The following is a 144,179-nucleotide window of genomic DNA, read 5'->3' as shown; positions in this document are numbered from 1 at the left end:
TGACATGTCTATGCTTTCTTTTTGATGTGGGTTCCATGTATCTGCACCAAGTAATTCATAACCACTTCGCAAAAAGGCATGTGCCCACACCACATCATTATGCTGCAATTAAGAAAATTTCTCCCTGCCACAAGACTATAAAGCCCAGTGATGTTTCAAGCTAAGCCCTCGGTATTCATTCTGAATTCATCTTGGGCACAAAGCTGCTGTAATGCTGCAGAGAGATTTTGTAGTGGGCCTCGTGAAATACTTGTTGAGTGTTGGTTGGAATTTTTTTCGGTTTGCCTCATCTCAGCATATTTCCACACCTTAAGATTTTTCTCCTGCTTCTCTGCACAGGCTTCACACAGATACAGAGAAGATAGCTCTTCTTTGCAACTGAATGGAACAGAAGCATGTATTGTGTTTGGTTCTGTCCTCTATCTAAGCGGCCAAGTTTAATACATTCTTCAAGTGATTTTTAGATTTTTGATTATTCTGTGTTGTTGGTCATGTTGCTTTGTAAGACTTGATCAAGCAGGTCTTGAATTACCCGTGTAATTCACTTACAAAATTTTTTATTAAAGTAGAAGATAGAAGTGAAAGGAAGATAAAAAGATACTATCCTCGGGGATGTTTAATATTAGTCAGCTTCAATGCTTCTTTACTATTAACCATTTTCTATCCCTTTTACTGCGTGGACAAACACCTTTGCCGCATCAGAGTTGAAGTCTATAACATTTTATTTGTAGTCCTTCCACCTTCCTAAAGATGCCTTGATTTTAAATAAGTACATCCGAGGGAAAAAAGTTTCCCCCTTAAATAAAATGTGGTGATGACTTTCCAACTTCTGCCTCATGTGGCCCCAGCAGCAGGGAGAGAGCAGGACATTTATCGAATAGCTCCTTTAGACAGCCTCCTCCCCAAGGTCTTCCAGATCTGCTGCAGCCCAGCAGGAGCAAACTCTTCCATCAGGCTGAGACAGCCTGGAAAGGTCGTGCAAGTTAATAAAGAGCATGGTCGTGTGTCTCTGAATGTACCCTACAGGGAAACACTGCCCAGAAACGCCGCTAAGGCAGGAGCTACCCGGAACCGTACGCGTGAGTGACGCGGCCGAGCCCTCCCAGCCCTCTGCTGCCCCGGAGCTCCTCGCTGGGCCTGCTCTCCTCGGAGCAATTAAGGATTCTATTGGCCAGGCTCGCTGAAAGGGACCCAAAAATGCCGCTCCCGCCGGGCGCGGCTCCTTTAAGGCGCGGAGCGGCGCCCGCGGGAGGCGCGCGGGAGCGGGACCGGGACCGTGTTCGGTCCAGTCCGGCCCGGTGTAGTCCCATCCCGTCCTGTCCCGTCCCGTCCCGTCCCGTCCGGCCCGGCCCGGCCCGGCCCGGTCCGTGCGGGGCCGGGCTCCGCAGGCCCCCCGCTCGCAGTCCTCCCCGGGGTCCGCCCGGCCCCGCCCCGCCGGCAGGAGGGGGCCGCCCCCGCCCCCCGCGGCCGCGCCGCTCCCCCCGCCCCGCTCCGCCCCGCCGACCGGCCGGAGGCACGGACGGACTCACTGACGGACGGACGGACGGACGAGGCCGCTGGAGCAGCGGCTGCCCCCAGCCGCCGGGTGCGAGGTGAGTGTCAGCGGCCGCGCTCTCGCTCCGCTGCCCGCGGGAGGGGAGCCGGCGCGGGGCTGCCCCCGGGGCACGGCCGCTGCCGCCGTGGCGGAGGCGCCGCGGGCTCCTCGGGCAGCGCCTTTGGTCGCGGAGGTGCCGCGCGAAAGTTGCCCGCCGGGGCCGCGCTGTCACCGCGGCTCGGGGCTCTCCGGGAGCGGCAGCCTGTGAGGATGCGGGCTCGCCCCGCGCTCTCCGCACGCCGCGGAGCACCTGCTCCGGGCTCGGCCGGGGCCCCGGCGGCGCGGGGCTCCGGGGACGGCGCCCGCGGGAGCAGCGGGCGGGGGGCGCGGCGAGGGGGCCGCTCCGGGGCTCCCGGCGAGGGCCCGCATCGCAGCGGGGCTGAGAAATGTTTGAAGGAGTTTTGTCTCTTCTTTCAGCTGGAAAAGGAAAGGCATCGGCGGCGGCGGCAGCGCGCACGTGTGATGTAAAGAAAGAGGGAGTTTATGATGCTGGCTGGTTGCAGCCCGGTAGGATACCGGGAAAGGCGGACAGAATCAACAGGGCGCTTGTTGAGTGGCGCACGGAACCGCTTCGGCCCAGAGGCCCCGAGCTGGTTTCGAGAGACTGAGTATTCGCCTTGGCTTAAATGTGTCAGTAGTGGGGTTCCAGCTTGCCCCGACTTGTCCAAACTTCAGAAAACAATATGACGTTTAGAAAAGGAGGAAACAATTAGGTATTGTGATTAATAAGAGAAAAATGAGTAGTGTATGCTGATAGGTATCAGTGCAGTGCTTGTAGGGTTTTACATAGAGTGTGGATACCCAGTGCTGCAGAGCTCACTGTTTAATTACACCTTTGCATCCGTTCTACTAATAACACTTCTTGAAGTCTGATGGATCATGATCATGGATTAAGACTCTTTTAACAGAGACTTAAGTGGTCTTTCAAAGACTGAGTGCACTCAAGTTTATTACTTGGCAGGGGGCAGCAGCATGAAGCCTGGAAATAAAAATAGGAAGTGAACATCACTCATTTAGTTTTGATATCGTGTCTTTGACGGTTGTAAGTGTTGTCATACACTGGTCCTAGCTCAGATAGCATCTCATGTGCTGAAAGACATTACTATTGTCCTGGTTGGTACCTACTTCTTCTAGCTGTGCAAGCAGTCCCTCTGATATGGAATGTGTTCTGAACAAGTCTGGTTATTTTTGTAATGGGCAAATGTGTTTCTGTAAGAGTAAACCAAACTGTATCATTCTGAAAAATGTTCTCAGCCTGTACTGCCTTAATCTCATGTGTTCAAAATGAAAACAACAGCCACTGGAAAACTGAAACCACTCTTGGCTGATTCTCGTGGGTAATGAGGTTTATGACAACAGAACTGTGTGCAGTGTTGCTACACTGAGGTGTTGTTACCTCAGACTGGAGGTGCAGTTCATGATGAGGATGTGCTGTCCGCTGGCTCTGTGTAACCAGCAGTGGCAGAGGTCCAGCCTGAGTTTTCAGAGAAACAGTTCTGGTTTCTTTATGGTCCTTTTGGAGCCTTCATGACATAGAAATGCTTGGTCTGGAGACTGGGAAGGAATAGTGGTAATGTGCCCCACTTCTGAAACACAGGCTTGACAGCTGTTCTTGCCAAGAGATGTTCTTCCTGGATGGGATATTGCAAGGCTTGAGATGTTGCCCTGTTTTTCTCTGCCCCCTGAGGCCACAATAAAAGGTTTTGGCCTGATCCTTAAATGCATCTAGCCATAGGTAACAGCATGGTCAAATGCAGTGGAGTAGTTTGCTCAGTTTCAGTTTTGCTTTGTTTATCTATCTTAAGGCTTTGTTAGATGTTACTAACAAAGAAATACAGTTAAAATTTTGATTTGCTATCCTGATGGGAAATATGCTTCAACTTTCACTTTAAAATAGTTGAGTGTTAATTGCAATGCTTAAAGAGATGTATCCTAGCATGGATGGGTGTGCCTGTGAGTTTATCTGGCCATGGTATCATTACTAACCTCTCGGATACAGGCAGGACCAAAGTGTCCATCCTGTGTAGAAACTTGTGCAGTCACCAGAGGAAAGTCATGGGCCTTTTCATAATAAAGCTCTGAACAAAATTCCTGTCTTCAGGTGAGTGTTAGCTCCTGCTAGGTGCGGCCTGACTGTATTCCCCTGGGGGAATCATTTCACACCCTTTGTTTTCCTAGAAAATTTATAGTTCCCAACTGCACTGCTTGGTTCTGAGTGGATGCAAACCATGCTGACTCATATGCTGAACTGCAGCCTTGCTCCGTATAAACACAAGCACACTTCTAAAATATTTAATTAGTAATGTCCTCTGTGGAGAGCTATCCCACAGCTCCTCCTGGCATAATTCCCAGAAGCAGCAGATTCTGGGGTTCTGGGAGTTTCAAAGGCCATTGGTGCCCAGCAGGATAATCATCTGAACTAGTTTAGTGTAGTTTATCCTGGCACTGGGACAGTTCAAACTGAACAGGTATTTAATCTTGCTTAAAGCAAGCCTGCTTTGAACAATACGTGGTATGTGTACGAACGATCTGGAGCCTGTTGGGACATGGCTGTCAGGAGATCTACATGGAGGGAAATCTTTGTTATGGCAAGTACACTTTGGTGTAGATGTACCTCCCAACAATTTCTAAAACAACCTCTGTGGGCAGTTATAATAAAATCAGGAATAAGCTATTAGAGTATTTGTTTTCTTAGTTCCTCTCTGGCAATTACTAGTGGTAATTGTCTTGTGAAATACCCAAGTTTATATCCACTGGTAAAATGCAGGTTAAAAAGAACTTCTCAGAAATATGGAAATGCACTGCCAGTCATGCACAGAAAAATTCTCAGTCTTTTAATTGAAAATAAATTACAATGTATGATTTGGTTAAAAAGGAGGAGAGTGGAACTGAAGAATGATCTCCACTTATTTTGTCTGTATCTGCTAAGTACAGTACTGGAGTTTTAAGATAAATATCTTCTCCTTTTAAGCAGTAATCAGTTCAGTGGGGACTAGTTGACAAGAAACTAGAGTTTGTTGGTTCTTTTGTGAGTTTTAAAATTTGGGGTTTTTTTTTTGGTTATTAACGTGAGGCTGGTTGAAAGAATGATCCATTTTGATAAGTACAGAGAGTAATCTGGGAGAGGTTCAGTGCATTTTATGGATGGTCTAGATCAATCCCAGATGACTTGCTCAGGTGGGCTGACTGTCAGTGCATTACCTATAATTGTTAAACATCATCTGTTTGCTGAACTGTGCTCAGCTTTGCTGATGTCATAACTCATCCCAACACCCTGCAGTGTTTTAAGCTTCCATTATTAATGTTTTTTTGAGAACAAGATTCTAGAGACACTAGAGTAGTGGGATGTGCTCAAAACTGGGTAAGTCTGGGTAGCAGAAGTGATTCTAAACCCTGGAGAAAAAGCCCCTGGTGCAAATGGGGCTCTGGAGCTCACTGAGGTCCCTTGGGGATACAAACCATTGCTCCCAATGCCACAGCACTTGCATCCATGCACTGTCAGTGCAGCAGGAAAAACAAGTTTGTGCTCTTACCTTTACAGATGGTAGGATTTGGAGGTAGTGTGCCTGTCACTTCTTTGACTGCAGGAAGGGTACCTGGCATAGTGCTGTTTTGGTACAAGAAGCATCTTTTCTGTGAGTATGATTCAAGGCTCAACTTATTTTACTTCTTTATTAATATGGGGAATTTCCTTACAAATGTGACTTAATTCACAAATTAGTTTCACTAGAAAGACTTCTTGATCTGAAGTCTGAAATTGAAGTGTACAGATGTTGCTTAAGTGTGTTGAAAGATACACTTGCCATTAGCTGAGTGCCATTAGATATGAGGTTGTCTTACAACCTGTATGGCTCTAAGTGGCATTTTTCTTTGTAAAAGTAAAGGAAGTTAAGAATTGTGTCTGCACCTGTTATTCTTTCTATGACAGCTGTCCAGTTTTACCCATCCTGTTCTGAGTAGCTCCTGAGGTTGTAACATCAATGGCTATGTGCAGAGGAAGAAGTGGAGGTCTTTCAATGCTGTCTGTCTCCTCCTCTCAGTCAAAAAATATTTCTTTTGAGTTACACTAGTTTTAATTAAGATGCAATGAGTCGAAGCATTCCATGACTAACTCTGTTTTGGTGCCTGCCATAATTAGGATTGATACGGTTATGATATAAATTAGTAGCCAGTTCCTTAGCACTATTTAATCTTGGTTTGTCTTAAGCAAGACAGATGGTACCTCTGATACTGTGCTTCTGAGACTTGAAAACTGGGAAGATCACTTGAAATAAGGTGATGCAATTTTTGTAGGAGGCCACGTACAACATTATGTCTTCTTCAGATGGCAATTGTGAAACAAGCGAGTGCTCCTTGCAACATGCTATCAGTTATTGCATAAACTGGCAGAAAATAAGGGCCACCCCTCTGTCTAGGTGAGCACTGGGATGTGCTCTCTTCAGATGCCAACTTTTACATCAATGTGCAACAGCAGTGTAAAAAAGGTGTAAAATAGCCCGTGTTTATTCAAACCCTCCTTTCTAGAATACTCAGCATCTTCCTCTGAAGTGGAAAGCTAACTTTTGTGTAGTCAGAGTCTATATTAAGAGATGGTAAATGGCAGTCTTCCTAACTCTAACTGGAAAATAGTGTCATGAGAGAAGTTTTTTTGTAAGTTAGATGGCAACCTGTTGGTCTGAGTAACACAATGTTGGAAACTGTTGGTGGTAAAGCAGCAGCAGCAGCTTGGAAAGCTCTGTGACCCTAATCCAGACTTGTTTTAGAGGATAACTTCTAATACAGAATCTTGTACATTTTAGTCCAGTTGGAGGGTCAGCTGTCTATTTTGGAGCTCAGATTGCTGCCTTTTAAGATGAAAGCCGTATTTTGTGACTATGAATTTCTTTTTATCTGCTTGCTGTGCCTTGTCTGAGGGAAGGAGCAGCTGTAGTCCATTCACCAGACTTGAATTTGGCTGTTGCTGCCATTGTGTTGTGTGTAAACATGTACCATTATTTTGGATCATATAGCAGCTTGTTCAAAAGGGTCTCACATTCCCCAGCTGTTCTGCAACTTTTCCATCTCTGAGCTTGCCAGCTGCTTAATACAGGCAACTGTAGCTGCATTTGTTTCTCTGGTGTTAAGTATTAGTGGAGATAAAATTGACTTCTAAATGTTAGGTGCTCCAAGCCCCTCTCCTACTTCCAGTGGATTAAAACAAAAGTAGTCTGTTCTTACCACATCAAAGTTTTTAGAAGTTTTCTTTGTCTCTAGTTGAACAGATTGCATAAAAATCTTTGCTTTGTAGATTTGAAACAAATATGAAATACAATTGTGTTTACATATATATACAGCCGCAGATTGTAGCGGTAACTAATCCGAAAGAACTGGGTTAAAAAAAGGTGTGCCTTAAAGCCATGTCAACAGCTCATTTGTTTAACCACTTCTGTGAACAATGTTCGGTTTGACAAGGCATCCTGTGCTCTCTTGTCAGCCAACCCTTTTGTTTACTGGATCTGGGAACTTTTGTTTCAGCGGCAGCACTGCTCAGGGTGGATGTCAAGGAAAGAGTTCTGCAATGTCTTGTATCTGCAGTGAGTGCTCAGTGCAGATGAGGAGCCACAGGCTGAGACCTGCCTTTTCCAGCCTGCCCTCCCTGCCAGGAAAGTGATAGGAAATGTCTGGAAAATGTTTTGTGTCACTGAACTCCTCTTTACTGTAGCTTTGAATCCACAGCTATCTGCCTGGAGATACAGAAATTAAAAGTCAGAGTAAATTCAAGCTGCTTTGGAAAAAGGAGATAATTCTGTTAATGACTACACTTACTATTCTAACCACTTAACCTGTTCTGTAATGTCAGTTTAAAACTTGGGATAAGGAGGAGTGTGTCCTTCATTGCTGCAAGAGACTGCTAAAGATAGCAATAAAGCAAAGTTTTTAGAGGCTTGAGCTGATGCCTTTAATTAGTCGTATTCTTTGCTGCCATACAAAGGGATAAATCAGGTATTCACTTGAAATCGCATTTAATGCAGTTTGTATCTGAAAAATGTAAATGTGGTTTTTCATGGTTTTGCTACTTGTTTCAGGGTGAAGGAAACTGGAAGGGAATGACTTGTGCTGTATTCTTGCTTCTGATAGTAAGAAAGACTGCCTCTGCCCCAGGGCCCAAGTTACCCATTGTAACTGGCCTGAATACCCTATTATTCAGAGAGGAAATTTCCAGGTGACTGTAAATAGATTTCTTTTTTTCTAGCAATTTTTCCCACCCTTTTACCAGGCCTGCTCTATCCTTGCTGGTTATAGCTTTCATGTTCATGTTAAACATCACCACTACCTAAATAATGCTAGGATGACTCTGGGTTTGTAATAGAGCCTTGACCTGTAAAAACAAAAGCAAAACCATAAAAAAAGTCTATTGATTTAAGGTAGCATGTTGCAGGATCTGTTTTTTGTCCCTCCAGATAGCTGAGAGTTTGAACTTTTTCATTCTAATGCTAGTGTCTCAAAAGAAGTTGGAACATTGTTTGGCTAGATACTTGCACTTGTCTTCTGGAAAGTTAGTTTTTCAAAGTCAGTGTTGGAGCACTAAATCATTATTTGCTGAAATCGTACCAGAAATACAGGGTTATAGTTTGATGTGATCATACTAGATACATAGTTATGCTAGCTGAGCAGAGTCATAGATATTAGATTAAAATGTCTAGTTAACACAGAAAGTGTAGAAATGAATGCATGCTCTGGATTTAATAATTACATGTATGAACAGTTCTTTAGAAAACATGTAACAGGGGTTCTCTTTCAGAACAGCAGATTGACCACACTTCAGAAATAGAGGAAGACAACCAAGTGTGGTACTGAGGGCATGGAGAGAGGAGTAGGGAATGGAGGAGGAGTTTCTGTCATAGAGAAAGTTAGGTAGAGGATCTAAACTTTTTTTTTTAAAGTGCTGCTGATTAATTCATAAACCCCTTTGGAATGAGTTGAGGTAATGGACATAGAGGAGACTGGGCTAAGTGCATTTTGAGAAGTAAGAAAGTGTTGGTTTGTCCTCAGGTGAACAGAGGAGGACAGGATCTGATTAATAAGTAGCATTCAATTATTGAAGGCATTAGGAGAAATAAATATTTTTTTCAGAACATGGTGTGAGGTGAAGTGAAAAGACTTTAAATGGTCTTAAATTGCTTAAACATGTTTAAGATAATAGAGGGAAAAAAAGAAGGGATTACCCTCTCACTCACCTCCAAAGACTGTTTTTAATGAACTTGGTGGAAGTTTGGGGAAGGCATAAAAATAAAGCATTTAAGAAAGCTTTTTGTTAGGTATTTTTCTTTCTTTCTTTGAAATGAAGGGTTCTGTCAGTGTTTTTAAATTGGCTTAAATTTGCTCCATCCTCTACAGGGGAAAATATTTATTTTAAAGTTTCCTCTAAACTTAAATTGGCTTCCCCGCCAATTTAAAGACACGTCTGTCTGTGTAATACCTTCCGACTCCAGGAAAGCTGAAGACTCTAAGGCTTAATGAAGGAAGAGACCCTGTTGATTGCACAGGAGAGCAGCATTTCCAGCAGTAGAAAAATTGCTGTTCTGAAAATGTAGCTTGAATTAATCCCTTCCACCTTTGTTTCCTTTTGCTGTTGTTAATGATTTCCTTTGCCCAGCTAGTGGTAGGTGCTGTTGTGCCTGCCTCACTCCACTGGTTCTTCCACTGCTCTCTGGGACTAAAAATTACAGTATGGGTCAATTTAAAGAGAGAAATAGAGCATTGGCAGATAGAGCTTCTTCACTAAGCTGCAAGTTTATGAGAGTTATGATCTTTAACTTTGGCACTTAAAGTTATTTCTCTCCAGAGTGGTCATTGCAGCTCTTAGTGTGAGTTGTCCTGCACACTGAGGAGATTAGGAGCCTGTTGTCTCACAGGTTGTGTGGCTGAAGTCTCTGCCTTATGTGTAGGTTATCAGCCATGTGCTCAGCTCCCCAGAGACCACACAAAATTGTCTCTATCACTGGAAAGATTCAAGGCTTTGAAGGAAGGTAGCTTAAGCAAAAGTTGCAATAATGAAGAAAATTACGGAAAGAAAAAAAAACGTATTTACTTAGGTAATATGTGGCAGGATCATAGTTAGGGTCTGTTGTTAGGGTCGCTTGTTACAGTTCCTTGAGTTCTGGATGCTTTGCCTTTTTTGTGTGCTGCACATGAGGCTGTGCTCTCATCTGAAATCAGCATTTAGGTGCAAACTGCTGAAGAGTACCAGTACTGCTGCTTCTTCTCCCACCTTACTCCACAAAACTGCTTAGCTGAGGTATTCCTAATGCTGTTGGCTTTAGGCTTAAACTACTTTAGTCAGAGTCTTCTGTCATTTGTGGTTTAAAATATATGCTGTGACAAATATTACTTCAAAGGAGTTTGTATAAGACTTGACCCTTGCAGAACTCAGAGAGTAAAGACTCTCCAGAACTTTATAAACACTCTGACCATGGGATTGCATCAAACCTCTTCTGGATGCTCCCCCTGTGCCTGTCCTCTTCCTTCCTGTTGTATTGCAGAGTGCCAATAGTTGACAGGCAAAGGATTTGTTTTTCCTGAAATACACTTGTTTGTCTTGTCTCCATAATGTTTGTTGCATGCCTGACTCGACAACTTGCATGCAAATGCCTATTTTTGTACTGTTCTTGTGGGTTGGCAAAAAAGTAATTGTGGCTTCCTAGTGCGAGCAAAAGGCTGGTGTATGGAACTGAGTTGTTTATATGGATTCCTGGTATGGAATGCAAGTTTAATTCTTTTAGCTTGGAATTAAATTGTGCTGAGTAAAATTAACTTTGAATTTAAGTGACACTGAACCCAGCTAAACAATTTTCTAGGGCTTACATTAATAAAAACAAACCATAGCATAGCTAACTACTGCTAGGGATTAATTTCAGGTTCTTAAAATTTGTGGTTTAAGAGGGGAATGCTCAGCTTATACTTCTGTAATGAACTTCATGTCTGAAGTGCACTATGTGGTGTACCGTGCTGGGATAGTACAGTCACAGATAACTTGAAGGGATTTGTGTGGGCAGGGAGAAGGCAGATGAAACATTCCAGGTGAGATATAAATTTCCATGGCCTGGTTTGGGAACCTAACCTGCCTTACAGTAAGAGATAGAGAGCTGTGAAAAAGAAGTTACTAGTGATTTTGTTTCATCTGACCTACTGTTAGAGGACCTTTTAAGGACCTTACTACCTTTTAGTACACTTTTAAAAGAAATCTTTAAAGCAATATTTGGCTGAACATGCTTTTTCTGGATTCTCAGTAGGTACTTGCCAGCAAGGAGCTGCTGACATCAAAAGCAAAACCCCAAAAGGCCCATATATGTGTGTGAAGTAAGGAAACGGAATGAGAGTGGTTTTGTGCTGAACTTCAGCTGAAAGATCTTTCCAAATGCAATAAAGAAACAGAGCACCTTCATTAATGTCTTCAAAAATTATGATGACTTGTGAGATTCCTTAGAGTAACATACAAATGAAGACAGTGTCCTTCCAGTAAAACAAATGTTAATTCATTATATGTTTCTTATGCAATATGAGCACTTATAATCATGCCAGTCACCTCCTGAAACAAAGCGAGTAATCGTGGTGTTACAGAGGTTTGTTTCTTAAGGAAGCCCTGAAAAAACTTTTTCCATGAACATGTTGGTATGAATTGGCATTCTTCCTTGCACAGGAAACCACAAATTCTTATTGCGGAAAACTTCTAACTCTTGTAAAACAGTCATTAGTTTTGTGTATTAAATGTTCAGAATGTTCTAGGTTTTTTTTTCCATGTGGCCCCTGGAGAGCTGCTCTAAGAAATGCTTCTCTTTTGATAAACAGATCACTTGCTGAAATGTTTCCAGTCACTTGTAGTCCCTGTGCATGCTGCTGGGGCTTGGATACTTCTCAAATGCCTACAAGCCTGAGACCATCTTTATTGCTCAATTATTTTTACCCCCTCAAGTCTGACAGTTGCAGCAACTGAACATGATCCCTGTGTTAAATACAGCAATCTGTTTGATGACTTGCTTTGTTAGGGTTTCTGAAACTTGTACACTAGAGATGGCCTTCGGTGGTGGGGCAGCTCCCAGACCAGTGTCAGTGCACACACACAGACACACTGTGCTTGTGTGCACTCCTTGGAACACTTGTGTGCAATATCTGTGTGACCTCTAGTATGTGATGTGTGCTAAAGGCTGGGAGCTTAAGTTTCAGGTCACTGGAGAAATTACTTCTATGACTTCACTGAGGATCCCTATTTTTCTTTATGCTAGTCTTTTTTAGTCTTTTTCTCTATTTTTTTTTTAATTTTATTTTCAAATCCCTATTCTGGATTTGGTATGATAAGCATTGATCAAACTGCACATGAAGTAATACCCTTTCTTAACTGAATTTTCCTTAGTTTTTTTTTCCTTTCAAATACGCTATTAAGAGTAGAACTCAAATTACACAGTGCATTCTTTTTATTTTTTTTTGAATGACAGAAGAAAGGACAGTGGATGAGGATGTAGCAAATCACACAAGCTAGCAGTGATAAAAGTGTTGTTTTGGGGTTTTTTTGTGGCGCAGGGCTCCTTGTTTGAAACAGATTCATCGTATCTTCATCAATGTTTTATAGTTTCTACTATTTTGGAGTGTTAGCTGGGTTCTCAAGTACTGGAACGCTACTGCTGCTATTTAAGGCAGGACATCTGTCATGATGTGTCTAGAGTCTGGTTTCCCCAAGCCTGAACAATTCTTGCCTTTATGCTCTACCTATGCAGCCCTTGCTCTTTCTACAACCTAAAAATAACACAGAAGTTAAACAACTCATAGAAAGTCTATAATTTCTGAGAGCAGTATCTTGCCAGTAGCTATGTCTTGGGTCATCTGGACAATGCTTTGGCAGAGTTTTAAGAATTTGCTAAACTAGGCCAAATTGACTTTTCTTTCTGGTCAGGTGTAACTTTCTGTACTGGAAGGACAAAATAAATGCGTGCTTCTCACAAACTGTGTTAACCCTGCCTCATGCTGTACACACTGAGGCTCCTGGGACCCTGCCCCAGCAGCATCCTCCTGGTGTCCTGCCCTCTGTTTCCTCCCTTGCTTCTGGGAGTCATGGACTGCACATCGACTTCCTTGGGATTTGGGACTTTTCCCTTCCAGTAGCCCCACTGTTATCTGCTCTCACAACTCTGGTTTATGTCCCAACAGCTGTTCAGTTTGCAGACTCTTATTGTACAATATGATTGTAGCATTATCAAGTATTCTGTGCACAGGATAAGGAGGCAACTTTGTGGAGCTTCAGAACTCCTCTGTAGGATGGGCAGACTCTTTTAATCTAGAGAAATGATTCCCCTTCTCCCACTGAAACCCTACTCTGAAAACTTTGTTCTAGAGGCAGTTTTAATGAGCTTTGAAACCTGTATCACAGTTTTCAGAACAACCCCTTTATGTCTGTGGCCTTGCAATAATGCCATTTTTGGGGATGAAATGTTATTACTTTTAACTGCTCTCCTCCCATTTCCCTCTTTCCTTCCTGCTCCCAGCGGTGTGCATGTGCTGATTATTCTGGGGTGGTTCTAGTCCACTCCTTCAACTTTGCAAGCTGCTTTGTCTCAGGCTTTGGTTGCTGGATCAGCAGATGAGTGTCTGCTGTTAGTGAACCAAGGAAAGGCTCAGACCTGCAAGGCACAGGGGAGGTGGTGCAGTGTCAGACTGGACAAAAAGTATGTTCTCTGCACAGTTCACTTTGCCTAACACGGATCTGTAGATGAACATGAGTTTTCTGATGGCACTTCTCCATTCTGATTTGCAAAAAAGCTTTCAAATGGAACCCTGAAATAGTGCTTATTTGAAGCTTAAAATGCTGGAATTGGATTTTTTTTTTCCCTTTGTGTTTGTAGCTCCCATACCACACTATGTTTTTACATGTTGTTTGTTTAAAGGAAGCTTTGCACTTCCCAGGGAAGATTGCAGCTGGGAAAAGCCTGAAACTATTGTAGTTGCTTGGCTCTGTTGGATTGTAACTATCTATGACTCCTATTAACCTAAAATTGCAGATGCTTTACTGTTCATCAGATTGTAAAAATGCTGTGAGACCATCCAGCATCTTTTAAAATTAGGCTGAGTTGCAGCATTTTGCAGTTGGAAAGGTTATGGTGACAGCATGTCTCTTTGTACTGGTGGAGAAAATTAGAGAGAGTGGGGAGTAAATGCTAAGGAATAAGGAGATTGGAAGTAACTATACATGGATCAATACAAACAACATAGAAAGCTTTGGGAAGCTTTGTTAAACTCAGGCTGAGTACTTAAAGGTTTACTGGACAGTAATACATGCTATTGAACCTGATGGCTTTGGCTTGTGATCACCAGTGAAGGCCTGCTTTTTCACCTAGTTTTGCAACTGGGAATTTCCTTTGGCACAAGGAGGATAAGTTTCTTATTTGAGTTAGCAAAATACAAGTGTCTGGTTGGAAACATTCCCAGCAATGATCTGATTCCTAGCCTTTTCTGTAACTGCTCAATAGTGCCACCAATGCATATTTGGGCACAAAATAATTGTGACAACTTGCATAGACTTCAGTATTTTTTAATGTCTCAAAACCACTTTAATATAGGGTACAAGCTGGTCATTGATAAACACTACCTTGAAACAAAGTAATCAGATTTAACAGAACAGCTTGGTGGATGGTCAGTTCCAGGTGCCCTGGCTTCCTAGGAAGTGCCAGCTAAGTTTATCAGAACTGTTGCTTCTGCCTGCTGACTTCATGGCATCCCAGGTACAGCTTGGTGAACTGACTGCCAGCCACTGGCCCTGCACACCTTCCTCACAGTACAGGAGTCCTGTGACTGAAGACAGCATTTCCCAGACCAAGATCTCCAGATTATTGCTGAACTTTATTTAGAAAGGACACCTGAGCAGGCTCTGTTGCTTGCTGCAGGTGTTGAATTGCTCCAGTGTTTTAGAGGAAGCTGTGCTATACTATCAGTATATTCTCCAGGCTAATTCATATATACATTTTTGACCAAAACAAAAGAAGTCCCTATCTTCTTTTACATCATAACAAACCTTTTCCTCCTTATAGAGTATTGAATTGAAGTATTTGAGGTAAAGACAAAAAAGAACCCAAACAACACCAAACCAAAACAATTTGATTTCTCACTTCATTCTAGTAGTAGATGCTCATTAACACTCATGACTGTGTTAAGCTCCAGATGTGAGAGTGTGTTCTGCATCACAGGTAGATGAAATAAATCTCAGAGCCATCTGGCCATGAGCAGAGTGCAACTGCTTGACTATTTTGAACTTCACTTGGATAAATGAACATCTTCACAGGTTTTCTTTTGAGGAGTGTGTTGAAAAAGATCTCAATAGATTTTTGTGTTTATTTGTTTTTACATTGTTTTCTGGGGATCTTATTGTCCAAAATACTGCATAATTCCGATCTGAGATTTAGATTCAAAGTTAATGCGTCTCCATAGCAAAGTCCATGTTGTTCAGAGATGTTGCCTTGTTAATTGTTAACAAAGGTGCTCTTGCTGCTCAGCTGAGCTGCAGGGTTTGTTATCTGAGCACTGCTTACAGCACTCTGTTGTTTGAATGCTATTTTTGATGTCTCACAGCACTGACATGTGTAACTTGATTGATGTGACATGGAGGAGCCTTATCCTGAAATGTGCTTCTGGAACTTAATTTGAACAGTTTGGATTATGCTCAAAAATACTACTTTATATTTTCTCCAGGATTAATTGCACCATTGATTCAATTCATTCTATTTAAATAATATAGGTTGATCTTTGAGCACAAGATTGATTTTATTTGGTTGTTCATGGCAACCTGTGCAATGTGTTTTTTGTTTGGTTTTTTGTTTGGGTTTTGTTGTTTTGTGTTTTTTTTAATCCTCTTAATATCTTCTATATTCAGTGCTGTTGTTTAGAATAAGGATTTATTTGCATGTGCACCTGGTTCACAAGATTCACTGTTATGTTTCAGGTGTCTTCAGAGTCTTGCTTCATCTTGTCTACTGCCTTTGCTTTGTTTCTGTTTCTTTCTTGTGTGGTACTACGCCTTTGCAAGATCTTGGAACTACAGCTTTCTTTCTCATGTAGAGGCAAGTGTCTGTCTTGTTCCATTGCTCAGTGAAGAAATCTCAGTTGTTATCGAGGAAGCTTCAGATGCTTTGAGGTGCTGCAAATCAGAAGATCATTGTAGTTTTGTCAGAGTTCCTCTGTTCTCCAGTGGGGTCACTAATTTTTGAAAATTCACAGAGGTGCAGTGGGCTACACGAGTCCAAAATGTCCCTCATCATGTTATTTTGTTTTAAAAATATTTCTTTTAAACTTTAGGAATTCTTACTGACTTTATTTTTGATTAAATTAGTTCCATTAATGAAGGAGTTGTTTTCAGTCATGCCGTCACAAGATGCTTAAGTCCAGGAGATAAATCTAAGCATGGGGGATGTCTTGAATACATTGTAAAGAGATGATCTGAATGGACCAATGCACAACCTACTGGTTAAGGATCATGCATGGTTAGCCATGTCTTTCTGACTTGTCTGGGGGAACCAAATGTTCAGTGTTCCTTCCATTTCTGAATCTTTCTAGAGACTGTGGTTAGCAGTGACTGTTGTCTTTGGTAGGAAATTCAACTGTTTCTATTTTGGATTTATGGTCTTTTATTCTATCATTAGTCAGTTCTTGGATATTTGGGGAGATTCTTTGGTGTGTGTTCCTCCTTAACTTGCTCCAAAGACTTCATTGCTAGACACCAGGCACATCCAGTTGATCCAAGTAGTCCCAATAGCTGGGATAACTTTTTTTCTGTTTGAGTTGGATAATGTGCTTGTCCATTTTAGGATGATGCATAATAACCTGACCAGGAGTGATCTCTGTGGAAAAAAAGAGAAGAAAAACAGGATTCCTGATTATGTGACATCTTATTAGCTTTAGGGAAAGGGCTGCGGAAAGGCAGGTATGTTTTAAGGCACTACTTTTTTATTATGAGTTGGGACATCTTAAATTCTCATTTAGCACTTCAACCTTGCCTGACCTCCATCAAATCTTCTCCTTCAGCTATATTGGCAGTATCTTTCTTTTCTGGCCAAAAAGAAGAGTCATGCACATTTTTCCATGCCATTTTTTTGCATCACTCAGTCATTTTGCCAGAGTGAGGAAGCAGTGTGAGTTTGGAAGAAGGGCATGAGTTATTTGAATGATATTGTCTCAACAAATTTGGCTGTGTAGGTAAAGACCCAGTGAGGGTTTAAAAAAACCTCCAGCAAAACTCCTTTTGAGAGTTTTGAAAGCAAACTAATTTGTTTTTGAGAGCAGACTAATCTGAAGTAGTTGATGTTCAAAACTGTACAGTTGTTATATGTAGAACTGCCTTTTAAAAGATTTTTTTGCCCCTTAATTCTTGAACTGTAGAAATGGACACCTGTCTCTGTTTGGATAAGTGCTGGCAAGTTCAAAACTGTAAGTGATTTTTGTGATGAACTGGAATTTCAGAGGTGACACTGCTGTCAATTCTTGTCTCTGTTCTTGAATGCAGCACCTCTGCTCCTCTGTGGTCCCACAGTAAACAGTTGTGATCAATTCTTGGCATGTAAGAAGTTCAGCATCTTTAAAGCAATGAATATTTCATGCTGCTGATGACTTTGGAGTAACTAATTCAAGTGGAAACTGAGCAGTTCCTTACTTCAAATGTGCTCCAGATTGTGTTTGTAAACATTCTGGAGATTAATTGATGCATCTGATTTTCAGTATTTCTCATATATTTCAGGAAGATAGTAAAGTATCAAAGTTGGTGTGAAATTGATTTGCGAAGGAGGACAGGCTGGCTTGAAGGAATATCTCTCTAGACTTTTTTGCATGATATTAACCCTGAAACTTATGTACTGGGAATGGCATAGACTTAAATTACTATAAGGAGATAACACGGAAGAAAAATGAGTCAGGGAATTGAGGTAATCTAAGAAAATAAAAAAAAAATTTACCTTGTAATAATGAATTGTTGAATGTATGGGGTTTTTTGAAGAGGTGGTTAATAACTGTAATCTGCATAATGGAATGTGTGTTCTAAAGGAAAAAACTGCTATTTTTATGAAGTCAGAACATGCAAATGTCTCTGAGTCTGAAGAAATGTTTCAAAAATTCATTTTGAAGACTTGGAAGACAATCTAGTAAGCATGTGTGGAAGTCTGCTCCGTAGTACTATCAGTTTGGCAGGAGACATTAGTTTACATACTAATAAAATATCACTTTCATGAGCATTGCTACTCAACAAGACCAAGAACATTCTAATTTGGTTTTACAGGCCTTTCAGAAGATGTTCTGCATAATTGATGTCCCTGCCAAAGGAGCTGAGAGGTATTGTAATGGAACCATCTCTGATATCACATTTTAGTTGTTAAGGAGCTATCAAATAATGAAAGCTTTAAATCTAAGGTCATATTTCATTTTGGCTAAAATTGGCATTTATTTAGTTGCAGTTGTGTTCCATTTCTAGGGGGTTTATGGGAAAAATTTTGGATGTTGTAATTGTTCTTGCTCAGATAAACAGTTGAGCAGGCAGGCAATTGACTGCAAGTCTCATTAGACATCAGTGTTTGCCTGTGTTAGGATGGATGACTGTGACTTGAATTAATGGCAGCTGGCTTACAGGTATAAAAGAAATCTTCTCTTTGCCAGGTGTATTTTAGTCAACTTTGCTGAAGTTTATTGAATGTACAGTCAAGTGTATACAGGGATGTGGGTAAAGCTTGGACTGTTTATCACTGGGAAACCCACTCTCACACTGTCTAGAACATGTAGTAATTGCAACACTTCTTAAAAACTGGATTTCTGGGATGAGCCAGTTCATGCAGCTTGTGCTTGGCTTTTATTCTGCTATATCTAACTGATATGTAGAAGGAATTCAAGCTGCAGATTAAGGAGTGAGGGTGCCTGTGGGGGCTGAAGCAATGTGATTTGCCCTCTGAATTCATGACTGAAGCTCTAGCTATAGTTAGAGCTGTAGAGCTAGTTAGTGTCTGTGTTTCTGGCCAGTGTTTCTGTCCCGGGGCACTCTGTCAGGACAGATTCCCACTGCTTTACTTGCACACTGGCCCATGTCAGAGGTAACTCTCTCAGCAGGAGTGCAAATAGCACAGCCCCAGTTTCTAACCAAGGCCTGGCTGAGCAGAGCTGTGCAAGTGCAGGTTAGAAGTCACTGAGATAACAAACACAGCACACTTGGGTCTGCCAGCTGGCTGACACATGAAGTGGGTGTTTTACAGCACATACTCTCTAAACTGCAAGGAAGATACTGAAGACAAGAGTTGATTCCTAGATGAGCTGTAAACCCTGAAGTTTTAATCTGTTTGTTTATATTGTGCTGTGAGGGTTGGTTTGGGATTTTTTTCCTGCTCTTTTTTCAAGTAGGGAAATTTATTTGAATTTAGATGAATTTCAACAGTGATGCAAATAGTTACTTTTTGCATTAGCATGGTAGTTTACCTGGCTGAGAGGGCATTGCCTTTCTACATTGTGTTTAGCTTTTCAGTGGCTCATTACTAGCCTTAAAAAACACCCCACTCTTCATTTAAAGTGAAGCATGGTTGTCTAAAACCTAATAATAAAAAGAAATAAAATGTACTCGTTGTGTATGTTTCAGAGAAAGCACTTGCCTGCTGCTGGGCAACAGGCAGGCTGAACATCTGCCTTAGACAGATGGGTCAGGAATTTCCATGGGGCTGAGGAAAAGCGAGAGGACACCCCCAGAGCAGGGCAGGATGTGCTGGTGTCTCTGCTCTGCAGTTTCTCAAGCGTGTGGAGCAGGGAGGGCTGTGCTTGTTGGGATGCCTTCCCAGCTGTGCAGTGCAGGAGAGGAGTGCTGGCTGAGCTTGCCAGCACTGATAAAGCTCCAGGTGGGGATCACGGTAAACATGCTGTGGGAATCAGCTTTCCCAGGAGTTACGCGAGGCAAAGATGTTCTTCTGTCACTTGTTCTTGCTGGAAGCTTCTTGCTGCTAACAACTGAATATGCAAATCGAACTGTGGCTCTTCCAGCCTTCCTGGTGTTCTGACTTATGGTACTTGCTTTTCAAAACTGAATTTGTCAGCACAGATTATTTCACTCTGAAAATGTAAAATCTTGCTGTAAGTGCTTCTTTGTGTTGTAATAAACATACATAACTTTGCTTTACAAGATCTCCATATCGTGCTTGCTTTTTCTCCCCACTGTTTATTCACTACCCTGCCAACAGCATAGGTGTCTTCTGAACAAGTTTATGCAAAACTGGCAAATTGAATGGTAATGTCATTGCTTCCAGTGAATTCAGACTATTGTATTCTACCTACAGTATTCACAGCTGTCTTACTGACTAACAAGGCTGCTGTTGGCTACAATGAAGTGCACCACAAAATTGCTCTGATCTAAGGCTTAGGTTATAATTTGAGACAGTTATCTTAAACCAAAAGAACCTAAGTCCATAAATAAACAGTTAAGCAATGTAAACTTTTTAATGGCAGAGACAGTTAGCAAGGAACTATGCAAACCCCCCAGGCCAAGATAATCTCTGCCATAATTATGTAGTCTACTAAGTGAGAAAAATTCCAGAGCTTTGCTCATGAATAAGACTGGATTATTTGTGATGTGATTTCATAAAATAAACAAGGAGACAAATGGTTTCAGAGGCTACTTAAGGTTTTGCAGAGGGGTAAATGTTAATACTTAATTGTTTAAAGTATGTATGAGGTTATACATGGCAAAGTTGTACAAAGTATGCCTTAAGAAATAAACTTAGTGCTGAATTTCTTTACCCATATAGCTGTGTTTTCAACAGGCCACTTTAATAATCCAATCAAAATAGCCTTTAAATGTTCAGTGAGCTTTTTGGTACTTGTTTTGCTAGATAATATATATTGCTAAATACTTTCTCTTTGCTGCATTCTAATTGTGGTAACAAAGTGAGCATTGCTATGATCTTTTTTGTTCTGCTTTGGTACTATTAATACATCTCTGTTCTGATCCCATTTATCCCATCTAATTCTCCCCCTAAGACAGCTGTGCCAACAGAAGCACTAGGAAGAGTACAAGAGTTGCACTAGAAAAAAATGCTCCCCAGAGCATGGATATTGGAGGAGAGAGCAATTGATGGAGTTCATCCTAATGGCTCGTCCTGCCTGGTCTTTGAGACAGCCAGCCCCAAACAGCCATAGAGATACACACAGCCCTCTGGAGATCACAGGAAACTTTGGCTTCCTTTTGGGATACTTTAAGAATGGTTTGTGTCTCCTCCATTTTTTGAGAGAGGAGAAACGAGTTCCTTCTTTTGGGGACACCTTATCTAGGGAACATCCTCAAGACTGTCTTGTCTTTTTTTGTGCTAGGTGTTCAGTTGAGATAAAGCACCATGTGTACTTCTGATACAGGAATTTGTGCTTGTTGAGATAAATCTGTGTAATGCTCCACACCCAGATACAGAAGGAATCACAGACAGAAACAGCAGCAAATGGTGATCTTGTATGGGAAGGCCCCTTCTGTGTCTTTTTCCTTTTACATCCCTTATGTTGGAGCTTCCTGCAAAACAGACCTGTCCTGGAGTCTCTGCATCAGCATGGATCCCTCTATAAGCTTTATTTTACTTCAGTAAGTCTCTGAATCAAAGTCCCTATAGAGCTTAGAAATTTGAGTGATGGAAGCCAAAGTCTTACACCGAAATGGGTGTTCTGTATAAAAAAAAAAAACCTTCCTTAGACAAATAATCTAAAAAAATTGCTCCAGTAAGTTAATATGAATCACAGTGCTTTTTTTTACCTTTTGTTATTTATGCTCAGCAGACCCCTGTGAAATTGAAGAGCTCTCTTTATCTTGAGTGATGGACTGGGGGCTGGGTTTTGGGGGCTGGCTACCATGTTCTCACCCACATGGGCCAGCTTCCCCCTTTGCCCTGCACTGAGTCATCTGTGTTTAATCTGTACGAGAGCAACTGAATTATTTTTATGGTTGCTGGTCTGAAATGAGTCAGGGCAGGGTCAAATATGTTGCAGAGCAGAGAAGGGAGAGGAGTGGGAATCTGGCAGCCAGCAGCTGGCTGAGATTGCCAAGGAGCACCAACCCCAGTGACTTCACCAAGGTCAGCAAGAAATGGAAACCTCTCTTGTGTTATGCAGGGTGCTGACCACAGGTTGGTCTGTTGCAGTAACTGACAGGAAGTGGCTTTAGAGTTATTCTACTTGAACTTATTGTTTGTTTGCCAATACTGATGTATGAATTAATAGTTGCTTTCTGGTGTGTGCTTTCTGTTAATAGATGCTTTCCAGTGTATGCCAAAATCCAAACACACTGAACTGGTCATAACTGTAGATCTTCATGTGTAAGCTGGGTGCATTCTGTGAGGAATTCATAATTAACTTGAGCTAACTTTCCTCAGAAATGTGATTTTTTTTATAGGTAGTTATCTGTCAACTACAGCATATTTCTGTTTAAGGACTACTGCCCTTTAATAAAGATACCTCAGGAGTTTGTGCCTGAAACAAATCGTTGCATGGTATTATATTGCCAGTTTGGTAAAAAAATCAGTTGGTCACAGCTGCTTGATAGCTCACACAATCTGCAGTTGATACTTTATCAGTGGCCTAATACAGAATTTAGAATAGAGCATTTCACCAATCCTGGGCACACAAATTTCTGGATGCACAGCATTTTGAGCTATGTACATTATGAAAGCAGTGCTGAAAGTAAGGGTATGAAGGCTTAGGTCATATATTCTGGCATCAATTTCTATGCTCTGTTTTTCTGTTTGAATTCATTTGGGAGGAAAGAAACCAAGAAACTTTCTTGAGTGAAGATTTTAGAGTTCTGTGCTGGTTATAAAGCCATCTGTGTCACTTCTGTCTTTTTTAAGTTTCTTTAGAAAAAGGGCTAGCCAAAAATATTCTGGATGTGATTGTATGCAACATATGTACATTTTCTTTACACAACACACTACAGTTAATTCAATTTGAAGGGCTTTCTCCTAGCTCTGACAAATCTTGTCAACCTACCACTTGACTTAATTTGTGTGTCTGGTTATGTTTTTTTTGTTTTGTTTGTTTGACTTTTTTTAACTTCTTGAAATCAAAGAAAGCTTGTTGCAGGTGGGGTTTATGTTTTGTTGGGTGTTTTTTAAAAAAGGATAATATTGGAGAAACCTGTCTCCAGCAATCTAATATATTGTCTGGTGTTCTTCTAGGAACAAATATATCATGTGAGTTTTTATGTAGGAGGTTTTTTAGACTTTTAAAGGTTGGGTGTTAGCCACAGGGTTCATGTGACATGACAAATGTGGAACATCTGTGTACTGGTGCACATCTCTGTTCTAAAAGTCATTCCCCTCACCACATGCATTGAATTAAACACAAGAATTTAGAGAAAAAAATAGTTGGAAGGACACATTCTGTCAAATACAATGGGAAGGATCTGTTGTGCAAGCTGTTGGAGTTCACTCATACAGTTCTGCAGTCACTAATTCAGAGGTCTAGTGTGCTCTGTGCCTCAGCCCTTCCTCCCTTGGAGCTGGGAGAGTGGTATTGTGCTTTTCTAGTTGGTGGTAAACTGTTTTCTGGATAGAAATTAGAGTTGAGCATAAGGCTAAACTCTAAAGGGATTTCTAATAAACCAAAGGGATTTCTCAATGTAGTTTCCTGTTTGAGTGATGGTTGGGCTGCCTGTGAGGTAAGTAGGTGGCTGAGTTGGCTTTCTTGTATTCCAAACAAAGTGTGGCCGAGTTGGCTTAAAGCTGGAGCTCTCATATTAAAACATGAATCTTATTCATAACTCTGCCTGAAGTGAGCTAACTTGGTGACCAATATCCTTATAAATCCTGAGTGCTACTGTTTGTCTCCATGCTATAGCTGCAGTGAAAATTCTTACTTATAAAATAAGTGTGATAAAGAAAACAAAAGCAATTCTTATGGGTAAGATCTGACCTGGAGCACTTTGGGCCAGAAGCTGGAAGTCCTTGTTGTCCTAGAGGGATTGCCAAACTGCATGAAGGATGCTGTACTTCATTAAAGCTGTATACCTGGTGCTATCACCTTGGTCTGACAGAGGGGCTGCCAGTTTTAGATTGCAGGCTACAGTGTATTCAAAAATCTGAGTCAGGACACAGGTCACAGCTTAGGTTGAGGTGGAACTCAAGTGTTGGTCTGGTCAAAAGCTCACTGCTGTGCAGAAGGCAAGGGGCAGATATTAATAGTTGTCTTCCCAGTGACTTGCATGTATTTCAGAAGTGGTCTGAAACTGTGTAGGTTTGAACACATCGTTAAGTAGTGGGTTTTTAAGTAACTTAAAGCTACTATTTAGATACTGTCATTACAGATAAGGATTTATTGAGTTATGATACAGCTGGAAACCAATATTAAAATTTTGGTCCTCAGTTCCTAGTTTATCTTCACAGACTCAAGTCTGGGACTGCAAATGTAAAGGACCTCCTCTAGTTGATCTGAACTTAGTTTCAAACATTTATCTCTGAGACGACTCCTGAATACTTCCTTCATACATTATGATGGCTGCTTTCATGCTGTGCTTAACTCTTTCTGAATTTAATATTTCTGAGGCTTTTAAAATCTTGTTCAGAAGACAGTTTATAAGAGCTCCTACTCCAGAGTGATTGTAAAAGCTCTTGTTCCAGCATAGCCACATTTGCCAGACTTGGGAAAACTCTCTCACATTGAAAATATCACTTCACTTGGAAACAGCCTCTGAATGAGTCCTTGCTTTTAAAGGAGGTGTGAGAAGTGGTCTGAAGTAAAAGAGGCATGTCTGGGATTTGTTGTCCTGGGGCAGGTACTTAGGGAGTGGACAGAAGGGGTATACAAGTGGCATACATGCCTAAATAATTCAGGCATCCATTTAAATTGTTCTGTTCTCTTAAAACTGGCTGTGTTCTAATTAAGTAATTCTTGTCATAAAACTCAAGTTAGCTCATAACAAAATGCAGATTATTTAATGTTAAAAATTGTGGGGAAAGTATTTTTGTTTGAAGCCGTTTGTTGTTGTTTGTTTGTTACTAGATTGTGTTTTATCCTCTTTAAAAGCTGCTAATCCAGACCAAGCAGCCCCTCTCTCACCCCAGTCTGCCTGGGCTCAGAGGCCACCCCCATGTACCCTGGGAGCCCTCTGCCTTCAGGGAGTGAGGACCCATGCAGATTTTTATATTGCATTTCCAGCAAACTTTATGTATTCAGTGCTGGCTTCAGTGAGTCCATCTGAGTCAGCTGCCCTGTTCACAGGCCCTTTGAGAGTCTAGGGCAGAATCTGGGGTGATCTAATTATGATTTGTCTGATACAGGATTTGTCCAACCTGAGTGTTTCTACTTTAAATGGTTTTGGTTTTTTGGTGTTGTTTTGTTGTTGTTGTTGTTTGTGTGTGGTTTTTTTTTTTTTTTTTTTTTTTTTTTTTTTTTAATTTAGCTTTGTAAAACTGTAGTTAGGAAACAAATCTGTACATTCAGAATGCGTAGGTGTTAAATTTAGCTGGGCTCAAAGAAGGTAAATGCAGCTTTGATGTAAATTTCTTTTATTTAAACGCAGCAGGAGCTTCACATCCATAGAACAATTTAAATTTTGTAGCTTCTTTCACCCATGCTCCAGTTTTTTTAAACAATTGAGGATAATCCTAGGAGGCCCTTCTGACTTCAGTCTGTTTTAATGCATGGAAATATTCTTCAGAGTGCTGGGAAAAAAACTGATAATTTTTCGAAGTCTTTGAAGAGGCTTCTGATGTTTTGAGTCTTTATTACACTAGAGGTCAGTGTATGATGGGAGCTTCTGTGCTGTGGTATAGAGTTTCTTGCAGAATCCTATTTCATCAACTTTGAAACCAGATTCTAAGAGAAACTGTAGCCTGTTACTATGGAAAAAACTTAACATTAAAGTGTCTTGTGACTTTCTTGGCTAAAGGACTTTTTTGAGCTTCCTACTTTTAATTCTCCTTGCCTAACAAATGTAAGGCAAATATCAGTGAGAGTACTTTGATGTGGTAAGCATGAATGTGCTCCAGCATGCACCTCAAACATTTATCTTTCATTGCAATGCCATGACTTTTTGATTCATATTTCTATATGCCAGGGTATTTACAGAAGTCATCCTTAGATTGTGCACAGTTCCTCTTAAGGGCATGTGGGAGAATTGCACATACATCTATTATTTTTAGAGTAGGTGTCAGCTTCCTGAACACTGAGCTGCTCACTACCAGGTGGGCGACTTCACTTTTGGGTGTTGGGAGAAGCACAGTCAAGTGTGATTCTGTCGTGGTACTTGCAGAAATTCTTTCCTCAGCAGGTCTTCTTCAGTTCTCCAGATAAGTAATTTCTTTAAACATCTGGAATGTGCAAAAGCAGTTTGTTCCTGCAGACATCATTGGGCAGGGGCACTGGAGCAGATAGATGTTCAAAACACAGCAGTGTTACCTCAGTGGGCAGGTTACATCACAAATGACAATTCAAGTAAGATAGTGGAAATACCCTACTAGGGTGGATTTGAGCTCTTGAATGTTTTCTATGAGAACTGACTACAGACAAAAGTGCCTCCATCCTGTTGCTCTTGTGTAGAGTTCTTCTGAAATGCCTTAGAAAAATAAAAGACTGGGATGTTAAGTTTACAGCCATGCACCAATGTACAGGGTAAGTGCAGGCACAGGGCGGAATTTTGATTCTGAGCCCTCAAGAGACCTGGACTGATAAACATCTTTGTGGCCTTTCTTTTTGATGAGGTGGAAATGGGAGGGGACATAGTAAAAGGAAAACCAGCAGTCTGAAAATCCCCTTTGCACCTGACTGCTGCCCAGTATGTTGTGTTACATGCCTCTGGAGCATTAAGAAGGATAACACCTCAGCTAAGATAGTGTGAAGGAGCTGCTAGACAGTTTTAATTGAACTCTCTGTGAGGATTCCTGACTTCACAGGGAAGATATTGCACTCTTCTACCTCTTTCCCAAGTTTTTACAGGCTGCATTTTTTTTTTCTGTAAGAAATGAAAATGTACCAAGGCTTTGCAGAATGAGGCTTTATCAAAACACCTCTGTGATGTTTGGCTTCATTTGGTTTGGCAAGAGCCTGAAAAGGTGATGGCTTTGCAAAACTGGTGTGATATATATAAGTCATCAAGGAACAAATAAAACATCCTAAAAATTACTTTCCTTTTCCTATCTTTTTCTGATTGGAGGCATACAACCTTAATTTGTTTCAGTGGAACTCATCAAAATCTGTTCTGCATGTAAGAGCTCAGGAACTAGGAGGCTTATCTTGAAGAAGAGAAGGTGGTGTAGGTGTTCTGTAGCCACCCTAGTGAACCACCTGATGGATCATTTCGGATTCTTTCAGAGCAGCTTTATGTCTGTTGCACAGTGACAGCCTTTCTTGGTTCAGTTGTCAAGTGTTAAGCCAAAGTGTTGATGCTAACTGCACCTGGAAGAATATTTGTCTAGAAGAACGAACATTATTATTCTCTTGGATCAAAAATTATGGATCTCTGTGGTTACACAGAGATGATCACCCACTAGTCCCTTTTTCTAGTTCATAATATGAAGTATCTAAATGATATTTTCATGTCTGTCTTTCCATCATGATGTGCTGACTAATTCTGGTATCTGTCTGTTGTGTAATAAAGAGTCCATCAAAACTGCAAAAAATTAGTGTTTGGAATGTCTTTTCCTGCTTTTGTTCTAAACTCTCAAAATGCAGGGGTTATCAGATATACAGTTCAAGTGGCTTGCCAGGCATTTCTCAGATAACTGCACAGAGAGCACAAAAAGTTGCAGCCAAGGTCAGTCTTGAAAAGATTAGAATTCAATTGCCAGCCCTCACATTTTGATTTCAATCTTTAATGTTTCCTGGTAAGTGCTCTGTATTTGTTAGGTCTTATGTTTGTCTTGTCGTGTGTTCTTGCCAAAACTTCTCATAAAACTCCTGACACTATTGAAGATCTGTAGAATATAATGACATAGACAAATAGATGTATATATAAAAACCCCAAACCACTCTGTCAAGGTATTTCAACTCACACCAGTTATTCAAGGTTCCTTTAAAAGGGTGGACTTTGACAGGCTTCAAAGCTTCAGGCCTTCAAAACTGCAACACCCTAGTCCTCCCTCTTCATCCAGTATACAAATGTAGCATTTGCCAAAAAAAACAAAAAAAAAAAGGAGGAATTTGCAAAAAAAAAAAAAAAAGGAGGAATTAATAAAATGTATTAGTGGGACAGCAGCAATGTGCAGCAGGTTTAATGTGTTGTGTGCATTATAAATGCACAGAAATGCAATATAAAGCTCTTCTCACCTCACAGTTGCTTCCAGCAGGTCTCTGAAGCAGTTGACCAAAATGATAGCTGGATTTCAAATCCCTTCTTTTCTGTTTTTTTAAAAATTCTGATATATAAAGATGAAGAAAGTAGGAACAGCAGAAGTAATCAGGCAATCCTACAGTTAGGTAGCAAGAAGGAATTTGGAACGAAGAATTATGTCATGGTGGAAAAACTAGTTTATCTTTCTTCCAGCTATCCATTGTTGACCATCTTTTTTCTTCCCCTTTCCTACCACACTGAAATGCCCACTCCTTTACCTTTCTAAAGTGCAGGAGTGCTCATTTGAGAGGAATGGAACCTGGAAATGTGAAAACAATAGCCTGTGATTTACTGTATTCTTGGAACTTCAGGCTGGTTTCCTCCCTGAAATACAGAGATAAACGTGGGTAGTTCTTAAAAGCTATCTTAGTTTGACTGTTGTGAGCAGTTACATAGCACTAGGGACAAGACTGATTTGCTGCCTTTCCTGTCCCTGTGCATAATAAGGTACTCTGTGTTTTAGGATCTGCTTGTCTTCCAAAATCAGAATTTTTCCAAACTCAAGCCAAATTTCTGTCTTACCTGTCTTTTCAATGAATTATTTTTGTTTTGACCTCTTCTCTAGATGCTGTTATTAGAGTCTGACGTGTTCTGCAGCTGCAGGAAGCAGAGCAGTGACCTGACTGCTCTTGAAAGTTGTTGCTCTAATCACACAGGATATCATGATTTCATTTTGTACCTCCTAATAGATTAAAAAAAAAAAAAAAAAAAAGTTGAATAAAGCAGTTGTGAAAGTGAAAGCAGTATGTCTGGCACCTAAACATATGCAGGTGAGATGAGCCTGAGCTGAGCAAGAGTAAAAATGTCACTTCACTTACCAGCTGTAAGAGGAGGGAGACAATATCTGTGCAATAGCACAGACTGCTTCAGGTAGTTCAGGTCTGCACTGGAGAACTCTTCACTCTCTGTGGGAAGAAACAACTGCATATTAGAGAGGATGGAGTAAGGAGCCCAGGGCAGTTGTTTATTTTAAGTTTTTATGAGTTCAGGAGGTTGGCATCTTTAAGGACAATGTAGTGCTGGGATAATTCAGCTAGTTTGAAACAATCTAACTTGAATACTTAATCAACATGAGCACCCACATGGGCTGAATCACCCTGCAGATAATGTTACAGACACAGCCAGAGGTGTTTCATATTTGCCAAAGAATAAAATAAAACCAGTTGTGGTTTAAGGTGTGGGGATCAGAAATCAGGCCATGTGGCAGTGTTGTTTGCAGAACTGCTTGATAGGTCAAGTGCTCTACACTAGGAGAAGTCTTGGCTCTGTCTCCTGGTTGCTGTTCTAGAAAAAGAATTGGCTTTTTCAGTTGTATCCAGTGATGTTTCAAATTATGGATTTTGAGGGTAATAGTATTTTGGTAGATGCTTCTGGGTTTGTTATTATCTCCAGTGCTGCTTGACTTTATTGAAAGACTGAGTATATAATAATAAAGATTTCCTGTGAGGTGGCTAAGGGAAAGTTCAGTTCTTGTCTATATGAATGGGCAAGGTAGCAATATGCTCTGAGCAGCCTCAGCCCTTGCAGTCAATCAGTTCATCCCCTTTGTGCATCTGCCTGCTAGTTCAGAAATGGTTGCCATAGCCTGGGATTCTTTGTGGTTCTTACCCATGCTTTGTTGTGTTTGTTTCTTGTAGAAGGAGGACTGCCTTTGGACCGTGAGCCACCTGGACAAGGTGATGCAGTTGTGCCTTGAAGGTCAGGCCTGGATGGCTGGGATTTAAGGTAAACTTTGCTGAAAAATATATGCAGATCCGAACCAAGAACTATGGGTTGTTGTTTTTCTTTTTTTTTTTTTTTTTTCTGGAGGTATTTGTATCAAACATTTAAAGAAGAATCTGTGTCTGTGTTGTAATGCATACGTACTTTTATAAAACACAGTGATATGATAGTAAAGATTCCAGAGTAGCCCATAGGACCTTCAGAAAATCTGATTGGTATTTAAATACCTAGGAGGTGTTAATGCTGCCTTGGGAAGAAATGTTATTCAGTGAAGAAGTAGCAATAAGAGTTCCTGAAACTTCTTCTCAGAATTCACTGGGAGGCAGCAGGGAACTAAGATGGACCTCCTGTCCCAGCCTTTCTATTAGTCCTTCTTCCAAATATTCTATAACAGAATAGCTTCAACCATTCTAGATCATGTACAATTCCTTCAAATGTCATATTTTAATTAATTACAGATCTGTACAGTCTTTCATATTGCCCACTCCTGATGTTGCAGACTTTTGACTAAATATTTGCAATTTAGATTCAATTCAGTTTTTCCTTTTCAATTCTTAACTATGGAAAAGCCTTTCCCTATGTGAACACAAACCAGTAACAAAAGGGACCTTTTTGAGTGTCCAAGTGCACAGCAGGATCTGTTGGTCCCACAGAGGCAGAGCTTGCAAAATTTCTGTAAAATGTGGGATTAATCTTGCTCTTGGAGAATTGTGTAATTTTTGTTACTGGACAGATGTGATTTCTTGGATGTGATCAGGAATGTCTCAGTGGTTTTGAATCAGCAAAATAAGTATATAGATGATCTGTCTTTTAACCTTCCTAAAACAGAATTAATGTGTAATTCTGGTCATACTGCCAGGCAAGAGCTGTCATCCTGCTAGCTCTCTTGCCACGTGTAGCCCAAGTTTTCTCCCAGAGGTATGAAAGGCACCATTTCAGTTGCTGCTCCAGAATTATGTGAGAGCTGTTTTCCTTGCAGATTGCCATGGCTTCTGAAGTCTGGGAGAACACTGTATAAAGAGTAGAAGTTTGAATAAAATCATCTTCTGCTGGTTTTAACATCTTACTTAAAAAGAAGGAAAGTGAGAGACTGAGAACAGTGCTTACTCTTTCTTACATGTGCTAGAAAGCCTGAAAAGTTGTAAGGCCTTTCAATAGAAAAGCAAAACCTAACCTTGATTCCTAAAGATTTGAGCTTGGAGCATGATCATGGAAAACATGAACTGAATCTCGACAATTCAGGATTAAAACATATGAATAAAGTCTCCTCCAAAACTGTTAGAACAAGCACATCACATCACAGTTATTAGCTGCATACTTTCTGTGCAGTGAATAATTTAATGAAGGTGAGCACAAGTAGCGCGTTCTTGCAAGACTAATGCAGGTACTGAAAACTATGTGAAGAGTTATGGGAATTTAATTTTTAAGGGTAATATGGACTTAACTTCTTTCAACAAAGACTCAAGTCAAGCCTTCAGAGAACTTCTTGCTGGACTTGTTTCTTAGTGTGTACCTTTGTAAAATGGTTGTAAGCTTCAGAAGATGATGCTATTCACCCATGTGAATGAGTATTCTGCTGTATTTTTAAAAAATCAGCAACAAAAAAGAGGTTTATTTTAATAGAGAATCTACAGAACTAGAGTTTGTTAACAGTATGCGATTTACACACTTGATGTGACATAGCTGGACCTTGTCAGATAACTAAGCCATGGGCTATTTGGATATAGTCTTCAGATGAATGTGTTCATGTTTTTCCACAGCATCTTGGAATACTTGCAGTATTTACTGTACCTGTTACTGCCTTATAATATATATTTACTAAGCAATTATATGGACTTCAGATTATCAGACTGAAAAATTATGGGAAAAAATTGGTTATTTCTAGAGGTCATGACCAGCTTTCTGCTTGATTGCTGGAGTTGCATCTAGGACTGGCCAGTTGACTTTAGAGGCTGAGAAATGTGTATAGTCAGATGAGTCACCTATACCCACCCTCTTTTCATAGCATTACAAGAGAAACAGTTTATGGACAGGTATTTGTGTTTTTTAATTTATAGTATGCTAACTTTGCTGGCAGCATACCATTTATCACGTGCTGTCTGTATTGCATAGCTTCCACAAAGTCAACAAAGCCAAGGCTTCATGTGCAAATTCTTGTGCTGTCTTGCTGCACGCTTTAGCAGCCTTGCTTATATGTGAAGAAACATACAGTGTTCCTTCTAATACCAATGTATTTTTAATTACACAAATTTCAGCCAACTCTTGCTGGCTAATGTAGCTTGAAGAACAGTGAACTGTTTAATTTCTGCCATTTCGAATGGAATTGGAACATTGGGGATGCCCAGCTTTTGTAAATCCTGTGTCTGTGCAGCAGTCCCCTTCAGGTTAATGTTCTTGCTGTCCTAACTGAATGCTTCATCCTCTCCCTTCTGAGGATAAAGGCAATTCATGTATTTTCTGTTTATTTTCTAGGGTATCAGTAATATTGTTCCTCTCTACTATGGTTTCAGTTCAGCTGCTTTTCCAAATACTTTGTAAGCTGAATGCTTGCACCATTTTAAAAAATAGTGCATACAGTACCTCACAGTCCAATGCTGACCTAGCAGTTGGTTTTTTTGAGGTTTTTTGGTTTTTTTTTTTTTTTTTTCTGTTTTGAGAACAGTTTGTTTGAACTTCTGCATTTTATTGTTCCAGGACAATGGTACTGAACTTACTGCAAAAGCCAGGCTTACGGGAAATGTCATCCTGTCGAAAGTGGTTTGCTCTTACACAACATATGATAATGCTCTTCTTAAAATGTGTTTGTTTGGCACATAGGACTTGTTGTGCCTGATATTCTCTGGCAGTGTTACTCATGCTCAGTTTACCTGAGGATGGGAGAGTTAATATTGGGTTAGCCTGGTGTCTTGTGCAGGTAGTTGAGGTCTTCAGTTGTTCTTAAAGGTCTAGCAGCTCTTTCCCTTCTACCTTGTTGGTAAGGACAAGAGTTATGCCATTTTCTTCATACAGTCTCTCCCAGACTTTGGGATTCCATTACTTGAAGGCATCCTCAAAACTGATTTTTGTTGTCATGAATTTTACTTGGACCACTTGACCATTTGGAAATTTTTAATGAAGATGTCAGGTGAAAAAGGGTGGGATAAGAAGAGTGCAAAATCATCTTCCTTACTGCTGCATTTTTCTTATATGACTAATAATTATTGGTAAGAAAGAAGCTATGCCTGTTATCAATCCCAAAAGTTAACATGTGTCTCTGCACATGGCCTGGGTTGTTGCCAAATGTCCTTAGCTATTTATTGTGGTCAAAAGAGTACTGACTATTTGAGAAGTGTAAACTTTGAGTGAAGCCACTAATCCATTCAGTTCTGACACTGTGCTTCTTTCTGTAGTATGGCTTTTGAGGAGCAGCCTGTCCACCTGGGTTATTTGTCCCTAATTTCCATTCACTGAAAGATTTCTTTTTTGTTTTGGGGATCTGGATTACTCATGCCTCTTCCCAAAGGTTTTATTGCGGCACCCTACAGAAAACATTAGAAATTTTCAGCCTTAGGGATTTGTTTCCCCCCAAACCGTTGTGACTCAAGTGAGTTGCTATAAAGCCACGCTGCAAAGTGAGAGAGGGTCAAGAAATCTGACAAGTGATGATTCAATTGTACTGCTTTTGCTAATTTCTTTGAATTGTGGATTCTGACTTCATTAGTAGTGTCTACAAACATTGCTGTTTGTGACTTGCAACTGATACCTTTTCTAAAAACAGAAGGAGACAGGATAGAGAGTGCTCTGTTTATTTCAACAACCACATGCAACACTTCCAAAATACACTTGTGGTTGTATCGCAGAGTTATGAATCTTAGGTTGTCTGCTGTGAGTAATGTGGTGAGACAGTAGCTTAATATGTCCACACTTTATTTAGAAAAGGTAGTTCTTATCAGAGGCAAGGAACACCGGTGTTTCATTCTCTGTGCTTGCTGAATCCCTAAGGACAGATATCAGGTCTGTTGACAGTTTGTGGTGCCAGGACACAGCACCTCCCTCTCGGGGTCTGACTGCCAGTTCTTAAGGATTTTGCAATATAGAAAGAAATAAATTCCTTTCTCCCTCCAGCTGCTCACCCAAATGCACTTTTTAAGCTGTCCTGTGGTTTGATCAAAGTTAACAATGGGTTATGATATCTCTTGACCAGATAGATGATTTTTTTTTTTTTAACACTATTCTTTCACTAGAGAGGAGGCTCACAAGTAGATTGTAACAGTTTACCAAATTCTTCAGGCAGAGCCTAGATTATACCAATTATTGCACCTAGAGAATCCTGGAGATTTAGAAAATATTACTTACTTTTCCTCCTGTGGAATTAAACCTGTAGAGTCTGAGGGTGTGTCTTCAGTAAGACAATAATATTTTACTGTTCTGCCTACTTAAAAATCAAATAGAAGAGCAAATCCTCTCTGGCAAACCAGGACATGCTTAATTTTGGGATTATGTTCAGTTTGCATTAAAGATAAGCTGGGCTGGGGGATGTGGGCTTTGACACAAAACATGTGGCTTTATTCCCATGGACAGACCATGCAGCTGAACTGGGGGTTACTGAAGACTGTGGGACTGTCCTCCCAGATTTACCACCTTTTCCTCAATTCAGAGAGCAGGGAATTGTTCACCCCCGTGGCAATAACATCACTGTAATTTGTGTCTGATAGTGAAAGAATGAATGATTTCTTCTCCCAGAAAGACAGAAAGTGTTTGTGTTGGGATATGGTTTTTTCTTTTTTTTTGGTGTGGTGTTTTTTTTTTTTTTTTTTTGGGTTGTTGGTGTTTGGCATGTTTTTAAGATAAATAGAAAATCCTCTGTGAGTCACTTGAGGCTCTCACAGAAACTCGAATGTGCTAAATGGGTAGGTTCCCCTAGCTGAGCCAATGGGGGTGGCCAGGCACAGGCAACACTTTTATCCCACGAAAGGGAGGAGGGGTGAATGAGCCAGAAGATATAAGCTGAAACAAAGCCATGCTGTCCTTCTGAGTCATTCGCATACACTGGATGGGTAAGGCTTCCTGCTTCCTGGGACACAAAAGTGGGGTCATGATTCTAACAATGGATGCTGGTAAGTCGCTTTTTATTAAATTTGTCTGGGTTTTTTTCTTTCTGGGAAGTTTCTTCTTCCCCTCTCCCCCGCCAGCTGAAAAGAAGCTATGTGTAAAACTGGGAAGCTGAATTGTTAAATAAGAGAATGCTTAATCCAGACCTTGCATGCTGTGTGCACAACACTATGTGTTACCCTGGTGTTATTTCTTGACTGTTACTCCTTGAAGCACATATCCTCTCCTGCAAAGCAAGACCTCGGAATCAAAAGTGTTAATTTGTACTTCTGTCTTCACTGGGACAGAACCTGTGACCTGAAAAGTGTGTGATGTCTCATTCTCTTTGATGATAGAGCTGATAGTATCTAGAAGATACATTCTAAACGATAGACTTGTTGTAAAGGGATAGTGGTTAACTAATGGATTGTCTGTGGCTTCCTCTGTGTTTACAGAAATTTTGTATTGGGGAGGAAGAGGAAGAAACTGCTGTGTTTGTGTGGTAGGCAGCTCTGCTTGTAGTCAAGGGAGCCTATGTTCTATGAAAAAGCACATGCAGGATTTTAATTTTCTTTTAATTAGGTACAAACATGAAATCTCAACATAGTTTCTTGCATGATATGGAGAATGAATGTAGAGTGGTTTCTATAAAAGAAACAAGTGATCCCTGTCTTGCTTCTAGAGAGGGGGTGTGTTTCCATGTCATAACTTGCATCCTTCAAATTCCACAGTAATAAAAGACCTTGGATTTTAATGGTTATGGATAGGGCATAAAGCACCAGTGGTTGTGCTGTGGCAGAATGCTCTCGGCTGCTCTTTCTCTATACCAGCTGCAAGCATGCCTTCTGCATTTTTAAGAGCTCTGTTGGACTTTTGTCAGCAGTTGGTTCAGCTATTTTTTTTCACCACAATGCAGAAGCATAATGTGACATGTTCTACAAGCTCTATACAAAGTGATAAACTTACTTAGGCAGATCTTGATGGTCTGGTTTTTTCTGCATGTCACATGCTGAGTTTACTCCATGTTAATGAAAAGCTCACTGTCCCATGGATCTGAATTGATTCAGTTGGGCATTTGCTAGGTCCTAAAGAGAAAACTGTCTGTACCTTTGTATAGCTCTTTGACTTTACTGAGAGTTCCAGAAGGTGACCCAGCTGGATTCTTCATGCACAATTTAGAGGAGGCAGCAAACCAGCTCATTTCATCCATCCACACTTAATTGAGGTTGTTTTGTTGCTGTTTTTGTAGGTAACTAGTGACTCTTTTTGTGTTCAAGGTATGTTACATGCTTTGTAAATCAGTTAAAACCCAGGCCCTTTAACTGAGATGATAAAATTTAACATAAGCGTGAAGACTAATAAGACGGTGTAAGGCTGACAATTTTCCATTAAGTGGAAGGTGACAATTTCTATATTTTTATATTTTGAACCTTCCATTAAAGTAGCTTCTAGAGGCCCTTAAAGCATTTTGCATACCAGGAATTGGCAATCCTCTTCTACCCTTGCTTGAATAAGAAGGGTGGATGCCTAGATGTACATGTCCTGCCCAGTATTTTAGGAGGATGCCCTGGCAGTGTTCAGAATTTACATGCCTGTGGGGACAGAGATACAGGCTTTGTGCACAAGACCCTTCTTCCCCTTTGAAGTACCAGAGTTCCTGTGTTGTACTGGAGTAATTGATGTTTTGGGATGTGATGTTTTGGAAAACTGCTGGAATGTTAATAATATACATTTGAAAAAATACCTTTTATTTACATATACTTTCATGCTTGCATTGTGCACTGTTTCTTTGCACAATGCACTTTGTGAGGTGAACCATGAAGATAATACTGCTCACCAATGTTTTGTTGGATTCAAACCTGCTTTTTTTCAATGCCACTGCACTGGTTTCTCAGTAATTACTATGCTCTTGTAGTCCTAGTGGTAATTTTCAGTTATACCAACTTATATGGTTAGTAAGCATATATTTTGGAAGCTTTTAATTCTGCGAGAATTCTTAAATTATAGTTCTCAACTTCTTTGTGGGAAAATGGTTCTGACTACCTGAAAGGAAACATTGTAATTCAGGTTTATAACAGAGTATTCTAGTACTTCTCAAGTGTATTTAGGTTACAGAAAAATATGCAAGCAATTCAATGCCTTATGCCTTAATCTGGGACGTGGATAGTGCTCCATTAAGTTTATCTGCTTAGCTTTACCCACCTTTTAAAGCTGTGCTTGCCGCTCTTGGAATTGTTTGCTTATTTCAAATTATGTGTTTGCTTTATAAGTCAGGGCTGATAACTTCTTTTTTTTATGGGCATCAAGTACTTAAGCTGTTTTTTAAGAGAGTAAAACTTGTCTTCCTTAAGAGAATTGTAAGAATACTTGTGCATCTATTTTAAAATTCATTTAGTGGGCTTGATTTTGCTGTGTTTGCTTTAGCAGCCTCTAATTTTTGTCAGGAGGAGGACTGAAAATGTTTTGGATGGGGGGGAATAAAAGGGAGAGCTGCAAGACAGAGTTGACAGTATAATTGGATTTGAAGCAGCTACAGGCTGGGACTGTTGCAACAGCTGATTTGATCCTTCTGAGTTTCAAGAGCTATTTATGGTAGATTAGCTGTATCAAAGCTCTACTGTTCCAACCATAAAAGGCTGGTCCTATGTGAAGTTGCCACACTGCATTTGGCTTAGTCCTCAGAGGTTGGAGAGCCTATAGCTTTTTATGTGGATAAATCCAGTGATGGATGGAAATACTAAAGGCAGATCAAGGAATAACGCTGTTGAGGACTTCAGATGGCAGCGAACTCTTAAAAGGAGATTTTCACTAATAAATTTTTTGCTCTGATGTTTGGAATCAGCACTTGGATATAGCTCCTGCATATTTACTGCATTTGGTGAACGCATGCTTTTAGGAAAGCGCTGTTCTAAATTTATCTGACTTATCTGAATCATCTTGACTGCACATGTACTTGCCAGCCATGCATGTTGATATTTGGTAACTTTTGTGAAGTCACTTTTCTGTTTTCTACGTGGGTGAGTGTTAGGTCCTTGGGAAAAGAATCTTAGCTGATGTGAGAAACTTCTTTAAAACAAGAATTATGAAGTACTTGGCCAAAGAGAGCTACAGGCGTTATCAGTAGCTATTTTGAGAAGACTTTGACCCCTTTTGCTGCATCTGTACCTTCTTTCAGTCCTCTTTGTGTAAAGGCAGACAAGTGGATTTTTTTACAGGATTCTGAAGTAAGTAGCACCTCACTCGGGGAGCTTGCACGCAGTTGCTTGGGAATATTCACAGCATTGTCAGGTTGAAATGCGAGTGGGTTTATTCCAGCCCGTGCATGCCAGTCCTTCAACCTTCCTTAAGGCATTTTGTGTTTTTATTCTCGTGGTTTTGCCTAGAAGATGAGTTCCTTCTGCTGTGAATGGAAAGTGCTGTTGCTGGTTGGTTTGTGTGATGTGTTTCTCTTTTTCAGTTTTATTATGTTAACCTTAGCCACAGTACTACAAACAGCTGTAAGAACACTTCTATAATAACACAACTTTTCAGTGGTAATTTTCTCTTGTGTTTAAAAAGTTCTATAAATACATGTGAATGCTGTTGCATTGGATAACCGTGCTCTATTTTGAGACTTGGAGCATTCTGAGGAAAACTTCCTCCAACTTTTCATTCTCTTAGTTTTAAACATTACCAAGACACTGCAGGTAGAAGAGGTGGAAGTTACTGGCACTGTTTTACCTTCTTCTCCTGCAGCAATATCTTTCCTTGCAGTTCCTTCAGCCATTTGTTTGAGAAAATTTGCAGCACTGTCAGGTTGAAATGCGAGTGGGTTTATTTCAGCCTGCTTAAAGGGGGGGAATCTTAAGGGACAGAGGATTGGAAGGCGAGTTTCCTTGTTTCAAAGATATTCCAGGTACTGTATTTTAATCACCAGAAACACAAGAATAGTGTCCTTACCAAAAAATTTTCTGCTTCTCAATTTTCCTTTCAGGAACTAGCAATTTAGGGCCACCTTCCATTTTATTTGGATTATAAATCTGTATTTCTCTATCAAATTGATCTAGAATTTTTATTCTGAGTTACATAAACCTTTGTTTTAGCTCTGGGAATACCAGAAGGCAGAACATGTCTGGAGCATTACTATTTTAAAACCACTTTATGAATTCAGTGATAGGAATATTGTATTGGAATAAACTTCCCCATATAATGAATCTTTTATATTTTATAGGAGATTGAGTCCTTCTATCTGCAGAAGCAGTGAGGTTTAGGAAGAAATTGCCTGATAAATATACTCCTTCAAACATCTTAATTTTTGTGTTGTATAACAGATGTGTGCTTCAGTTCTGATACTGACTTCTAAATGTTTTTACATTGCTTCCAATAAAATGAGTACGTTTAATAAGCATCCTTTTTTATATGATCTGATTTTCTTTTCATTTGCTGATTATATTTTAAAAAGCGAGTTGCTATAAATTGCTCCACCATTTTAATATGCCTGTTGTGTTCCTGTAAACCTGCTAGAAGGTGTCAATGCCTTAAAGTCTTAAAACAGACCACAGAGATGCCAGATATGGAAGTATGATACCACAGTGTGCAGAAACTCTTAACTTGAATTTCAGACTTAAGTGCACTAAGGGTGAAATGTAGGAAACATTTTGATTGATGAAAAGCAACAATATCAGCTTATGTTTGTGCAGCAGAGGTTTAAACTTGTTAGAACAGGTAAATTTTCTTCCCTATCTCAGTTCAAAAATTAATTCTGCCTCTCCCATGTTGTTCTGTCCTGATTGTGTTGCTAAATGACATTTTTGGCAAAAATTTCCAGTAGGAAAGAGGATTTGAGATTTCTCTGAGCTTTATTCAGCAGGGCTGTAGCTGTATGCTTGACATTTCTTTGCTAAACTCTTTATATTTGATACTTTATGTGAGATAAAGGTGTAGGGGGGTAAAAGCAGTTATAATCTGTCCTTAACTATGCCATGTTTACTTTATATACAAAGAAAGATTACACTGTAACTGTACACAGAACTCCCCAGAACTGTCTAGTAGAGGAAAAGGAAAATGGTAATGCACATTGCTCCTTCACTATGAGTCCAGGTAGACTCAGAGATGGTGGGTGTGGGCCATTTGTGACCAAGACATTTAGACAGGTCATTGGAATCTTTTGCCAGTTTTCTGTTTGGAAAGTGTTCCTCTTACATGTCATAACACAGTGTGAGCTGAGGTTTCTCTTGTCTCTATGTTGATGAAGTGGTTTGAAAGCTGTATGTAGTTTAGTACATTTGTTATGCAAAAGGTGATTGTGTGGAATTTGTGGTTTGTGGTTTTGGGGGTTTTTAAATGCAGCATTGTCATTTTGCTTTCTTAGAATATGTTCACAAGATCAGATGTCTATGAAACCTTTAATTTAATATACAGAGGAGAAAATTGCACAAGCTTATTTAGTTTAAATTGCCATTGTTTGAGTTCATATTTGCTCCTCAATGTGTTGGCTGTTATGGATGGAAATTTCACTGTAATTTTCTGGAGGCAAAAGCTGTGGAATAGTTTGCAGTAACAGGTTGGCTGAGATTATTCACTTTGCAGAGGCCTTGCAGTCTGCAGTGCATTTTTCTTGCTGAATGCAAAAGCTTCTCTCTTCTGTTTCTGCTTGGAGAAGCCTCCATTTGACTGCTGCAGGGGAAGAGTGAGCTTGCAAAGGAATTAGTGTGCACAGTGGTCTCACCTTGGTAATCCCCTGCTTTTGCTATATTCCCAACTAGACACTTTGGAGTTAATGGACACATTGGAAGGTCGTGATTTTTAATGAGCAAAACATGTCCTACTTGGAGTCTGCCTTAAGCAGATAAGAATGCATTGGGTAACTGGTGGTAAAAATGCTTCTGATGTCACTGATTCACATGGTGGTGTGTTGAAGGGAGCCTTTCAGTAGAGAGGGTACAGCAATTATGCATTAACTCTTTGATGATTTATTTGGATTTAGTTCATGGAATGGTATCTCTTCGCTCTAATGATGCCAGTTTTTGGAGTTTAAAAAGATCTGTAAAGTCAGTTTTCAAAGACCCAAATTAAAGCTATTTGGCTTTCCAGGCATGTCTCTCTTCATGTACATAAAACATCATCACAGGGAACTTGGATATCAAGCATAATGTGTCATAATATTTAAGGCCAGATACATTTCTTAAGCAACTTGAGCTTCCATCAGACCATTATGAAGGAGGTGTGCAATTACCTGACAGACCTGAGCTGTTTGACACCAAAAAGTGCCCTGCTGTTACCAGTGTCTGTTACAAAGGGACTGCATTCAGATGTTAGTCCAGAGATTGTGTGCCAAAGTACTGTGAGAAGTAAATAATATTTCTGTGGAGTTAATGACTGCCAAATGTGCTCCTTGTGGCTAATACCTGTGAAACTCTTGACAATCATCAGCGATATGCAGGATTTCATTCTTTGTTTGTTATATTAGCCTTAGATTTAGCCAAAATTACTGTCTATTCCCTAAAATAAAACAAAGGTAGCACTGTCTCCCATCAGCTCTCTGTGGAAAGATGGAGTGTGGATTGCTGTTTCAAAACAGTTGCACCAAATGATCTAGAGAATATGCAAGTCATATGTGCTTCACATGTGACTTTTTCAATCTTGCTCTTCCTGAAAGAAGCCCAGTTAAGCTTCAGAGACAGCTAGAATAACTCTTTAACTCTTAGAAAATAATTGCCCCAGCTGTTTATACTAGAGTGAAAAATGAACAGTATTTTAGTGTCATTTTCTATTAAGTGGCAACTGGCCCTGAAAGCAAGGTGAAATCCTACTGAAAGCAGCATTTCAGGCAGCTGTTGGCATTCCAGTGGTGTCTAGGGTTTGGTAAGGCTAAAACCCTGTAGCCATGAGTTAGGTCTGGGAGCTGAGACCTGGGTTCACTTGGCTTTGGTGTCAGTCATTGTAACACCTGCCTCCCTTCAGTTCCAAGAAAAAAAAAATTGTCAGATGTTTTAACGCAGGCAGCTGGAACTGAACAACAACACAGTTATTGCTCCAGGAGCACTGGGTTTCACTTTTTTACTTCTTCATTGGGAAGAGAAGTAGCTACTTTTCACCAGTGAATAAAGCTAACCTTGAATGATTTATTTCCTATTGTAGTCAAACATCCAGAGCATATAACTCATTTGAAAAGCAGACTCAAGGCTTTACTGTTGGTAATTCTAAGCAACTTGAAGCTGAGGCAAATAAAGCTTACTGCATGCCCTAGAGTTAGTTTTTACTAACCTGTTTCAAACAAAAAGCATATGCTAACTCCCTGAGTTAGCTCAGCAAAAGCTGTGTGAATTGTACACAGTTGTACACTTTGAAAACACACCCCCCTCCTTTCCTTCTGATTGGATAGTAAGGGTTGGCTTGGCAAGTAGGGAAATTTCATGTTTATAGATGAAGGTTGAGTTTTAAAATGGGAAACTTCATTTCATACCTGTAAAATTAACTCAGGTCTTTAAAGGCTGCATTACAGATTTAAAAGCCAAATCCTCAGGTTGAAGTTTCCCTTTTTTTTTTTTTTTTTAACTTCCATTCCTTAAACTAAACTTTAAAAAAATAGCACAGACTGTGTTTTGGTTATAGAGCTCTACACTTTGAAATACTCTGTTTATCAGCACACAGATATGTAAAGGTATGCTGCAAATATAATGGTGACAGATGCAGTCTGGACATTGTCTAAATGCATTGTCAGTTTATGTGTGGAATTATTGGAAACTGTAGCTCTAAAAAAATCAACATTGCTCAACTGTACTCAGAATGAACAAAACCATTAGAAGTTTTCTTCTGGTCAGTTCTGCTTACGTAGCAATCATCTAGAATTGTGTTTCAACTGGCTAGAGTGGCTTTATACCCAAAACACTAGTCAATCAGATCAGTTGTGGAAGAAACATTTCTTTGCAAAAATTGTTTGCATTTGATGTATGGACAACTTTGAGTTTTTTTCCCCCCTCTTGTTGACATTTCTAGAAAGGATAAGGGTCTTTTGGCTTGTTCAGAGCAATAAGGACTAACTGAAGTGACCACATATGCTGACAAAGGTAAATATTATGAACTAACATGTAAATCTACCCTTGACATCTTTGAAGGATTTTGGAGGAGTGGGGATCAGGCAGGTAGACGTGTGTGTGTACACGTGTCTGTAAAGGGCAAACAGACACAAACGTGTTGCTGCCTTGAGCAGCTGCAAGCTGTGCAGTGAAGGGCCAGGCAGGCTCAGGGCTGTGCCAGCAAGGTTAGAGAGCAGGAATCTATAGCAAGCCTTCACCAGGGCTCCTGATTTCTGTGTGCATCTGAAGAGTGACCTGTCCAGATGAAGATACTGCAGAGGTGGGAATGCATGTTTAGGCAGTAGAAAACCTAGCCAGGTTAAGTTCCTTAAAAAAGTAGCCAAGAAATGTCTTGAAGTACATCAGAGCTCTGAAGGACAGGTTTGATGAATGCATCCTCATTTATGGCATAGTGTGCCAGATAAGAGATGTGTTCAGATCAGAGGAACTCTGAAAGGGACTGAAAGAGCTATGAAGTTAAAAAAAGTTTCCTATATATGCAAATGTTTGGCATTTCTCTTTTGATCAGAGGCTGGAAGCCTTTGCTGTTCAGTCATTAGATGAAGTCATAACCTTTTATATGTAAGAGCTATGTTTAGGTGGGCAAAGAAAAATGATCCATCCTGGCACTCACTCAGAGTGAGTCATAGAGACTTAGATTTTCGGGTGTTAATAGTGTTTCTGGCTGTTTGGACTATGTATATTTGCTGGCTATAAGGATTTGTAAGTGTTAAGTCAAAGGAGAAAACATAGTATCAACACTTCTGTCCAACATTTTGTTCTCTAAGTAATGTGTTCCAGACATGTTAGCCAGGATTCATAGCAATTACTAATTGCAGAAAAAACCCATAAAATCATCCATGAGGCTTTGTGTTCTTCGTAGCTTCCCTGCTTTAAACAAGAGAGGCCAAGAGTGGCCTTGCTATTCATTTCCTTGTAGACTGGTCCTTAGAGCTGTCTTGAAGTGGTTTCAGGCTTCAGACGAGTAAGTTTCAGAATGAGATCTCATTATTTCGTTTAATGCTAGGGTTACCAATTTTCTTCTTCTGACGGCCTTTAGGCAGCTGATAGTTTGGATTGGAAGATAGGAATAGTGGAAGTTGCAACCTTGCTTTAAAATACCAGTTTAAGGATCCTTCCCACTTGCCTTTCCATTCCCAGTTTGCTCCAGAACCACTTTCTCCAACAGCATCAGTTGGATACATGAACACACAGATCAGGGAGCTGCTCTCTCAGAAGTTTTTTCCACTTCCTCTCAGATCAATTGTGTTGCTCAGACCTGCTCACCATGGCTGTGTCAGGGTGGGTGCTGAATTAGCAGCAGAGGAAGAGTCAGGGTTTGAAAAGAGTTGCTCAGTGTGGGAATTAGCGTGTAGCACAAGTGAGTAGGGAACACTGTTGGCTCAGGTTAGATGGCAAGAGAAGGGACAAAAACCTAGAGGGTCTTTGAGCTCTGTGAGGTTCCTCAGTGCTTTGCTTTCATCTCACCAGGTGAGATGTCAACATTTAAATGTTTGTGATACAAGGTCTATCATACTGTGCTCAGGACAGCCTCGGTTTGCTTGATTTACAGACTAAGTAAATGATGGTAAGACATGCCAGAAAATACGTTGTGTGAATGTTGGGCCAGTATTTTATGCAAAAGAGAATTTCTCTTTTATGTTAAAACATTGTTTGATTCTTGGACCAAGTCTACTGCTGTGTCTTCTAGCCCAGTATTAAAACTGCCCACGATCTACTTGCCTCTGTGTAATGCTTCTGGAAGAGTATCATGAGGACTTATGTTTGAACAGTCTTGTACTTGAAATTACTTAGTTCTGCACCTTTGATTTGAGATGTATGTAAGCTCTTTTCTTGAATGACCAAAGCTCATGTACTGCCTGTGCTGGCTTGTTTGGACTAAGTTAAAAATAGGTATAAATAAAATTGGGGCATAATTTTGAATTGCAGCTATATTTGATATCACAAGTACTTTACAGCCTGATTGAAGCCAGCACAGAAGTAGCAAATTGGTAGTGAAATATTAAATGGACAAATATTTTTGGTTGAAACCTAGGGCTCAGTAATTGAGTAGTTTATGAGTGACTTCCAGTGCCTGTGAGAGATTTGCAGACAGATTTGCACAGAGAATGCAGACAATGAAATGTCATGACAGCACAACTCCATGGAAGTTAATTGTCAGGAAAGAAGTGACTCCACACATAATCCTCTCAGCAAATGCTTCAGATAAATCAAGGACTGTTAGGCTCGCTTTCTTGCACTTCTGGTGTCATGAGTGGCCTTCCACTGTAGGCCACTGTGCAAGACTTTGGAGAGACAGAGAGGAGAGAAGCAGGAGTTGAGAGAGATCAAGGATTAGGGATCAGGCATTGAGATGGAAAGGTATCTTCAAGGGAAACACTTAAAGAATCAGAATAAGCTGAGTTGGAAGGGGCCTACAAGGATCATCAAGTCCAACTCCTGGCCCTGCACAGCAGCATCCCCAAGAGTCACAAGAGGATCTGTCTCATGTTTTTGTTTCTCCTGTCTTGATTGGATAAATGAGCTAGTTTAAACAGGATCTTCAGACACCTCTGCTGAGAGCAGACAGTGTTGATATGCTGGGATAATAGTCTAAGATGTAATCTAAGTATTTCATCATGGAATTACACCCTAGGAAGCATAAATGACTCGTTCTTAACATGACTTCATTTACATGACCTGTACCCTGAGAATGCCTCATCCGGTACCTGGGGGTGTTTTACCCCTTATTCATACCTTTGACTCAGTCTGTGAAACACAACCTGCTGCTCAACTTCAGAGTCTAATGAATGGTTGGAGTTGAAATGAGCTTCAGGCTGATTGACACTTATGAATTGCTTCTCTCTTGTGACGTGTAACAATTAGTTGAATTACCATGAAGTTTTCTGGTGCCTATGTTGCTTCCACAAACACAGATTTTTGTGTTAAGCACTTCCACTGTTACCTGGGGAGCAAAGCACAAGTGTGTTCCTTGCATGTTGCTAAACGGGTGGGCAAAACCTAACCATGAAAGCTGATGGAGCTGAGATGTGCCATTCTGCCTGCAAAAGGATGCCTAACTGGATCTTCTTCTACAGAGGAGTAATTTTGGCAGTTCACTGAAGGTTAAATGTATTCAGTAGAGTTCAGTGAAAACCAATGTAGTTGGTGGTACTGTTCCCATGGCCATCAAGCTGTACTTGTGGGTGGTCCAGCAAGGCAGACAGGCTCAAAATGTTTGGAAATATTTACACAATTCACGACCCTGAAGCTGGCCAATATCTATACAATATTGCACAATTCAGGAGCCTGAAGCTGGCTGTCTATCCTACAAGAGAATTGGATGCCAAAAAAATTGGGCACTCAGCTTTATCCAGCCCATTACAGTTTTCTTTGTAGCTAAAAGTCTTTCTTAAAACCACTGGCCAAGTGTTGTAGCTGTTTAGCTTTAAAGGTTGACAGCTGCACACATCTGATTTTGTTGCAGGCTAGAGATTTAACTGGCAAGCCACTAAAAATAAATAAATAAAGGGGGTTGATGGTGGTGGTGGAGTTTTGCAGGCCAGACTCAGTTTGGATTTTTTTTCACCTACTTTTGGAGTTCTTAGCAAAGCAACAGTCAAGCTTTTTTGGCTCAGATCTTTGAAGTAAATGATTTTAAACTTCTGTTGCTTTTTAAAATAATCATAATAGTTAAAAACCCCCATTCTGCTTCTAAGAGAGATCCCATGTGAGTGAAAGGTTTCCCTTCCCCCTGCACCACAAAGGATCTCTCCTGGTTTGGGCAAACAGGCAGCTTGTGACTTTGACAATAGGTCTTTGTGTTCTGAAGACATAGCATAAATTATTTCCTCCCCAAAGAAGGCTAGGAAGCTAAAAAACAAGTCCAAATAAGCTGGTTTCTCTACAGAAGCCAAGCAGAAATAGTGCAATTGAACCACAGTGATGTGTGCTTGCTGAACCCTGACCAGTGTCCAGGACTGCCTGCAGTGCAGAGCTTTCCCCCAGAGGCTGGAAAGAATTCACAATAATCTTCCCAAACAGCAGTCTCTGGCCAAAGCTGTGACCTGGGAGCTAGAGGAAGCATCAAGTGATGATGTTCTACAAAGCCATTTTATTTATGGTACTTCAGACTTTCTGGATTGGCCCATAGGCCATTGTATCAGTCACAATTTTAGCCTTTCCCTTTTTAAAATAGGATCATGATTACACCCTTCTGGACTTTTGACCTTTTTTCTTCACAGTTCCAGTTGCTGATCTCTAATTTCTCCTCCCTTTTCCTTCAGGGATTATATCCTTTTTCTTACTTGTTATTCTTTATTTACATTTCTCTTCTCTTTTTTCCTGCTGAGTAGTCTACAGGTTCTCTTTGGAGATGCCTTTAAATATTGCAGATATTAATATATTCCAAATGGTGCTGTTGGAAGTTACTCTTCCAAAATGAGAGCTTTTCATTGTTCTGTAAATATTTGGATCAGAAACAGAAACCAGAAGCTTGGAATGCTCATTTATGACAGATCAAACCTCTTACCTTGTTTGTTCTGAAACAGTGGTGCTGAGGGGAAAATCACATAATTGCATAAATTGTTGTAAGGTAAGGCTTGACAATAACTTCAGAAAGTTCTAACTAAAATTGTTTTGCCAGGAAATGACAAAAGTACTTCTGAGCTTTGCTGAGCTGCCTCTTTGCTGACACAGGAGAAATATAGCTAAGGAATACATAGGAGAAATGACACTATTTGGCTTTCTAGTTTTTCTTTGCAGTTTGCATTAGTATTAGGAGGAAGCTTCTGGCTTAATATACATCCTAATATATGCATTGAACGTAGCCTTGGATTTCACATTCCTTACAAGCTATGCTCTAAGTATTTGTTACCCTATTCAGATTCATAAAAGCTTTTGATCTACCTGCACTATGAACTTTTATTGAGCCCTCCTTTTAAAACTGGAGGTGCTTCACATCTGAGGATGGTTGGGTCACTTGTCTGTGGCATACAGTAATGCCCAGTCCAGTGGCCTAAAACTTCAGCAGTGTCACCATTTGGAAAACACAAAAAGCTGTTGAACAAATTGTACCTTTTGATACAGAAGAAATGTTTATGCCTCTTGGCAATGGACCAAAGTGTCACAAACTTTATTTAGCTGTTTCAGTGTGCCAGTTCCATCTGTCTTGTAGCACGTGCTGAAGCAAGCTGACTGTGGGGAATAATTGCTTGTACACATCTGATAAACTCTGTGGTTTGGGCAACTGTTCTCTTACATAGGAGCAGCCTTTGAAGGGCTGGCTGTCGTGTGCTTGGCTTGTAATTGCAGTGGCATGTAGGAGGAGAGAAACAGGAGGAGATAAGGGAGAAACAGGTTTTATAGCCTAGAACCAATGAGGCCTGTGAAGAAGCATCACGTCCACTGGAGGGATTAATAGGCACCCTGAGCAGCAGCACTCAGTGTCTGCTGTGCCACTTAATTTTTATGAATTGACCCAGATGGTTGGATCAACTGCAGCCTTGATGCACTTTCTGACTTGTAATAAATATGCTAAGGTAGATGCAGAGGTAATAGAACCTCTGAGCACTGACATGCCATTGGGTTTTCATAAATCCCTGCAATCCCTAAATGCTGGCAAATGAATATTCATAAACCAGGCTATTAAAATTTTAAGAGATCCTTGGGGGAATGATGATGTCAGATTCCAGAGTTAATTATAGAGGTGGTAAAGTTCTTGGCTAACTAGACTGAACATACTCTCACAACAGTTTTAACACAATGCAACAATCAGAGGGAGCCATAGTGATGGATATAAGTTCTCAATCTCTTAATATATTCCTTGAACTGAAAGTCTAGCAGTGCAATAAGTGCAGTGGAAGAGGAAGTATTTACATCCAGCTACTGTGGAAATAAATCAGCTTCTAGTGGTTGAGTTGCTGTTTGTCTTTTGAGCTTATTCTTGTCACTGAATTGAATATACTTCCTGGCTCATTCACTTGTCATGAATTGCCCTGCAGAGCTGGACTGCCCTGCTGTGGTGACTCTCTTGAAAATTGCCAATTGCTATGAGCAATCTGTAGTGTTCCTAAGCCTTACTACATGGAGTACTAGTACTTCACTAACTTTACTTACTAAAGGCAGCAACCAGTTGCTATTGCATTTTCTGACAGCATTGATTAAAACCCTAGGAGAAATGCCAATCCCTCATGTTTATTAGCTCACTTGGTTAGATCATGGTGCTAATAACAATGGTTATGGGTTCATACCCCCTATGGGCCATTCAGAGTTTAGAGTTGGACTCAATGGTCTTTGTGCATCCTTTGCAACTCAGAATATTCTGTGATTCTTCCTATGGCATTGTAGTAGTGCAATGAGCAAAACTACTGAACACAGTTATAGCTACCCTGGAATCAGGTGAGTAAAGTTCTAAATTGTGGGATATTACTGAAATTAACGTTACTGTTCCACTTCCAATAATATTTCTTTTCTTTAATATAAAGGGTGAAAAGGAAGAACACATTACTGTGTTTCTCAACTCAAAATTTGTACCACAGGACCCTTTAAATAGCACAATCAATAGAAGGAAAAGAAAAAGAATAGTTATTGGAATTTTTTAAAGATGTTGTATAAAATTAAAATCTAAACCAAACTAGTTAATGTGGTTTGGTCAAGAAACAGCTGAAAAAAACACTGTAAACATAGATGAAGCAGTTCTTCAATCCACACAAAAAGCCTGAAAATAACTGTGCGTCTCAAAACAGGTTAAATAGATTCTGAAGGTTTAGGATGGGTTAGAAAATCATTCTGACTTGCTTTGAAGTTGAAATTTTTCTTCTTAAGAGGCAGCTCTTCAGCAGTCAGTGAGCCTAACAGGGATACTTTGTGGCCATGAATATGCAAAAAGTCTTACATTTTGAAATACATTTTATCAGAAATAATATTGCAGTGCAATTGCAAATAATACTGAAATGCAGTGAGAACTCATCAGTTCTGGGAGTGCAACAGGAAATTGGTAATGGTTAGTGAGATGTGATGCAATTTTGAGAGAAGGAAAATAATTTCTTAACCCCAGCTTTCAGCAGCCCTTGTAAGGTGACTAAAGAGGCAGTGTCTGCTTTTGAGTGTAAAACACAGGCTGCCAGTTTTACAGAGGCCTTCAGAGTGCTCTGAGAGGAAAGCATATTTATCACTGGTCTACTCCTGCAGTTTGCATGTTAAGTAAGCATGAGGTCTTCCACACTGCTCAGTCTTGAGTCCTTTCCCTACAAGAGGGACTTCTGCCATAGAAACTGTGTCCTGCCCACCTTCTCCTGCTTACTGAAGATGCTTTAGCATCTCCTCTATACAGGAGATCATGTGGAAAAATAAAAATAAAAATCTAGAAGATGTATTTCATGGAAAACAAAGTTCAGGAGTGTTGTGGATGAGAGGCTTTTGAATGTCACATGCTGGCAGCTAAAGCTGTGCTGGTTGCATCCGTGCAGGAGACAGCAAAGTTACTTGTCACAGAGGAGGAACTGAACAGATGCCAAACCTTCGTCACAAGTCTGTCCACTGGAAAGAAGAACCATGTTAGTTAGAAAGCTAAGCACTTTTCCTTAGCAAAATAATATTTTAGTAAGTATTTCCCCTTCTTTCTCATATCAACCATGTGTCAGAGGGTGGATATGAGTGGTTGCTACCACAGAAGCCAGATGTTCCTGTGGACACTGTGGTCTAGAAAGGTTGGAAGGGAGAGGCTGGCTTAGTGGTGGTGGTTCACCCAGCACCAGTGCTGGGATCAGCAGTGAGATGGATATTTTTTGCTCAGTTCAACAGCACTGAGCCAGTGTTTCAGGGGCGTTGGGAAAACTGCAAGCTAAAGATGGTACAGAGTGTGAACTTTAACTTCTGAAACAAAAAGGTTTTTTCTGAAAAGGATGAAAGTACCTTTAAATAGATACCTCCTCTTTCTGTTTTGCTTTCATGCCTTTTAGTATGGTTCCTGTATCTGACCTTGGCAATACTAGAGAGAAAGAAGGTAGGGAATAAAACCTGAATGGAATTTGATGGAGTCTCTTTCTTCAAAAGAGAAAAGAATGACTTCCGAAGATATGTCAACTTTTCTAGCTGAGAGTTTTTCTTGGTGTGAGAGAAAGCAGGGTGGAGGAAAAAAATGCAAGCAGAGATCCTGATCTTTCACTTGAGGTCAGGTTATTACTTCAAATTCTTGGGGTCTGCTCTTCTCACTTGGTCTCCTCTGCCTCTAATGTTCCTGAGGTCCCTGGGAGAGAGGAGTATCAGGAAGATGATTGGCCTCAAGTATTACTTCCATTTATTTTTGTCAAAGTGGTCAGCAGCCGTGTAAAAATAGTCTCTCTCCCTGCCTGTGGGAAGAAGGGGGATGTGATCTCAAGAAGCCATCTTGCAGGTATTGCCAGGAACAGCTGAATGCCAACACCAGTGTGGGAGCTGCACCAAATTCCTGCGTTTTGGTACATTGATGGTGTGCAGTTTGAGTTTTACATCGAGTCATTTGTCAGCACTGCAGCCAGCTCCTGTCCCCCTCCCATTCATGGCCAGTGCTGCCTGTGCCCTGCACGGCTGTGCCCTGTGATATGGAGCTGGTGCCTGTGCTCCAGAGCAGGCACACTGCAGTCCTGAACACAGCCCTGTGCTACAGGCATCGTGTCCCAAGGAGCACAGCTGTGTGAGCCTCAGCCTTTGTGGGGTTTATACACAACCCTGTCTTCGCCTCTCTCCTTTAATGATTAATAAACAGTTACAAAGGGTTTTTTTGTTTGTTTGCTATTTCAAAACTCCACGCTTGTTTTGGTTTTTTTTTTTTTTGTTCAAGGAGCATATGGCTGTATTGATGGTGCAGAGCTGCTGGCTCATTTTGCCAAGTTGTTGTTAGCTTGCCTGTGGCCAGGCAGCATCTATGAAAAAGCCCTGCCTTGCCTGCCCCTGCATTGTTTCCAAATAAAGGCATGTCTGAAACGGGAGTTCAGCCTCCAATTGCCGGACCTTAAAGAAAGGACTTTTTACCCATGGGTTGAAAAGAGCTGATTTTTCTGCAACAAAAGCGCTCCTTCCTCACCCCCTTCCCTTTTTCAAATTAGGTGAAAAATTTGCTTTAAAATTTAAATCACACAAACTGGGTATTGTAAACTTATTCTCTCTGGCTGACAGGGAACCTAACCATCAGGCCTGGACTCACCTCAAACTTATTAAAATGCCCAGTCTATTTATTTTGTTGTACATTTAGAGCGCTTAAACAGAAAATGCTTATTTTAAGCATTTAAGCAACCATTTAAAAGTGATCCTTTCCTCATCTATGTGAGGAGTGGGGAAGGTGAATGACTACCTGTAATGCAAGGTAGTAGTTTGAGTGACTTTGGTTTTTTTTTTAATATCTTACACCAGCAGTATTCTTTATCATGGTTTAATACAAGTTTGAAGTGGCATAATAGTTTAGCTGTGTATGATCTAAGGACATAGCTAACATGAGGTTGTTAGGAAGAGGTAATTTATTAGACCAGCTGGTATGGGGGGAAAAAATGAGCCAAGCTTGCAGGCACACCAGCACTTCATCAGGTCTGAAATAGAAGCAGCAGATTTCAAGGTTAAACAGAAGTTATGAAAAACTGCTCTGTTTAATCAGACATAGATTGAACTGCCAAAAAGGAGCTTGCTGGTATGATATTCCTTCAGTGGAGGGGGGAGCGTGAGAAGATGATTGTTTTACCGTAGAAAGAGATAAGGACTTCACAGCCTGTTAAACAGGAGAAGGCTATGAAACTAACACCTGATGAGCTCATGACAGTTCTTAGTATCTTGGGGATAGGAAATTCTAGTTCTTTGTCCTGTCTTTGTAAGGTTTTGGGTTTTGGAGGATTTTGGAGAATCATGATTACCACATCAGTCATTTGTAGACAAATGGTTATATCTGAAGGAACTTTATCAGACAAATTTCGTTTCAGGCATTCTTTGTCTATTGGTTGCCTCCTTAGCCTACTTTGCTGACTTAAGAAGTTACTTAAGACTAAGTTCATATTTGTAAAGATAATGGCTGAAAGAAAAAAAAAAAAAAAAAACAAACAACTAAAACTCTATTGTTTTTTGGGGTTTTTTAAGCACATTTACTTCTAAAATACGATCAAATCTATTCTAACAAAAAGCCCTGAATGCTAGTGCGCTTTTTAAAAAATCTATTCTTTTACTCAAGCAGAAGCCAAATTCAGAGTTGAAACGTTTAAGAAAAGTAGGTTTCAAAGATTTGTAGAATAGCAGATGTGTTATTTGTGCTGCTATCAGAGTTGGCAATGTGCTGTTTCTAAGATTTGAATTAATTTGTGTTATCGATGTGGTTTCAATACAGATCTGATGATGCACTCACTGTCGATATGTATTGGACTGTACACTGTGGAGAGCAGAGGAGAACTACTTGGTACTCTTTAGACAAAGCTTTTCAGTGTTTTTCTGTAGTGCTGTATCCTAAAATGATAAATATTACAGTTAAAGCAATGTCAGATTAAATATGTTGAAGTAGAAGTCACAATCTTCTTGCTTGCTTATCTGACTTCTTAGCTGTGTTTGATGGGCTGTCTGTACAAATGCCCTCTAAATTAACCTCTGTGTGTATTTTAAAGTTATAGTATCTGCCTTTATTGTGGAAGACTGATTTTCAGTATCAGCTATGATGGTCAAAACGATTGATGCTCTTGTAGTGGTGTCAGGAGTCCCAGGAATCAGCCTGTTCATTTTTCTGAGTCCCACTGCTGTGTGTTAGGAGGGCAGAGCTGTTTACTCAGCTGTGTCCTGTTTGTATGGTAGGGGCTGGATAGGTAACTGGAACTTAACCCAGGCCCTGGCTAGGTGGAGGAGGTCAGAAAATCTTCATCTAATTCAGATAAATTACTTGCCAGGAAAGGCAAGTAATGTACTGGCATTTGTCTCTCTCTGCTAGAAGACAGCTTCCTCCAACCTGCTGAACCAGCAATTTGAAAAATGCTGTCAGGTATTGGGAGCAGTTATGCAGCAAGTGGGATATATTGAGGGAGAGACTGCAGCATCTTCCATGATCCTTGTTGTTGTAGGATATGGCATAGCTGTGCCTAGGCTTACTTGCAGGCAGTTTTATGGAAACTTTTAAAGATACAAGTGTGTTAAAATATCCCTCCCATAGGGTACTTGAGTCACAGAGCTCTTTGGTCACATGGCTAGCATTGGAGCTCAGGATTTTGTGGTTTGCTCTCAAATTTGTCAAGAATTTCCCTGTAATTAGCTGTGAATGCCCTCCACCACAACCACTTTGGCAATATTACCGGTGCTTTAGTGAGCTGTCTTATGAGTCTCAGGAAATATCCTGAACACCTGCACTGGACACCAGATCACCCTTAGACTTGTCTCAAGGGACTGACAGTATTGAGTATGGTCTCTCTGGAGCAAGTTCATAGGGAAAGTAATCTTAGAAGCTAAAACTAAAATATAATTTTAATACTTGACCAGAAAGGAATAGCAGTATTAGACTGATATGTGGTGTGGAATGAGTTACAGAAAAGCTGTAATCTAACTGGAGCTTAATGGAGTGTGATGGCTCCGTTTTAACAGATAGTGGCTTTGCATATTGGCTGCACATTGTGTAAATAGCTTTTATTTATGGTGGAGGTAGCCAGCATGCTCTATAAAGTTGAAATATGAGTGTTTATAGGACTCCATCCTGATTAATTAATAATACTTGTGTTGGAAAGAGAGAGAATTAGCTGGCATAACACTTGATGAGATTAAAAATGGGAAGGGGAAAGAAGTTAATTGATGCAATTTCGGTAGATGAAAATGGGTTAACTGTGTATTCTTCCAACACAATAAGACCCCAAATCTTTTCTGAGATCTTCTTTTCCAACCCCTATCTCTTCATGAGGGTAACTGAAAGGAAGCAAAAGGCCTGCTGCAGTCTCCAAATTTAAAAACTGAAAAATCCTGTACAGAGCCCACTCTTGTTTATTTTTCTCAGAATAGAGGATATTAAAGAGGAAAAAAGAGTCACTGAACAGAAGCAGTTAAGCCCTGTAGATAAGAAAATAGAAATACAATATTAGTTTTATTTTTGTGTACTGAGGGATAAATTTGTTACAATATTTAACAATGTTTGCTATTGGATGTTCCCATTAAGGTATTTTCCTCAAAATAGTAGTCCTGGAACACCCTCAGTAGTTTGCTTCATTGACTGGAAAAAGAAACATAACTAACAGTTTTGACTTCCACAGAGAAACAGCTTTTGAGACAAAGCATGAGAGCAGTCCACACTAAATGTAGATTTCTGGCATTCCTAAAGCTGATTCACCTTGGCATCCCTCAGTTTACTCCTTCTCCTCTCTACCGTTCTGTTTTCAGAAGTAATTTTTGATATTGCTTAGCAAGTTGCCTGACTTCTGCTGTTCTTTGCATCCTGATGACAAGACAAAAAGACAGGGTATGTGAGTTGTGTGTCCATTCTGACATAAGTTTTTCTAATAGTCAATAGATTAAAAAAATCTAAAAAAAACCCCATCCGAACCAATGAAATGTTTCTTCCTGTAAAGCCCAGTTTTTATTCAGGCGTGTTTTACACACCCACAGACACCTGAAATACTAGAAATAGGATGCTCTCACACTGTTCCTCCTGATGACTTGCAAGAGATAATGACAATTATTTCTTAACTAAAGTTATTTCTTAACTAAAAGTTAGCCAAAAGAAGCTCTCAAAAAAAGTAACCAGTTGAGAACCTACATATGCCAGATTGTTTAATAGGATACTATTACACTTATGTGCACATACCCTTGAGGGCAGAAAGTGAGAATTTGACTACAAAAATGAAATTATGCTATCCAAGTGAAATCCCTATATAGTGTCCTCACTAGAGCAGTCCTCTAGTTTTGTTCAGCCTTCATTAAATGGCTTTCTAGTGCTCTGGATCTCCTTGGATAGGATCTTGTTCTTTTCCTGCATATTGTGAACTAATGCAGCTGCTGGACTTAGTCCAGCCTGTGCTGACTTTACATCTAGACTTCGGGTATAAGCTGCTGATTATGGTTTCAAACTTCTCAGGAAACAAAAATAAAAGAGCTCAAGAAAATGTTGCAGCTTTTCACGGTGATCTCATGCGTGGCCACATGCTGTCAGGAATTTAAAGTTCTTGTGCTGGGTTTTAATGCAGACATACTTTCCATGGCAGTCTGAAATACTGCTGCAGTTTGACTTACAGCCACTGGCGAACAGTATATTTACAAGATAGTCTAAATGTCCTAAAATGTAGCCTTCGCTGAGCCTTTTACTTTTGTTTACTTGACTATTTATGAACTTGATTTTTTTAAGTCAAAGCAATCCATGTGTATGCTCAACTGCACTACAAATTGTTAAATCATTTAGAGAAGCTGCTGGATTGCTTAACTCTTCTACTGCTGTATTTTATTCAGTTTTTCCATTAGCACTTAAAAGTCAGGCCAGGTATAGAAAGGCAACTTGGAAAACAAGCATCTTGCTTGGACTTCAACATGCTTTGTGTGGAATGTAGATATAGAACTTCATGGTAAATATGCCAGTAGTGCTGGTGGGCAAAAAATGAAGTTCCCAAATGGTTCCTAGATGCTCCCTGGTATAGGAAGGAAGACTGTCTTTATGCCATAAGAATCCCTTTCTGCAGACTCTGTGGGCAGGACACTGTGCTGACAATAAACTCGGTGAATGAATTTCATGTGTGTCTGTCCAGTACATGCTTTGTCAAGGTACTGAAGCTCATGAACACCTGCCTTTCATTGTTTGAATCACAAAGTGTGGGCCCAGCCTTTATGGTGCATGTGAGGTCAAATGGTCCCTGTACCCCAAAATTCCCCAAGGCTTGCAGTGTCTCATTTCTCCTGAGAACCACAAGGTCCTGGATTTGGAGAAAGTGCAGTGTGTTGGCAGAGAGAAGTCTTACTGCAAAACATACCCCATTTCCCTGCTGGGGTTTACAGCCCCTCCTGAGGTCTATGCTGCTGTGGCAGCTGAGCATCAGACTGTCTCCACATGTGACAGGGCCCTAGGGACTGAGCATTCTGTAGCATCACCTGGCACGGGGCTGTGTCCCACTGTGCTAGGAGATGTTGTACTGTGTGTGTCTGTGATTTTGATGATTATACTCTGTTCCTTAGCAGGGGTTTTGCCTCACTTTTTGACAAATACCTTGCAAGGCAAGGTATTTTTTCTTTGCCTTGCAAGGATCTAGTCCAGCACACATTCTGTAACTGGTTGTTGGCATATTACTGTAATAACCAATGGCCATTAAGACATTGAGGGAGTCTATTCTTTCCAGCTCTTAATTTGTTCAAGCTGCCTGTCTTTTCTCTTTTTTAAGGGATGTCTCTTTCCATTACACATGCATAGTGCCTCTCTTCAAACAGTGCAGCATTCCTTTGATGCTATTCATGGGACAAACAAGTTGACTGATGAAGGGGAGTTACCTGCAAGAAAAAAATGTCCAAGAGTATCATCATGTTTACACTGAGCTTCTGGTTGTTGGCCTGCTCCATAGTGTGCTGCTGAAGTTAAGCTTTGTGCACTGCAGCTGGTTCAGCTCTCACTAATACACCTCCTTAGTTTCCCATGATCAGTTCTCTCCTAATAAAGTCTGCTAGGTTGGACAGACCTTTACTGAAATCTCCAGGTGAAAGAAAACAAAGCCCTTCTCAAAAAGATGGCCACGTTTGTGCAGGAGATGAAATGAAGTGGGTTAAGAAAGCCAGTGAGGAGACTGAATCTCTAATGGGAGAATCTGCAGTAGGATCAGAAGAGCCAGGGGAGAAGTGGAATTACATTTGGAAACACTGAAGAGTATAAATGCAGTGGGATTACCCATAGTATGGGGTACAGGATGAATGTGGAAGTATACAGAAGGCAGCAAAAATAAAATCAGAAGTGAGGGATTGATGAGGATGAGAGCTGGGAGACTAAAAGGAATAGAGCTGGAAATGGTGGTTCTAATCTGGGGAAGAAAAACTTTAGGGCAAATGCAGCTGAGCTCCTCTGTGTGTCAATAAAAGCTGGGGTGTAACTGAACACTTCTCTCCAGTCGTCACACAGGCATCAATATTGCACCACCCCAGTGAGGTGTTCCCTGTGTGCTCATGAGATGGCTCTGGGAACCTGGACTATAACAAACCTCCTGGCTCCCCAAACAACTGCCCTTGTTCTTTCATTTGTAGGCTGTTTTCTCTGCTCATTCCATTTCAACAAAGTCATGATGTTTTACTTTGGAGCTTGAACTGACCATCTGTAGACCAGGGGAAGAATACCTCCCCTGAAGTGTTACCTCACTGAAACCCCATCTGTCTTCTCAGTGAATGTGTGCCTGCAGCACATAACTGGTGATTACATGGTGGATGTGTTTCCTCTCGTGTGACTGAGAGCTAGGGTGGCAGCTGATTCCTGTAAGGTTACTGGAGGAGGTGGCCTTTTTGGGGAACTGAGTGTGGAAAATATTCTTCAGCCTTGATTTAAGCAGAGGTCCTACATGAGCGATTATTCTGTTCTTTCAGCATCACCTTTGATATGCATATACAGATTTTACTGAAATGGCTTTTCTGGCCTGCTCTTAAAAAAATTCAATGAGAACTTTACTCTCTAGCTCTGCACCAGTCAGGTTTAACAGAGTACAGTAACTGTGCTTTGTCCTGAGTAGTGAAAAAGGCAGGTTTCTTCATGAGGGTGACTTCCCTACCACTTAGGTATCCTTTTGCATTTAAAATATTCAGAATGCAGATTTTTTAAAATGTTAATTCTACCTTTTCCCCATCTTTAGCACCGGGGAGGAAATACTCCTGTATTTCCAAAATCCTTCCATGAAGCCTGTCTTGGAATTTATAATGTCTGTGAGCAAAGATGAAAAATGGGAATGTTAAAATGGAGAAAAGTCAGCTGTAACATTATCTCCCGTTTAAAATGAAAACTGTGAAAGCATAAAAGCATTTGAAAGCCTTTGCTCGTGTGCAGTTACACAAATGATCCTAAATTAACTGGTGTCAAATAAGCAGTCACCTGTGAGGGTGTCAGAGTATTCCCTCTGGATGTGCCTAAGTTTCCTGAGATTCCCCTTTTTAACCAAGAGAAGTGTTCCCTTGGTACTTTGGATTTGCCTGTGTGTATTCAGAGAGACTTGAAATGAATGCAAGCTTTTCTCTCATCCCAGCCTGAAAGTCTGTGAAATGTCTTTGAAATGTGACTGATTTTCATAGTTCAGGGTTATCTCAACTTCATCCTAAAACCCTTGACAAGTCTAATGCTCACACAGCAGTTCTTCTCATTCCTTTTGTGTTGTTTAGTTTCCTCCAGCATTCATTATTGATATCCATAAGAGCATATTGTGCTGCTGACCTAAGCAAATTGGATACAAAGTGAGTTGGCTTATTTTAGGACATACCCTTGTGTAATCATGTCTGACTGGCCCTTTTCTGAATGTGGGTGCCCCATTTCTTTGTATAAGTGAAGCATATTTTGGGTGAGAATAGACTTTGAACAGAAAATCAGTAGTTCAGTAATAAGGTCTGTGTGTGCACCTGAGCACAGCTTCAGCCCAAAATCATAATGGCTAAGCTTACAAACTATCAGTTGGTTTTTTAATGTGTACTGTTTTAAGGGTGAATAGGCCATATATTTTATCTCTTTTAGTTATAATATTGTGAACCCCGGGTTCGTAACAGGAACAGGACATAACTGTGGTAGTCTGGTTACTTCAGTGGGGTGATAATCATAATTTAGTTTTACTCCCTGTACTCAAGACAGTTTTCTAACCGATGATGAAAAACACATCATCATATCTGATAGTATTAGTTAGGTATTTAAACCTTACAAGGTGGTTTTGGATGAAGGGTAGAAATGCACTGTCTGTACTGACCTGAAGGGAAAAGCCACTGTGCCTGGCTCCTCGCAGGGGTCTGGTGGCAGTGCCCTGGTGGGATGTGACCTGTGCTGCTCCTCTGCCCGCCAGCTCTGACTGCAGAGCAGTCTCGTGGCTTTCCTCAGACTCTGCTGGGAAGGAGGGTAGGACAGTATCCAAATCTAGCATCTTGAAGTTGCCTTAGGAAGAGTGTAAAGGAGAAAATAGACTGAATCACAAGGGAAGCAGCAGAAGAAGGGTTTTTTGTATTTGGCCAGACAGCTAATTTTGTGGAAGGTAAATCGTTACTTTTTAAGCCATCTGTCTGAATTGCAGTGAATCTCATCATAACTGATCAAAAGTAATAAATAATTAAATAGGAGCGCTCAAATGAGTATCTCTGCCCTGCTTTCATCTAGTTCCCTTGGTTCTGGAGTTGACAAGTACCTGTCTGCTGCCTTGGAGCTGTGAAGGTGGCTGTTCCTACCTACGCCTCTGCCCTACTTTCGAGCGATTCATGCAGTGAGAAACCTGATTATTTTTTCAGTCTAGTGGTCTTACAATGCGCCGTGGTGGAAACTCTACCTGCACTCCCTGCAGCTTCATGCTGTCTGTGGTGAGACCAAAGTGTGTCCCTCTCAGGCGTGAGTGGTGGCCGAGCAGCGCCGGTGTCCCACGGGTGCCGTGGGCTCTGCAGGCACGGGGCTGGTGCAGCAGTGCCCGGAGCAGAGGAGGGCTGCCTGGGAGGCTCCAAGGTAAACACTGGGTGACCTATAAGCCAGCCAGTCAACTCGCACGTGGCCTTATTAGGCAAGCCGTGGCGGCAGTCTGGGGACGGGACATGCTGCCTGAGCCACGCAGCCCAGAACGGATCCAGCGCAGACCCCGGGAGATACGACCCAGTTCTGCGGCGCTGACAGCGAGCTGCTGCTGCCTGAGCCCAGCTGTCACTGACACTGCACTCTGCCTGGCAAACATCAAGAATTATGCTAGAGGTGGCTTTAAAAAGTGAAATCCTTTTGTGTAAATGTTGGTAGCTGTAGTTCTCTTCCTGGCGTGTTTTTTGTGTTCTTGGTTATAAGCCTAGGATGCCAGTTCACACTGTCAGTCCATATACTGAAACACTTTGTTGGGGCCTTTGCTGGGAAGTGTCTTCATTCCTTACACTGCCTGCTTTCAGAGGAATACCTGGACTTAGAGGAACTAATATATGTATTTATTTTTATGATGTTGGGACTTGGTTCTCCTCTCTTATTATGCAGTTTTATGCCCTTTATTGGAAAAGTGATTTTTACTGGCTAAAGCAATTATCTCACTCCCAGAAGGGGAATATTGGCACCCACTGTCTGTGTACAGACCAGGACTGAGCTAGGTTGCTTCATACCCACCTCATAAAATCAGACTTCCACATGGAAGAAGCCTTTAAAAAAGTATTTATGTTTTTCCTTTAGCATAATCTCCATAGATTTATACAAGCAGATGCTGTGCAAACATTCCCAGGCAGCTCTGGGAAAGCTCTTCAGATTTGACTTGCGATAAACTTCCTGGTACCCCCCTGAGCACCAGGAATGTTGGTGATTTTTGCAGAGGCCTTGGGAGTGAATGAGGGCAATAAAGAGAAAAATGCCATTGCTGCCATGAATTTGAACTTGCTCTCTAGAGAACAGACTCCAGAACTGCAGCATCACTGGGTTAGATTTTCTTTCCTCATTAATTTTTGCTTAGACATGCTGGTTGCAAATTAAGCCTATGTGCCTTTTTCATAGTGCAGTGACAGTACTTACAGTCGAGCTGTCCTACCTTGACCATCATTTCTTGAATAAAACATGCATTTTTTTCCTTTTTTTTTCTTTTGATAAATACTTAATTTTCTGAGAAAACATTGCAACATGCCATAAACAGGATGGGAGCTGGGGTCATGGATTTCTTGTCTGCAAGGTTGCTGTCTGCCTGAGGCTTGAAAAATTGTATTTCAGGATAAGTATGCAGGCATAGGATGTGGGCTGTGAAATGTCACATTGCAGTGGTAAACAAAAATGGTGTTTTCCTTAGATGGCTATCTAAGAGCCAAAGAACTTTGTTGTAAATTCTTCCTTGGGGTATGTGTACCTCTCTCTGCTCCCTTATTGGGCTTTTACAGGCGTGTAGAGGTGTTCAAGAGCAGCCAGGAGAAAACTCAGTAGTGTGGCAGGACTTTTTGTCCTAACCACATGGGGCCACTTGCTGCTCCAGGCAAGGAGACAGCCTCATACTGGTTGCAGACACTAGAAGTGTCCGAAGATGGCGAAACCCATCCTAAAAACCTTGGCTGCTTGTTTTTGAGGGCCACAAGTTTAACAGTCTCCCAGCAGCAGTTTGAGCCGGGGGCCATCTCAGCAGCAAAGCTCTCATTCACTGCAACAGCAAAGAGGCAGCTGAGGCTTCACAACTCCAATGAAGGATATCCATAGAGCTAAAGGATATCCATTAGCCCTGTGCCTTCACAGTCTGAGCTGCACTGCTCCACAGTGAGCCGTGGTGTGAAACACTCTCCAGTGCTGTTTTGCTGGGTAAAATGCCATGTCTCCTCAAAGTCCTTGAGCTGTTTGATGATGGAGATTGTCTGTATTGCTGGGAGATGAGTTCCTGCCTTATCCTTCTTTCCAGCCATTTGCTCAGTGGAGAAATTGCCGTGTTCACATCTTCTGTTACTGCTTTGAGTCCGGAGACAAATAGGTGTGACTGAATTCAGATAATGTGCCCCACTGATATATCTGATTACCACATGAGAAAAGGACATGTGGCCTTTGAACTTCCTTGAAGGAGCTCCTATAGTCTGATCCTACTCCTAAAGAGGAAAGCCTTGGATATCTTTTAATTATGCTACAGTTTTATCATGCAGTTTTGTGAACAGTGGTATGAGAGATAGGGATGTCAGGGGACATGAGATTCATGTTCCTTATTCTGAAATGTGTTCCAAAACTGAAAGGTATCAAAATTTCCTTTTAGGAGTGATCAGTTGCTGAAATTAATGAGTGAAGTGAAATCTAAAATACTAATCTGGAGATTGGAAGGGGATTTCTAGTGCTGGTACAAAAATACCTGTTGTTCTCCCTTTTCCCAGAGCACATTACTAAATAGCCAGTACAAAAAGACCATCCATATTCTTTCAACACATTTTGTACTACAAACCTCAGTCCCCTTTATAAATCTTACTAATCAGCTTTTCTCATCTCTTTGCATATGATGTGTTTTGAAGTACACTACATAAGCAATGCGCTGCTGAAATTAAACTGAAGACTTGCCCAAAACACAATCACTGGCCAAACATAAATCGTTTTGCTGGGATGATTATTTGGAATTACATTTGCTTTCTGCCAGAGTGATGACACCATGTCAGGAAACTTTATCCTGTTTTTAAAGTTCATATGAGTGCCAATTTAAGAAATGAGAAAATACCACTTCCTCACATACATGGGGTTTGGATGGAGAAGACAAACCTCTGGCATTGCCAACCCAGAACATGTACTGTGATTTCAAGGTGGGCTGCTGGGACATGACTTGAGCTTTTAAGTGATTGTACTACTTAAGTAATCTGGGAGATTTTTGACCTGTCCTTCAGCTTTGAACAACGGACTCCTTGAACAACTTGGCAGAGATTGCTGGAGACAGGGAGGAAGGGGAAATAAGCAAATAGAGTGCCTTGCCACTTTCCTTTGGAAAGATTTGCCTGCATACCAATAACTGGCAGTGTGCTGTGGGGTAGGTGAGGAGCCTGCAGCCTGGGTGGGGAGGTCAGATGGACTGATGGAAAAGAGTCATTTGCTTTAGCCCAGTCTTCTGACCTTCATTCCTGCAATCATCCACAGCATCTCAGATCTTGACATAGCTCATTTTGACTGGCTATTCCAAGGATGCTCACCTTGGCCAGAAGAGCAGTTGAATAAAATTCACGGGCTCCTTTAGATATTTACTCATGAAGAGTGGATGAAAATATGGGTTCATCATTGCATTTATACAGATCATCTCAGTTTGCTGTGCTGCTCAGATTCCTGTTTACCTAACCAGCATATTTGCAGAAAGTTTCATGCAGTCATCGTGGGTTTTCTTTCCCCTCTGCATTGTTGATTTCTTTGAAATTTTATTTTATTTTTAGGTTTTCTTCAAACAGCTGTCATAGGCCTCTTTGATTTTTGCTTTTATGATAACTGCAAGTCACAACAAAGTATCTACCTCTCTTTATCACTTCTAAACACTTCTAAGTATAAATTCATGAGTGATCAAAATTCAAGAGGAAAAAAGGCCTGATCGTGGTGGGACCTGGTTCATAACTCCTCAGTGCTTTGGGGCTGGCAGGCCTGTAAGTTGGGAAGTGCTTTTGTGACTAGTTTAAACTCCAGCTTTGATTAGAGCTATTAGTTTTGCCAGACGAAAGGAAGATATTTTCCTTCTCTTCCTGTGGGAAGCTTCAGAACAACATTTAACTGCCAGCTGGTCTTTCATGAGCGGTCTCAGATTTGAAATGTATACATGCTTAACCTCGAGCTCTAAGCCCAGATGACTGCAAACTTAGCTTCCCACTGGGCTGCCCCCCTTTCTGATGGCTGAACTGTTGTTCTCTCTTTGTTTGCTTGTATTGGAAGCTGCTAATGCTCGAGAATTAATGATGGCAGAGGGGGACAAGAACATTACTACTGATTTGTAACACAGCCTTGATAACAGTTTGGCTGAGCACAGTTGTAGGTCCTGGAGACTGTATCATTTTTGAAGGACAAACTGCTCTTCCTCCTTTCTTCATCAAGTATTTGGAGATTAATTTCTTCTGAGAAAGATGTGCTCTTAAGCCTGCTCTCTCCAAACAAGCAGCAAAATGCTAAATCGTAGACTTCTTTTCTTGATACCCTTGGTTGACCCTGCTGACTTACTGTTTTTGCACCCTTACTGTTTTTCTCCACTTCCAAAGCTGGTTAAGGGCCAGTACAGAGACTTCTCTTCTAGTAGGTGATCCCTCTTTGATGAAAAGGAGGGATGGAAGTGATCAGTTACCTACAGTTCAGTATTCCCAATGATCTGTGTGAAGAGCATAGCATGGCTGTAATACCCCAAGGCTCCAACATCTCAGAGTTTTAATATTAGAAGCAGTGTTGGCACATACCACTCATCTTAAATCGACACTGAATGAGCTCTGGGATCGCAGATTCTGCATAGCAGCACAGTTTCAGTATCGACAGCAGTGACATTAATGTTAAATCATAGGTACTGTGCACAGAGCAGTGGCTAGTGATCACCTTCCAACCAAACATGAAGACATCTTGAAGCCAAATTGATTTTTTTTTTTTAAATATTTTTCTTTCCCCTATAGTAACTGACTTTGGTCCCATGAGGTAGCCCCTGGATTCTTGACCTGCCAGCTGTATATAGTAGGAAAAGGAGTCCTATTTGCACCAAAGCCTGTCACAGATATTTCTTCCCACGTGGTAGCCAGACCAGTTGTAGAGAATGGCTTCTTACTGTGTACTGTAGTACTGTAGGCAGAATCTGAACAGTACAAGCAAGAACCCATTTAAAAATTACACAACTGTGAAAAGCTCTCCAGAGTTTTCCTGTCTTTCTGCAGTTTGCTGTGCTTTCTTTTCTGCACCTCATTCACCAGGAGGCTGCTGAGGACAAAATGTTGAGGATGATGTATAGCAGAGAAATGGGGGAGCCTGACCTCTCCCTCCACAAAAACAACCATACCCCTCCTCTCTGTTGCAGGGGACATTGCCAGACAGGAGGGTGACATTTGAGCTGAGCTTACCTCCCTTGTTAGCCAGAAGGCTTGATCCCTTTCCTGATCATAAGATCCTGTGCCTTTTTCTTTGTTCTGGCACCTCCTGAAAAGTACACGCAGCAAAAATAAAAAGCATTTCCTACCAGTTTAGTCATCAGGCTGGGTCACCAGGGGAGCAGGACCTAGCAGAGGTCCTGCAGCAGGAGGAATGATGGCTGGGACTGTCCATCTTGGCAGCGTTGAGCTATTGCATCAGCTCAGCTCTCAAGTCTCCTTCAACCTTGCTAAAGATTGCAGACACAAAATTTATCAAATGAATGGTATTTACCTGCATTTTATCAGAAACTTCCCTCACTGTGTACCAGATGAGTTACAGGTGCTTAAAAATAATACAGGTGCTCCAAGTAATAATACCTCTGTTCACAAGATTAGGTAAACAGTCTTCAGACAAGCAGGGTTAAGAAAGAAGGGGGGTTTTTTGGAACAGAGTGTCTCTTGTTGCTATACCAACACATATCCTGATCCAGGATTGCCCTGTTAACTGTTACCAGCAGCTCTTTAGCTAGCTCTGCCTCGTCTTATTTTTGTGTTTTAAGCACACCTGCTCTTATGCCTAGGCCATAAAGCACCAGATTTTCAGGTTAATTGCTGTTTTGGACTTGTGTCAACAGATTACATTTTTTGTATAGATTAGGCTCAAGTACATGGAGGCCTTCACAGCTGGTAAGGAGTGCACGGCAGTGTTGGTTTGTGTTCTCTTGGTAGTGCTGGGAGGGGTCAGAATTAAACACAAGAGGTAGCAAGTTCACAGGCAAAGAAAAGGAATGTGGTATGTACCATCAAATATTTCTGAACAGAGAATGTTACTTGATGAGTCAGAGGCTTCAAGACCATATTCCTTGTGTTGGGTGATTCTCATTCTGGGGAGCTCTGGACTGTTGAAAGGTGCTTTGATTGTGTTGACTCCAACATGATTTATGTTTAAAAAAAATAGATTAAAACAAATATCAGGTCTGTTAGACAAGATGGAATGCATGTTCTTCTATCCATGGCAATAACTTGTTAGCATGAAGAACAGTGTTTTGATGACCTAGATAGGCTAAATACAACTTCATGATGAGCCAACAGCCATTTGGTTTTTGATAGAGTATGTTTTTCACTTGTGGCTTTGCAGTCTCTGTCACAGCATCATTGCTCATATCTTGTCTGTACATTGAGGTTCCCAGCATAGATCAGAGTTCTGTCGTACCAGGTGTCACAAAAACAGGTTAGAATGGTCAAGAGCTTCAGCCTTGTGTTTCTAGTCTACCTTTTCACGGTCCTGACAACCCCAGTCCTGTGGAGAGTTTTCTACTCATAGAATCATAGAATGGTTTGGAATGGAAGGGAATTAAAGATAATTTCATTCCAAGCCCCCTGCCAGGCACACTTTTCACCAGACCAGGTTGCTCAAGTCCCTGTCCAGCCTGGCCTCCAACACTTCCAGGGATGGGGCCAGTCACAGCTTCTCTGGACAACCTGTTCCAGGGCCTCACCACCCTCACAGTTAAGAATTTCTTCCTGATATCCAAATCTACCCCTCTTCAGCATAAAGCCCTTATCCCTTGTCCTATCTACAGGTCCTTGTAAAATCCCTTTCCTGCTCTCTTGTAGCCAACTTTAGATACTGGAAAGTGCTCTAAGGTCTCCCTGGAACCTTTTCCAGGCTGAACCACCCCAGCTCTCTGAGCCTGTAAAACTGATAGTAGCTGAAATCTTTTGGAAGGCAAGAAGCCAGTTGGAGGGAAGCTGATAGACTTTTCCATTTGTTTGGATGGGGTTAAGTGCATGGACCTGTTTCAGTCACACAAATAATGCTTCTTTGTGTCTTTGTTAGACCATCAGGTAGTTCAGTGTGGGCAACTGAGCCAGGGTTATTGCACCATTGCAAACAAATATTTCCAGACTTTCAAAACTAACTAAAAGGGTTCCAACTCTTCAATCCAAAATCCACCAAATCTGTTAACAAAAAAAAAAAAAAAAAAAAAAAAAAAGTAGCTAGACAGTACTTTAGTGCAATTTTTCACCTTCTGTCTCAAATTAAAATATTTGGAGCTGTGGTGTCTGTTCTTAAATCCCTACCCCCACCAGTAATTTTGCTCATATGTTCTCCATAAATCTTGTCTGTTTTAAATGTTCCAACTAATAGTTAGGCAAAAATTTAAGCATAATGCTATGATTATCAGAGTCCATTTTTTGGCAGCCTGGGTGCTATTTTTCTTAAATAAGCACTGCAGTTTATCCTGATTAGAGATATGAAGGAATTATTCCTCTTCTTGGCATTTTTCTGTTGTTGTTGGGGTTTTTTTGTTTTGTTTTGTTTGGTTAAATTCTTAATATGAGGCTTTAGGGGTTCTGCATTCGTTCTGCAGAAATATAATGTGCGATTTGGCTGGATCTTTGAAATGGTAATATTATAAATCTCCCAATCACCGATGCCCAATCTGTTTTAGCATTCATGTGCCTAATTTCTGTTCGTAATCTGATTACTGGCTTGAGCTGCTCCGGCTTGCAGCCTATTGCTATGCATTTACTGTACTCCCTGGGACGCGAGAGCCTGACAGCTCCAGTCCTGTGCTATGAAAAATCTCTACACGATATTGCTAAGACAGGCCTAAGGGCTGTGGCTGGTTGAGAATTAGCTGCTATTGTAGTTTCTCTTTTGCCGAATCCTTTCTTTGTGCAACCATGTTCAGAAATCCTTGGATCTCCAGCTATTTGGGAAATGTTAAATACCCTGAGGAGCAAGGTAAGAGTTCCAAGTAGATAAAAGAAAATGCAGTTTGTGTGTGTTTAATCTCTCGTATGTATGTCTGCATGTGTAAATATTGTTTGACTGGCTCTCCTGCAGCTGCATTAGGTACTTTAGCAATCAGTATGCAGTTAGTCACCTAGGCTATTTTGTTAGTTCCTAAAGGACACTTTTGAAAGATCCGATTAGATGGATCTTTTAATTAGCTTAGCATGCCACCGAATTAGGGCCTTTAAATATACTAAGTAACGCTGGAAGGTTGCATCTACTTCTTCTTTTTTAGATTCTGCATTTTAAATTTCCTACATATTAAATTATGGATAGTGGTTTTATTGGGTAGTTTGTACCTAAGAGAGTGCAGAGCTAGACCCAGCAAATGGTTAAACTTGTGAGCAAGTCTGATTTACACTAAAGTAAAGATATTCTTAATTTCGAATAAAAATATTTTCGATTGCTTTAATATGATTATGAGCATGTTTAGAATTCTCCAATAAAAAACAGAACAAAATTATGTTGTAAATATTTTCCTTCTCTCTGTCAAGTACTGTGAAGGTATTATTTTATCTTTAAATTAACCATTGAATAAGACTCTGCTAAATTGATGTTTCTTTTGTGGGCATATTTATTGTCTTTTGATGCAGAGTTGTTTTACTTTTCCTCCTGTGTTTGTATTTAAGACTTCCATATTGTGGTAAGTAAGTTTTATTGGACTTTAATCCCCCCCACATGGTGTTTAATTTGAACAGGAGGAAATGCATAAAATATCAAAACTGCGTAATGGAATTTGATTGTCTGCTAACTTTTTCAGTGTTTGGGATGTGGGGGAAGAACAGGACTGACTCCTGTGAAACACAGAGAAGTTTTAAGATGATTTTGAGGCATTATAGATGTGGTGTGTATGAATGTTACTGAATGTGTTTAAGGGGTACAAGAGGCAAACCAGCTGTGCCCCTCCTGGCCCTTCTCCCTCCCTGCTCCCAGGGAAGCGAGGCAGGCTCCTTTCTTCCGTTCTCATATTCCCATCCCAATTTTGGCTGGGCTAGGCAGAATTTCTCTGTGGTCTACTTGTGGTTTTCATGGTGGACAGCTGTTCCAGTGCCAAAAATTCTAGGATGGGTTGCATCCTGTTAGAACAGCTATAAATTCAAGATGTGCCTGGTTCTGATTAGTTAAGCTGATACTGAGCTAGGCTTTGGAAGTTAGTGCATAGTCCTCTCAAAGTAATGTAAATCTGGCCTTTTTAGAGGATCCATATGGCTCAGAGTATTCTTTTTAATGCTCTAGTGCAAAATATAATGATTTATATACCATTCACACTGTTTTTCTTACAATATTCTGTTTTGGTCTAACAAGATGTTTCTGTGTAATCTTTGTACTTTATTCTCCATTTAATGGAAAGAGAAAATGAATGTTAACAAAAACAGGAAAAAGTTGCCTATTAAAGTTGGATAATGCTATTAGCAAAGCTGTTTGAACTCTGCACTGACTTGTAGCAGATGCCTAAAAAATGCCTTTTTGCACATTTTAAGGTTTTCAAGTTGTTAAAATCATCTTTTTTTCTGTTCCTTTTTTTAAAGCTTTTTTCAATCTTTATATCTGTAAAGGTGACAGAAAGAAATGGAAGAAGAGAAGTTTTGAAATGCATAGGCAAAATGTATATTCTCTAAATTAAGACCCATATTGTCAGCTATAGTAAGATTCATTAAACCCTTTCTGCAAAAATAAAAGACATTCTACCCAGACTAAAAATACTACGCATAAGTAAGAAAAATTTTTTTGCAGTTAAGTCTTCCTTGAAATAGTTAAATCTCAGCTCTGAGGTAGAGTAATAAGAGTGTAGCTGCAACTGAATTGTTCTAAAGTTTGGATTGTGTTCTAAAATCTGGATCTGACTTCTGAAAAATGAAATGATTGCTGGGTCAGTGACCGACTGTTTATTAATTTAGGGTTTTGGGTAGTAGATTTAATACAGATGGAGACAGAAGGCAATTTTTCATTGGGAGTAAGTTGTCAGTAGCTCCATGTGTTTTTGCACTGCAGTCCCAGACCAGGAGCTGCTCCCTGGCTGGCAGCTCTGAGGTCTCTTGGTTACATCCTTGGTGAATGAAGCAAGAGGATACTTGTAACACTGGTCCCCTGTGCCACTGGTCATCATTTAGACCCTCTGGTGATGCACTTGATTGCAGAAATGAAAAAGTTTAGGAGAGAGTGGAGAGATTGCCCATTGCTTGTTATGGTTCAGTCAGTTTTGGGAACCCAGAGGCTTTGTAACACATGCTTTTTGAACATAAGACTGCAGTTTTGCTCTCAGTATAAACATGTGTTCCTCTGAAATGCATGTTGTAAGGCTATTCAGAAAATATAAAAAGGGAGCTTCCAAACAGTAGATAATCTTCAGAAATATTTCTGTCATGTATGGTGTAATACTGTTGCAACAGATCCTCTGCTGGAGATCTCTTGGCTTCTGCAGTGAATATGCAGTTTTTATAGTGTTGCCAGTCTGCAGCCAAAAAGGCACTTTCTGCTTGCAGCATTTCTCATTTGCAGAGTGCTTCATAAACATGTCCATTGCCCGTTTTATAAGCTGGGAAACAGTGAGTTTAAATGATCACCCCAGCTACACCACAATATTAGGGATAGAACATGGCAGTGATATAAAGTGTTGATGCTTTTGATATGTCTCCTCTCTGTACTCATTTTTGCAAAGCTTTGGTTTATCACCATCACATGCCGACTGCTGCTCCTTTGCTTAGACAGAAGGCCTCTGCACAGCCTTCTTCAGGGGAAAAGGCTGTGCTTGGAAACTATAACTTTCTTTACCAAAATTTCCCCATTTATTATAACATCTTCACAATGGTGTGTTTTTTTTTTCTATTTCACAGATTTTGCCAAAGGAAATTCAATCAGATTTAAGCCTTCACGATTGCTCCTGAGGAAGAGAGCATTAAGGTAAGGTTGAGTTTTTCTTGCCCAGTAAAGATGGCAGGTCGCAGTAACTTTCCATCATTGCTTGAATCCACATTTATTCTGTTGTCAGGAAAAGGGATTATTGGTCCTCTCACAGGACCAAGCTTTTGATCAGAGCAGATTCTCTGATCAACCATTGAAAAACCAGCTGCCTCTAAAGTAATGTTAAATTTTATAGTTGGCATTGCTAAAGGGAAAGTCCCACCGTGCAGTGAGCTTCTGCCAGTGCAATGCCCATTTTTCCTTGCATGGCATGGACAGAGTGAACCAGCCTGGAACACTTACATGTCTGTAAAAGCAGGTGGCTGAAGTGGGTGAATTAATTATACATCTTTGCAGGGAGCAGTCTAGGGGAGAGAGAAGAAGGGGAACACTGCAGTGATGAATGGGCTGGTGGTGTTGCTCCCATGCAGGGCTGTAGCTGCTCTTGGTCTGTGCTCTTATTTCCACAAGGCTGAGTAAGGGGGTACAATTAAACAGTTGAGCATGGAGGCAGGTCACATTTCCTCTCTCTTCCCATCCTTGCTTCAGCTGCTTTGGGTGTCCACGTTTGTGTCTGCTGGACTCATTCACAATGGCACACAGAGGTGTTGGGAACCAACCCTTGCCCCAGGAATTTATTGGCTCTGCTGTACAGGAATCCGCCTGCCTTAGGTGCACAGGCTCATGTTTTCAAGCTCTTTTCAGTCAGTGCACACATCTAGAGCACACCTGGTTCCCTGCCATGTTGTTTCTTAGGTCCTGCAGAGAAATGGAGGGAATGGGTGACAAGACACACTGTGCTACGAGAGCAGGTAGGGGAAAGTAGCAATGAGAGTACTAAAGAAGGACATGACTGTAAAATGGACCTTTGACGTGAGAGTCCAGGGTAGGAAGTTCTCCTGGAGGTAAAGAGAAGAAAAATGAACAGCGAGCACCTAGCTGGCAGATGTACAAGTGGGTTTTGTACTTCAATCATAAAATCTCAGTATATGCCATAGCTTTAATTGGGATGGCAGGTCAGTGTTACCAGTGGCATTTGGATCAAACTTCTGGTTGCTTTTGGGCATGTAACTAGGTTAGTGGGACAGCTATTTAGAAACCATATGCTGCTGCAGCAGCAGCAGATGAAGTTTTCAGCCTGGAATCCCTGATGTACAGCGTGCAGCTTGTACTTGCTTTGGAAGTTGCCAGAACAGTGCAACTACAGAGACTGTCAAGTACCCTACTAATCCTACATTACACATTGGTTTAAAAGAAAAACTGTTGAGATTGTGGAATATTGTTGCCTGCGTTTTAACAGGAATCATCTGAATTCCTGAACATCGGAGAGCATAATGAGTTTGTTGGGAATCTGAGGCCAAGCCACACACAATTCCTGTGTGAAACAAAGTGGTGGAACCTCATGCTGTTGATCACATTTCATGAGCAATGATCAGAGGCTATATTTCAAGCAAGGAAAGGACAATAAGTTCCTCTTTCAGTATCCAGATTTATTGGGGCCTTCAAGAAAGAATTCTTTCAAACTTCCAGTTTAATTTTTTGCTTGTTTTTTAGAAAAACCCTAATTATTTTAATAATAAATGTGCATAGTCTAGCTATTAAGTGCAAAAATTCATAGTGCTGCTGCTCAGAATCTGCACCTAAATTTACAGCATGACTAGATGTGGTTCTGGTATTTCTAGAAGAGGGTTTTGGATGAGTTTGAAGGTACAATGTATTTGGCAACCCAAGTCTGACTATCTGACTTTGCTTTGCTTAAGCATCAAACTGAATTGATGCTCTGACTGCTCGTCCAGGAGAGAAACTGATAAAACAGGGAGACATCTGAAAATATCTCTTTGAGGAAAAAGGAAAGTCTTGTTAAGGAATTACTTATGAGTTTGTTTTTAAAAACACTTAAAAATCATGATGAGTAGCCTCCTGTAATTTTTTTTCTTCTTTTGGGGTGTTTGTTTTTTTTTTTTTTTTTTTTTTCTATTTAGATTTGCCTTAACATCATTCCAACTCAATTTAGATTCCTAATGAATGTTCTTATTGAACACTGTGACATGTCCTAAATATGCCTACTTTCATTTTTAGAACTAATTTGATGTATGTGTCTATAAATACTCAATTGTTTGGCTTGACTCTGTCATCTTCAGAGCAGTGCTGTGTCTGAGTCCTCTGTGCATGGGAAAGCAATGTAATTATGCATTGGATTAAAACATTTGGGTCTTCTCAGATGCAAACAGTTAAAACAAGCAATTCCATTTGCAGCTTAGCAAGAGAGCAAAACAAAAAGTATCTGAAGAGATAAAACTCCTAAATTGTGGATAAAGTAGTATATGAAAATTGTTAATCTTTAAAAAATAAACAGTAACCATTGATAGTCTGTCCAAAGGGAAGTGGAAAATGAGACCATAAGGGAAACTGAAATACTTTCACAAAGCAGATAACCTGTGATGCTGTGTAGTGCAGCGAGGGTTAAGCTTAGGAAGTCTATGGTTATTTAAGGAATTTTAATGGAATCTGTGAGTGAGCAAAGGCTGCAAACCACCTTCTGTATAAAGGAGGTTCAGGAAGGTCCTGTACAGAAAAAAATAGATGACCTTGAGAAGTAATAGAAAAAGGATGTAATGTAATAATACTAAGTGCCCAGTTGTGCATTGGGGGCTGATAAATTTTTCTGTCACTTAGAACTGATGAAAGCAAAGCCTTTGCATATTAGCTTGTCATTCAGGATTGAGCAACCAGTATGGTGTATATGTAAAAAGGTAAAGGTGTTGTAGATCCCAGCATTCAGCTAGATAGTCATATAATAATGCTTTCTCTATTAAAATCATATTTTCATAAGATACTGCTGAGCCCCAAGTCTGGAATCAAGACTACCCACTTCAGGTCACCATATACAAGAAAAGATTACTTAAGACTGAAATAAATAGAGAACATTGTAACAGATAATCAATGAGACTGAGAGCCTGTCCTGAGAACTCTGAGTATATGTAGATAAGCTTTATTAAGAAAAATAAGTAAGGCAACTGACAACACTGGCATGAGAACAAATGGATGGAGAGCCAGTGAGAGACATTTAAACAGGGATTAAAGGATCTCTGCCTTCAAAGTCGCTAGAACTCCCTGGAGGGAGGAGCAGGAGTGAATGTAACTAGTTAACAAGCAATCCTGTAATACAGCTGTTTATAGAACCATCAGGCCTAGTGGCAGTCCTGATTCCATGATTTTACCCTTGGAAATTCACACAGGAATTAGGCATAGTGGTGGGTGTTCACGCACAGTTTATTTAAACAAAGATTTTGCTGTTGAGTGAATGCTTTTCTGTACAAAGCCCCTTGTTTAGGGAAACCTAAGGTGCTGCACTGTCACAGGCATTGTGAAAGCAAGTGGGGATACTGCTAAAAAGCCCAGATATTCAAAAGTCATGGGCTGGATATCCTTCAGAGCTTTTGTCTTAAGTAATTAAGTTGATTTGGCAGAATAAATTTAGGGTTGGTTTATAGCCTTAGGCCAATATTATTTGCATTTTTCAAACTCATCCTCTGCTAAAAGGAGTAAAAACTGCTTTCACATGGGAACTGGGTATTTCTCCATCCAGGGTTCTCCAGAAGTGTGTCTCTAAGAAAATAATATATTGTGAGGCTAGCAAGAATTACAAGTGTTGGCAGTGTGGGGTCAGGCATAGAAGAACATCCATTTAACTGTCTGATTCTCTGCCCAGTTTCAGATGACACATGAATCCATTTGCTTGTGGCTGCTGTGTGCTATTTTTTCATTGTGTTTTGATTTTTGTTTAGTTCAATTACCATGTGTTTGCCCTGTAAGGATACACAGTTCTCTCTAATGGACAGCTTATTGCAGCTCTCCATCTTCTATTTGTTATTTTCTGTAGTGGCTAACACTGCTTTTCCTGGCACTACCTGGAATAATTTCTCTAAGTGCAGTTATTTGAGACAATTTGCAGCAGGTGGCATGATGCCTGGTTGTGACACAGCCCAATTTCTTCATTGTCATTTCAAGGGCTTTATTCTCCCCTCAATATCTTAAGAAGGAATGTTATTTATAAACGATAAACAAGGAAATACTTATGAAAAATGCTAGTCAATATATGTTAAAACTCTTTTCAATGAGGATTGAAAATTTGGAAATAGTGAGTACAGAATTCATACCCTTGAAAAAACAGCAGACATTTAAAATCCATCCTAAGGAAGGATTTTTCAACAGTAAATCTGAGGTTTTTCTTATCAAAATGACTTTAAATCGTATGGCACACCACTACTGTGACAAAATGAAGGACCTGGCATCACTGTGAGGATTTATATCTGTTACACCTGTCTACGCAGTTTACGAAAGGTTTTAAGACCATTATAAGTTTTCTTATGCTCAGCTCAGATAGTCACAATGACACAATACAGTAATTTGTTCTCTATTTTCTCTATTTTTATTGACTGAATAAAAAAATCTTGCTTGCAAGGAGGAACACTTCCTCAATTAAAGTCTCTGTAGACAGTTGGGATCTACTTTAGACCACTATGACACCTACATTTTACAGTTAGAATTTGTATATTTAATGAAGATATTAAAAGAAATATTTTGTTTCATCTAAATGGGCAGTTTTGAAAAGACATGGTATAAAATTAAATTATATGATACTCTTATTGGCATATTATAAATTGTGTAAGATCCAGAGAACAGTGCAGTAACAGAAAGAGGGTAATCATGCAGAAGGCTTCTAGGTGGAGTGTACCTGCAGTACTGCATTTGATGACATGTTTTAATATTTAGAAAGAACCATTCAATACAGATTATTTTAAATGTAATTGCTTAGTAGAGAATTTTGAAGACAGTCTCCAGTCAGTAATTTAATGCAAAAATGTGTCACAGTCAGTTCCAAACAAGTTTCAAATTATGTTAGGTTTGGCTTTCTGAGTTTCTTTGGGTTATTTCTTAGCTCATTCTTAGGGAAAATATTTTCTTTGGTATCTGTGTTAGGCTATCTTGCAGTAAATTGGTTATGTCTTGGGTTTATTTGATTTGTAGCAGAGACATCCACAGTTCTGTAAACCAGATGTTGCTTTCAGTTTTCAGAAGGAGTTCTCATTGGAAGATAAAGAAGAGCTTGCGAACAGCACAAAGGATATTGATGCTAATCTTTTAGCAGTACTTCCAAAAGGTAGGTAAGGGAGACATATTATGAACAAAAGTGGTAATTTAACAGCATGTGAAGTTTCATCTATGCAAGTACAAGGCACATTTAAAATCACTTAGGCACAGATGTTTTGTGAATGAGTTTTCCCTGTGAAGTATGCATGAATGATGAAATGGGGGATGAACCACAGTGGTCTTTTATGAGACCTTCCTACATCTCTGCTTCATAAAGTTCAGCTTTGTTTACCTAATTTCAATAGGTTAGTAGTTGGAATTCAAAACTTCAGAGAGTTCCTTTGTCCAGTTAGATTAATTCTGGGTTCAGAGGTATTAATTTGACTTGTTAAGAGTCATAGCTCTTTCCAGACCCCCTTGGTGGTTGCTGGATTTAACTGTGCTTGCATTACATTACCAACTCACTGCACTTGAATTTTTGTATTGCATGCTAAAGGGCTTGTATTACATATGGAGTTTAGTTTGGGGGGTTTTTTTAGGGTTTTTGTTCCAAACTCCAATCTTAATCTGAATAATTTCTGAGGAAAACAGCAGTTCCATCTTTATCATTTGACACAGTTGATGTAGAGGCAAGAAATAATTCTCTGGCATTATTTAGAGAAAAATCACAGTGTGCTTGACCCATAGAGGGTGACATTTGGCTGAAGAACTATGTGCAGCTGGCACAAAGATGTTCCCTTCATTCAAGGATGTTGTGGACCTCAGAACTTTGACTAAAATTGTGTGTGTGTGTTCTGGTGATATTTATTCTTTTCAGGTATCTATAAGACTAAATCCACTAATCCCAACGTAAAGGAACTGGCTTGCTCTTTTTATGCCATTTGTTGCAGATTTCCTGTGGAAAGGAGCACTTCTTCCAGCATAACCTTTAAATGTTATTTAAGTGACATGCTTGATTTTAAATATAATCATTACAGATGTTTAGAAAGAGACATTGTTGTCAAAATGATGGAATACAGTGCATTTATACAGTACAGACTTCTGAGAGCACCAGACAGTGATTATCCATAGTTCCTCATTTTTCCTTACACTTAGCCTTACAGTGATGCAGTCAAGTTAATTGAGCCTTCACTTGAGAAACCTTATCTGTAAGTTTCTTCTCAGTGAACTAATTTCTATACCAGGATGTTTCTACTTTTCAAAAAAAAATTTCTTATAATGAAGGCATCATATTTGCTGTTTACCAGACTTAAGAAACAGCAGTGGGAGCTTTTGGTTGCATTCTGAGGGAACTACTTGAAGTCCAGGGCTTTTTGAAAATACAGTTTATTTGTTCTTTCTAGGGCCTCATTTTGATGCAGTTTTCCACATGTTGAGAAATTGAAGGAATGTGTTTACTTTTCAGCTGATACAGACTGAACTGAGATGTCTGCAGTTGGGCATCGAACATGTCAATATCTTTGCTGGCATAAACACAAGATAAATGCTTCTCCAGCCTAGTTTTAAGACCATCACCTTTCCAGTTGTAGAGAGGAGGAAGTAGGAATGAGGCTGGTAGGCTTCGTTATTGTGTTAAATTTTCCTCAGAATGAAAATGTGTGGTACCTGTGTTGCAGTGGTTATTTACCATCCCTGAGAAATTAATCCTCTGGCAGGTAACCTTTTGATCCATGTCCATCAGGCTTCACAAATGTACGTGTTCCCCCTCTGTCAGGAACTTTTAAAAGGCTTAATTGAGTATTCACAGCATCTGTACTGTAAAAAGGAAACTGCTGTCACATGGCTGCATTTTTATTCATGTCCCCTCTGCACCTGTCAGAGAGAACTTTCAGCATAAATGTTTGTATTCTGTTGCAGGTTCCTGAAAGAGTTCTATGAATATATATTTCTGTAAGAAATATTTCACCTTAATTGAAGGAGTTTTTGAAACATAGGATGTGCTCCAAATGTACTTTTTGTTTTTCCTTCTGGGACAATGTGGGGAACAATCCTGTTTTTCTTAAATAACGATATTCCAAAGTAAATTTTGTTTCAAAGGATTATAGTTGCCAAAGTTAAGATGCCTCTTGACAGTTTACCTCAGAGGGTATCCTACCACAGCATCCTGCTCAACATCCTAAAATAAAGCCTCAAGTTCAGAGCTGTTTCTGAGCTGTGGCTGTTCTTCCTCTTGCCCTTAACTGACCATTGGTGCTTACAAAGTGTGTTGCCATGAAGTAATCTAGATAAGGAGCTTTTACTGTGAAATTAATTATTTTAAGCTGCTTAGTCTTTTCTTGTGTGCTGAATCAGATTTTTGTACTACGTTTTATGTAGAAGTGTTGATGTTCTTTAGTGCTTTCATGGTATTGTTTGTGATGATCACATGGGAAAACATCTCAGGGACAGATGGGAGGTAACTGGCACCAAATATTCAAATTGTAAACTAAAATGGAAAAACTTGGTCACCTAAATTTGCAAGGGCTATCCAGTGTCCTTGGGAGTGAAATGTCTCCAACTGGTTTTTATGTTTTCAAGTAAAATATTTTATTCATCAAAAAGAAACCACTAGACTAGAAGACTTTCTGGATTTTATCTTCTTTGGGTTGTTGTTGTTTTTTTTGGGGGGGGGAGGGGGCTGGTTTTTGGAGTGGTTGTGGTTTTTGGTGGGTTTTTTTATTTATTTTTTGTTTGTTTGTTTGTGGTTTTGGGGTTTTTGTTTGTTTGTTTGTTTTGGGGGGGTTTTGTGCTTCTTTTTCCCTCTTTACCAAAAGAAGAATATTGCTGGAACTGCTTTCACCAAAAAATTCTGTAGATGTTGGCCAACCTAGCTGAAATAACTTCTGTAATCTCAAGCTTGGAAAAAGTGGAAGGCAGCATAGAGTATTCCCATGCTATTTTTGTCCCATGTTGTTTGGGGAGGTGTTGGGAGACATTTTTCATGAGACCAGTGCTCTTTTTAGGACTGCAGAGTGGTAGTAGAATCTCTGGAACTTCAGTTAGCATGTAGCAAGAGAGTGTTGAGCTAATGCTTTGGGAGTTCTTTGAATGATCCACATTTCTTGTATGTAGACAACTTATAGTCAAGTTTCCTTTTCTAGGAGTGGAGGGAGAGAAGACTTGCACTAACAAACTGGTTTTAATAACTCTGAGCTCTGGAGGCCTTTGACTTGTCTGAAGACAGACAATTACAGGTTTTGTTTTGACAATGTTGTGTATACGTAGCCAACAGATGGAACAGAAAAACTCTAGTAGCTAGTGGAACATAATGAAACAGAGGTAGATCTGGGGAGGTGAGAACAAAGTCTTTTTGAGAAATCATTTCCTTTGGTGTGGATTGGAAATGAAGGCTGGTTTCAAATGGGAAAGTTCTGTGTTTCATACAGTTCCACTGCTAGCACAGCTTGTGTAGACAGGGCAAGAGTGGAAACTGCTCATGCATTGAGAGAAAAGTCTGTGAATACACAGCACAGGGGATCGATCATCTCTGCTGTGGTGTTAGTTCAGGATCAGAAAGTGTTCTTTCTTGCTGATCCTGCACATTTTATCTGTAGTCATTCTTCTGGGCTTTTCAGCATGTAGGGTAGATATGACAGTCGATGTCAACATTGTATCTGTGTGTCTGGGAGGTGTGAGTGCCGGTAGGAATACAGCCAACTTCCAGGATGAGTCAGCTGAGCTGGAACCCTCACCAAGCCGTGCGTGTTAAGTTCTTGCAGTAAAGGGAAGGCAGAAAAAGTGCACCTGACCTTTAAAAGGGTGGTGTTCCAATAATATTTATCTTCTAAGTATTTAGAGCAATGAGGTCTGGTAGCAAGAAGAAAAAGCTGATAGGTCTACCTCTGCAGTGGAACAATATCAGCTAGACACTTCTGACTCATCAGGTGTTTCTGATGGCAATCTCTGCCATTTTAGGAGGTGTAGACTTTAGCTTGCTTTAACTTTTGACCCCTGGGTTAACCTCTAGGGTTAGAACCCCAGAGGTTCTCAAGAACAGGTGCACAATGCTTTCAGCACCACGTTTGCTGAGGCCACAGTATGGGGGTGTGTGGATGTGGATGCATGCCTGTGTGTTAGGCACACCCCCACCCCAGTCCTCTGCTTCTCTGGACAGTTTCCTGGAGGTAAGAAGTCACACCACACTTATTTGTCTAGCACTCACTGCTCAAGTGTGGTTTGCACGTGCACATATGTGTGTAAATATAGGGATTACTTCATCTGTCGTGCCTGCCTTTGGTTCACTACTATTTTGTGGACTGTGGCAGCTGTCTGCTGGCACTTAACACCAGCAAAGGGTTCAGGGGAAGAGAAGGAAAGTATGTCCAATAAAACTGCTAGGGAAAGTTAGCCAAGTAGCAAGTAATTAACCATGCAAGAGTACGATGACAGTGCACCGTAATTTTCATTTCAGCAATGAGTCATTGGGATTCTTGGGATTTGATCAATATAAGGGTGTGGAGGAAAATAAGGAAGAGGGGACCTCATTAAACATAGTCCCTGACCTTTGAGTAGACAGGGTAAGCAGACTTCCCATACTACCTGGTTTTGAAATGGGTTACTGGAGCATGTAAGCTTTACTTCATCTAATCAAAATACAACTTGCCCAGTATATACTAGATCTTGAAAACTGCTAGGATGGCATAGCAGATTTGGGATTAGCCTGGAAGTATGTGGAAGAGAGGAGTACATGATGGTCACACCAATAATAATAATGCACAGCCTTAATAAACTAGGAGGAAAATGCTCATTTCCTGCAAAAGCTATTTCAAACCTCTGAACTTTATTTGACTGTTCCTTTTTATTCTAAAGCATTTTAGCAAGTTTCTGAAACTTGTTGTCTTATAAGCTACATAATCTTTTGTTGTCTCAGTTTCAGAATTAAGAAAACTCTTTGAACCAAACAACCGAGATTTTTTGGAAATGAAAAGGTAAAGGAAAGAAGTCTTTGGCCTGTAAAACAAAACAAATGGCTTGTTTTGTTACCTCCTCGTAGAAACTCTGCCCTTGAATCTTCAAGATGCCTGTTTTCACATTTTTCACATTTTTTTCAGAAAAGAAAGAATAGCTAGGCGCTTAGAGGGAATTGAAAATGATACACAACCTATGCTTCTACAAAACTGCCCAGGATCAGTCACGCACCGTTTACTAGAGGAAGATACACCAAGGTATATGCGTGCCACTGACCCATACAGCCCCCACTTAGGTGAGTAGTACAGGTCACTTGGCCTTGCGCTGCTGAATTGCTTCATGTTTGCTACACTATCAGTTATGCAGTACCTAGAGAAGAGTTCTACAGAAGAGCTCTGTCAGGTTGTTTGGGGCTTTTTAAACTTGCTTTTTAGGTCTCCGGTTGTCTTACTTAAAATTTTTTTATGTTTTTATTGCTTCAAAATAACTATTTGAATTGAGAACTCTTACTTATTAAAGAATTATTCCTAATACATATTTCTTAATTGTTTGTATGGGCTTTTGGAGACAAAAGTGCAAGAATACAATGTGTCTGTGATTTTTAAGAAAATGAGAAGCTTTTAGTTAGCTCAGTTTGAGTGGTGGGTGGGGTACTTGGAGTTTTGGGAAGGACTTGCTCACATATGTTGTACTTTTGACAGGAAGATCAAATGAAGAAGAGGAAACTTCAGATTCTTCTGTAGAAAAACAACCCAGATCATCCAGATACCGATCAGAAACCACAGGAGGTAATACAGAGCCCTTGTACAGTACAGCAAACATGGATGTCCAGGAACTAGAGTCAAAAGCAGAGAGAATAGCTAGGTACAAGGCAGAGAGGCGACGCCAGCTGGCAGAAAAGTATGGACTATCTCTTGATTCTGATTTGGATTCTGACTACTCATCCAGATACACACGGGCAAGGAAAGATCCTGACAGCGTGGAAAGAAAGGGAGTGAAAAGTGAAAGGCAAAGTGATGAAAACAAGGACTATGGCACCCTCTATTTGTCCAGGACTGAGATGAAGGCATCGAAGAGTGTGATTTCTGATTCCAAAGAGTACTCCAGCCATGAAGATAAAGATGACCTCTCAAATGAAAAGAGTGTTAGAAAAGCAGATGACAGTGCCATTAGACAGGCTTCTGACCCTTCAGCAACCTTGGATAGTTCTGTCTCCCTTTCACTTTCTGGACGAGACTCTTCCTGCTATAACGAAGTGCCAATATCACCAAAGCAAAGCCCCCGAGAGTCCCTCCCTTCACCGAAGCGGGCAGCCTCACCGACCCACCTGCAGAATGACCAGCCCTTGCACAGTAACAGCAGACAAAGGTAAGCATGGTTTTTATTTTTTGTTTTGATGTAGATTCCTTTATCTTAATCAGCTTCTGCATCAGGGGCTACAGAATTAATGAGAATGTATTTATTACCCTTGAAGAATGTATTTAGGTGCTTTGGATGTCTCAAGGTGGATTAGTTGGGTTTATTGTATCACAGTGTGTGTCTGATACAAGGAGGTGGCTATTTATTTCTCTAATTAGCTATGTCTTTGGTTTCACTTGATATTTATAGAATTTTTGCTAAAATTAGGCCCTTTGTTGAGAGGACACAAACTAGAAATTGAAGGACTTATGGTTCAAAATCTCCCTGGGTAGTTTGTCTTTTTGTTTTGTTTTGCTGAGGGTTTTTTTTGTTGTTTTTGTGGGGTTTTTGTTTGTTTGTTTGTTGTTTGGTTCGGTTTGGTTTGGGGATTTTTTTTTCTGTTGTTTTGTTTTGTTTTGTTTTGGGGTTTTTTGCTTTTTAGTAACCTGTTAGAGAATTCTTTAAATTTCTTTCTTCTATATCTTGTAATTGTTGGCTGGGAGCTTCCAAGTAGAGGCAGGCTGTTTCTCAGTGAAAATCTGAATATCTTTATGATGGCTTCTGCCAAAATGAAACAGTTTGCAGATTTAAAAGATGAAGAATGTCTTGGGTCAGTTGAAATAATAGTTGATTTGTTTTCCTGATGTGAAAGTGTAAAAAGCCTTTTGGACTGTGGTAGTCAATCTTTCAGATAAGATCAGGCATATATATGCATGAAGGGGCAGAGGGGAGAGTTAAAATTCTATGCTGAATTGCTTCAGACTTGACAAATTTACTCTGGTAATAGGGTAACCAGATTCTTCCGAAAGGAAAAATAATAATTTTCACTAATTTTACATTACAGTTTCTCAGTGTGGTATAGAAATACTGTCAAATGCTGGCTGAAAACAACACGTGACTAACAATTTTTTGAAAATATGATTTTCTCCAAGTGCAACTCTTTAATTTCTTTGTAGGCAGATAGAAAATAATAACTGTAAAAACCTAAGTTATAATATTGCAACTAAAAATGAGAACCTAATTTTAAACATGAGTGCATAATGCTGAATAGTGTTGACTGTTTTTAAGAAACTGAGATAACTGGTATAAACTCAACCATTTATACTTTCCATAGAGCGCATGAGCTCTCAGTTCCCAGTTGTGAGAAATGAGGAAAAAAGGAAAGACACCAACATGGATTATTAAAGAAGCAAATGCAGTCAGTGAGCAGAGGCAAGTGTTTTGGGAAGATGATAGGGACACTGCCCAGTTGTGTACAGATGAGGTTAGGAAGGGCAAAGGGAACTTGGCAAGGGATACAAAACATAGCAGGACTTCTACAGCTGTGTTAGCTGGAAATGGAAGGTCAAAGCAAAACTGATAACAATGGACGAGCAGAAGGCTGCTTTTTGCCTCAGTCTTCAATGGCAACCTCTCTTTCCACATCTCATAAGTGGGTGCAGAGCAGAATGGTGACCGGGGAAGCAAAGTCCCTCCCACTATAAGAAAAAATCATGTCCCTGACTCCCTGCTATATAAGGTTATAGGACCCAATTAGATTTATCCCAGAGTCTTAAGGCAATTGGCTGATACATCTCCATGGTATCTGAGCAGACCCAAGTGACTGGAAAAAGGGAAACGTTGCACCCATCTTTAAAAAGGGTAGAAAGGAGGTTACTGGAAACTACTGCCCTGTCAGCCTCACCTCTGTGCATGGGAAAATCATGGAACAGATCCTCTCAGGAGCTGTGCTAAGGTGACAGAGAGGTGATTCCTGACAACCAGCACAGCTTCATCAAGGCAAGTCCTGCCTGACCCATCTAGTGGCCTTCTGTGGTTGAGTGACTACATCAGTGGACAAGGGAAAGGCTATAGGTGCCTCTGTCTGTGCTCCTGCAAGGCCTTCTACACAGTTCCCCACAGCATCCTACTCCCTAAATGGAAGAACTATGGATATCCAATCTATGGATAGATTGTTCAGTAGATGAAGAATTGGTTGGACAGTTCTATTGGGTTATATCCAGGAAGGTCAACAGCTCAGAGTCCTGATGGACATCAGTGATGAGTGGTGTCCCTTAAGGGCCTGTATGGGGACCAGGGGTATTTAATGTCTTCCTCAATGATACAAGGGGGTCTCTGCAGTTTTGCAGATGACACCAAACCAAGTGGTGTGATTGACACTCCTGAAGGATGGGATATCACCTAGAGGGACGTGGACAAGCTTGAGAAGTGGGCTCAATGGAGTCTTATGAAGGGTTTGGTAAGGCCAGGTGCAAAGTCCTGCACCTGGACTGGGACAAGCCCCAGTGTACCAATACAGGCTGGGGGTTGAAGGGATTGAGAGCAGCTCTGCCAAGAAGAACTTTGGGGAACTGGTGGATGAGGGGCTGGGCATGAGCTTGCAATGTGCCCCTGCAGCCCAAAAAGCTAGATGTGTCCTGGGCCACATCAAAAGGCTCATGGTCAGCAGATTGAGAGAGGTGATTCTACCCCTCTACTGCATTCTCATGAGATCCCACCTGGAATGCTCTATCTGTAGCTTTGTAATCCTCAGCACAGGAAAGACACAGAGTGTTGGAGCAAGTCCAAAGGAGAGCCACAAAAATAATCAGAGAGACGGAGCACCTTTCCTAGGAGAAAAGGCTGAGAGTGTTGAGCTTGTTCAGCTTGGAAAAGAGAAGGCTTCAGCAAGATCTGATTTCAGCCTTTCAGTGCTGCAGGAGGTGACTATAAGATTGGGACAGACTTTTTAACAGGGACATTCCTCCTTTCCAATAGGACAAGGAGGAATGGTTTTGAACTAAAAGAGGGGTAGATTGATACTAGATGTAAGGAAGAAATTTTTTGCAAGAACGGTGGTAAAACACTGACACAGGTTGTCCAGAGAGCAGGTAGATGCCCCATCCCTGGAAGCATTCAGTGTGATGTTGCATGGGACTCTGCAACCTGATCTAATTGAAGATGTCCATGCTTATTGCAGAGAGATTGGACTAAAAGACCTTTATAGATCCCATCCCACTCAAACTATTCTGTGAATCTGAATAAGTAATAATATAATACAAATTGCTGACTGCATCATCTCTAATTTCATATTTCTTCCTGCATGAGGCTTAGATCAGTATTTGCATAAAACAAATTTCCCCTAATTGCTGTCTGTCTATCTACTGAAGGAAACCATCTTCTCACTAAGATGTTGTGTAGTACTTAAAGCAGTCAAGAGCTTAAATGTAGGATTTGGTCTCTTGTTTGGGTACACATGTAGGCAGTAGGTGGTATTTTAAAGGCCATGTTGCCAAAAGCCCATTCTTTAATACTCCTGACACTTTCAGTGCCAGTATGTACTCCCTGGTATGATATTCAGAGATGTAAAAATAACCTGTCTGAAACTCTTTTGATTTTGAGTGGTAAAAAAGTAATTGTGTCCATGCAGCCCACTTAAAGTTACTCTCTGCTGGTCTCCTATGAGGCTATTCAAACAAGAGAAAAACGGCTAACTCCAGTTTTTCAGGTGACTGCTGTTCTGAAGTCAGTTCCACATTACATGCAGGCTGCAAAGTTGGTTTTGTTAAATTTAAATTTCCTGAGTCTAAATTGGAAAATAAATGCAGCTCGCTTTGGAATATATATGAAAGCTTTTGTGCCTTCACTAAAGGAGATTTAATACTAAGAAGATTTAATAATTAATCCAGTTACCCATCATTGAGAAGGTATCATTTGACATTGCCTGAATTTGGCTCCTGAAATGGCTGATTAAATCCAAAACGTGGCCTGGGTTTTCTGATTGCACTCTCCAAAGGATGAATGATCAAGTACAAATAATTGCTGCTTGGGCCATGCCCACTATAAAAATGTGCCAAAGTACACATTAAGAGAGAAGGAAGTTCCCGTGCTTCAGAGCAATTCTAGCTAGCTGCTTCTAGTCAGCCTCTGCAAAAAGACTTTGCCTCCTATTTGGTCAGTTCCGTTAGGGATTCAAAAACATTTGGAAAAACAGAAGGCATTCCAACAGTTGGTGTTTGCCACTCTAAGATAGATTTGGATTCAATGACGATGGTAGGTAAGTTCTCAAATTTAAACTTATTTGCATCAAAGACGCTGTTATCTTCAGAACAGTTGTTGATATGATCTTTTTAAACTACTTTTCATAAAAGAGTAGCTAAGAAAAATTGAAGTATGTGACCTGGAGCTTAATTTGGGGTTTTTATCCCAAATGGCTCTTTTCCAATGGAAAAGTTCTTTCAAATGTAGCTATAAGTAATAGAAAGCATCCTGATGCTTGTCACTTCTGGGGAGTCAGTTTGTAAACGTTAATGTGGCAGGACAGGCTGTGCTTGCAAGGTTAAAAGTACTTGATGTGTTCTACTGTGGCTGGGGGATTGTAGGTGAAGGTGAACATTAGGAAGGTAAATGAGAAACTGTATGTAGGAAGTCTGCAAACCCCCATTCTTGCACTGCTGCAGGGCTTTTAAAAGGTCTTCTTTCTTTTTATGCTTTCAACTCCAGAATGTAAACAGAGTAAAGTCAAGGCAAGATTAAATTAGGGGTCACTTTGTTTCTAGAGTTTTTCCTTTGCCAGGACACCCAGTGACACAGTGTGTTTGACATGTACTAACCAGGTGAGCATTTCTGAAGCTTTGTGATACAGGATTACAAGAGGACAGAAGGGTTCCAGATGCTCCTGAGAATTCCTTAGGAAATATGATGTAGCTGTGTGAATTTTTCACTTCATTAAATTCCTTTTATTACTTTGTTTTGGTTGCAGCAGTCTTTACCACTTTAAAGCACAAATTAAAGGAATGGTTTTAACAAGTTTTTCAGATGTCTTTACACAAACTGACTTGCAAAGAAAAATGCAAAATTAAGGTTGTGTAGTTGCTGTCACTTCTCAATTTTTGGACAATATGCACAAGGTCAAGTTACCTCTGCAGAATCTTTACCGTTTAGAATACTTTGTATATGTTTGTGGGATTATATAACAGTTCTTTCACCGTTTATCACCTTTGAACTAGATTAGTGTGCATTGCTTTGTTTTCTAGAACAGTCCTCTGCAACTGAATAAAAAAAAAAAATAAAAAAAAAAAAGGCAGTGGGGAGGGGAGATTGGGAGAAATATTGGGAGCATGTGTTGAGATCTCAGAAATTACCTGAAGTTCTGTTCTCTGTAGTAGTGCAGGGAAAGCAAAACCTGAATGGTTTCTTCAGAAAGATTCGGAAGGGGACACACCTTCACTTATCAGCTGGCCCTCCAGGTATCATAAAACATAGTTGTGTGGCTAACAATCAGACTACAAACCTCCCCTTTCCTTCCTTTTACTGTCTACATTTAACACTTGCCCTTAATTTTCCTTTAACAGCAGCAAGTAAGAAAGTGGGTGTTCTTGTGAATAAAAAGCTGTTGAAACTTTTCTGAAGCATCTGCTTTTATTCTAACTTAGAACCGGTTGGTATTTCGATGGAGAAGTACAAATTCCCTAAACTTCTTCCAGCTACTATCATCCTGGCTTCCACTAGATTTTATAGCTTCTTATTTTATCTCATTTTGTGCTCTGCAAATCCGCATATTTTTATACTGTACGCCATTCCATCTTAGCATTCCCTACAAGTAACTCCTTGAATTCCAAAGGAGATGGTACAAGAGAAATAAAAAAAAAAAATTCATGGAAAAGTAAAACAAAATCTTGACCAAGGCTACAGGCAGCTGCTTTTTCCTGGTTTGGTAACACATACAGTGAGCCCACCATGGAAAGCATTGCAGGAAAACTCTTTTTCATGTTCCTGATTAAAGTAATATCTATAACCCAGTACTAACATTGGTGTGGATGTTCTGGAGAATGCTTGTACATGTAGTTCAAAGAATACTCCTTCAGACTTAACACACTTTATGTACTTAAGCAACTTGCCCTGACAACTGCATTAATCTTCGGAGGTAAGAAGCACCAAAATATTAGAAAGTTCGGTGTTTCAAATAACTTTGGATATCTTCTATTATTTGCTTAGATAATTTGCCTTTTTCCCCCTAAATCTTACTTTTTTCTTTTTCTTGATGATGTAAACGCCAAAAAGTCTGTTGGTAGCAAGCCTGGAATTGCACATACTTTGAGCTGGATTACTTACTTTCAAACAGAAAGCTAGTTTTCTAGCTTGAGTCTGTCTCTTTCCTTAGAACTAAAATGATTTTTTCATACCCATTTGGGAGGGGAGGAAGTACAGGGCTTTCATTTTCAATACTGTGTGCGTTACGTACAGACGCTCTCCCTGTGAGCTGTCTGAGCCTCGGTGAGGCTGTGAAAGTGCTGGAGAGCTTTGCCTGCAGTGACAGCCCCAGAGCAAAGCTCCAGAGCAAAGGCTGCCCCTGGCTGCACGTGCTTGCCTCCCACTGTGCTGCTGTATTGAATTTGGAAAGGTTAAATAAAACTGTTTTGCATGGATGTTGCACAAGTCCTGAGGTGTTTCTAGAAAACACACCGAAGTAAGGTAACTTTTGGGAACAAAGGTTTGTTTTTTTTTTTTTTTTTCAAGTTTTGCATGTTAATATGTAATGAAACATTTTATGGCAGAATGCCTGTTTCAGTTTCAAAATGCCTTTTTCCCTGCAAGCTCTCTGAAGAGCAACAGCCATGCCATAGTTTCGCTTTCAGGTTTAGGACTTGCCCTTTCAATGCTTTTTCTCATTTCCTGTAACAGGTTACACTACATGTGGCATTTTAGATGTCTTAAATGATACACAAAAACACAAGTAAACCATTCTTTGGCAAAATATCTGAAGGGCTAGGTGGAGATTACATGTTTTTTTCATCCCTTTCCCCAATACAACATCTTGGTATGACGTAAGCTTCCCAGTGTTTAGACATCTTCAAATATCTGACTGCATACACAATTGCCAGTAGAATTTGCAATTTCAGGCTGAACCCAACACTCTGATAATATAAAAAGCAGTTTTGATCATCTTGTTTGTTTGAGGCTATGGGTATGTGCTGTTTGGCAATCACACTTGTGATCTCATGAGAACATGCTGTATGTTCCCAGAGCTTGCACAGTTACCTTCTCAGAAGTCATGCATGTCCAATGGCCCATGAATCACTTGACTGTTTTTGAGCAGTATTACTGCTAAGACTTGGGGGGAGGAAGGGATTGCATCATAAGATTGCTTTATTTTAATGTACTGTTTTTTATTTTACTACAATGTTGCTGTCTGTACCCACAGTAGGTGTCTGTGTTCCTTTCCAGATTGGGTATTGCTGTTCACAGCTTTAATCCTTTTTCTTTCTTAAAGAGTAAAAGTTAGAGAGAAACTGGTGAAAGAGGAAAGTGCTCGTGGAAGCCCTGAACTTGTCACAGACACAGTATCTCAGAGAAAATCCCATCCAGTGCCAGCCCACTACATGCCTCTTCAGACAGAAACGTCTGCCTTTGATAGGGTTGTAAATCAGCCTGTCAGTTCCGTCCGCCAGCCAATCCATGGCTATATTCAGCCTGCTGGCATTGCTCACACAGCTCAGCTGATGGCAGCAGAAGAACCAGCAAAACCCCCTGCTGGCAGCCTCCTCCCACCAGACCATGCCAGCCTCGGAACAAAATCCTCAGCAGCCACTGCATCGGAGAGTGAAAAGAAAGAAGCACCTGGTTACAGAGCAAAACCTGATGAAGAAGATTCCTTGGAGGATGAACAGGCTTCCAAAGGCAGAAGGCCAATTCTGCCATCTGAGATTCGTAAGCAAGGGAAGAACCATGAAGGCCTCTTCGGAGGAGGAGAATTGGAGACCCCTGTGGGGAGTTCCTCCTTTGCAAGCAAGCCAAAAGTTAACTCAGAAGTTCAGAAGGAGTTGGAATGCAATAAGAGGCAGGCCCCTGAGCAGCAGTTTAAGACCCCTGAGAACATAGAAAGGAGTGAAGCTCTTATGTACATACAGAGCGGATCTGTATTGCAGCCTGACAAGGCAAAGGCTCCTGTTTGGAAAGTGTCAACAACAAAGCATAAGGTCCTGACTCGCTCCATGTCTGACTATACTGTGACTACTAAGCTAGAACCTTTTAAAAGTAAGGAGAGCATGGAAGCAAATCCACCAAATGGTGAGATTGGCATGGTTGACACAAAAGTCTCTGTTGCCCAGCTCCGTAATGTCTTTCTGGAGTCTGCTAATGCCAACAAGAAAACGGAACTGTAGGTGACATTTCACTCGTATTTTCGTGTGAAACTTGCACGTCCTTGGCAAAATTACACCCACTCAACAGCAGTTGTTGTTCGGCACTTAAAGCACACAGCTTAGCTCTCACCAGTGTGTACCAGAGGCTGAGATGGTTTGAATCCTGCTTTTGTGCTTCTGCTTGCCTCGTGCGAGTTGTGATGCGGGGTAGCTGGAATGTGTTCGTCTGCGCATGGTACCGGAGGAGCATGCAGAGTGGTCTCTGGGGAGTTGCTGAGATGCTTACATCTGTATTTTACTTCTCTCTCCTATTTTCTTTCCTATGCTCTCTCTGTTGTGCGGTTTGAAAGTGAGTCTCGGTTTGAGATGTCAGCAGCAGGTAGTACTGTGTCTGCCAATGGGGACCGTGAAAGAGGGCCACGAAAGGCCAGGCGCTATTTCACTCCTGGTGAAAATAGAAAGACTTCTGAGAGATTTAAAACTCAACCTATAACATCAGCAGAACGAAAGGAGACAGATAGGTAGGCACGTACGTAGCTCTGTGTAGCATTATGGTGCAGGTGGATATTAACAAGGTTGTGAAAAGATTTGTTCCTATGTTAGAATAAGCATTTTGCAAGGTTATTGTTGGTCTTTAAAAACAGTCAAGTATTTATTATAGCTTCTTATAAAATGAAACCCCAAACTACTCCCCCCCAACAAAACCAATTTATTGCAAATTCCTCCCATTTGAAATAGTGAACAGTGAATTGTCATAAAGTACTGTAGCTGTCTGGTTCGAATGTTAAATGCTTTTGGTTTTATATAAAGGATTTCCTTTCCATCTACTCTGCTTTATCGTTTACTCTCTTTGTAAACCACCAAAGCTACCTATTTTATGTTAAAAAGCTGGCAACAAATCTTAGACTTTTATTTTCTGAAAGGTGAACTAGAAATAATTTTCCTTTACTGTATTTAAGTTTGGCTGCAATTGCTTGCCTTTATGCTTTATTAAAGGATGTTCCCAAGTGGACACTGCTGAAACTTGAAAAACAGATAAATTCTCCCACTCTTAAGACTTTGAGGTCCTGCTACTTCAGATTGAGTTTGAATTTTTTTTTTGATGTCTTGTTTCCAGCTAACTTTTTTCTGTTTGATAATTTTTCACTAGGTCAATTTTGTATGCAGAAATACCAACTGCTGACGGTATGTTGCTGTACTGTTTTCCAAGGAAGAAATGGGATCTGATATGTTTTATTTTGTTTAACTGAAGAACTGTTTAATAATGCAAACAAAATCCACTTGAAAATATCTTTACCTGTGATATATAGTTGAAATACCCCTTTTCCTTGGGCCATGTCTACTACAGACTTGATTTCAAACTCATTTCAATCCTAAAGTCTGTCTGTGGATACCAAACTTCAAATGGGAGTCAGGCAGAGAATAGCTTGAAACTTTTCAGTATAGTTGGGGATGAGTTTTACCCTAATTTAGACAATAAATAAGCTAGTTGTTGGGAAAAAATTAATCACTTGTCATTTTTAATCACTGGTCTAGGACTTATAATTTAAAGAAAGCCTTTAGTGTAATGTGAAACTGATGGTGCTAGCTTATTTTTTGGCTAAGGAAGTTGCAAAATGCAGGTTATTAAATTACAGAATTCAGTCTGCCATCTTGCTTCTTTTTCCCTCTTGTCACCCTTGGCAAGTCTGGCACAAATTAAGTAGGTAATCTCATGAGTAGCTATATTTAGATTTAATGCCTTATGCTATTTGAAAGCTGATATTCCTTGCAGCTCTGAGATGCTGGCTCTTGGATCTGGAGGATCCTGATTTCAGCTCCTGAGGATACCAGTTTAGCCTCTGAGAAATGGGGACACAAGGTGGTGATCAGAATGGTCAGCTAGTAGAGGATAGATGTTCAATACTCTTCATTGACCCTTAAGGCAGCCTTTATTTTCTTAGTCCATGTGTTTTCGTAGACTGATGCAATAAATTTGATTATTCATCAAATGTTGTTTAGATAGCTTGAAAGGACTTAAACTGTCCTGAAGACAAGTCTTTTGTTTGCAAATCATATCAAGAATTCTCATTTGATGCAATACATGTAAAAACAGATAAAGTTTACTCAGCTGGGTTCACAATACGTTTTTTGTTAAATGTGAGAAACAGCCAGCTTATTTGCTGGTTTGTAATTGTTCATAATAAAAGAACATTACTCTTAATATGAGATTGATTCATTACGTTCAGCCCCATTTTTTTTCTCTTTGTGTAGATGAAGAAAAGTTGGATGACCGAGCCAAACTAAGTGTAGCTGCAAAGAGACTGCTTTTTAGAGTGAGTATTGCATTTTCTAAATAGGAGGTTGAATTAAACTTTTCAAATACAACATGCTGAAGGAACCCAGAGTGTGTTAGAATGAAGTATAATGCAGATAACCAAGTTCAAGCTATACAACTTTTTTTTTTTTTTTTTTACTTCATTCCCTACCTGCACAGTAGACCTATTGCTCTAAAGCCTGCTTTAAAAATGTCATTTAGGGAGAAGTATGTAGTTAGTTTTAACTCCATGGTGCATACTGTGCAGTTGCATCTTGCTTCAACTTCACTGCTGTACATACAAGAAAGCTAAGAAGAAAGTATTGTTTTAGAACTTTTCTTCCATTGTTTTAATTATGATATATGTCCTGTTAGGAAATGGAAAAATCATTTGAAATGAAAAATATTCCCAAACCACCTACAAGAAGTTCAGCAGTAGAGAGAAGGCTGCGGCGTTTGCAGGACAGGTCTCACACACAGCCCATTACCAGTGAGGAGGTGGTCATTGCAGCTACGTAAGTCTTGTGCATGTGTTGGCTCTGCTTTTAAATCTGGGAATCAGCTCCATATCTGTGGTGCTTGTAACTTTGGAGTGAGGAAAACATTTATTGCTAAGGGCCTTGAGAGCCACAGGGGAGAAACTATATTGAAATTCCTTTTTAAATGTAGAGGGACTAGTAAAGCATAACTTGTATGAACTGTAATTTGGCAGAAAGTTTAGGAACCTGTGGATTAGATAAACGAGATTAATCATAACATTGTTTCATAACCCAAATGAAAATGATAGTTTGTGTTGAGGGAAATCTGCACAATTTCTTATGGAATGTATATGTATTGGGGAAAACTTTTTGCACTCTGAAATCTCAAAGGTACTTTTTGGAAATGCTTTTCTTGCACTCTGGTCATATATCGTGACGTTTTTCTGAAAAAGGGAAAATCATTTTTGGGGGTAGGAAATTAAACAGCAGTGAATTGAATGGATGTTCACCTAATGGTTATCTGAAAGGTGGCTTACTTTATGGGTTAAAAATAACTACAAGAGACAGCCTGTTTGCTCCCCTAAGTTTTCAGTTCTTTCAAAGTATTTGGAATTATTTTGCAAATGTCGCAGCAGATAACTCAGTTAATTAAAAATTATTGCTGTTTGGTTTTTTTTTCTGTTTTGTTTTGGTTTGGTCTTTTCTGTAGTTAACACTTAATGTATTGCTTTTCTTAATGCTTTTTTCTTCTCTCTCCCTGTGAATTTTCCCTCCTTGGCAATTCTTTAAAGTGAAACTACCCCTGCTTCACGTTCTGTGAATACCCACACAGTAGTGACAAGAGTACCTAGTCCCACTGTAGTTAAGAGCACTGTACAACCTACCAGGTACTGGGGGGGTAAACATGCATGTTACATGGAGCACAAGATTCCTCAATAGCAGATGCATCTTTAAAGTCTTGAATGCCTTGTCAATGTGTCAAGTCAATATTTGTTTCAAGAATATTTAAAACATTTATCAACTCCATTTACGTTTGCATGATAAAGCAATGCAGCTTTTTTTTTTTTGTCAAGCGTCTGTTTTCAGGACCCTTCTAACCACACTTACCCTGTTGTAGAAGTATATTCCTCTTCTGAAAGAAATTAATTTGCATGTGAGCAAGCATAACAGAACCCTCTTTGCTCTTGTAATTTTTTTTGTATGGTAATTTCATCTCGAGATGAAAATAGCACAGCTGAGTGCTTGATTTCACAAGGAGTACATGTCCTTTGTCTGTCTCTACATAAATTTTTTAGCTTGCAAAATTAAAGGAAATATAAGAAATTGCACCACCTATAGGTAAAGTTGCAGAATACTGTTTGCCTGTTCTGAATGAGAATTTTAGCAGAGACCATGACAGAGAAAAAATAATTAGAGAATACTACTAATTCTGTAAATGTGAAAGAAGTTGAATCATAAAATCTCTTATTGTAAAAGGTGAATAAAATACATTATTGTAGAGACAAATGCAGTTACAGCTTTTATGAATGAATATGTTTGCCTTCAGCATTGGTCAATCTTCAAAATCAATGGACTGTGTTTCAAAACTAATTTTTGTTGTTGATTTATCCAGATAATTCCAAACAAAAGACAGTTTGAATTCCGTGACACTTCAGATTAGAAGAGTCATCGCAATTTATTCTAACTTAAAAGCAGCACTAACTTGGAGTTTTAGTCTGCCTTTTGAATGTTTTTATCATATATGGTCCACAGATTGCTTTTGATAAAATTGAACTTTATATAAATTTCACTGTAGGACCTTAAAGGCATCTTAAATGTCTCTCCATGTCTTTTTTACTCTGTATAAAGAGATTTGTCTGTAAAATCTCTCTTCAATCTTGAGTTCCCTCTTAAAAAATGTTGTGTCCTAATCAAATGAATTCATGAATGAAAATGTAACTTTTTTTTTAAATCTTCAGCTGTTGAATTACAATTCATCATGCCAATGTTGAACCACTGCATACCCACTTAGGCTGCTATATTACATTGGCTATTGTGCTTCACGTGCAGATCTTCTGCTTCTATCAGGTTGAGATTTTAAAATTGCGCAATTGCTTCTTCAAAACTAATTTCCAGTTCTGCTTCTTCAGCTTGCAGGCATCAGCACACCAAAAAATTTTAGCTAAAGAAGAGATAAGAGCAGCCAAAGAGGCAATGGGGCAAGATCAGTCTGAGGAACCAGATTCTTCCACCTTAAGTTTGGCAGAAAAGATGGCTTTGTTTAACAAACTGTCTCAACCAGTATCCAGGGCCATCTCCACAAGGAATCGGGGAGATATGAGGCACAGGAGGATGAATGCTCGTTACCAGACTCAGCCAGTCACTCTTGGAGAAGTTGAGCAGGTAAGTGCCATCATAGCTCTGTTACATTCCTTTTGATTGGAGGAAACAGCTTCAGTGTAAGATACCATAAAAGCTGGCCTTGCCTTTGCTCTGGGCTATACACAGAGGAAAAGGTTTATCAGGAAGCAGCCTTCTGACACTGAGGAACGACATTCCCTATAGAGTTCAAATTTTTTGGTATGCTTTTCTTCTTTTTTAAGTAATTTGAGATTATAGACTTCCTGCCTAGTGCAGGTTGTAGCTTTCAAGTGTGTGTCACTTCCACTAGAGTATTACATGTTGTCTAAAAGTAAATTCCTGATCAAAGGGGTGAAAACTGAGACACACATAATTTTGCTTTAGGTGTATTTTCAGGGCATTTTGGAGCTTTGTCATGTGCAATTTTCAGGCTCTTTCCTGAAAGCACAATATATTTCCGTTATTAGGAAGGACATAGTCTGTCATTTTCCTCTGGGAGGAGGCATTGATTTTTATCTGTATTTTTTTTTCCCTGAAAGCAGAATACTTTTGAAATTCGGGAAGTCAAAGAGAAATTTTTTTAATGTGTGCAGTGAAATTTGGCTTCCTGTTCTGGAATACTTCATCTAATTGGAACTGCAAAGGAATGCCTTTTTAGTAAAGCCTCAGCATAGTGGCCCAGAAGTGGTCTTTTAGATCTTTTCTCAATAGCAGAAACAGCAGTCCCTTTGCATTACAGCTTTAAAAGAAATCACTTTAACAGTGAAGCACAACTCCTGTGCATGTCATATTTCTAGGTATTTGGATAAATGTGAGTGTTAGAAATTCCTACCCTTTTCTTTCTACATGCTTCATTCATGATTATATATTTTCCATATTTTATAGTAACAGGATAGTGAAAAACCAGGATTTCTCTAAACATATTGATGCAAAGCTGTACCAATTTAAATTGTACTTTATGCCTAATTCACTTGCACATGAAGTAGTAATAAATGCTTGATAGATTTATTTCAGCCAGATTTCCAGACCTTACATAGTCTTTTTTCCATTCACTTTGCACATGCCAATCACTGTCACAGCATGGCCTCGTTAGTGGTTGTGTCACTAACTTCTTTGGGGGCCAGTAAGGTGGTGAATGGAAAAGGGCTGAAGCAGATGGGGAGGAAGTGACAGACACATTACTTTGTCAAACTTAGAGAGCAAACATGCTTTTCTAACAAGGAAAATCAGAGGAAGCATGTTGTGTCATCTTTCTGAATGTAGCAAATGTAATCAGAGTTGACTCTGAAGCAACCTCAATGGGAGTGTATTTTCAAAAAGACTTTCCATAGTGAACAGTTCATTGGAGTGTTGGGGGGTTTTGAGATGCAGGTACGGTTTTTCTAGGAAGAAGCAAAAGAGAAATATCAAAATAGATAACTAGAGATTATGTTACCAGAATGCATATTTGAAAATGTAAAAATCTTGTAATTAAAACTTAATTCACTTTTCTGATCTCTCTAAATTTCTAATCTTGATAGATGCAATGGAAAAAAAATAAACTGGTAACTACTTTCTTTATCTTGCTTTGGGATCGTAGAGCTAACATAGTCTTTCCTCTGCTTTCCAGTTTGTTTAATGAATGACTGTTGTCCATATTTTATAGAATATGCATGCACATTTAAGGTTCTAAGCTGATTTCCTCTTACTGGTGTGATCTTGTCTGTCCTTTTGCATGCTGTTCACTAGCTCTGCAGTTTAAGAAAGTAACAAAAAAAAACCACTCTCCAGATGCATATGAGGCATGTTTGTCACTCTCTTTCATGGCTTTTTTCTCTTTTGGAGAAGATAAAGGAGAGCTCTGCATTTCAGAAAAAAAGTGCATCTTAACTACATCTAGGAAAATTTTACAAAATTATTATGTTAGAAAAGTAGAAAAGGTAATTGTTCCACCGTGGGGGCTGCAGAATAAATTTGGAAGTATTTTTAATATGCTTCTTAGGCTCAGATACTTTGCTCATGACAGCCAGTGTTTATATTTGAAAATCCCTGCATGCAGGTGATTTATGTGGCAGGAGCATCAGGAATGTCTGCCCTGGGTTAGGACAGCATGGAACAGTCTCTCCCTGGCACTGAGCAGTCACCAGAGCTGGGAGCTGAAGAGCTGTATACGAACAGAGCTGTGCCAAAGCTAATGAGTCCTGCTGAGATAGAGTTGATTAGCCTGGGCACATGGCATGTCATCCGGCATCTGGAATATGAACTAACTCCTTCCCCCACTGCTGCAGGTCCTGAGCCCTGACATGATGTCCTGTTGCATGTTCCACACACACCCTTTGTTACTAAAGATGTTGCTATTCACATGCAGTTGTTTTTACTTTGGGTGGAATAACCCATCTGCAGACAAATTACAGGGGCACTGTTGCTTTCCTTACCTGTTCTAGTCTGTACTGATAGAGTGCAATATTTACATGAAAACACACCTTTGAGGAACTGATGTGATTAGACTGGTTGGTTTCTGGAGCTGATAATTTCAGAGCTTGTAAGCTCTATTTGGTTTTTAGGTTTGGGTTTTTTTCTGTTTTTTTCCCTTCATAGGTCCAAAGTGAAAGTGGAAAGATCGCTCCCCTGTCATCTGCAGTTGCAACAACGATTTCGGCCATGGCCTCTGCCCTTGCTCCCTTGTACGGGGGCCTGCCCGGGAAGACAGGGACTGATGGAAGTGTGAGTGCTGCCACGAGGTTCCACCCTGCAGCAGAAAACTTGGACTCATCAGGAAAACGCACACACAAGTCAGAACAGTGGCAGCCCTCAATGGAAGCACTAGAAAGCAGAAGAACGTTGAAGAAACATGAGGAAGAAAGAAAGAGGTTTCCAGCACATGAAGCTAATGAAATTAAAAAGTACAGCTCCTTTGAGGAAGAAACCACACATCCTGTTCCTGAAAAGACAGGAGACCACCATAAAGAGACAACATACAGCTTCCTGAGGAAGGGTAGCTTGGAACTGTTTAGTTCACAAGCCCTTTTTCAGCCTCTGGAACAGAAGGAAATCGATACTGGCATGCAAGGTAAATGGGAAGACAAAAAATGCCAGTCCTTTGAAGAAAAGATGAATTTGGAAAGTGTTATGAAAAGAAAGACTTGGCAAAGAGGTGTGGTAATTACTTGCTGTTGGTGTGGTCTCATTCAGCAAATGGTGTTTCAAGCTTTATCAAGGCTGGTTATGTTTCCTTTTTCTAACACTGCGTACAAGTAGAGAAATATCTGTAGATATTTCTAAAGTAGAGAAGTATTAAGTTTTACAAATAGAGGTGGTTTTTATTATTCTTTCAATTTTTCAGTCTTTAAAGATGACTCAGATATTTTATTCAGATATATTTACTTTGAATGAAGTGGTATTATATGCTGAAGCTAAAATTTATTCTTTTTTTTTGCTCTTGCCCCTGCCCTCCAAAATGCTGAACAAACAAACTTGCTGCTCTGGGTCAATTATCTGTGCATAATTTTCGCCTTACTGTGCATGTGTAGTTAGGAATTGCCTACATATGTGCACGCATAAGTGGTAGTGGATAATTTTCAGATAATTAATTTTGCAAAACTAACATTATTTTCTCTTTAATGTGGTGCTGAAACACAGACCAGGAAATTCCTAGAGCAATTACATTTTTATATGCACAGTATAATTTAAACTTAAAAAATAAACTTGCCCATCTTTAAATAAAGTACTTTGGAAATAAACAGTGAATTTGGTGATTGCATTAGTCCTTCTATTCTGTTGAATTTAGAAGGATGTCGTATTACTTTTATGTTTTATTGTGATGGGTGACAGGATCACAGTATCCTGTAGCACTAAAAGCATTTTTGTGTTCATCCTGTTAAGTTAATTTATTCTGGATGTCATTGTCTTCACACAGGCAGAGAGAGGAAGGTACAGTTCTGCCTGTATTCTTCTAAAGCAGTATCCACTCTATCCAATTAGCCTTTGATGACTGCATGGGAGATGGAGACTGGGATATAATAGGAGCAGTCATATATCAGAGGGGTGTTGTACTTATAACATTTCAAAAAGAAAAATTAAGATCACTTATATTTCCTTAAGGATAACTGTAATGGTTCATTTATCTTTCATCAAGGCAGTTTTTTCCTGTGATTTAATTGCTGCTTGAAAAAACAAACCCAAAAGAGCCACCAACACTCCCCTAGAAAATAATACCTCTGTTAAGCTATTAAATGTCCTACTATGCTATTCAAGCATTAAACTGCTTTACCAAATAGTTAATTTTCTTGTTTAAATTTTGTCTGCTTCTCTTCCCGTGCTCTTTGTTCCCTGTCACTTTCATCTGTTCGTTTTCCTGTTGGTGTGATGATGGGAGCAGCAGTTTGTGCCTCATCCATATGAAGTTCAGAATTGTGTATTGAACATGATTCTGTGGCTTCATGTGAACATCAGTCACAAATGGCTAGTCCCTGCAGCAAGTAATACTGCACAATTAATCTTTGTGCTCTAGCTCAGCCTGAAGTTTCTCCCTGTTAGGAGCAGTATGTGATGTGAATGTTTAAAATACAGATTTGCTTCTTCAGTGTTAGTAATGTAAAGTGTCTTTGAGAATAGAACTAATTCAGCACTTCTCTCTTGAATGGGCAGACCACGCTGAGGCTTCTTCTGAACTCACCAGCACATCAGCCATGAGGACAGTTTCACAAACAGCAGCTGCAGCATCCTGTAGACTGCAGGAGCTCTCTGAACAATTGGAAGGCAAATTTTATAAGAATTCCTGTGAGACCTTTTCCATGGGAGAGAGCAAAGCACAAACAGCTGAGGATGTCCTTGATAATTCCAGCAAAACTATGTCAATTAAGGAAAGGTACTTAAATTTCTCTTTCTTTTTTTAATGATCCCTACAAATACAGTTGTTATATTGATGATGGTATAAAAAGAAGCTTTAAATATGTTTCTAAAAAAGCTAAGTGGTAATTATTAGGCTTTATTATTACTAACAGCAGAAACATGCAGCTAATCTGCCTGACATGCTTATAAAGCAGTTGAGGGTGAATGAGAATTACCATTCAAGAGAACATAATAACCTGATTTTGAAAGAGCCACCTGAATAATCAATTAATATTTCAGAAAATTAAAGGTGTAAAATATACATGTTCTAATTACATTTATACTTGTATACTCAATAGACTTGTCCAGGTTCTGCTTTCAGTTACAACAGGTATAATGTGATTCTGGTTTATTTTAACAACCATTTCTTGTTGGTCTACAGGAGTCCCTTAAGCTGAGTAGAGGGAGTCACAGATAGACTCTCTGATATTGCCCCATTACTTCAGAAGTATATGGTTGCCATTTTGGCTTCTCAGAATTTATTGTAGGGATTTTAAAAGGATAGAAAGTTGGACAGGTTTATAGGAGTACTAGAAATACTTTTTCCAACCCAAGATCATTCTGATCTGAAACAAAATGTTAAGTCCTGCCCTCTTACAGGGAATGGGAGGATTGAAGTGCCAATAGCTGCTGTAGTACTTGTAAAAGTTTTTCTAACTTAGTTAAAACTTCGAGAGTATAAACTCATCCCAAACTGGTAGCTGTCCAGTGAGTAAAATGATGATTAATTGACCAATCTTTACTTTGTTTTTTCTGCAGTGAAAGCAGAACCAATAAATGAAAATAGCTGCCTGATCAAACTTTCACTGTGTAGAAGTATTCCCTCACTTATTGAGGGGAGTGCGATATTAGAAATTCTGAACTTCTTTTATCTTTTCTTTCTTTTCTTTTCTTTTCTTTTCTTTTCTTTTCTTTTCTTTTCTTTTCTTTTCTTTTCTTTTCTTTTCTTTTCTTTTCTTTTCTTTTCTTTTTCTTTTCTTTTCTTTTCTTTTCCTTTCTTTTCTTTCCTTTCTTTTCTTTTCTTTTCTTTTCTTTTCTTTCTTTTCTTTTCTTTTCTTTTCTTTTCTTTTCTTTTCTTTTTCTTTCTTTTCTTTTCTTTTCTTTTCTTTCTTTTCTTTTCTTTTCTTTTATCTTTTATCTTTTATCTTTTATCTTTTATTTTTTATTCTATTCTATTCTATTCTATTCTATTCTATTCTATTCTATTCTATTCTATTCTATTCTATTCTATTCTATTCTATTCTATTCTATTCTATTCTATTCTATTCCTTTCTCTTTTCAACGTGATTCCAAAGTTTGCTTCTTAAATTCATGTGTTTCTAGGAATGAGAATTGAGAATTCATGTGTTTCTAAATGAAAATGTGAGTCATTCTCCTTTGCAGAGCATCCCTACTCCCTGTTAACCTCTTTACACAACGGGCTGCAGGGGCAGCTGCAGCAGCTGTGCAATCTCAGTGCCCCTTCTGAGGGTTGTACTTACCTTTTTCAGTTTACTGTTGTTTTGTTTAAAGCAACTTTCATCCCCATCCCCCTCCTGTAAATATGTTAGTTGTCTTGGCAGATGGGGTTTAAGACCAGTAACTTCTGGTTTATAGGTGGTAAATTATCTACCATCCCTGATCCTGGTGGGGAGAAAGAGGTTGGAGGGAAGGGAAGATCCCATTTTAGCAGCTGTTTCAGTCCTAACTCAGCCTCAGCTGAGTTGATCTCTTGAGGAACTGAAGCCTGTCAGTCACACAATCAGGAACTACTTTTATTAGGACTCTGAGATTGTCCACTCAGTCCCAGAGCTGACAAAACAAAATACCTGCTGTCTTGTCAGGAATTTGTATATCCCGATTCCACAAACATCTGTAAATGACTGAGCTGGTATCAAAATGTTTAAGCCTTCCACAGTACCACAGTAGTCTGCTTCTTGTCTCAGAATTAAAAGACTACATACAACCAGTAAGTTTCTTTTGCTTGGCTGTAGTTGATGCCAAGTATTCATAAGCATCAAAGAACATTTCTGCTGAAGATTAACTATTACACTTTGATTTTTTTTTCCCTTTTACATTCACTAGCTTCATCTTCCCATCCAGTGGATTTTTCTGGCTGTGTCAGACATTCTTTCACCTTATGGAAGAACAACTTTTCCACAGATGCAATAGTATTTGGGCAGGATGCATGAATGCTGGTCTGGATGAAAGTGATTTTCCACAAAGACTTGCTTCACTGAACTAATACTAACCTTGTGGAGTGAGAGTGTATGGCTGGCATTTTCAGAATTACCTATGTTATATAGAAGAATGAAAATCGCTATTTTGAGGAGGAAAGGCACCTACACTCTCTTCTTCTGTCTTTGTGCATTTATGGAGACCAAAGGGCATCCTGTCAGCTCCACTGTAGAAGTCAGCTGTATGCCATGATCACCATTTAAAAAAGCTACATCTGATTAATTTCTGGTGAACCTCTTACCATCATTCTCATCTTCTCAGGAAGAATTTAGTCTTAACTTAGTTTTCAACCTTTTTTGATGTATGGATGCCTGAGCAATACTTTCTTATGTTGTCTGGTTCCCACTATATTAAATTTATGCACTCTTTTAACAGTTAACTTCCTTTCTGTACTTATGTATCTCATATTGCCCTCCAGGATTTATGATTTATCCAAAAAGAACTGATCAAGTGCAACCAAAGGAGAACATGTGAAAACCAAGATTATGTCAGGTTTATAGTAGCTCGAGGAGACGACTAGCAACTAAGATACTAAAAGATTGCCACAGAAGAAAGACATGTCATTTTTGACAATTTTTACCAGGATTTTTGCCAAAGCCTCTCATGCAACTCTCTTTGTTTAGGCAAAACCATTGTTCAGATCTTGTTTGTTTCCCTTCAGTGTTCACTATCCAGCATTTTGCCTTCAGCTCTGGAAGCTTTTGCTTTGAGGCCACCCTGACACCTCTGGGATGAGGATCATTCTATCTTGATGTCACATCGTTTATCTCATTAGCAGGTGAAAGAAGGATGCAGAGCAAGCTGTCAAAGATGGGCAGACACACTGAAAGCTTTTTTTCTTTCAAGAAAAGAGTAGAGCTTATTTTCTTCATATTAGAAAAGGAACTTTTGGAGGCAAAAATCAATGTGTCTAAACTGTGAAAGTGACTAATGAATGATTATTCATTATTTATAAAAAGCAGAAAACTAGAGTGCAACAGTGTGTCTTTTTGGAGTGCAGCTACAGCCTTTCGAAACACTAGAGGTATGCAATGAAACTAGTAAGCAGCAAGCCTTAAACAAATCTGAGGGTTAGACCTAATATTTACTTTATTTTCTAAGACTTTCCAAAGAATCAGCTGGTCTGTACTGCTGAGCTGGTGGGCTGGCTTTTAGGAACCAGTTCAGTAGTTCTTGCATCTTTATTCATACAATAGGTGTCTCCTGAATTCAGTTGTTGCTGAGTCAGGACAGTCTGACTTTATTGCCACTTCCATTGTTCAAAAGAAATGCGTGGCTTTAGATTTTACACAGCAGTGAAGATTTTATTGGCATACAGAGCATACATGTTTCTTTTAAGTGGTGATTTGTTTGCTCAAAACAATGTGTGCTGTTGCTTGTAGAAGTCAGTTGTTTCATTACACATACCAGTGAAGAATGGAGGGCTGGTATGAAACCATCTTTATGGCAGAGAAGAAAATAAAATCTTTGAAGACACAGAAGTGTTCTTAGAATTATAGATTTTTCTCTCCCTGATCAAGCAGGCTATTTGGGTCAATGGTCTAGAGCAAATACCTTGTGGTATTGTTATCTTAAAAAAAAAACAAAAAAACTACCCCACTTTTTTCCCCCCTGCCTTCTATGTTGAGTAGCTGTAAATATTTTTAAAAACAAACCCAGCTTAAACCAAAGCTGACCAATATGTCTTCCAGTTTTCAATTATCACAGATCATTTCTAAGCAAAAGTGACTTGAGAGAACATAGCTACTGAAGATAATTCATTGCATGATGGCAATTCAGTCCCATCTTGGTCTCCTCCACAGTTTCACACACGCATGGATGCATTTCAGAAGATTAGTTCTGGGCAGTGAAATCTTGTGTCCTTTCTGCAAACAATGACCATGACCTCAGCTCCTTATTGTGAGTCCTTCTCACCCCTACTCATCCCGTGCTGTGAGGGATGAAGCAACCAGGCAATGTGAAGCCTGCCAGCACTGCCTGCCCGGGCAGGAAGAGAGGAAATAACTGCTTTCTTGAATACTAACATCCTTACTGCTATTGTATTCTGCAGATTTACTGTTTTCTGCATTCTTAGTTTTTCTCAAGTCACTGCCTTACGCCCAACTGATCATCCCCAAATAGGTCAGTAGCATGGTTGTACCCCCTGGATTTTTGCTGGAAGCAGCTGCCTAAAACTTGGCTTCTGCCTAGACCCCTTTGGTGCTATCCTTTCCTTCTCAGAGTTTCCAGACAAGATTTGGTGTGAGGGTAACAGTAATCACATCTCTGAAAAATAATTTCCATATCTTTTGGTCAGAAAAAGTTTAACTACTGAACCTGTTCAATAGAGTTAGGGGTTTTGTACAATTCTTACTGAAGTGCCGTAGATTTGGAGAGGGTATGTCGTCAGACTTAATTAAACTAAAATTATTTAGTAGATCAAGGCAACTGTTTGCACAAGTGCTGCAGATAAACGTTTTATGGATTACTAAGAATGATTTCTGAAGTGTAAAAAGCTCATATAAATGTTTATTTCTGAGGAAGGTAAACTGAAGATCATCATGCTTATACAGACCTCATGTTCCTGACTGACTTCTATCCCCAAAACAAGCCACATCAGGGTTTGTATGGACAAATATAATTCTAGCAAAGCGAATCTACATGTTGTCCCCACTGCAGCCAGTCAGTCCTTTGTACTACATTCAGAATTTTGCTCAGGATTAGGAAACAGCACTTTGAAAAGATCACACTTACTGCAATCAATCGTAATCCACATTTTAAATATAAGACCTCCTTTAAACAAGTTGAATCTTGCTGATAGATTTCACAGCTGTAGGGTAGTTAGCACGAAGTTATTAGTGCAGTGGTGCTGCTGATTTGTGTCACAGCACAAATGCTTGGGCTAAGCAAGGAGATAAAAAGTCATCTCAGGGAGTCTGGTAAGTAACCTCAGCCCCTGGAGTTGTGATGAAAGCAGTAACTGCAGAGTTGTCTTTTGATGTGCATGATGGGACCTAATTGATGTGTGCCTGCTGAACAGACCTCTTTCTTCTTGGGCTTTAAAGATAATAATTTTTAAACTATTTTTTTAATGAGTACAATGAAGACCAAAGGTAGGATACCTATATATTCTTAACTTTGGACATCTACAGGATAAATATCCAAAACCAAGCTACTCATTTGCTGTCTCCTAGTGACAGAATGGAGGGGAAAAAAGCAGTTATTAATCTGACCTTTTAATACATCTACTTCAGGATGATCTGTGTTGTACAAAGGTCTCCCTTGACTGTATTGCCAATTTCCACTGATGGTACAAATTAACTGGAGTGTCTGTCTCAGGTCTGGATGTCTTTGTTTTGAAGATTGCCATTCAACATGTACAGTTTAAGGCTTGGTGTTTGTGAGCTTCATATATGTGTATGAAATGTAAATAACTTAGTTAATGATAGAAAACCTTATTTCAGATTATCTTGAATGCATTAGTGAAACAATAAGGTTATCTTTTGAGGATAATGGGAAGTACAGTGTATAAAGCTACCTGTTGGCATGCTTTTCCTTGTAGGTTGGCATTGCTGAAGAAAAGTGGTGAAGAAGATTGGAAGAGCAGGCTCAGCAAAAAGCAGGAGTATGCAAAAGTGCCTGTCGCTGATCGTAGTGTGCAGATGCAAGAAGTTGAGCAGCTGCTGAAGAAGGTAAGTCTGTCCCTGTTTGGGAAAAACATCTTGCTTTAAATGCTTTTGCTTTTTGAAGCTGCATCCAACTAGACAGGTGTGCCTAATATTAGCTGCTAGCTCCTGCTACTCCTCTTGTTGTCAGGCTTGTTTAAAAAACAAATCTCCCAACATGAGAGATTATTTAATGAGAATGTCTTCACTGTCCTGGGATATGTAATACTGATTACAGTGTTTTCACATCAGGAGATAATGAGCTAGTAAGTCGGTCTGTAAGGCTGCTGCAGCATGTACAGAGATAATGATTTAAGCCCTTTCTCCTGCCCCTCTTCCCTCTCCCCCTTCCATGCCCCCACATGGAAACTGCCTCAATACTTAGTTCAGATGCTTTATATATGGGTGAGTTTGTAGAAATGTCACATTCCTAACACTGTCTTATCTTTCTGCATATACACTGGGTTTTTTGACCAGTAAATTTGAATCCTAGAGCCTCTGAGGTAATGCAGGTACTGGAGCATTCATGAGCCATTTGGCTTTTGGTTATCTTGCATGATCTTCGCTGTGAATAGCCAAAACTGGCTCAACCAAGATTTTATCTTACAATAGGCAGTGAATAGAGAGGGAGATGGGTAGAAAGGTGTAGAGGAAAGGGAGATCCACATTGTTAGCACACTCTGATTATGTCTATACATGAGTAAGTTAGATGGCCCACCAAGAGTGGATCTGTAAATCAGAATAATTACTGGTGAGGACCTGATGACCATGCCATACTTGCTTGTTTTGGTTCAGTGCAATTTTATTTCAGACTAAATTTAGCTTGGTGCTGTGGCCTGGCTGCCTTTAGCAGCAGCGGTGTTACATGGGGATCTTGGAGTGCACTTCAGGGCTTGGTTTCATGCAAAAGTCTGTGCATTCTGCAGTGTGAACCAAAGTGCAGAAAGGATGATGACTGGGAGATTGCTTCAAAATGGACTGGCTCCTGGCTCAAAGTACAGGACCGATGTAGACTTGTTTCCCTTCTCAGTCAAATGAAACAGGCTGTCTCAAAAGCCTTTAATTTCTGAAGGAGTATTTCACAGAGGACAAGTGAAAATAAAATTTGTGTTACAGAATTTACTAGTAGGGGCATTAATCTTTGGATCCAGTTATTTAGTTGTGAAAATACTGCTTCTACTAAATAGTATAGGTAAACAGTAAAAAGTCTCCTGTTCCATCATTGCATTACAAGTAAGGACACAGTTTGTCATTATTGAGGATAAATCTGAGCCTGAACATGTGAGTCATCAATCGTGTTAACTGGACAGAAAAGAATAAAGCTGATTTTTGTAGTTTGATTTATAGGGTTTGTTTTGGTTTTGCCCTGTGGACTGTTCAAAAATCCAGCTGCTAGTTTGAAAGACGTCCTGAAGCAAAATAGTTCCACGGAGGAAAGCAAAACTGTGGTCATATTTTTAACGTGCTAGTCTCCAAAATTACAACTGTTGAAATCAGATAACAAAGGCACTCCAGCTAAAGACAATGGGGTTGAGAAAAAGCTTTGAACAGCTGCCAAGATTTAGGCAGAGACAAACCCTTTGTTCTCTCTTCTCACCCCTCAGCACCCATATCATCCCTGCTGCGTTACCATGTGCAGCAGCTTCACTCAGCAAGCACAAGTGAGGCTTTTAAAGCAAGTAAGGGAGCATGAAGTGCTTGAGGGATACAAGCTTTGAAGTGACAGTGCTAGCAGGGGAAGTTCCTGTAACACTGGGTCACCCACTCTGATAGTTCATATTAGCTCGTGGCAATTTAGAGCCTAAATCAAAGGATTTTCATGTCTGCCCATGGATGAAAACTTGGGTGTGTAAGATACACAATTCCATGAACTATACTGATGTTTGGGATGCTGGTTCATTATGTGATACATGAGAAATATGTAAATCTTTACAAAGGTGACCACACTACTTACAAGACACCATGTTTTCTTAAATCTAGAAATACTGGTGTTGAGAAGTTGTCAGTGTGGTTGGTGGCTGTTACTCTTTGAGGCCCATGCAAGCACTGTGCTATTGAAGTCTGTTTGTAGAACTTTGATACTCTGGTGTATTTGAGAATCTTAAGTGTTTTCTGTTGCTGGATTGCAGTAAAAATTCAGGAATTGTATTGATGACTGAATTTTGAGCTAAACAATTTCCACTCATGGCACTCATGCATCAACAGTAAGGGTGTGTTAACTTCTGTCATGCCCTGCTGGTTCAAAACAATGCCTGATGTTTTTAGTTGCAGTATGGTGCTCCTATTAATCACACCTTTTTAGGGGGTTTTTGTGTGTCTATGTGTCTCTCTCTCTCTCTTAAAAGGTTACCTAAATTTTTCTGGAGATTTGATTATTGAAGCATAGTTGCAGAAATTAGAACTTATTACAGTACTTTAGATTTCATATAAGCTTCAAAAGTGGAAAGATTCATATTCTGAACAAAATACCTACAATTAATAGTGCTGTTTGATCACTTCTAGTCAAAATGTTTCTGTGTGGTGTCTACATGGTGAGGTACTTACCCAAATGTGTTATACTCATTTGTATGTAGACTAAACTGTAGAAAAAATCCATTAAATTCATGGAAAAGCTGACCGAGCAACCTCAAACAGAAAAACAGAAAGAAAAAAAAAAAAAAAGAAGAGAGAAAGACTAAGGAATTAACTCAAACAGATACAGATGAGGAGGAAATTTGAGATTTACTTGGAGGTCCAGCATCTGTTTTGATGATTGCTGCACACAGAAGGAAAAATTTTTGGAAGCTGTGAGACTTCTTAAATTATTTATATATGTGGTAAAACATATTTGGACAATTCAAAGAATGGCTCTAACATCAGGGGAACAACTCTACACTGATGAATGTCTTACTGGAAAAAAATTCTCTTTTCTTTGGGAAAATATTTTGGATTTAGTATCTTTGTTTTCACCGTCTGAGGCTCAATGGAACACTTGTGTTTGTTGGATTTCTTCATGAGTAGAAAAATTAATTAACTTCAAAATCTTTTCATAATATCAAATAGAAAAATATACTGGAATGAAATTTTCTATTTTATTGTGAACCATTTTTAACAGAGTCCCTGATTAATGTCATTACCAGCTGCATTGTGTTGAATTAAAGCTGTGACTGAATTTGAAACACTTAATTCTTACATTACATTTAAATTGCAGCTCAGCACTGGTGTTAAAGGCTAGGGCTGAACAGACACTTCAGAATTACTCAGAGATGATGTGTGTAAAAATCTTAGAGAGGATAAGCCCTTGAAAAGTGACTTTTAGTCAAAACACTAGTCTTTTGCTGCAGTAACAGTTTTATCCATTTCGTATACGGCATCCACCAAGTGCTTGTATCACATTCTCTTCAAAGCTGAAACTAATTATTAGGCTTCATTTTGAGCCACTCAAATAAGCTGCATTTTTCCATCCTCTGTGCCATGTTCCATATTTCCTTTAACCTACAGAAAGAGAGAAGAATTAAAGATGATAAAGCCATGTCTAATCAGCTTTGGGTAAGCCCAGCTCTGGGGCAGGGTTTATTTGTAGGCTGTGTTTAGAAAGGTGAACTCACCTTCACTGAGTACTCTGGGCTTAGCAAATCCTTCCAGATGGCTTTTGAGTCTCCCAGTTGCAGCAAGCATTCTTTCCTTTCATCCAGAAAATAGATGACTTGGTTTTTAGCAGGGTCTGATTAAACTTGCAGCAGAATTATTCACATTGTGGTTGACATGGTTCATCAGTTTAATGGTGCGTGAAAACAGAGACATATAAAAATTATCAGCATACAAAAAATATAACTTCCAGCTTCTGGCCCAAAGTGCTCCAGGTCAGATCTTACCCATAAGAATTGCTTTTGTTCTGTGTTGGGTTGTAGTGATGTTGTTACTAACTTGGATAATTCCTGCACAGAATGGCTTTGGTAAACATGCTGTTGTATTATGACAACATTTTTGGTCTCTGCTTTACAACATGGAAAACATTTCTAGATGATCAAAAGATATAATAAAAAATAGAGGAGTTATTTCTCCCACATTTCCATTTCTGGTGGTCCAGTTCTTTTCTAATTTCTTTGCTCTGCTTCTGCCCTTGTCATAGGAACCTGTATATGCTTCTACTTACTCTCCTGTTATACCTGCTCTCCATAAATTTCATCCTTTTCTACCTATTAATCAGGTGAGCAAAAGTCTGCACAATTTAAATGCTCAACAATTTCAAGTAAGCACATTTTAACAGTGGGGTTTTTTTAATGTACAAAATTAATAATCTTCTTAAGTGATTAACCAGCTCAGTAAATGTAGCTTTAAAGACACAATGTTATGCCACTATCCTGTGTACTCTTCTTCAATATACATTCTGCTACTGTTTCTTTAATGGTTGCCTTTCTAAAAATTCTGTATCTGTTTAAAGTGTATAGGTGAGAAAGTAAAGGAAGGAAACATTATTGCATTCATTATAATGCTGGAAACTTTTAAGTTGCTAAAAAGGGTGTATAAAAGGAGTAGTATGTAACTACACAGCATTTATTTTAGAATAAAATGCTGTGTATCCTGACCTCCCTGTAAGTAACGTGCATGTACAATGTAAGACATAACATCATCTAATTTACTGACTGTAAAAAGACTGTGTTTTTTGAGAGGCAACTTTCCCGTAGTGCTTTTCCCTAGTCCCTTGTAAAGGATTTTTGCCTTGGCATGTCCTGCTTCTATTCTCTGACTATCCCATCTTCCTGCTTCTCTCTCTTTCTTCCTTTAAGGTCTGTAGTACTAGTTTGAAAGAATCAAGCTCTCTGATTTCTGATGACCGTCATCCTTGGAGATGGAAGGTGAAATGCTATATAAACTTTCTACTTAATTTTTGGAGGGAGGAGTGAGACAGAAAATGACACTCAGATCAATAATACACATTCCTGAAGCAACTTGTGGCTGTTAAAAGTAGAGTTAGCTGTGTTTGCTTGGGAATAGAGTTCTGCTGCTCTTCCAGTAAATGTTAAAGAAGCTTCATGTAAAGTATTCCTCAACATCATGTCTGTACCTCTGCAGTTCCATCATAGACAATTTGAAGAATTAATAGATAATGAGAAATATAAATTTTTCTACAGCCAGAGCAACATAAAAAAGTTGTCTTTGAGCAGTGGAATACTAGACCTTGATCTGAGCAAACTGTACCTGGTTCCCATGATCAGATGTAAGAAATGCAAAGGCAGAAGTGGTCAAAGAAACAAGCTGCAGAAAAACACAAGAAAACCAAGGAGAGCTCTCTGGAAGGTCTCAATAGATCTATGCAAATAAAATTTTGCTGTATTACAGTTCCTTGTCCCTTGCCTCCCAGCTGGCACTTGTGGTTCCTGTACTACAAGGAATCCATTGGGTTCTTCATTCCCACAGTCTGTGTTGCATGCAGGGAGTTTTCTGACCAGCATGGGTAATGGCAGTGAATTCAAGGAGCAGATACTTCACTGCTAGGTTGAGGATGATGACTGCATCCTGGATATATTATAAACATTTAGATGACTGATATTTACCATTTCCACATTAATTTCCATAGCTGTTTTTGAATATCTTGTACTATGAGGTTTTTTTAATTAAACACTAAATTTTGGACTGATTTTTTCTTTAGTAACTGAAATGTATTAGTGTTGACTCCTTCCTACAAGCTCTGGATTTAATATAGCTTATTTACTTCAGATCACCTATTAATTTTGTTGTGACAGTGTTCTCTAGCTTTATGTATCTAAAAGATAACAGTATAGTCCAACTTAATAATTACCCTCCAGTAATGACAGGAGGATCATTCCATCTGTCTTAAAAGGAAAACAACAAAAAAGGTTCATCTTTCCACTGACTGTGGTGAGCCACGTTCTGCTCTCTTAGCAAGCTGCTTCCTTCTAGCACAGTGTCAAGGTACATGCAGAGTTGTTTGGTGGGTTTTTTTCTGGCATAGTTAATCACTTTGTTATTTTCACCAAACATGAATTGAGTGTGTTCTGTGTTCCTCAACCAGCTCTGAACAGAAAGGAATGCATTTACATTGGAGGTTTCTTTCCACGTTCTCTCATAACAAGGCCCATATAAAGTTGCAGAGGAAAACGACGCAGAGACTTTATGATACTTGAACGTTCAACTGCTGGATTCTCCTTATGCTTTTTTGTCTTAAGAGCTTAAACTAGAGAAATTACTTGTATTAAAAAACAAATAAATACTTTTTGAATCCTTCCTTTACATAATTTATAGCATGGGTTTTAAATAGAACCCTCTTTTGAAAAACGGATTTTTTGTGTTCATTCTTGGTTTGGACTCCCCCAGGTAGAGGCAGTCATGATCTTCTACACAGAAACCCATGAATTATCTTATTTCTTGTATAAAAAAAGAAACTAACCAAAACCAACAAATCCAAACAGCACACCAGCATGCTAACAGACCGCTCTTTCTCAGTTCTTGTTACCTAAAGGTGTCCAGTTCTGCTTGGACTGCAGAACTGTAGGGTACAAGATGGAGCACTGCCTAGATGTGGCTCCTGCCTTAGCATGAACAGAGGAGTGCCTGCCATATCCTCAAGAAATGTGTTGCAGTGCTAGAAAAGACCAATATCTTCATCCAGCCTAGCCAAGCAGTGGGAGAAAGCAATACCTATTTCTAGCTGTTCTTGCATTGACTCTATAAATCCTTCCCAGACTAAGAACAGGATCTTTTAGAAAAACACACAGTCTTAATTCTAAACTGTCAGCCTACAAAAAATTCTTGGAAATATTACATAATTTTTCATATGGTATTATTCCTGCTGTTTAAAATGTAACTCTTAACCCTTTCTTCAGTGAAAATACATACTTATACATACTTATCAGACATAATCTGAGGTGGTGGGGTTTTTTTTAATATTTTAGCCCTTTCCTGAAACCTTTCAAAGTTGTTAGTATCCTGGGTAGAAGCATGGAGTCTGGAAATGGATAAGTTATTCCAGTCCAGATTATCTGTTCAAAAGAACTTTCCATGGGAGTTTTTGTCTCTGTTCTTTTTCTGTCTTCCTAATGGGCTGTTGTTGTTTTGGGGTTGTTTTTTTTTTTTTCCCTCTTTTCAGATAGCATTTCTCCTAAAAGTTTGGTTTACCAGACTTTTCTGATATCCCTTTTCTTTTCAACTATCTATGTGACTATCTCTTCTTTATCTTCATCATTCTTCTGTAAGTTGGTGTCATCATGAGGGTCTTCTCAGTGGATGAGACTACATCCTTTGTTTTCCATGTTCATAAAAACATTTTGATCAGATTTGGGATGAATCAGATCACTGCATGGCTCTTTCCTGCTTAGAAATAATTATTCAGTCAGTTAACCAGTTTACAGCCTGTAAGCTGCTCTGATATTTTTATATTGCTCAAAAAAAACCCTGCCTCAGAATGTCATCTGTGATTAACTCAAATATATTAAAGAAATCAGAGATAACTGTGCTAATATATTTAATCATACTTGAGCTCATCAAACTTACCATTTTGATTAAACCTGTTTTCCATAATGCCATGTGGAATGGCATTAATTACATGCCGGTAATTTGATTCTTCATTGATTGTCTTTGCAGCAGTCTTTCCATGGGTGTCTGGAACAACCCACAGCTTGTGTGACCTGTTCCTATATGCTTTAGTTTTACTTCTAAATATTGTCCACATCTGAGCTTTTATCCTATTTATTTTCCCATTTTCAAAGGCTTTTTTTAAAAAATTCATTCTTGTGTTTTGGGGCATCTCCTTCTCCAGCTATTTTATCAATGAACACATCCATCTATTGTACACAATAAATTAGAATATTTCATGGGAAAAAACCACCTTTTTAATGAAAAAAAATGCATTGGAGCTGTTTTATTCCGAAGTTTTTATATGTTATTTTTATTTATTCTTGATATACTAATTTTGGTTTGGCTTTTTTTCCAGTTGCAAATTTGAGTTTTTTCTTTCATATCATAATTTGGGTTTTTTAACTTAGAAATAAAATTTGAACTTAAAAGCTTCTTGAGTTTTAGCTTTCTTAACATATTTTCTCCCAACTAGAATGTGCTTTGACCAGATAATTCCTCCACAAATGCTCCATGTGGCAATTCTGGAAGCTTTCTAAACTCTTCCCAGCTAGCAGGTGGATTTTTTCTCACATTTCTTTTGACAGTTGCATTGCCTCATATTAATATTCTAGCTATAGAAAATTATTATTTATTTAATCGTGGCATATACTTCTGGTTTTCAGCAGGACTGATAAAGGAAATTAAGTTGCTTGGTGTGTATTTAGTTTATAATTTTTTAGTCCACTTATTCATTAATAGATAAGGGTAGGAGTCTTCATGCATTAGGAAGAGATCTAGCATGGAATTACCATATGGATTTACTCTAAATTGTCTAACATATGCACCCAGTCTTTTTTTTCTTTTTGGTTTTGTTTTGTTAAGAACTCCAAAGATGTTTTGCCCAATGGAACAGCTTGAAATCTTCCAGAAAAAAAAAAAAAAAAAAAAAGAGTTTGTTTCTCCCATCCAACAGTTGCTTTCTTTTATGCTTTGACACAGCTCCAGAATTACTGACAATTTTTCTGGCAATTCATGTGTGTAGTGATTAACACACATACTTTCTAGATCTCCATCATCAGAATTTTCAGTAGCTTTATAGACTCTGAAGCTTCAGGTATTTGCTGGAGACAAAATCCAAAATTAAGATTCCTGTAAGTCTAAAAACCTCAAACCAAATCCATATGATTTTACTTCTTTCTGCCTCTCCCTCAATTCCTTCATATTGTAATGGAAGTCAGCATCCTTACTAAGTTAAAAGTATTTGTTTTGTGTATTAAATTTTACTTGTGGCTTCATTAATTTAGGTATTTATTAATTTCCTGCCCAAATCTCCTTTAATATATTGTTGTTGTCTTTGCTACGAACTTTTCATCCCAGAGGTGGCTGTGCTGACACTGGAATGGGTAGAGACTGGAAGAAATGAAAGAGACTTCTTCAGTGTTTTTCTTTAAAGCATTCAGAGGCTTTGACAGATGAGGAAATTATACTGAATAGACTTCTATGTTGTTATTTCTGTTGAACATTTTAGAGTTCTAGGGAAAATCAGAAGTTTTAATCTTGATTATCATGGCTTGTAGTCATATTGTCTGGCTGTCCAGCTCTCTTTCCTGATAAATTGAGAGGAAGTACTACTGCAGAAGGCTGCAGAAATATATGTATTTCATATGTTTATCTGATGGTCCTAGTCCTTGTACAAACCATTTCTTGGTTTGTCTTCATTCTACTGGCTGATGTCTACTGATCCTGGTAAATACTGAAAGCAACAAAGTCTCTGTATTAGAGTGTCCCCTGCAGACACAATAGTTTTTTATATAAAATGACTTATTCGGATTGATTTTTAAGAAAAAATAAGAATATCTTATTTCTGTCTTGAAAGGAGAAAAATGTTTATGTTCACAAGCTTGTGGATACTTCTGCTTTTCCCTCCTGTGTTTTTCTGAGCTAGAGCAGTATTAAAGCTTGAGATTTTCATTTGTTTTCTTCAATTCTAGCAGCTAGGTTGTGAAGAAAAATTATGAATAGCATCAACTTGGAAGTAATTCCAGAGTTGACAGTCCCATGCACTAAAAATACTTCTGTGTTTCATTTCCATGCAGTATAATCCCTGAAATGTTGATAGTTTTTAAAGATAAGTATATTAAAGTATACTTTGGCCTGAACCTAGCTACAGCAGAGCATGGAAATCGAGTTTCTTTCCTACTGAAAGTACCCTCATCAATCCTTCTGTGTGAGAAGGGCACTGAGATAGGGCACCTTCTGCTTCCAATCACTCCAGCTGTTTGTTGGCTGCCAATCTCTAAAGCAAGAAAGGAAAGCTAAGGGTGACATAGGAAAAAAAAACTCCAAAAAAGAGGGAATGGTAGAGACAATCACAGTCCTTGGGAAAATATTTAGTAGAGCAAGCTGACTTAAGAACTGAAGTGAGCAGTCTCTGAAGAGGCTGCTAATCCTGCCTGGAGACCTGAGTTAATGTAAGAGACTGATGAGGAATCACCCACTGAAGTTACACCACTTCTTTGTTTTCCCTGTGCCACCTGCAGATTTGCACACTTGAAAACATCTGCTCATGGTCAGTAATGATCTCACTTGTGTAGCAAGTCGTAGTTCAGAAGAACAAGGCCTGGAAAATGGTTTCATACACAGATTGAATAGCTTGTTTTGTGTAGAGGAGTGCCATCTGCCCTGGCTGGTAGTCTCAAAAAAGGGTCAAAGAGCACAGACCAAAACCTTGTACTCACAGTGTAATGGGGCAGTAAGACAGTGAAGCATTGCAGGGTCACTAAGCTGTGTGTGTGTGACTTCACTTCAGTAGCTTGTTCCCTGCTCCCTTCCCTCTGCATCTGGTAGTTGAAATGTTCATCCAGTCTTTAGCTATGCCTTTAGCAGGTTTTTTTTAACATCTTTTCCTTTCTTTCTCCCAAAAAGCAAAGAATGGCAGATAACCAGGAGAGTCAAATGACAATTGAGGAGAGGAAACACTTGATTACAGCTCGGGAAGAAGCCTGGAAGTCCAAGGGTAAAGGAGCAGCCAATGACTCCACACAGTTCACTGTAGCTGGCCGAATGGTAAAAAAAGGTTAGTGATGAAATGATCCAATTATAAATAAGACACCACTTATCTGTCTAGTCAAAATAAAGTCAAACTAAAGCTATGCAAAAACAGCATCTGTATTTAGCAAGAAGAAGACTCTTTATCTTCATCTGAATATCGTGGCATGAGGCTGTTCACTTTAGTTTCCTGTGGGTGTGGTATTGATTAATTTTGTTCTGTACTGTTGCACTGCCGTCCACTTATTACTGGGCTCTGTCTGGCTGGTGGAAATCTATCACTTGGACAGGGATATATGTTTTGGTTTTCTTTCTAATACAACCCACAAGGCATAGTTGGATTATTCCTTCTTACTTAATCTTCCTTTGAAAACCCAGCTGCACTCTCTGGAGAATAGTTGTGAAATCGAGTTGTTTCTGTTGCGGGCATTTCCCTCTCTCCTAGGATCACTGGGAATATTTAGCAAACGAGTATTGTTTTTATGGGTGCTGTCTTGGACAACAGCTTGAAGTGTTATGTTTGGCTGAAAATTCCCTGGTTCTGCATAAAACCACAGAGTAGAAATGACAAGGGAGCAATGTTGACTTTTTTGGAATCTCTTGAATTCAGTCACTGTTTCCAGATCTAATCATTCTTCTAAAGTGGACAGGAGTCTCTGAAGTTGTACATGGCAGGAAATGCAGCTGTACACGCAGTATGCCTGGGAAAATGATAGCTTTGGGAAGAAGGCACCTAAACTGATCTCTTGTGCTTAATGAATACTAGGGTTTGGGTTGTTACAAGGACTTGGTTATTAACCACAACAACAATGAACCTTGAATTAAATTACAACCATTACAAAAAAAAAAAAAAATCATTGTAGGGTAAGGGCAATACTGCAACAGTAGTAACTGCTTGCAGTCCAAGCCACCATCTGTCGGCAGACAAACAGATAAAGGGTATTAGGAATTACCTCTATTGTAACATACTTTAGCTGGTGCTTACATTTTACATGGTTTTGCTGCTAGAAATGACAGTTGGTCACTATTTAAAGAGTAACCATTTTTGGAAGGTCACCAAGAAAAACTGTTTAGTTGTCCACAGACCTGCTCTTTCAGATTTTTTTTGCAAATAGATTGGTCTTTGGAAAGGAAAAGAAGGTGGTAGCATTTGTTCTTCCTAATGAGAAAAAAATTATCTTGAAAGGATCTCTTTAGGTGCTATGATCATTCTTTTGAAGAAGCAAAGTAATGCAATGACAGTGAAATCAATAAAAGTAGCCCAAGTGAGATTTTAGTAATATGTGTACTGGTTATAACCTGAAAGAATAAATTATCATTATGAGTTTTTAATTTAAGAGATCATGAGAAAGCAATGCAAAATAACATATTTGTTTATATGCATGTGCACAGATGCTGTATTTTAATTGCTTCTTATGGCTGAAAATTATTCAGTCATAATTGGAAGGTGATCCTTTCCTAAGCAGCTCTTAGTGTGGTTTTGTGGATTATATGCTGGTAGAGCTGCTTAAGAGCTGTGTCCTCTTGACTGTGTCTTGAGCAAGGCTTTACCCATTGACTTAAAACCTGCTGGAATTTTGAGTCTCTTAGGTAACGGAGGGGAAAACTGCTTGTGGAAAAGCTACCTAGTTAAATTCCAAATTTAAATTGTTTAACTTCCAAGTTTAACAATTATGACAATTATATTGCTAGGACTTGCAGTAAAGATAGTGGAAACATTTTTAGTACATGTTCTCCTAGCACAATATTGGTTCAATCTGATCAAAATAACTAAAGGCTTAAATTTATATGGCTCAGTAATTAGTAAATTATGGCTAAGTAGAAAACAGATAATAGAGAAAAGTGTAAATGTCTGTTTCCCCATTTACTGGAAGTCTAGGCAACAAATGTTAATAGGTGCAATTCTTTGGCTCAGTATGTTTTTCTACCTAATAAAACCCACGACACCTACAGAATGCAGTTCTCTTACTAAAGCAGTGCAGATTCACATGAAAACTAAACCTAGAAAATCCATCCTTATTTAATCCACTGGGTCCAGAATTAATTGCTTTATGATAGTTACCGAAAAGGATGGAGGAGAGTACAACAAAAGGAGAGAGTGGTGCTTGACACAGTGAAGACTAGCTTCCATGTCTACTTCAATTTCCATGTGTTCTTAAAAACCCAACATGGCCCAACAATTATTGTGAAATCCAGGGACAGCATTCACCAACACGGCTCAAGAATTACTGTGAAATCCAGGGACAGCAATGGAAAAAAAAAGTCAGATGCATCCTGTTATGTGTATTAATAGAGATGTGCTTAAATTTTAAAAAAAGGGTAAGAGGGTGGTGGAGGTGAAGGTGCCTAGCTAGATCAGGGTGACTTCCCTGCTAACCATCTCTTTTCATTCAGAACACTTCCATGTTTCTAAAATGTAGCTTGTAGTACAGCTGGAGTCCAAAACGTAGACCAAATGAACTGCTGCTACCTTGAAAAGGAGCAAAATTGCTATATTCCAAAGAAGGCCTGTATCTTGTGTTAGCTTTGCTAAGAGACACTTGGAAATGAAGCTTTGTTTTTGTGGTGGTTTCTGGGGCTACTGTTAATTGAAGGAGCAGGCAGGGCCCTCTGCCATCTCTAATACAACGGGTGGGGGGCTGGGGATGTGTGCTGGACTGCCAGCCAGGCTCATCTGCTTTCTCCAAATAGCTTCTCAGTCATCACTGCTGGAAACACAGGCTGACTCATGGCTGCATTTCCTATGTTCTGTGTCCCTCTGCAGGCCTGGCTTCTCCAAGTGCACTAACACCAGTGGCACCCCCTTTCCGGCAGAAGTCTACCACTCCAGTTACAAAGCCCTTGGAAGGTAAGGAATAAAAATGGCTGAAATATGTTCAGGCTTATTTACTTCCTGTCAATTAACAGGTTTTACTTTCTGGTTTGCTTAGAAATTGAAGCCAGGCCTGATATGCAGTTGGAATCAGATATGAAGCTTGACAAGTTGGAGTCATTCTTGGGAAGGCTGAATAACAAAGGTTGGTAGAGTTACAAAGGGTGGCAGTGTACCCACCCTCTGACTTTAGTAAATTGATTTAACTGCCCCTTACTTAAAATATCTGGCAGCAGGAACTGAATATTTCTTTGCTCAGACTGCAGTTATTGATAATTTTATTTTTATAATTCAGTCGTTGCTAAATTTCAAGAAGAAAACGCCTTTCTCAATTGTGTTAGAAATGTACATTAGTATAAATCACATATGCCTCAATAACTTCCTTAATTTTCTTAAAACAATGTACACATCCTTCTGTAGGGCAAAACTTCTTAAGAGCATATAGCCAGTCTGAGCCATATTGCCATTTACAGTGAAACATCTTTAAATGTAGTTTAGTCCTATTAAAATCAAAATAGAATACTAAGCTGCTCCCAAGCACAATTCATTCCCTTTCCTGCTTTTTTGAAAACTGACTCTCTGTAGCAGCTCATCAGCTCCCTTGTACAGCCTCTTGGGTGTTTATGAAGCTCTCTAGGGTTGTCTGGTGTTTCCATCTCATATGTCTGTCCTCCATATGTGAGACAAAAGTCTTTATGTAATTTGTAGTGTAACAGAATACCATAAACAAATGCATTCACATTTCAGTACAGGATGTACTAGTGTAGGATAATGACTGTGCCACACTCACTAGTCTTGAAGTAGTGACTTTTCTCCTTGTGATTCTAGATACTTTCAAAGGCAGGAATAACACAGTTGGAGGCAAGATGGAATACACAAGACCGTAAAATGCTAACATCATCATACTATAGCAACTCACTGTAGTGTCTAAGTTTTTATTTAGCCATATTTCCCTACCATTTTGGAATTAATTCTAGAGTATAGAATTTTGTATAATGATTATTGCTCTGAGTAGCAGTTATGTTGTTTTAATATTCTTTATCAACACACTTTTCTACAATCAATTTAAAAAAACTTAACACAAAAAAACCCCAACAAAAACTAGAACACCACCACCACACTAGAAAAAGAAAATTACCCAGGCAACTACCAAACAAGCCATATTTACCTTTTCTAGAGTTAGAAACTGTGGTATGATTATTTACTGTGTGAGGTGTTTTTTTCCTGCAGTTGCTGGGATGCAAGAGACAGTGCTGACAGTTACAGGAAGATCTGTGAAAGAGGTGATGAAGCTGGATGATGATGAAACATTTTCCAAATTTTATCGCCATGTGGATTTCCCTTCCTCCTCAGTGCCTTTGGACCTTGATGAGGACTTTGATGCCATCTTTGATCCTTATGCACCAAAGTAAGAATTACTTTTTCCCCATTGTTTTGAATGCAGACACGAGTAGTGTTCAAAATGTTCAGCTCTAAGTCATCTTGTAGGTATCTCAGTACTGGGCATGTTCATTTCTTTTGAAGTCATGCTCCTGCCTGAATTGAGGAACTGATCCTGATTTCTTGTCATTAGATGATTCTGACTGGAAAGATTCACTGATGATTATATACACTACTTGTTTTTCAGGCTGACATCTTCTGTAGCCGAGCACAAACGTGCAGTTAGGCCTACGCGCAGAGTCCAGTCCTCAAGAAACCCTCTGAAAATGCTTGCAGCAAGACAAGATATTCTTCATGAATATACTGAGCAAAGACTGAATGTGGCCTTCATGGAGTCAAAGCGAATGAAAGTAGAAAAAAGTAAGTTAGTAGGATGATTTGGACAAGGCACCATCTTGCCTTTTTAATTTTAAAATGCAGTAAACGGAACTGAAGGAATGGAACATTTTCTCTGAGTGGCAGTAAATTGATTGAGGTATAAGGTGAAATGTAGACTGTCTAGGAGAGAAGGGCATGTGTGACTTCCTGAGGGAAAGCTACCTATAGCCACCTCCTGTAGATCGATTTTAGTATTTATTTCTGCACAGTCACCTTGTGCAGAGAGAGAGAGCCACGATGCCTGCAGGCTGTGCAGGGTGAGGACAGGAGATCAAGGAAGGCAGAACCAACTTTGTCATGCTGGGAAAGCTGGCAAGAATAGATGAATTTTTGTACAGGTACACTGGCCTCAATTTTGGGTCCTAATTTTCTCTCAGAAAGTGGAATTAGCCTACTTGACTCCTTATGATTAATTTCCATAAAGGATCAGTGCTTTTTGGAAGGGCTAATACAAGGTGTTTTCCTTGTGAAGTTGCTTTCTCCTGACAACCAGACAGACATCAAAGACATCACTGTAAAATTTATTCAAAGATTTGTCAAGACACTCATATTTTGGGGTACAAGTTTTCCTTATTACACTTGAGTAAAGATCACCTTTAACTATTGATTGTATTTATGAAAACATTAACTATATATGTATTACTTTGTTGCCATCTCATGGGAATGATTTCCCAAAGTTATAAATTTATAAAGTGTCTTGTCTTTGGCTGAGCAATAAACAAAAGTAGCCAAGAATCTGGGCTGTACGTTTACAGTAAAACATGACTAAGACTTTGAAATGGAAATAGGTGTTGCATCACACTGTCTCAGCCAAATTTTAAGGGAATTACTGTTAATTAGCCCTGTCTCTGTGCTGTCTTTTATTATTCATTACTTATAAGGCATTATAAGAAGATCTACACAGGACTTCACAAAACATTGGGTAGGATGGTTCCTAGCAAAGTTGGTATTTCTGCCAAATAGCATAATTCTGACATTGACAGTGTACTCTTGAATGATATCTAAAAATATAGGTAATCCTAAACCCACGAATCTTTTGGGCTAGTGATTAATCTGAGTTCAACCGGCCTTTGCTGTTGCTATGGAAAAGAAGAAAACTCAGAAATAACAGACAGAAATTATTTTCTTAATACAACAACCAATTTTTCATTATAATTTTGGTTTTTTTATGTCTGTCTGTCTGTCTGTCTGTCTCTCTTTCCTCCAATTTCTTTTTATGTACAAGTGTCTACAAATTCAAATTTCTCAGAAGTAGCACTTGCTGGCCTGGCAAGCAAAGAGAATTTCAGCAACATCAGCCTGCGGAGTGTTAATCTAACAGAGCAAAACTCTAACAACAGTGCTGTGCCATACAAGAAGCTAATGCTCCTGCAAATTAAAGGTATGCTGGAACTGCTTTTACTTTCCAGAAATAAGAGGTTGAATGTAACATACAGGAGTTGCTACCACATTCAGATGCTTAGCTTGTTCTAGACCATCAGGATTTGTCTAAAACCTGAAAAAATAAGTGCTTATTGTGTAAAAAAAGTTAAACCTTACAAATAGGTTTGCATTGGTCCACTGGTGTGTGTTTTCCCAAGGAGAAAACAGAATATTGCACAAATTTGGGCTATCCCCTGTGGAAATTTTTTTAACTGTCCTATTCCTCAAGTGCTCAATATAACTTGAAAATGACGTGACAGTGTTCTTGCTCTGCTTCCCTTTACAATGCATAGTATCATATCTGATTCTGCAAATAGCTAGGTTTTGGAAAGTAAAATTCTTAAAGTTCTTAAGTTCTTAAAACTTTTTTTTACTGCCTACAGAAATTGTGCTATGGCTTCACTTAAGCAAATGTAAAAGGTTCTGGATTTTTGCTGCTGTCTGCCATTTACTTAATTAATTTCTTTCCAGAAGGACACAGAATTGTTAAAACAAGAACAGGAAATAATAGAAATATTAGTTGATAGGAGACAACATTTATTTTGTTTCCTGTGAGTAAACTCTTTTTCCACAGTAGTAGTTTTTAAATTATTCTTAAACAGTGTGTTTCCACATAATTTGTTACATGTGCAGGGATTGTTTGTATTTCATTCAAAACAAATCAGATCGTGGCATTTGATAGTAGTAGTTGAAGGAATATAATTAGCTTTGTTGTCTCTTTAGGAAGAAGACATGTTCAAACAAGATTAGTTGAACCAAGAGCCTCATCACTGAACAGCGGAGACTGTTTCCTGTTGTTAACTCCACATTTATGTTTCTTGTGGGTAGGAGAGTTTGCAAATGTCATAGAAAAAGCAAAGGTCAGTACTGTTGTGAGGTTTTGTTTATTATTTATTTTTGGAACCATTGCAGTATATATCTCTGATGAAATTGAGCCTTAGTGCCAGTTCTCTCAAAAAGTGGCTTGTAACTGACAGTCTGTGATGGGGAGATACGCAGAGTTCCTGAAAATATGTTTTGGGTCATGCACTGAATGAAAGCTGACGTTTGTGAAGGAGTGTGTAGCTTGTGAAGCTGCAAGAGAAAAAAGGATATCCTCAGGATACAGACTGAACTCCAAAAAAAATAGTCTGAATTGCAGGATGTCCTTTTTATTCCCATGTCCACTGAGATCAGTCTTGCTTTAAGGCAAATGAAAGAATGAATGCATTTCTGTAACATTTTTTTCTAGTGTCTGTTTATTTAGTGCAACAAATAATAACCATTTCTTCTGCTATTTACTATATTATATCTCATTTGCCTTCTCACTGAGCAAGAATATTGCACAAGTATTCCAAAGACTTAAGCAATCCTGTTCAGATAACTGTTAATCTCTTAGGCTTCAGAACTTGCAACTTTAATTCAGACAAAGAGGGAACTTGGCTGTAGAGCTTCTTATATACAGACTATAGAAGAAGGAATAAATACCCATACCCACGCAGCCAAAGACTTCTGGAAACTCCTTGGTGGACAGACAAATTACCAGTGTAAGCATTGTTATAGTTACAGTATCTGATGCTCTACCACAATAAAATAGTAGAGTCAGTTCTCTTTAGTAAAGAAAGTTGGAAGTTAATTTTTTTTTGTTATTTTTGACAATCTTTTCCTTAAGCTGCTGGAAGTCCTGAAGAAGACGAAATGTATGAAGCTGCAATAATAGAAACAAATTGCATTTACCGCCTTGTAGAGGATAAACTCATTCCTGAGGATGACTACTGGGGAAAGGTGCCAAAATGTACCCTGCTGCAACCAAAAGAGGTATTGTGCTACTTACTGCTCCTGTGGTGAGTGCAGGAACATGCAACTGACAATGACTTGCAGTAACTGCAAATGCTATCCCTAGCCAACTTTTCCTCTTCCAACAACCATTTCATCCATCTAAGTCAGAATAAGAGCAGGTTTCTAAAATGAAGGCATGATGCATTTTCTTGAAAGTATTGAAGTTACTGCCTTTTTGTCCATATTGTGTGTTCTGTCAGCCTTCCCTGGCTGTGGGACAAGGCATAGGTCTAAATGTCAGAGAAAGCTGCTGAAACTGGACAGCTATCAGACGTGTAACAGAACCAGGTTTTTAGCAGTAAGAGCTCTCTAATTTGTTAGAGACTTTAGCCACCTAAAGATACACCTCACGGCATTCCCCCTACTTGGTTCTACTCACCCTCAAAAACTGGACATCACAATGCAGACCACTGGCCTGTCCTTCCTTGCATTGCAGTGCTACTTGTTAGTGTCACTGAAGAAACTCATATTTGGAGGAGTTTCGGTTCAGTACAAGGAAACTGGAGGATCAGGGTATGACCTAACCTAATGGCAGGTTGAATTTTTGTTGTTTGGTTTTGATTTTAGGTGCTGGTGTTTGATTTTGGCAGTGAGGTATATGTATGGCATGGAAAGGAAGTTACTTTAGCACAAAGAAAAGTGGCATTCCAGCTGGCAAAACACTTATGGAATGGCACCTTTGACTACTCCAACTGTGATATAAATCCTCTGGACCCAGGAGAATGCAATCCCCTCATACCCAGGTATTGTAACTGAAATTTAGTCTCATTGCAGATACTTAGTTTTCTTGCCCTGTTTTTAGAGTGTTTCATTCGATTCCATGTCTTTTGTTCCCTTGCACAGAAAGGGACAAGGACGCCCAGACTGGGCTGTATTTGGCAGACTCACAGAGCATAACGAGACAATACTCTTCAAGGAAAAATTTCTTGATTGGACAGAACTGAAGAAACTCAATGAGAAGAATTCTAGTGAATCTCTTCACCAGAAGGTGCATATAATAAGCATGCTAGGTATTTCAAACTAGATGACCTAGTTGGGATGGCAGCCAGGGAAGCTTGTGCTCAAGAATCAAGAGCACATTTTTTTATCTTGTGGGCTTTGACCTAGAGGTCGCTACATTAGCTCCTACAGCAAATCCACAGAGTTGTTTTGTATTATTATTTATAGATTATAAAAGAATTATACTTTATATATAAATATAATAATATATTATATGTTATTTATTATTATTTATATATGAACCAGGCAGCTCAGTGAACACTGCTGAGGTGACTTTAATAGAGCATCAAACAATGACAAGATACTAAAGTACTGAAATATGCAGGAGTCAAAATGTTTGACTGGAACTGTGGGGAAAGAAGAAAAAAATGCTGTGCTCAAAGAAATCTCTCCTCTGTGTTTTCTGACAGGAAGAATCCAGATCTGACTCTAAACCATACGATGTCATGCTAATGGTAGCTGTGCCTCAAACAACTGTGGGCACGGTCTTGGATGGAATGAATATTGGCCGGGGTTATGGACTAGTAGAAGGAGAAGATGGGAGGCAGTTTGAAATTATCACAGCCTCTGTGGATGTCTGGCACATCCTGGAATTCGACTATAGTAGACTGCCTAAGCAAAGCATAGGGCAGTTCCATGAGGGAGACACATACGTGGTGAAGTGGAAGTACATGGTGAGCACTACAGGTTAGTGAACAATTCACTTTTATCCTGCTGAAACATGCAGAAGTGCAGCTAAAACTCCTGCTATTAGTGGTGAGAATCCAGACCTGGATTTCCATGAATATGAGACAGCTTGAAAGGTTAAAGATGCTAATTTAGCCTTCCCGTGTCATTAAAATGTAAAGTTTCATATTTTGTTTAAAAGACAGCAGTAGAAAATAAAGAAGTTGTAGTTATTTTTTATACACTTAATGTAATGCTGTCCATCTCTCCTTTTACCCACAATTGGTGGTGTACATGTCCACAGGACAGTTCATTAAGCCAGAATTATGCCTACAGCTTAACACCAAAATAAGTAGGCAGCTGGATTAATGGCAGCGATCTGAATGTCTTGCAAGTGAGGTAGGCTTAGAAACAAGAAAACCTCTGCTGGTTATGGAGATCAGTAACAATGACAGGAAGAGCCCTTGCCAGCTCATTGCCCTTGCTGTCCCTTCTGTTGTTGCTGGAAACCCTTTGATCTGGATTTGAGGCTCAGCAGTGTTCTGACCGAGAGCCTGAGAGCAGCAGGTAAAACTCAAGAACCAGCCAGCTCCATAAGCCCATTGGAACTCTCTCTTCTGTCACTAAACTAAGAATTGGTGGGTTTTGTGGTAAGTTAAAGACAAATAGTCTAAAACTGATTGTTCCAAATAGCAGTATATTAAAGTCAGTTGAAAGTATCAAAAGTTATACAGCTTCAGGCTTTTAGCCAAAAAAATGTAGGTAGGTCTTAGTCAGGATCGTTGAGATCAGATACTGGCAAATCCAAGAAAAATACAAAAGCTTGTAAGTCTTGGGAGAAGTGGGTAACACTAGTACTGAACTGTAAACAGACTTCTAATCCAAATGGATGAAAACATATTCCATCACTCCAAAACAGAATAAATTTTTATGTAGGAGGCAGTGCTTTTATGGGCTGAATGTACAGATAAGAATGAAACCCATAAATTTTAGAAGTGAGTAGTGGTTTGAGTATTCTTAACTTAAAAAAAAAACCAACAAAAAACAAAAAACAACAGGATGCTTTCTCCTAAGTGTTTCAGTTGGATGCTGCTCGGCACTGCTGGAATCAAGGCAGACGTTGTAACATTTTTTTAAAATCTGTTTTTAAACTCTTGAGTTTTTTTTAAATCTTCAATTTAATTCTGCCTGCTTATTCCCTATTCACTGGAAAGACTGCAATATTCTATAAGTGTGTTGTAAATTTCACTTGCTGTAAACATTATTTGCTTATCATAACAACTAAATACCGATTCTTAAGGAAAAAAAAAAAAAAAGCAGCTGCTCTCCTGCTGCCAAAGAACAGTGCGTAATGTGGAAAATGAGCCATAATGCACTCTTCTGGTAGCATTACTGGACATGCCATTTCACATGCAAGCTAGCTCAAATGCTGTCAGTTACTTTTCTCCAGATAGTACCAGGTCTTTTTACATCTCTTTCTACAGTCAACACAGGCATCTCTGCCTGTGGGCTTACATCCACCTGAGGAGACAGTGCCAGCTCTGCACAGGGACGCTCTGACTTGGAGACCTAATGTTCCTCCAACTGCACGTTTTTTCTTTCCTGTTCTGGATGGGATAGTGCTGAGTTGGCAGATGAGATTAAACCATGTGGTGTTTAAACCTATAGCCAGAGTACTTTCTTCAGCATGTGCTCTCTGTTTCACAGTTGGAAGCAGACAAAAAGGAGAGCAACAAGTACGGGCTGTTGGAAAAGAGAAATGTGTGTATTTCTTTTGGCAAGGAAGGCATTCCACAGTGAGTGAGAAAGGAACATCAGCACTCATGACAGTGGAACTTGATGAAGAGAGAGGAGCACAGGTGAGCTTCCTAGATTGCAGACCTGGTAAGATTTGCCTGTCTGTATACTGATGAACAGTAAACAGGAATTACCTTTTTTGTCTCCTCCCTTTCTGTAAATATGTTCTTGCCATTACAAATAGCAGACCTCAAAACTACTTTTGACATTATTCCAACTGCCAGAGACACGTAAGCTGTTTTATGGATTGTCATTCCCAATGCTGCTTCTAAGGATATTGCTGAGAAAGGCTGAAGGAGGAGGTCTTTTCTCCCTTCCCTGCAGGAATAGGTGAAGTACAGTTACACAAATTCATGCCGTCCTTTCAAGTACATGTTCAGATAGCAGGACTGTCTTCCTAGTGTTAAAGAGAAGCACTTTCTGCAGGCCAAGGCAAAAAAATACATTGGAAATTTTTAATTTGTTAATTCTGTAATTACAAACTTATTGCAGTGTTTGCAGAGATTCTAGCAAATGCAGTTTGAAGCTGAGAGGACAGGATAGTTTGCTTTGTCTTTAGGCAGACTTGGGCTTTGCTGTGGCTTCACTATTACCAGCATACAAGGTGGGTGGTTTAAAGTTAGTTTCTGTACCTTGATCCTGCTTTAATTAATTTTTAAACAGCAACATAGAAATGACCAGCAAGACATGAGTTCATAGAGGAGAAATACAAGGGCCCTTGATCAAGAGTGTGAGAGTCTCTGCAACATAGCTGTTTTAGGAGTTGGCTATATCAGTTTCATACTCCAAAAGCAATGTTTAGTGAGCAAAGACCATGCGTGTTATCATAGAAACCAGTTTTATAGCAAATTTTGAACCTACTTTAGTTCCTGTGTTACCTCCATAATGGTTTCAGTGAACATCGGTCGAGGTGGACAGGTTCTGTAAAAATTCATAAATTTCAAAAAATGGTTAGTTTAAACCAATTTAAATTAAAGTTCATTTGGTATTCCATTATCCTCTGAAACTCAATTGTTGGATTCCAGCTAGAGGTTGCTTTTATTATGCAGGCCACATATGGAACCCATTGCATGCTGATATATGGTAATTTAAACAATAGTCAGCAGTTGTAAAGTAGAAGAAAAGCCATCTTCGTGGGTGGCCATAACTATATAATTTTTAATAATCCATAGAGACCAGTCTTCCTGAGTCTGTATACTTGCATTATTTTTTTAATGAAGAGTGGTGCTTTCAATTTCCAGGTACAAGTGCTTCAAGGGAAAGAACCACCATGCTTCTTGCAGTGTTTCCAAGGAGGGATGATTGTGCATGCTGGAAGAAGGGAAGAGGAAGAAGAAAATGCACAAAGTAAATTATAGTTAGTTAAGAGTTTCTGCCCCAAACCCCTTTTTTAGCTGTTGTGGAGGGCTTTGTACTCAGTCTCAACTACCATACTCGGTAGAAAAGAAAGATAAATGAAACTCTTGAGACAGCTTTGCAATGCTTTGTTTCAAGGTAGCCTTTTTCTTCTTTGAGCAGAGAATGGATTTTGTCACCGCAGAGCATGCTGACTTGATTGTACTGATACACATATAATTTTTTTAGTTTGGTTTTACTTAAGCCAAGTGCCCATTTGCTTTAAAGTATGCTCTTTTCTACACAGTCTAGCGAAGGAAAGTGTTTTTATGAGCAGCTCTTCTGCTCCAAAGAAAGTTCTAAGGTTTTATTACCCAATCATTGCTTTACATATTCTTTGAATGCGGTAGTTGAGGTAGAAGAATTTCAATGGAAGTGTAGCTTGGAGATGTTCCAGTTTTCACTTGACTGTGACCTGATGTTCCTAAGGTGCAGAGGGGAAGAGGAGCTGAGTATGAGGAATACTGTGTTTGTTTCCCTTCTTCACCATATGAAACAGCAGAACTTGACTCCTCTGCTCTGTTAAGCTCTTCAGCTCTCAGTACTTGTACTCTTGTAGCAAGGTTTTAGAAGGCATCTTTTCTGCCTGGGGTCTCTGAAGTAATGTTAGCCAAACCTGGTTCTTATCTAGTTCATTCTGTCACAGCATAGGCATGCAGTAGGTGAAATTCAACTAGTATGAGAACAGCTGTTCCAGAGCAAAATTCAAATTCCTTTTGACTTTTCAGTCCCGTGTGATTTTATAATAGTGCTGCACTCTTCCTGTCTGCTCCAGGTGATTGGAGGCTTTATTGCGTGCGAGGAGAAGTTCCCAATGAAGGAAACTTACTTGAAGTAGCATGTCACTGCAGCAGCCTGCGTTCCAGGACATCCATGATTGTCCTCAATATCAACAAAGCTCTCATCTACCTGTGGCATGGCTGCAAAGCACAGTCTCACACCAAGGATGTAGGAAGAACAGCAGCCAATAAAATAAAAGAACAGTGAGTGTCTGACCTATATTTTGGAGATAATTATATAGACTACCAATTTTAAAGTAGTCTTACTCAAAGAATATTCTAAATAAATCAAGCTGTCCTCTAAGTGCAAATGCAGCATGTGCATGCTTAGTCAGGAGGAGGAGTGAAGGTTGGTTGGTTTGGTAGAGTGGAGAAAACTCATATCCTGTAATTGCTTTTACTGGAGGTCAGATGCATTTATTATGGTTTGAATGGTTTGAATTGGAAGATTGGAAGATCTTAAAGACCATCTAATTCCAGTCCCCCTGCCATGGGCAGAGATACTTTCCACTAGACCAGGTTGCTCAAAGCCCCATCCAAGCTGTCCTTGAACACTTCCAGGGATGGGGCATCCACAGTCTTCCTACAGTACTAATTTTTATTAAAACAAAGTTGTTGTCTATTTGGAGTGAGATGCTAAACATCTGGATAGCAAGTTAAGGTGCATTTGATAGGAGGATTAGAATCCAGCCTTGTGAATAAGGAAGATGAAATTAACTTGGGAAAGCATGCAAGGAGGACAGCAGTCAGTGAGAATCCCTACTGAGAACTCATGTGAGCATCTCCTTCACTCTGGGAATGGGATCCAAACGCTACAAGAATTGATGTTGAAATTCCCTGTCTTGTTTTTTGATAATTTTCTAAAGTGCCTGTGTTGGCAGGAACTGTGCAATAAGTCTATAGGGTGCTTTTGGAATGCAAATGGCCAGCAGGTTTGTGTTAGGTATGTTGGGGGCAGGAACACTGAGTTCACTCTTTCTTTGTGTTTTGTAGGTGTCCGCTGGAGGCAGGGCTGCACAGCAGCAGCAAGGTGACGATTCATGAATGTGATGAAGGGTCAGAGCCCTTGGGATTCTGGGATGCACTGGGGAGGAGAGATCGGAAGGCCTACGACTGCATGTTGCAAGGTAGACCTGCCTTCCTGGCTTAGGCACTCGCATTTTACTTTACTAGTCTGTGGTGTTGTCAAATTCAATGTAAAGTTTTTGAAGACTTCTTTGGTAGTTGACTTCTCCAGAGAAATGCTTCCAAAAATCTTACTGAGTTAAGTAATACTGTTCTAGAAGGAAAGTGCTGGAAAACCAAGTGTTTCATTTTGTTCTCCCCCGCTTCTGCTGCCCCTCTGTTTTCAGGCAGCACAGAGCAATAGTTAACACTGTTACACATATATTTTGCTTCTCTTCTGAAGGGATTTAAGAGGCAGTTCTGCACGCATTCCCGTCCAGCCTTTGCTTTGAAACTGCCAACAAAGGTAGCAGGGGAATTGATTTACCAAGTGGAAAATTTGTCAGCTAACTCTGAGATGGGCTTGCTTCACTTAAGCTGCAAAACAGTCGTTTATGAAATGGCTGATAGTAACTAACCAGGATCAGATTCAGACTGATGGCAGCCAGCCACTCAGCTTGACTTCTTTACAGCTGTTGCTAGTCCCTCAAGACATCTGGTTGTCTTTCCTGATTTTTCAAAACCCAGAAAATGTACAGTCACTTTTAAAGTGTCTTGCTAGTTTTTACAATTAAGTCTAACATTTTTTTGTTGTGACTCTTCTTAATTTTTGTTCTTTAAAGATCCTGGAAAGTTTAATTTCACGCCCCGCCTGTTCAGCCTCAGTAGTTCATCAGGAGAGTTCTCAGCCACTGAGTATGTTTACCCTTCAAGAGACCCTGCTGTTGTCAACTCCATGCCATTCTTGCAAGAGGATCTTTACACTGCCCCACAGCCAGGTATGTGCTTTAAAATGCTTAAGTAACAAGAAAACAGATGCCTGTATTTTGCATCGGGCATTGTTACAGTAATTGTAATCAACTTTTGATATACCACAGGAAAATGTGTGCATGTGATGCTTATACACTACTAAGCAATAACAGTAATTTTTCCATGATAAAAATGCTGAGAAATAATCAAATGTATGTATCCCAGAAGCTTGCTGTAAAAATACACTGCTTATATCAGAGAATCAAAGTCCAGCTGAAGTTTAGCCAGATGGTTAGCAAAAGGGATTAATAAGATGTGAAATGAGCCTGTTGTGATGCTGGCAAGCATATAAGACTGGGGCTGTTATGGGGATTACAAAAACTAGTAAGTGGCTAATGATGGATTTGTTATTTTCTGACTGTGTAGCACTCTTCCTTGTTGACAATCACCACGAAGTGTACCTGTGGCAAGGCTGGTGGCCTGTGGAGAACAAAATCACAGGATCAGCTCGGATCAGGTGGGCTACAGACAGGAAATGCGCCATGGAGACGGTGCTCCGGTACTGCAAAGGTAACAGACTGCTGTGCCCCTCTGCTCTGAGTGTGTCACACCTGTCCATGCCTTCTACCCTGAGCTGAAAGGTGCCCCCCATGCTATCAATAAACATCGGTTTATTTGAAGATACATTCTCCACTCTTTCTTAGCAAACCATTTGTCCAATAACAGCATTGTTCCCAATTGCCAAGATACTCTACTGACTACTCTCAGTGGAAAGGCTTTATTTATTGTGTTACACCTCACAATGACAAGTTAACAGTTTAAATATTTTCACTTAAGCCTCCAAGCTTAAGCTTGGTTGTTGGCAGGACACTTCCACTGAGCATACCAGAAAGTTTCATTTATCTCATTTACCTGAATTTGGCTAATTTCAGACCATCACACTCTGTTTATTCTATTCCAAGTCTGTTTTTGTAAGATAAGAAAGGCATTGGGTTAGAAGTAGCCATTGGGAATTTTCAGCATATATGTTTTAATCTTTGCAGTCAGATAAGTAAAAGGCAGGTGTAAGAATACTGAAAAACATGTTAAAAGGTCCCATATTAATTTAAAAGAAATCCTGGAAAATGTCTTCTTTCTGCCTTAAACTGCTTCAGCTTTTCAGGAAAAAATTAAATACCCTTAGGACGTAAACTTTGGATAGTTCATGAGATTGCAAAATACTGTACCGTTTGTAATTTCTCTCTCTCTCTTTTTTTTTTTTTTTTTTTTTTTTTTTTTTTTTTTTTTTTTTTTTTTTACTGTTTTTAGGAAAAAATGTAAAGAAGCCCCCAAAATCCTATCTAATTCATGCTGGCCTAGAGCCTCTGACATTCACTAATATGTTCCCAAGTTGGGAGCATAGGGAAGACATCGCAGAGATCACAGAAATGGTAAATCTTTTCATTGCATAATCTGTTTCCTGTTGTCAGTAACACTGATTGTTTCCACTGTCAAGCCCCAAGATCCAGAGGATAAACTTAGAAAAAAATACAGCTCAGAAATCTGCACAGAGAGAAAACCCAACACCACAGCTAAATTCTGTTTGGGAATGTGTAAAACAGAGGCATTGCTGTTTTGTTTTTCATGTAACTTCACATATTCTTGTTTGTTTTTGGTTTTTTGTTTGATTTGGTTTTGGTTTGTTAAAAACTGAAGGAAAGTGATACCTGAATCATCTCTTAAAAAGAGATGTGCTAGAGTTTGAGCTTAACAGAATAGCTTTTTCAGTCATGCAGCAGTTCTGGTCTGTTCCTCAGATCAAAGTGCCGAGGAGCCAAACACCTCTCAAAGGATCACCTGGCTCCAGGGGCTCTGTTACTGACTTCCTCACCTGGGATTCAGAGTCACAGCCAAATTACATGTGGCTGCTTTGAAAGCTTTCAGTCAAGGGACATCTCAACACTAATGACATTTTCTGTTTTTTAAGTCTCCTGCAACCATCCTTAGTAAAAAATGCTGGCTTCATGACTAAACACAGATTTCAGCCTTAAACTGAGATTCTGGGAGTACAGGATATCCTTCTCCTAAGTGCAGACCTGTTTTTAGCTGTGAAATTGTCGTAGGGCTGGTCTGTTAGCCTGTGTGCACACCTGGGCATACAGATTTGTGCTCAGGCAGGGCAGGTTATCCCATGCCATCTGCAGATGGCCATGGGCACAGTTGATGGTTTCAGCATTATGATTCTGTTCTTTGTTTTCTCCTCCCAGGATGCTGATGTTTCTAATCAGATAATACTTGTAGAGGATGTGCTGGCCAAGCTGTGTAAAACGGTGTATCCATTAGCAGATCTCTTAGCTAGGCCTCTACCTGAGGGAGTTGATCCACTGAAGCTTGAAATTTACCTTTCAGATGAGGACTTCGAGGTAAGGAGAGCATAGGTGCACTGTTACTCTGTGCATCCATGCCTAACCATGCAAGAAAGTCTGTTTGCTGGTTGTGCTACTCATGGTTGTTTTTGCTAATAGGACATCCTCTCATTTTAAATGCAGGTTGCATTGGAGATGACAAGAGAGGAGTACAATGCACTGCCATCTTGGAAGCAGGTTAACCTGAAGAAGGCAAAAGGACTTTTCTAGGCCATGTTTATGGAAGTGAGCACTAAATGGATTTCCACTCTCACTTTCTGTGTCCTTTAGAAGAATTGTACCCTACATTTACAGAAGAAATTTAAATAATTTGAAGTTATTAGTGACTACCTATCTGGAGGTGTGTAATATTATAATAAAAGGCCAAGAGAACTCTTTGAAAATGGAATTCAGTTTTGACTCATCAAGGTGTTTAAGCTCTGTTCTCCTATGCACTTAAACAGTAGTTTCTTGAGCTACTACTGCAGGTGTCCTTTGGCTATATCCAATACTTGCCATTTTTGTTTTTAAAGAAGTTCTCTTTGTAAAGTGTTATTTTGTTAGTTTGTGGATTACAAAGAATTTATATTTATATACACATAGAACAAGTATGTATTTAACAATGCAACATATATTCACTTTCAAGACTTCCATGTCAAAACTACAGGAAAGTAGCTGGATGGCAGTTGCTTGTACCAAATTAGCTATACCACCAATATGTATCTCCTTTGCATTCTGAAAAGTTTCTCTTTGCAATAGTTAATGAATTGTTCTCAGTGCTGCTTCAGGTGCTAAACCGAACAATGCATTTGTATTTATAGCATGGATTTCTTGAGAAACTATGCGAATCAACCTTTATACTTTATTATCCAAAAATGTATAGTGCCTTGTTTTTTGTGTACAGTTTATATACAAAAAAAAAAGATTGGTCTGCATTTTGAAGATGGCTTACAACAGTCTCCTATGTTACTTTTATAACAGTAGAAATAAAAACATCTCAGTTTCTAATACTTGTTGTAAACATTAAACATGTCTTTTGTGATATAAGAACCGAAAGTAAAAGCTTCTAAATAAACTCTTAGCAATGCTCTGACTTGTCAGAATTTGTACTGTAATCTGTACTAGCATTGGAACCTTCCATAATATAGTATTTTCTCAAAATATTTTAATCTTAGATGTCTGTGGCTATTGTACAGAGTTATAATTTGAGAAGCAGATAATGTAGAAAATAATTGATGTATGAGATAAAGTTGGGCAAAACTTTAATGCTGAATGTTGGAACATGTCAGTCACACAACTCTGTATTCTTTGGGTTTCCCTGTTTTGTATATGAAACCAAAATTATTATGCTGGTTTTCAAAATTTGAAAAAACCTTTTCAACCTTTGTGCAATTGGGAGTAAAATTTGAATTGAAAATGAGCGTTGTGTCCATTCTTTCAATAAGCACAGAAGACAAAATTGTTTTTACTCAGTTAATTAGGACATAGAATAGAATTTTTGAGTAAATATTTGCTTATGGTTTTAAATGCTTTTCAGGCATTTGGCATTTCTATAATAAGCTGTGTGGTTCTCCTCTGGTATCCTGGTGGGTTTCACATTTTCATTCCTGGCTGCATAGCTTTCCTTTCGCCCTGCAACCATTTAGAGCTGATTCTGGCTTGGGGTGGTGCCTAGTGCTGCTTTTGTCATTCTCCTAGGCCAAGGGATTTGAAGTCGGATTTTTGAATTGCAAGGTGTGGGTTTCTTCAAGACCTGCAGTAAGTATTGCTCCATAGTTAAAGTGAATCTTGTTTTGACAGATGGGTTGGTAAGTTGTAACCAAGCCTTTAAGTAAATGAATTAAAAACTTAGAAATACACAAGTACTATTCACCTGACATGAGATATTACAGGTGAATTTTCAGCACTGGAGGATTTCCTATCATGTACTGGTTTCTGTCAAGGACTGAAATGAAATAACCCCAGAAAATGATAGGAACAGTATTCAGAGCCAGAATGTCTCTTACATAGATGCCAGCAAAAAGCTGTTTAGATGCCAGTACCTCAGAGGTCCTCAGCTGCCTTCTGCATGGGATATACTGTTTGTTTGAAAATGCAGGGCTTTATAGTGACAAGTTTATTTTTCAAGCACTGAGAGGTTTCCAAAGTCATTGCTGTATTCATCTTTTTTGCACCCATATATTTTCCTCTTTCACCCTCTCTGGTGATAAAATCAAGCAAGGATTAGGTTTTGATTATTCATGTTCAGTCTGTACCACGAGGGTAGCAGGTTCCTCTGTTTTGATTTTTCTCTCCAACAGAGAGCTGATTTGCATAGCATGATTGACCTTGTTTTTCCCTCTGGCAGGGTAGTATCATTTGCTTTTGTTTCTTGAAAACATTGTCAGTCCTTCAAGTGCTGCTGAAGGGCAACATTCACCTACCTCTAAAGAATCTGAGCTGAAAGACAAAAAGAGCTAGTAAGGGGGCCACAGGCACTGAAACAATTCACTGTTGTCAGATCTCAGGGTTCCTTATATATTTCTTCTCTAATGGGCCAGTTCCATGAACCAGGACACAGAACCCAACTTTCTACTTGGGTGCTTTGCTCGTAACATTGCCTAGGAAAGCTTTAAGGTTTTGTAGAAAATACTTTATTATCCATTATATACTTGTTACTTATCAAATGCTTTTGAAATGTGAAGCTGACAACATGACTTCTTGCTAGCAATATTTTTCTGGGCACTGACTTCTGATCTTGGAGGTGAACAAGTACAAAACCTGTCCATGGACAAAGGAACAACCCAAATAACAGAAAGCAAATCAGTGTAAGGCCTTAGACAGACCTGTAGGTTATGCTTTAACTTTTTGCTACCTTCCCTCTCCACTGTAGGAATGCCATTTACGGTTGGAAATTACAAAGGCCATTAAAATATTCTTGAACAGGTTTTAGAGCCCTGCATGGGAAACAGAGGACTGTGTCTTGTCTGGATAGGGGATAAGCTTAGTTTGGTTGCTTGTTTGGGTTACCTGGTGTTCTCTGCTTGTTTCAAATAGACACCCAAGAACTCTGTCTTTAGGCAGTTTCTGGTGTAGGGAGTCTGCACATGAAAAAGGTAGTACACTGAACATGGCATTCTATGTTTTCTGTCAATCCCATAGCTTTCAGGCATTGAGTCATATTTCTTATGGTTTTAAACTGCCCCATCCTGACTCTTAAAAGTATTGCTCTTTGATTACACAATAATTCCTGCCCACATAAGGATTTGTTAGCAGTGAAATGAGTTGGAAACATCAATGCAATAGTATGCCAAAACAGCAAATAAAACATTATGTCTGAAAAATCTGCTACCTGTATGCAGCAGCCAGAAGAGGAGAGAAAATGAGAGATACATAAATGGAGAAAAGGACAAAATTAATCTTTAATCATTTGGGAGAACTTTCTTCTGTCTACCACTGTCCCACCAGTCTCCCAAAGAGGTACTTAGCTGAGGAGTTGTGGACCCCTGTGCAGAACTGGTGAAACCTGATTCTGAACTTCTCGGAAAGCCTGTGGTGCTTTTGTGGAAAGGGGCAGTGGCAGGTTGCTGTGGTGAGTCCCAGTGTTTGCCCAGCCCTGCTGGGATAGAGCTTTCAGCTGGTGGGACAGGCTCGCCACAGCATCAACCCTGCCTAGCTGTGCTGTGGGGAAGAACAGTTTGACCAGTCTCTGCTTCTAACTCCCAGTCAATGTTTCCCTTTTGGATCAAGTAGTAGATCAGAAGAAATAGGTCAGTAATACTCTCCGAAGTGCCTGCTTTCCACTGAGGCTCCGGTTCACCTGATGCACGCTCCCAGCATGATGTTGGTCACCAACAGCTGGTGCTGCAGGGAATTCCCTTTCGGGCACAGGGTAAGGACTGTGCTCAGCCAGTCTGTACTGGCTCTGAGACAACAGACTTTCCTTCTCACAGGGCAGCAGCATGGGGTTGACCATACGAGCCTGAGGTGCTGCCCCTGGTAGATGAACACTTTTAACTTTCCTCCTGAGATTAGATTGGTGAATTGATAGGGATGAAGGGATTTGGGGTGCAGTGCTTGAAATGCCAGGTTTGTTTTCTCTCCTCTGCTCTCATATGTATATACCCTGTAAGATTAATGCTGATTTGTGTTGTTTTCATGCAATTTGATTGGTGGAGGAAGAGGAGCATCTGGAAGAACAGCTAATCTGAGAGCAACAACTAATTGTAACTCCTGCTGCTGTGGAGGTGAGGTTCAACGATCCTGGTCCATGGATAATAATAAAATATTTTAATAATTTTTCCTTCACATTAAGCTCTGATATATTGATAGCTTCTTGCTATCAGTATTTTTCTGAACAGTGACTTCTGATCTTGGAGGGGAACAAGCACAAAACCTGTCCATGGACAAAGGCACAGCCCAAATAACTGAGTGGTAAGTACAACCAATCCCAGCAGAAAAGGGATGCAGCCACTTGTTTTGTGACACAGGTCATCTTAAGCTCTGTTTAGCAGCCCCAAGATCTGCTCTGTATTAAGAATGTTTCATGTGGGATTTTCCAGTTTGTGAGGCTCAGGTAGATGTGGGAAATGCACAGCTATATGGCAGGATTTCGCCAGCCATTCACCTGGCAGCCCTTTCTTATGGATAGGAAAGTCCTCTTCCACGTGTCTCTGTGCTCTGGGTCACTGAGAGCAGTGTGGCTGGGAGCCAGTCATGTAGAGATTATTCCAAGAGCTGGAAAACTACTGAAGAAGCAAACCCAACTAGCCCATAATGCTGCATGCTCTAGAGCTGAAGCTAAGTAAATCATTATCTCTGTTTGTGTTCCTCCTAAAGTGCAGCATATTTCAGAGAAATGGTGAAAAAGAGGGAGTACTATACATTCTGCAGACCACCATGTTTTCTGCAGCTGGTACTTTGCCTTTGGGTGCTCCCTGTCCTTTATTCCTTGAAGAATTGCTGCAGTGTGCCCAAGTGCCCAGGCAGCAGGCACATGAGATCAGCACCAGGGACTGCATCTTCACATTTTCATGTCAAATCTTGTGCTCTTCACAAGGATGTCCAACCAAGAGGCAAAGATGTTCCCATCCCGTTTTTACAGCCACAGTCATAAGGGCAGCCCCGTGACATGTTCACAATGCAGTCCTGATCCACTGACAATTGCCCTCCTGGCAACAGTGACACTTTTATAAAGCTTTGTAAATCACTCCTGCTCAGTGTAGCCTCTTGGACTAGCACAGAATGTATTTTTACAGCAAGGCCAGACTCTGGGCAAATTTATTACATTCTGTTGCTAAAAGATACGATATTTATGTAAAAGAAACATTAAATTTCTGCTCTCCCATTGCAGTAAGGAACTGGGATATGTGAAGAAAACTCTCCTTTATCTATTCAAACAGAAGACAGAGTCAGTTGTAGAGATCCATGGTAAAAGGTAATGATTATGCACCTCAGGTCCTTGGCCCTGCTACATGTGCTGCACACACAGTCCAGGCCCTGAGCTGGCAAACCCTTGCAGTCATGCATTTCTACACTTCTGGCTCTACCAAGCCAGCCAAGCTGGAAGGGGTCTTGAGGGGCTGCCTGCATCACAGCTGCAAATGTTACCTAAACCACCCCAAAGTTCTGCTTTCTTCTCTGCAGGGACCTGCCCATGGAATTGCTAAGTTACTGAACCAGACAAAAGTCTTAGAGTGCATGCACTGCTGAAAGAGCAAGGGAAATCAGGAGAAAGCAATCTGTAGGGACCCCATTTGCTATTTTACTAACTGATACATGCTCAGCTTAAATTTTACACTCCCCTATCTCCCTCTGCAGCCTGTGTGTTCCAGGCTGTGTTAATCAGCACATTCATTTTACAGTGGCAATTTCTGAGCTACTTGTGCTTTGTAGCAGAACACTGATGTTTAATGCCTTCAGTTTAGAAATGTGCTGCATAAACTGTTAACTGTTTGTATATGTGGCTATTAATTGTCTTTAAGCAGTCCGTAAACATGTAACATCAATACAATCACTACCTTTGGTCATGGCAACTGCCTGTGAGGAAAGGCACCTGATTCCTACTCCCAAAATTGAATGCTGTATATAATAATGTTGTTGGAAGTGGTAACACTTTATTATTAGTGCCTCTGTTTGCTCACTCTTATACTTTATAAGTGGTCATGACTTATACACAGAAAAGTAATTGATTTGGCTTGGTTTATCTACAGGGGCTCAGGCAATATTTTATCATTTCACTTTGAAAGCTGTTTTTGAACTCAAGTCATTCATGTAAGTAATTTCCAAGTAAAATCTCTGGTAGTTGTAATGCTTTTTCTTTTTCCAACTCTGACTGCTACCCTAATTTCACTGAAGTTTTACAGTTTAAATATGTGGGTGTTCTTTTAAACAATTTTAACTTTCATATTTGAGGAAGATGATTGCTGGTACCTTGCCATGCAGTTGTAGGGGGTGTATTTCCCCCTACACTCCATCCCACCACCACCTCAGTTCTTTCCAAGTGGTTTATTAATGATCTGGGAAATGTGATTCTCTCCTTCAGAAAAGACTTTCAAAATTTGGCTGCAAATCAGAAGCAGAACCATGCTGTACTGCACCAGTGAAATAAATACTAAGGAAGGTTGAACATTTCACAAAAGGAAAACTACCAGAAAGAGTTTGAGGTTTTGACTTCATCCAGAAGCCTCTGGTTTACTTTACTACTAAAATTTCCAGCAAAACAGACTTAATTTTTGAAGTGCTATTTGTTTTTGATAGAGCTATGCATTCTGCCAAGACATGGCTGCTGGATGGGCAAAGACCTCCAAGACAGTCCCTGCAGTAACAGATGCAGGACTGAAGGCTGGAAGCGACATGAAGCATAGAAGGTCCAACCAAAATGACACAGGGCAGCAACAAGAATGAACTTTGAAAATCCTGAGTCTGAGCAACAGAGGGACAAGCTGAAGCCTTTCAGGAATGACCTGTGAAGATGAGATCCTCTGGAACCACCACTGGTCTTGGTACCAGTTTGGACAGATGCCACTGTAGAATATCTACAGTTGGTCTTTAAAATATATGCAAAGACTTCATGAGGTGAGGTTTATGAAGAACCCATATTGGTTGGACAAACAAGATACCGCCTGTCCCAACACACCTCACTTGTTGATGTTCATTTACCACAAGATCACGTGCCAGAAGAATATGTGGGTTTGTATTTTGAGGATCTTAACCACATCTGCCACATTTCTGATGACACAGAGGCGGCAGTAGTCTGTAAGAATCTGGTAGCAGCAGATTTGTTTCCATGTTTTATCTCTAGAACAAGATGGTCCTTATGAAACACAAACAAGTGTGGAAGTGGAGCTTCTGGAAGCACATGCACATGCAGCCTCCCCTCTATGTCATGGGAGGGATCTCTGACACGTTTTTTCTTTAGGGTGTTTTTTGGGGTTTTTTTGTTTGTTTGTTTTTTTGTTGGTTTTTTTGGGTTTTTTTGTTGGGTTTTTTTTTTCTGATGCCCTTCCCTTATTTAGCCAAACTCTTCCAGAAGTGTTACAAAACCTTTCAAGCACCATTTTCCAAAGAAGAGCCAGGTGTGGGAAACCAGCCCGAGGGTGTATGCTAATGAGGAAACTGTCCTGGTAGGTGGGCTTTCTAATGATTGACCCTTCTTAGGAGGGAAGAGACGAGGAAAAACCTTTGGGAAAGTGCCAGAACAGAGTGATTAAAAGCACTTTCATTCTATATTGAGAAGTGACTGAAGGCTGCCAGCTTCGTTTGAATTTAACGGGAGCATGTCCTTGTCCCGTGTTCATGTTGCATCACATGAGTCACGGCTGTCGGATGGTGCGAGAGGAGGTGGCCGGCTGGGCGGATGAGCAGCTGTGCAGCACACACACACAACACATACACAGCACACACACAACACACACAGCACACACACAACACACACAGCACACACAGAGCACACACAGAGCACACACAGCACACACACACATCACACACACAGCACACACACACAACACACACAGAACACACACACAGCACACACACACAGCACACACAGCACACACACAGCACACACAGCACACACACACAGCACACACAGAGCACACACAGCACACACAGCACACACACAGCACACACACACAACACACACAGCACACACACAGCACACACAGCACACACAGCACGCACAGCACACACAGCACACACAGCACGCACACACAGCACACACAGCACACACACACAACACACACAGCACACACACACAGCACACACAGCACACACACACAACACACACAGCACGCACAGCACACACAGCACACACACACAGCACACACAGCACACACAGCACACACACACAACACACACAGCACACACACACAGCACACACACACAGCACGCACAGCACACACAGCACACACAGCACACACAGCGCACACACACAGCACACACACAGCACACACACACAGCACACACACACAACACACACACAGCACACACAGCACACACACAGCACACACACACAGCACACACAGCACACACAGCACACACACACAACACACACACAGCACACACACAGCACACACGGTGCCCCCCGTGCGGCGCAGGTACCGCGGGGAGGCGGACAGGGCGCTCCTGCTGCGCCGTCGTGCTCCGCTCTCTCCGGACTGCCTGCAGCCTGACTGCCCTCAGAGCACCATCCCCGTCGAGGCTCACCCCTTCCTCTGGCCGAACCTGAGCTGGACGCAGCTCGTTGTGTTGCCGCGGGGGCACTCCACCGGGACCCCCGGAGCTGGCCAAGCGTTTACAAGCGCCGGTGCAGGGCTGGGACGGGAACACGCAGCCCCCGCCCCTCGGGCGGACCGAGCGCCTCTCGCCGCAGCGCGGGGGGCCGTGTTGCAGGGCTGAGCAGCCGATCGCTCGGGCTGTGCGCTGATGGCCACTCTTTCCCCTCAGGCCTCCCCACGGCCTCCCCGGCTTCAAACCCCGCGGGCCGCCTCAGCCCGGCCTCGGCTCTCCCCTGCTCCCTCTTTCCTCCTTCCCGCCCGGGCGCCGCCGCCATGTGGCCCCGCGGCCGGCAGGGGGCGCCGCGCCGCCGCCCGCGGGCCTGCGCTGCCCTCGCTGTGCGCGGCGGCGCCCGGCGGGCCCAGAGGCCCCGGCCACCCCTCACGGCCCCGGGCCAGCTCGGTGTCACCAGCCCCGGCCACCCCCACACGGCCCCGGGCCAGCTCGGTGTCACCAGCCCCGGCCACCCCACACAGCCCC

At 40.0% G+C, this 144,179-nt stretch overlaps 1 protein-coding gene and 1 long non-coding RNA gene across 15 annotated transcripts; both read left to right on the top strand.

The window, feature by feature from the left end:
• Window positions 1-34,445: 34,445 nt before the first annotated feature.
• SVIL (supervillin) lies at window positions 34,446-136,365 on the top strand. Of its 14 annotated transcripts, none has more exons than XM_066315400.1 (41): window positions 34,667-34,747; window positions 71,063-71,129; window positions 76,202-76,293; window positions 81,073-81,130; window positions 81,254-81,405; window positions 81,812-82,478; window positions 87,656-87,736; window positions 89,761-90,648; window positions 90,982-91,152; window positions 91,782-91,816; window positions 92,885-92,946; window positions 93,303-93,442; window positions 94,198-94,293; window positions 95,536-95,788; window positions 97,267-97,290; window positions 98,324-98,879; window positions 100,373-100,592; window positions 106,374-106,503; window positions 110,588-110,665; window positions 111,246-111,314; window positions 116,959-117,109; window positions 119,846-119,929; window positions 120,012-120,098; window positions 121,184-121,361; window positions 121,581-121,753; window positions 122,997-123,152; window positions 123,917-124,053; window positions 124,572-124,719; window positions 124,845-124,990; window positions 125,579-125,754; window positions 125,855-125,999; window positions 126,421-126,697; window positions 128,384-128,535; window positions 129,715-129,820; window positions 130,644-130,851; window positions 131,641-131,774; window positions 132,435-132,590; window positions 132,988-133,131; window positions 133,870-133,991; window positions 134,808-134,963; window positions 135,090-136,365. In XM_066315400.1, the coding sequence occupies exons 1-41, from the start codon at window positions 34,684-34,686 to the stop codon at window positions 135,174-135,176; spliced, it is 7,026 nt and encodes a 2,341-aa protein (XP_066171497.1). In that variant the 5' UTR covers window positions 34,667-34,683; the 3' UTR covers window positions 135,177-136,365. The 14 variants fall into 14 exon arrangements, with proteins under 14 accessions (XP_066171564.1, XP_066171497.1, XP_066171489.1 ...); XM_066315392.1 differs by having other exon boundaries at window positions 87,653-87,736; XM_066315460.1 differs by having other exon boundaries at window positions 34,680-34,747; window positions 87,653-87,736; window positions 98,324-98,795.
• A 2,784-nt stretch (window positions 136,366-139,149) lies between these two features.
• Window positions 139,150-141,547, top strand: LOC136363594 (uncharacterized). The gene is made up of 3 exons (XR_010744020.1): window positions 139,150-139,171; window positions 139,286-139,358; window positions 141,469-141,547. It is a non-coding gene; the product is annotated as an uncharacterized lncRNA (long non-coding RNA).
• The last annotated feature ends 2,632 nt before the right edge of the window (window positions 141,548-144,179 follow it).

The sequence above is a fragment of the Sylvia atricapilla genome, chromosome 1 (genome assembly GCF_009819655.1).
Source record: "Sylvia atricapilla isolate bSylAtr1 chromosome 1, bSylAtr1.pri, whole genome shotgun sequence".
In the NCBI taxonomy this organism is placed as follows: domain Eukaryota; kingdom Metazoa; phylum Chordata; class Aves; order Passeriformes; family Sylviidae; genus Sylvia; species Sylvia atricapilla.
The sequence above is the reverse complement of the archived record's forward strand: the minus strand, read 5'-3'. Positions and strand labels throughout refer to the sequence as shown.

Excerpts from the sequence above, each read along its gene's own strand:
- SVIL (XM_066315392.1), top strand. The coding sequence starts at position 34,684 with ATGGGTAAGGCTTCCTGCTTCCTGGGACACAAAAGTGGGGTCATGATT. Across the intron at positions 100,593-106,373 it reads ACTATGTCAATTAAGGAAAG|GTTGGCATTGCTGAAGAAAA; the intron begins GTACTTAAATTT and ends TTTTCCTTGTAG. Across the intron at positions 133,132-133,869 it reads GGTGCTCCGGTACTGCAAAG|GAAAAAATGTAAAGAAGCCC; the intron begins GTAACAGACTGC and ends TACTGTTTTTAG.